Source organism: Aegilops tauschii, chromosome 1, assembly GCF_002575655.3.
Source record: "Aegilops tauschii subsp. strangulata cultivar AL8/78 chromosome 1, Aet v6.0, whole genome shotgun sequence".
In the NCBI taxonomy this organism is placed as follows: domain Eukaryota; kingdom Viridiplantae; phylum Streptophyta; class Magnoliopsida; order Poales; family Poaceae; genus Aegilops; species Aegilops tauschii.
The window spans coordinates 202,524,477-202,668,655 of NC_053035.3; positions in this window are offsets into that span (position 1 = coordinate 202,524,477).

Sequence of the window (144,179 nt, forward strand, 5' to 3'; positions counted from 1 at the left end):
CAATGAGATTGACAGGATAAATCGAGATATATACAGTCTGCTTAATTTAGTCCTTCTTCTTCTTGTTGTTGTTCTTGTTGGATGGCCCCGCGACATCGTCTTGGCGAGGACGCTTCTTCCCGCTGACCGTTGGCTTTTCATCGCCGTCGCCGTCGTTGCTGTCGTCGTCGTCCTCCTCCTCGTTCGACCATTCCTCCTCCTCATCATCGTCGTCCTCTTCTTCGTCCTCCGATGGCTCCTCGTCTGTCTGGTTGTCGTCTGACGACTCCGGAGGCGGCGTCCCTTCCATGAACCGGATATAATCGAGGTCTGGGCTCGACGTCGGACTCATGGAAGACGAGCGGGATGATTCCGATGTTGACCTATCATCGGGCGCCAGACTGCTGGCCGAACTGTCGTCCTCGCTATCGCTCGACATGGCTGCAGAGTGTGTGCCAGTGTGTAGCGCGGCCTGCCGGTGACGATGAAGATGGTGGACACTTAAGCGGGGTATGCGGAGAAGAGGAACTGCCAATTGAAGCGGGGGTTGACGTATTATCTAACCGCTGATATAATCAACCGCAATTATTTGTACCCAGTCGCTCCAAATTCCCGGGGTTGCGCAGCACTCCTATTGGCTATTTGGCTGGTTTCCATTTTCAGGACAAAACACAAGGAACGAGTTTTGGAATTATGCACCGGTACGAACAGAGTAGGACAGTTGGCAAGCAATACGTTGAGCTCTTCTTATTGATAAAGCCAGTAATAATCAAACTAGAAAGAAAAAGAAAAATATCTGCATGAATCTTCGCGTAATATGAATGGCACAGGACCTAGATGTGCATTACTTAGAGCACATCTAGATGTGCTTTAGCAATACTGTCAAACAAAACCCCTAATCATCATTGCAAACAGCACATAGAACATGGCTAATGCGACAACCACAACTACACATGCTAGTTCCTTCTTGTCCCTTGCTTTCATCTGTTGCCTGTGATTGATTCTTTCTTGCTTCATCGTACTGATTGTACATTCCAGATCAGCTAGTTTCTTCTTCAGCTTTACGTTATCTTCTGCGAGCTTGGTGATAACACTCCGAGCCCTGCCATGCCATTCTTCATCCAGCCAGTTAACAAAGGCACAAGCCTCATATCCCTGCCAATGTTAAATAGTATTCTGGATGAGCGGTGGCATTAACTGAAGTAAAATGATGAAATTAATTAGCACTAACCTCTAAGGGGCAACTGAGAAACCGCCTGCCAATGTCGAATCCCTCCATGCATACACGTCGAGCGGGAGTGTGCCCGTGCACACAACTCAGCTTTTGGTACTTCTCGGTGGCGCAAAACTCGGAGTCAAACTCGTGTTGCGGGAGTCTGGAGTCAAGCTCCGGATCTGGCGGCAGATCCCTATCTTGAGGGGGGGGTCATTTAGGACGGATTCAACAAGGATCTATACTTTGGACATGCTAAAAAAGATCGGGATAGATTGGAACCTGACAGGACGATTCGGATCCGTAGTACACCTACCTTCTAATGACCTTAGGCAAGTGCTCGGCGGCGACCGCCGTCGTGGCGGCGATACAAGCAGGAGCAGCTGCACCGAAACCATCAGCACCACTCGTTCGCATTCCCCCAATGTCAGCGCCACGCGAGGGAATTTGGAGGCTATGTAGGGATTTGGGGGAAATGGGGAAACTGTGGAGATAAGCTAACGGTCGGGAACTACTAATGGCACTATATATATTTTGTATACGGCACACTGTTTGTACAAGTCGTTTGTGTTAGGTATTACAACGTCACACATGATTTCCGCACCAAACCGTGTGATAAGACAACGTAGGTTAGACACGGTTGTCGTTACATAACCGTATGTGATGTACTACCCTGTCCATATAATTGAGTTACGGTAAGATACCGTGTAAACAGCCGCTCCGCGGATATCCGTAAAAAAATAGCCGCTCTGCATATAGAGATGGCGGCGGCGGCCTAGGCAGCGGCTACCAGAGAAGAGGTCAATCCTCGGTCGGTGGGCGGTGGCGGTGTCATAGGAGGTCAATCCTCGGTCTACGGCGGGAGATAGGAGGAGCTCAACCATCGAGGTCGGCGGCGGCGTGATTCGAGCACATCCATCGCGGTCGATGGCGGGATAGTGGAGGTCGAACTTTAGGCGGCGGCCGCACTAAGCTTTGTTCCTCGACCCTGCTGTCTCGGCGTGCCGCCGCATCGCGCTTGTCTGTCTACTGGGAGGAGGTCGCTGCGCGGCTAATTAATTAAGGTATTATTTTCGTGAGTGGCTTAATTAAGGTATTCAATTCCTAAGTGTAGTGTTGTACTAGTACTCTGCGTGTAAATTGACTGGCCATTAATTTTTGTCATTGCACATCTGGATAACAACATGGAGCGCCCTCAGTAATTATCAAAATAAAACCTTGTGATTTATGCACGCATCTCTGGGCAGCAGTTAATCCGTGTATTAATGTTGTTGTTCTGTTTTTAATTACCATTCGTCTGCTACAGATGGAACGATCTCGATGTATGAAGAATCGGAAAACCGCAGATTTTATCACTGGCGTGACAGAGTTCATGAATTTGGCTGAAAGTACAAACTGGAGAATTAGTGATGCGGATTACATCCTGTGTCCATGTACTGATTGTGCCAATACAGAGTCAGATGAAGTTGCAGATGTCTAGATGCACTTAGTCTCTAGGGGAGTCTTGGATGGATATACACGTTGGACCAGACACGGTGAAGAGGAGGTCATGGATGAAGATACCCAGGGCAGCAAGATGCCAAACCCCGACCAGTGTCACATGGATGTTGAATCTAACATCGGGGCAGAGGCGTCAAGCTACCAATGGAACACTGGAAAGCCGAAACGCCCACTGGAAAACCAAGACATCCACACAGATGACGAAGATCTTGATATGCCAGATTTTGCTGCTATGATTGCAGATTTCGAGGGCCCAGAAAAGGATATGATTGGGTACAAGGATCTGCCAACCATTGATGCGGACTCCAAGAAAGAATTGTATCTAGGTTGCAAAAAGAAATATTCCAGCTTGAGTGCCACCCTGGCGCTTCTCAGATTTAAAGCAGCAAACGGTCTATCAAGCAAGGGCTTCACAGAGATCTTAGGTATTTTCAAAGATATTCTTCCGGAAGATAATGTGCTCCCCAGAAGCACGAATGAAGCGAAGAAAATTGTTTGCCCATTGGAACTTGAAGTACGGAAGATACACGCTTGTGTGAATGATTGTATATTGTACCGCGGTGAGTACAAAGATTTTCGTGCATGTCCCACATGCAAGCATGCACGATACAAGCATAGGAGAGCAAAGGACAAGTACAAATTGGACGACGAGATCAAGACAGGAATCCCGTTCAAGGTTGTTTGGTACTTGCCTTTAATTCCAAGGTTGGGGCATTTGTTTGCAAACCCTAGAGAGGCAAAGAGGTTGCGGTGGCATCATGATGAGCGAATTGCGGATAGGTTTATGAGGCACCCGAAAGATGGGGCTCAGTGGGAATTAATCGACAAAAAGTTTGAAAATTTTGCCAAGGATCCTAGAAGTATAAGGCTCGGGGAGTGTACTGACGGGATGAATCCTTTTGGAGATATGAGCACCAATCACAGCACATGGCCGGTGCTTCTGTGCATATATAACCTAGCTCCTTGGTTGTGTATGAAGAAAAAATACATTATGATGTCAATGATTATCCAAGGCCCGAAGCAACCTGGAAATGACATCGACATTTACTTTCAGCTACTGGTAGAAGAACTGCTAACAGTGTGGACAGATGCGCCTGCTGTAAAATTTTATGATGCTAACAGAAAGGAGATTTTCGATCTACATGCGATGCTGGTGCACACCATTCAAGATATGCCGGCATTAGGCAACACATCGGGGCAGAAAACAAGGGGAGATGTTGGGTGTGTCACATGCATGGATAGGACAGCTAGCAGAAGACTTCCCAACTCGTGCAAAACAGTGGTTTGCGTCATCGTAGGTTCTTACGAAAAAATCATCCATACCGAAAGATGAAAGCTGAATTTGATGCTACGGCAGAGGCAGCTGAGGGCCCAAGACCCTACGAAGGGGAGGTGGTCCACAACATGGCTAAAAAAATTAATTTTGTGCTTGGCAAGAACCACCCTTTGACGGTGAAACTAACACCCAAGGATCAAGTGTTTAAGAAGAAATCGGTGTTCTGAAAATTACCTTACTGGGAGATTCTACGTGTACGTCACTGCATCGATGTCATGCACGTAGAGAAAAACGTATGTGAAAGCATCCTTGGTACTCTGCTCAAGATTAAAGGTCAAAGAAAGGATGGTGACGGTTCACGGCTCGATATGATTGCTGATCAATCACAACGCAAGAGTGAAGCAGAAGATGATGACAAATTCATCAACGCTCGCCAGAGTTACAATTTTAGTACAAAAGAAGCAACATAGTTCTTCACCTATTTGCTGTCAGTTAAGACACCCTCTTCCTACTGCGCAAACATCAGAAGTCTCGTGGATGTGAGCTCAAGTAAAATGAAGTTGGGACACATGAAGTCAAATGATTGCCATGTAATGTTGACACAAATCCTCCCGGTGGCCATCAAGAATCTGATGGACAAAGATATAAGAAACACACTCATTGACCTCTGTAATTTCTTCAACCAACTATGGCAGAAAGTTGTAGATCCTGAAGAGTTGGATCATATGCAAGATGATATTGCAAGAATATTGTCCAACCTAGAGATGTTTTCCCACTGTCATTCTTTGATGTCATGGTCCATCTCATTGTGCACCTTGTCGATGAGATAAAGTATTGTGGTCCTGTGTTTCTTCGCAACAAGTATCCCTTCGAGCGGTTCATGGGAATACTGAAGCGCTTTTGTCGGAACCGAAACCATCAAGAGGCAAGCATCCTACATGGTTATACCGCGGAGGAGGTGGTTTATTTTTGCACCGAATACATGAAACAAAGACCTATAGGTTTACCCCTCTCTCGCCACGAGGGAAGGCTGAAAGGTAAGCCGGTCCTTGCTGGTACGCAAATGGCTGCACCCAGAGAATTGGCAGAGAAAGCCCATTTGACGGTACTGCTTAACAACCCAGTTCTCATCGCTTATGCCAAAGAACACTTCGCCGAGATACGCCAAAGCTTCTTACCAATGGTGCCTTCATCAGAAGTGGAGATGAAGGAGCACACTAAGAAGTACGCCGAATGGCTGAAGAATCGTTTGGCACAAGGATCCATCGATGACATTGCTACGTGGTTAGCACAAAAACCATCACCTACGGTGTTGACGTACCAAGCATAGGACATAAATGGATACACGTTCTACACTGAGGAACGTGATAAGAAGACCTCGTATCAGAACAGCTCTGTAAGAAAAGAATGCATGACTGTAAATGAAGCTGATAAAAGGGTATACTATGGAACCATCAAAGAGATTTGGGAGCTTGACTATGTGAAAGTTAAGGTGGCATTATTCAGGTGCGCATGGATCCCTCTAGGTCAGGTAAGGATTGATGAGTACAGGAAGACCTGTGTTAACAGGACAACAATGGCATATCACACGGACCCATTCATTCTTGCGAGCGATGCTACCCAGATTTTCTTTGTGGAAGACCCCTTGCATAAGAACGGCCATTTAGCGATGCATGGGAAGGGAAGGGCACTGGGTGTCGACGATGTTGCCGATGAGGACGAGTACGATGAATTTGATGAGTTGTCAACCAAGGAATCACACACCCGTGCAACAGAGCAGCGTAAAATCATAAAAAAAACCAAGTTCATTCGGGGTCAACTTAATGATCCCAGTTCCCCCATGTACATGGGAACTAAGCCATGAGACAAGTCTTTATGCCTACCCTGCAACTTAATTCATTCAATTTAGAACTGTCGTGTGTACTGAATTTGTGAGTTATGCCCGGTTTTCTGTTGATGGAAGAATCGTTAATATGTTGACCTTGATATGCTGTTAGCTCACGCAATGAACATGAACTTTTGTTATTATTATTATTATTATTATTATTATTATTATTATTATATCATAGAGGTAGCACACTCAATCGATCTCGCTACAGTATGTGTGAACAAAAATATGCAATCTGGTTTGCGAATAGCACACGGTTCGTTGATGAAAGCCGTGTGCCGACCAAACCCCGCCACCCCGCCCATGATCTGAGTCGTGCTTTCCGATTGGCCAGAACCCAAACCTCACGAATCGTACATCTGCACCATTGGATGCTCCCAGATCAAGCGACGATCCTCAGCCCTTTTGACAGCACATGCAGTTCCGGTTGTAATTTTATTTTTATGCACAAAATGCACGTTAATCTAAAAAATGTCTTAAATATAGCTAACGATACCTGAAATGCGCCAGAAAATCAAACCCATGGTATAATGGGGATTGCGTATTGTGGAAATTTTTATGAGGCCAAACGATGAAGTCACCAGCCACAGGAGTTTGAATTGACATGTCTCCTTTTGGAAAACCATGATCGTTCATGTGAGATGCTCCGGTTTGGAAGGAGCGGTCATCAAAAGTTGTGCCAAAGTTTACCAATTTTTTTCCACGGGGTCGTGAGAGCATGCCACAGTCACACATCGATTTTCATGATGTCCGAACTCCATCTGAATTTTCTGTAATTAAAATACCAACTAGGCCTACGCCAGTGGCCGCACCTCGCGGCCGAAATGTTTGAAACTTCTCCCTGCTTCTCAAACAAACGGATGAAAACTCACAAAGCGACGTACAAATGATTTGTACACCTTTGCTAGGCTAATAGTAAGGGGGTATCATAGCTAGTATCATGCATGCCAACTAGGCAATTTTGATGAGCTGTCATAGAATTAATTAAATGAAGAAAGAGAGGGTTAAGTATCATATAATGAAACCGTATCATAATAAATGTTATGCTACTATGTGTGCATGACAATATAAATAAAGTACTACATATGATACTAGCTACTCTATGATATTATGCATTAGAGCAAGTAAGTACATAATAGAGTGACATAAGACTAGCCACAATGGGTAGTAACATAGAATGTTACTAGTCTATGTTACTACCTCTATAGTGGGGAGTAACATATGTGTAGTAACATGCCACACTTCGTCTATTAGGCTATAGACTCATCTTGCCTTGAGATGTGTGATGTTACTCAGACTAGCCACAATGGGTAGTAACATAGACTAGTAACATGCCCAGGTGTTACTAGTCTATGTTACTACCTCTATAGTGGGGAGTAACATATATGTGTGGTAACATGCAACACTTCATTTATTAGGCTATAGACACATCTTGCCTTGATATGTACATGTGATGTTACTCATACTACTAGTAACTAGCTATGTTACTACTTTCCTCTCTCTCTTCATTGGGATAATTAGATTTATGCCCCTAGTTGTGTCCCACTCGTCTGTTTTACCCCTAATTCCCAAAAGTCACCGGTTCTGTCCAAGTCACTTTGATCCTCTTATGCTTTTGCCCTTTGACCGTTTGACCGTCAGTTTGAAAACTTCATAACTAATTCATACAAAATCAAAAAAATGCAAATAAGATACCAAAATGTTCAGAAAAACATCACCTATATGTCAGTGTCATTTGCATTCATGGAAAAAGTGTTGGAAAGTGCACATCCGAGTTTTAGCTCTTTTGATACCACCATGAATAGTAAACTCTAAAAAATTCAAAAAAATTCAAAAAAATATGGTGGCAAAGAACGACAAGTGTTCTAAGTGCTTGCCAAGTTTCATTAGGGAACAACATTCGTGGAAGTCGTGGCAAAAAATAATATATTTTGGTGTGCTGATTGTTTTTTTGCCGCGGCACCCACAAATGTTATTCCCTGATGAAACTTAGCAGGCACTTAAAACATTTGTCATTCTTTGCCACCAAATTATTTTTGATTTTTTTGAACTTTTTTAGATTTTACTATTCATGGTGGTAGCATAAGAGCTAAAACTCGGATGGGCACTTTCCAACACTTTTTTCATGAATGCAAATGACACTGACATATAGGTGATGTTTTTCTGAACATTTTGGTATCTTATTTGCATTTTTCAGATTTAGTATGAATTAGTTATGAAGTTTTCAAACTGACGGTCAAACGGTCAAAGGGCAAAAGCATAAGAGGAGCAAAGTGATTTGGACAGAACCGGTGACTTTTGGGTATTAGGGGTAAAACAGACGAGTGGGACACAACTAGGGGCATAAATCTAATTATCCCTTCTTCATTTATTGCTTGCCACATCATCTACTTTATCTAGATATGTGTGATGTTACTACCTATGTTACTCCCATTGTGGGTAATCTCATACTATAGTAAGACTATACCCACAGTGGGAGTAACATAGGTAGTAACATCACACATATCCACTTTCCTCCATTTCTTCATTTATTGCTTGCCACATCATCTATTTTATCTAGATATGTGTGATGTTACTACCTATGTTACTCCCACTGTGGGTAGTCTGGCTATAAGGAATAGAATAATATATATGTGCTTATTAGTGGGAGGAAAGAGAAGAGAAGCGGGCTCTTGGTTAGTAGAGCCAGCTGCAACACGAGACCCAAGACACTTTGTGAGGATGTAAGGTGGGCCAACTATTGATAAACTAGTACGTATATAAAATTTATTGTTGTACATGCCCGCTAAGAGGTTGGCTGTATATGACATGGCAACTTCTTATAGCTGACCCTTGGTTGTATTATTAACCATGCTATTAGTGAGGTAGCTAGTATATCATAGACGACTAGCTAGCAGTATCAGACTAGCCACAGTGGGAGTAACTTCAGCAGTAACACCGACTCCAACTCAGCAAACTTGCTTATGTGGCAATAAGTTAATGAGGAGAGAGATAGTTTCAGTAACTTAGCTAGTTATTGTAGCATCACATGTCCCAATGCAATATGAGTCTGTAACCTAAGAAATGAAGCTTTGCATGACACTACACTTATGTTACTACCCACTATGAAGGTAGTAACATATATAGTCTAGGGATATGTGTATGTTACTAGTGTACTACTCTCCATTCTGGCTAGTCTCATACTCCCTCCTTTCCGGTTTAGGCTGGTTGTAATGGTATTATCATAAGCGGTATCATGCATGCCAACTAGACTTTTTGGATGATGTGGCACACAAGAGAGGATGCGGTATCATATCATGATACCGTGTCATATTAAATGTTGTACTATTACTTTGTGTGATGCATGACAATTAGTAAGGCAACCTAAGATGTTAACTTATGATACTATGCATTAAGGAAGTAGTATCCTAGCTACACTATCATATATATGCATGATACTACTAGTATATATGATACTCCCCATTACAACCAGCCTTATAGGGCTCAATTCAAAAATCTCACCAACCAAGGTAGATGGTGAGTGGTGGAATACTTTTTGTAGTTTGCAGAAACACCCAATTAATGCTTTTGTTATCCTCAAAAATTTATGTTTTCCAATGTATTAATTGCAATACATGCATGCATATATAAAGTACATGCATTGGTCAACTTTCTATTAATACTTGCATGCAATGATTTAATGCACCTTGGAATCTGGACATGTGATGGGGAACAACCAAATTGAGCCTTATAAAATGGAAAAACTAAAATTTTGAGATAAGCCTATAAACCGGAAAGGAAGGAGTATATATGCATGATACTAGTATATGATCGGCAATACCTCTGTAATGCGCGCATGCATACTATCATAAGTTAGGGGCTGTTTGATTCCCAGCCACACTTCGCCACACCTCACCTTAGCCAAGTTTGACCATGTTAGGTAGGTGTTTGGTTCAAGCCACAACTAAGGCAAGAATATTTTAATGAGCAGTGAACCCCACATGTCATAGACAGAAAAAGTGTGGCAAAATTCTCTTAGGCAAGCCAAAGTGTGGCTAACAATTTGAGCAACTCAAGTAAGGCAAGTGTGGCAAAAATCGTCTGGCAATATATGGCAAAGATAGTCACAATCCAAACAACCCCTTAGTATCTTAGGTTCATTATTAGTTACCATGCATGACACAAAGTAGTACAACATTTAATATGATATGGTATCATGATATGATACCACACACCCTCTCTTTTATTATTTAACTATGTGCCACATCATCCAAAAAGTCTAGTTGGCATCCATCATACCGCTTGATACTCCCATATTACGACCAGCCTTATTAGGGTGGCCATAGTGGGGGTATCATAGCCGGTATCATGCACCCGGGAGTAGAAAATATGATGATGTGGCAAAGAAGCAGTAACATAGGTAGATACCGTAACATATATGTATATATATATAATAAATGCTATACTACTTTGTGTCATGCATGGCCATAAATACGGTCATCTATGATATATACTCCCTCCGTAAACTAATATAAGAGCGTTTAGGTCACTATTTAGTAATCTAAACGCTCTTATATTAGTTTACAGAGGGAGTTAGTACTACTCTATGATACTATATATGCACTATGAAGGCACGTACATAGTATCATACACTAGTATCATATGCATGATACTATATATATATAGTATATGATACTTCCCACTATATTAGCATTGCCGTAGTGGTGGTATCATAGCCGACGATGTCATGCACTCGGAAATAGCAAGTATGCTGATGTGGCAAAGAATTAAATATATATAAAGAGGGTTAGAGTAACATATAGTAGGTAGATACCGTATCATGTTAAATGTGATGCTAATTTGTGTCATGCATGGCAATAAATATGATCTATATATGATACTATACTCTATGTATTACACTATGCGCTATAATTAATTAAAGGTAGTATCATACACTAGTATCATATGTACTGTATATTCATGATACTAGTATATGACACTCTCCACTATACTCATGATTTCTTACCGTGGAAAAAATTGGAGGCGAAACGATGAACTCATGTTTTCATTTGAACAAAAATATGATGTTAGGTAATGTAAATGTTTTCAAAGAGCACACGGTTCACTCACGAAAGCTGTGTGTCCACTAAACCGTGGCCGATGCACCCCCCACCCCTCTGCCACGCGCGCGATCTGAGTCGTGCGTTCTGATTCGCCAGAACCCAAACCCCACGATCGTACGTCTGCACCGTTGGATACTCCTTGATCGAACGGATCCTCATCCCTTTCGACAAGACATGTACATGTTTTCAAATAGCCCTCCCAAAAAAATGTTTTCAAATAGCACACGGTTCACACACGAAAGCCGTGTGCCTACCAAACCATGGCCAATGCCCCCCCCACTGCGCGCGCGATCTGAGTCGTGCGTTCTGATTGGCCAGAACCCAAACCCCACGGATCGTACGTCTGCACTGTTGGATGCTTCCAGATCGAACGGCAATACTCATCCCTTTCGACAGGAAATGCGGTCCGGCTAGGAATTGATTTATATGCCAACATGCACGGTAAATGCCAAAAAATGTCTTACATATAGCACACGAGACCTGAAATGCGCCAGCAAATCAAATCCGTGGTAAAATTGTGATTGGTTTACGTGCAAAAAATTTAGAGGCGAAACGATGAACTCACATCTTCATTTCAAAATTAGTACGTCTTCATTTCAAATGAAATTATTCTGTTTGTGCACATGAGCGCTTAGAGGCAACCGTTTGCATAGGCCTTTCCGCGCGCGCGGCGACCGGGGATATTTTTTACCCTTTTCACCTAGGCCGCCAACAACCCCTACCGTCCGCCCGCGTTTCACTCAACTAGTTCACCCAATCTCCTTCGCCAGCTCCCCCATCCCCCAGATCCACAGCAGAACCCTCTCCAGCACCGCCGTGCTCACCCCGGTCGTGTACCCACTCTTCAGCGTCAAGCCTACCTCCACTGCCGTTCCCAAGGCGCGGCGGCCCGCGCCTCGCTGTATTCGTTTTCTCGCTAATCACCCTCGAGCATATCGATGCAGTAACCCTCGCCTCTCCTGTGGTCCGGCCGAGTTTGCATTAAGAAGCCTGTAAGTTACTGCTCTCCATCGCAGTTTCCTCGCAATCCCTCTTCCAATTTCATTCCGTATGTTCCCAAATTGGCTATAAAATAACGGAGAGCGTATATAATTTCATTATTTACCTTCCTTACTACATATAAGCTGTATTTGTTCCAATAAGTTACTGCCTATTTACAGATTGCGGGTGCCCGAGTCACACAAACTTAACAAATTAGCCGTACATTTTCTAAATTATTGCATGGCATGTTTAGAAAGCTTGATACCAAGTTGTTGGTTTTATGCTTATCCTCCTTTCCTGAGTTTCGCATGTGTTCTCCGTAGATGCTAAGTAGCAGCGACAACACTCATTCAGGCCATGTATCTTCATCTGATTCGGACAACCCTAGGTCTTCAGCAGATTGTGAGGGATCAAGTAGTCTTGAATGGGATAGAGCTGCAGCAATTACCCTTCCGGTCAGGACACAGAGGAACGCTCCAAGGAAGACCACACACCAGCCTAAAGGTGTATATGAAGTAACCGAGATTGATTTAAAGTCCTGGGCTCCAACTAAACCAGATAAAGCACGCATGAGGTTCAGATTGTGTGTGGATTTGTTGGCAGGGCAAGGCTCAACATTAATCCGCCAGGGTTTCGGAAGGCTGACATAGAAACACGGCGAAGGATAGTCCGGGAGATGATTGATCACTTCAACATTCCAGAGCAGTGGAGAATGCAGGTGGAACAAGCTGCACTGAAGATGGCTAGCGATGCTTGGAGAAACTGGAAGCACGTGCTCTACAAGGAGAGAGTTGAGTGTTGGGGAGACTATCATTTGAAGCACAAGAGCAAGGAGTTCATCATCAACACACCATCTATTACCTTTTGGAGAGTGGTGTCTCCTAGATTGGTTAGGTGTCAGTAGGGAGCCTCCGTCAATATTGTGCAGTTGAACCAAGGAGTTTGTAAGGGCAAGGAGATCGCCTACTTCGTGAAAATCTACCCAAGTGATGCAAGTCCTTCGTGGGCGATGGCCATGGTGGGATAGACAAGGTTGCTTCTTCTTGGACCCTTCGTGGGTGGAGCCCTCCGTGGACTCGCGCAGCCGTTATCCTTCATGGGTAGAAGTTTCCACCAACATGGATGTACGATACCACCACCTATCGGAACCACGCCAAAAATCTCCCTGTCTCCAATTGCATTTGCACACTCCAATCTCATCCCTTTACTTTCTTGCAAGTAGCATGCTTTACTTTCTGCTGCTCATATACTCTTGCCATGCTTGCTTGAAATGTATTGTGAGTGTTTAAACTTGTGCTAAAACTCCACCTTAACTTAAAGAAATTAAAACTGCTACCTTTCTTTGTTGAGGGTCTAATCACCCCCCTCTAGACATCTCTTATTGATCCTTTCAATTCGTATCAGAGCTTTGGTTTCCATAGCTTTTGTTTAATCACCATTGGAGAAAGACGGATGAGTCTACGATAGGGAGTTTTAGACATAGAGTGCCTATACTTGATGGAGAGTTCTTTCATGCTTGGAAAAATGAGATGCTTGAGATTTTCAATGAATATCACTTGAACAAGTACATTTCTAGCCCTTGTGCACCCCTTGTTGATCCTTTCAATGGGATGACATGTATTGAGTGAGTACTCAGTACTCTATTGGATATAGACATGTCCCCAAAGAGTAAAGATATGCAATGAATTCGAAGATTTCCTTCCCGTAAGTGTCTTGCTCCCCCAGAATCTTATATTGGATAATGGGAGAGGATAGGGAAAAGAGAATCTGAGCAAAACAAGACAAACAGAACAAAACAATCATAACACATACTAACATGTCTTTCCAAAGCTTTACTTGTTATTCTTCATATATTTATCTCAAGCTTTGATGTATGTTGTAATCAATTACCAAAAAGGGGGAGATTGAAAGCACAAGTTCTTCCTGGGTGATTTTGGTAATTAATGTCAACATGTCTCTTGTTGGACTAATATTTTTATCTAGTATATTTCAGAAAGTTCAACAAAGGCATGGCATGGACAAGAAGATGTGGAACCCCTTCAAGAAGCTAAGGACAAAGATGGGCAAAAGCTCAAGACTCTTCATTTTCATCTTAGTGACCCAAAATCACATTGAGTCCATAGGAAAAGCCAATACTATTAAAAGGGGATGAGGTGTTGCTTAATGGCTTGCTTACTAAAAGTGCTTAGTGATATGCTCCAAAGCCCTCAACCACTTTCTCATTTCCACATATGTCCTAAACCTAAAGTCAAACTCGGCCCCACCTATTTGATCCATCCGGCGCCACCGAGTTCACTTGACATAGCCACTACCAGAAACCCTAATCAGTTCGGTCTCACTGATGGGATCTCGGTCTCACCGAGATGGGCTTGCAAACTCTTTGCTGCCCGTTGCAATTATTTCGGTCCCATCGAGTTTGCTTGACCAACTCTCTGTTTGCTTAATACCAAAATCGGTCTCACCGAGTTTGTGTAATCGGGCAAACCAAGTTTAGGTTTTACCCTAACCCTAGCACATCGGTCCCACCGAGTTGATCATGTCGGTCCCACCGAAAACTCTAACGTTCACATTTTGAACTGAATCGGTCTGACCGAGTTCCACTATTCGGTCCCACCAAGTTTAGTAAATTGTGTGTAACGGCTAGATTTTGTGTGGAGGCTATATATATCCCTCCACCCTTCCTCCATTCGTGGAGAGAGACATCAGAACGTGCCAACACTTCCATCATTCATTTTCTGAGAGAGAACCACCTACTCATGTGTTGTGACCAAGATATTCCAATCCAACCACAAGAATCTTGATCACTAGCCTTCCCCAAGTTGCTTTCCACTCAAATCATCTTTCCACCATATCCAAATCTGTGTGAGAGAGTTGAGTGTTGGGGAGACTTTCATTTGAAGCACAAGAGCAAGGAGTTCATCATCAACACACCATCTATTACCTTTTGGAGAGTGGTGTCTCCTAGATTGGTTAGGTGTTACTTGGGAGCCTCCATCAAGATTGTGGAGTTGAACCAAGGAGTTTGTAAGGGCAAGGAGATCACCTACTTCGTGAAGATCTACCCAAGTGAGGCAAGTCTTTCTTGGGCGATGGCCATGGTGGGATAGACAAGGTTGCTTCTTCGTGGACCCTTCGTGGATGGAGCCCTCCGTGGACTCGTGCAGTCGTTACCCTTCGTGGGCTGAAGTCTCCACCAACGTGGATGTACGATAGCACCACCTATCGGAACCACGCCAAAAATCTCCGTGTCTCCAATTGCATTTGCACACTCCAATCTCATCCCTTTACTTTCTTGCAAGTTGCATGCTTTACTTTCCGCTTCTCATATACTCTTGCCATGCTTGCTTGAAATGTATTGTGGATGTTTAAACTTGTGCTAAAACTCCACCTTAACTTAAAAAAAATAAAAACTGCTACCTTTCTTTGTTGAGGGTCTAATCACCACCCCTCTAGACACCTCTTCTCGATCCTTTCAATTGGTATCAGAGCTTAGGTCTCCATTGCTTTGGTTTAATCACCATTGGTGGAAGATGGATGAGTCTACGATGGGGAGTTTTAGACACAGAGTGCCTATACTTGATGGAGAGGTCTTTCATGCTTGGAAAAATGAGATGTTTGAAATTTTCAATGAATATCACTTGAACAAGTACATTTCTAGCCCTTGTGCACCCCTTGTTGATGCTTTCAATGGGATGACATGTAGTGAGTGAGTATTTAGTACTCTATTGGATATAGACATGTCCCCAAAGAGTAAAGATAAGCATTGAATTCGAAGATTTCCTTCCCGTAAGTGTCTTGCTACCCCTGAATCTTATATTGGATAATGGGAGAGGATAGGGAAAAGAGAATCTGAGCAAAACAAGAAAACAGAACCAAACAATCATAACACATACTAACATGTCTTTCCAAAGCTTTACTTGTTGTTCTTCATATCTTTATCTGAAGCTTTGATGTATGTTGTCAACAATTACCAAAAAGGGGGAGATAGAAAGCACAAATGCCCCCTGGGTGATTTTTGGTAATTAATGTCAACATATCTCTTGTTGGACTAATATTTTTATCTAGTATATTTCAGAAAGTTCAACAAAGGCATGGCATGGACAAGAGGATGTGGAACCCCTTCAAGAAGCTAAGGACAAAGACTGGCAAAAGCTCAAGACTCTTCATTTTCATCTTAGTGATCCAAGATCACATTGAGTCCATAGGAAAAGCCAATACTATTAAAAGGGGATGAGGTGTTGCTTAATGGCTTGCTTACTCAAAATGCTTAGTGATATGATCCAAAGCCCTCAACCACTTTCTCATTTCCACATATGTCCTAAACCTAAAGTCAAACTCGGCCCAACCGATTTGATCCATCCGGCGCCACCGAGTTCACTTGACATAGCCACTGCCAGAAACCCTAATCAGTTCAGACTCACCGATGGGATCTCGAACTCACCGAGATGGGCTTGCAAACTCTCTGTTGCCCGTTGCAATTATTTCGGTCCCACCGAGTTTGCTTGACGAACTCTCTGTTTGCTTATTACCAAAATCGGTCTCACCGAGTTTGTGTAATCGGTCTAACCGAGTTTGTGTAATCGGTCTAACCGAGTTTATGTTTTACCCTAACCCTAGCACATCGGTCCCACCGAGTTGATCATGTCGGTCCCACCGAAAACTCTAACATTCACATTTTGAACTGAATCGGTCTGACCGAGTTTCACTATTCGGTCCCACCGAGTTTGGTAAATGTGTGTAACGGCTAGATTTTGTGCGGAGGCTATATATACCCCTCCACCCTTCCTCCATTCACGGAGAGAGCCATCAGAACGTGCCTACACTTCCAGCATTCATTTTCTGAGAGAGAACCACCTACTCATGTGTTGAGACCAAGATATTCCAATCCAACCACAAGAATCTTGATCTCTAGCCTTCCCCAAGTTGCTTTCCACTCAAATCATATTTCCATCATATCCAAATCTGTGAAAAAGAGTTGAGTGTTGGGGAGACTATCATTTGAAGCACAAGAGGGAGTTCATCATGAACACACCATCTATTACCTTTTGGAGAGTGGTGTCTCCTTGATTGGTTAGGTGTCACTTGGGAGCCTCCATCAAGATTGTGGAGTTGAACCAAGGAGTTTGTAAGGGCAAGGAGATCGCCTACTTCGTGAAGATCTACCCAAGTGAGGCAAGTGCTTCGTGGGCGATGGCCATGGTGGGATATACAAAGTTGCTTCTTCGTGGACCCTTTGTGGGTGGAGCCCTCCGTGGACTCGCACAGCCATTACCCTTCTTGGGTTGAAGTCTCCACCAACGTGGATGTACGATAGCACCACCTATCGGAACCACGCCAAAAATCTCTGTGTCTCCAATTGCGTTTGCACACTCCAATCCCATCCCTTTACTTTCATGCAAGTTGAATGCTTTACTTTCCGCTGCTCATATACTCTTGCCATGCTTGCTTGAAATGTATTGTGAATGTTTAAACTTGTGCTAAAACTCCACCTTAACTTAAAGAAATTAAAAATTGCTACCTTTTTTGTTGAGGGTCTAATCACCCCCCCTCTAGACACCTCTTCTCGATCCTTTTAACAGTCTTTTGCAAAATCAATTTAATCTCTCTATTGATCAATTCTACTTGACCACTAGACTGAGGATGATATGGAGATGCAATTCTACGGTTAACATCATATTTAGCAAGCAATTTACGAAAAGCACCATGAATAAAATGTGAACCACCATCAGTCATTAAATATCTAGGGACTCCAAACCTTGGGAAAATAACTTTTTTAAGCATCTTAATAGAGGTGTTATGATTAGCACTACTAGTTTGAATAGCTTCTACCCACTTAGTAACATAATCAACAAGAAATAAAATATGTGTATACCCATTAGAGGAGGGAAAAGGTCCCATACAATCAAAGCCCCAAACATCAAATGGTTCAATAACAAGTGAATAATTCATAGGCATTTCCTGACATCTACTAATATTACCAATTCTCGGGCATTCATCACAAGACAAGACAAACTTACGAGCATCCTTGAAGAGAGTAGGCCAATAAAAACCGGATTGCAATACCTTGTGTGCAGTTCTATCTCCACCATGGTGTCCTCCGTAAGCCTCGGAGTGGCAGTTGCGTAGGATCTGTTCCTGTTCATGCTCTGGTACACAACGTCTAATAACACCTTCTACTCCTTCTTTATAAAGGTGTGGGTCATCCCAAAAGTAATGCCTTAAATCATAGAAAACCTTTTTCTTTTGCTGGTATGTGAAACTAGGTGGTATAAATTTAGCAACAATGTAATTAGCATAATCAGCATACCATGGAGTATTACGAGAAGCATTTATGACAGCTAAATGCTCATCAGGAAAAGTATCATCAATAGGCAGTGGGTCATCAAGAACATTTCCTAACCTAGACAAGTTAGCTTCAACGGGATTCTCAGCTCCCTTTCTATCAATAATATGCAAATCAAATTCTTGTAGCAAGAGAACCCATCTAATAAGTCTAGGTTTAGCATCTTTCTTTTCCATAAGATATTTAACAGCAGCATGATCAGTGTAAACAGTTACTTTGGAATCAACAATATAAGATATGAACTTATCACAAGCAAATACAACTGCTAGAAATTCTTTTTCAGTAGTAGCATAATTTCTCTGGGCACAGTCTAGAGTTTACTAGCATAATGCATAACATTCAATTTCTTATCAACTCTTTGTCCTAGAACAACACCAACAACATAGTCACTAGCATCACACATAATTTCAAAGGGTAAATTCCAATCAGCTGGTTGAACAATAGGTGCAGAAATCAAGGCTTTCTTAAGTATTTCAAATGCTTCTACACAATCATCATCAAAAACAAAAGGAACATCTTTTTGCAAGAGATTAGTGAGAGGGCTAGAAATTTTAGAGAAGTCTTTAATAAACCTCCTATAGAAACCAACATGACCAAGGAAACTTCTTATACCTTTGATATCTTTAGGACACAACATATTTTCAATAGCATCTACTTTAGCTTTATCAATTTCAATACCTCTTTCTGAAATTTTATGCCCCAAGACAATACCTTCATTAACCATAAAGTGGCACTTCTCCCAATTCAAGACAAGATTAGTTACTTCACATCTCTGCAAAACTCGATCAAGGTTGCTTAAGCAATCATCAAAAGAAGTTCCGTAAACGGAGAAATCATCCATGAAACCTCAACAATCTTTCCAAAAAAGTCAGAGAATATAGCAGACATACATCTTTGAAAGGTAGCAGGTGCATTGCATAAACCAAAAGGCATACGTCTATAAGCAAAAGTATCGAAAGGGCAAGTAAAAGTGGTCTTTTCTTGGTCCTCTTTTAACACGGGTATTTGAGAGAAACCAAAATAACTATCTAGAAAGCAAAAACTGTGCATGTTTGTATAGTATTTCTAGCATTTGATCAATAGAAGGTAGAGGGTAATGATCTTTTCTAGTAGCTATGTTCAATTTGTAGAAATCAATTACCATTCTATAACCAGTAACAATTCTTTGAGGGATCAATTCATTCTTATCATTAGGAACAACAGTAATACCTCCCTTCTTACGGACACAATGAACGGGACTTGCCCATCTACTATCAGCAATAGGATAATTATACCTGCCACCAAAAGCTTTAATATTTCATTTCTTCCCACTTCTTTCATCCTGGGATTTAACCGTCGTTGATGATCAACAACTTGTTTAGCATCAGGCTCCAGATTAATTTTGTGCTGACATAGAGTGGGACTAATGCCCTTAAGATCATCAAGAGTATATCCAATAGCGGCACTGTGCTTTTTCAGAGTTTTCAATAATCTCTTTTCTTCATGCTCTGAAAGGTTAGTACTAATAATAATTGGATATATCTTCTTTTCATCAAGATAAGCATATTTCAAAGTATCAGGTAATTGTTTAAGCTCAAACACGGGATCACCCTTGGGTGGAGGAGGATCTCCAAGGATTTCAACATGCAAATTGTGTTTCAGAACAGGCCCTTGATTAAAGAATATTTCATCTAATTCCTTTCTTTTATTCATAAATATATCATTTTCATGATCTAGCAAATTTTATTCTAAAGGATCAGTAGGAGGCACGGCAATAGAAGCAAGACCAATAATTTCATCCTTACTAGGCAATTCTTTATCATGGGGTTGTGTACGAAATATAGAGAAATTAAAATCATGAGACATATCCCCAAAACTTACAGTAAGAATTTCCTTTTCATAGTCTATCTTAGCGTTAGCAGTATTCAAGAAAGGTCTACCAAATATAATGGGACAAAAAATCATCTTGTGGGAACCAAGAACAAGAAAATCAATAGGGTATTTAATTTTCCCACACAAGACTTCAACATCTCTAACAATCCCAATTGGTGATATATTATCTCCATTGGCAAGCTTAATAGTAACATCAATATCTTCTATCTCAGCAGGTGCAATATCGTTCATAATTTCTTGATATAAGGTCAAAGGAATTGCACCCACACTAGCACCCACATCACATAAGCCATGATAACAATGATCTCCTATTTTAACAGAAACAACAGGCATGCCAACAACAGGTCTATGTTTATCTTTGATATCGGGTTTAGCAATTCTAGAAGCTTCACCACAGAAATAAATAGCATGCTCATCAATATTATCAACCAAGAGATCTTTAACCATAGCAATACTAGGTTCAACTTTAATTTGTTCAGGGGGTGTTGGTGTTCTAGTATAACTCTTACGAACCACAGTTGAAGCTTTAGCATGTTCCTTGATTCTAAGAGGAAAAGGTGGTTTCTCAATATAAGCAGTAGGAACAACAGGATCAACATTATAAGTAATAGTTTCTTCTTCAACTTTAATAGTTTCTACTACTTTTACTTCAATGGGAGGAGGATATTTAAACCAGTTCTCTCTAGGGAGATCAAAATGAGTAGCAAATGATTCACAGAAAGAAGCTACTATCTCAGATTCAAGTCCATATTTAATTTAGTGCTAAATTCACGAAAAGCATTGGTATCCATGAAAGATTTAACACAATCAAACTTAAGGTTTATACCTGACTCATTACCTTCGTCGAGTTCCCAATCTTCAGAGTAGTGTTTAATTCTTTCCAATAAATCACATTTGAATTCAATAGTCTTCTTCATAGAAGAACCAGTACAAGAAGTATCGATCATGCATTGATCATTACGAGAAAGCCGAGCATAAAAATTCTGAATAATAATTTCTCTTGAGAGCTCATGATTGGGGCATGAATATAACATTGACTTAAGCCTCCCCAAGCTTGAGAGATACTGAAAATTATTATGAGAGGGGAATTTATGCTTACATATATATTTCAACAACATCAAGTTTCTTCTCTATGTGGTTAAAATCTTGAAGTTATGCGTGTTTTGCCTTCCTATGCTAGTTGATTCTTCTTCCCATGAATTGTTTGCTCACAAAATTCCTATGCATAGGAAGTAGGTTAGGCTTAAATGTGCTAGTCATATGTTCCATGATTCTCCCATTATGTATAAATTCTTTACTTTTATGCGAGCATCATTGAAATCATCACGCACTACTAGGGAAAAGCTTATAGGTAGAGGCTAAGCAGTAGCGCGCGTCAGATGAGGGGGCTACTGCTAATTACTAGTAGCGAGGGACACTAAAGAGCGCTACTGTATATAGTTACCAGTAGCGCGGGTTGGCTGCAAGGCGCTGCTCGTAAGTGGTACCCGCAGTACCCACCAGGGTACGTATGGTAGCAGCGCGTGTTTTTGCCACTGCGCTACTGCTAAATATTTAGCAGAAGCGCGTGTCCATAGCCCACCGCTACAACTATTCTTGCACTGTGCAACCTGGTGGGCCCCACTTAGCAGCAGCGTGTCTTGTTTTGCCAAGATGATGACCCACAAGTATAGGGGATCTATCGTAGTCCTTTAAGTAAGATTGTCGAACCCAACGAGGAGTAGAAGGAAATGACAAGCGGTTTTGAGCAATGTATTCTCTACAAGCACTGAAATTATCGGTAACAGATAGTTTTGTGATAAGATAATTCATAATGGGTAACAAGTAACAAAAGTAACTAAGGTGCAGCAAGGTGGCCCAATCCTTTTTGTAGCAAAGGAAAAGCCTAGACAAACTCTTATATAATGCAAAGCGCTCCCGAGGACACATGAGAATTACTGTCAAGCTAGTTTTCATCATGCTCATATGATTCGCGTTCGTTACTTTGAAAATTTGATATGTGGGTGGACTAGTGCTTGGGTGTTGTCCTTCCTTGGACAAGCCTCCCACTTGTGATTAACCCCTGTCGCAAGCATCCGCAACTACGAAAGAAGAATTGAGATAAATCTAACCATAGCATGAAACATAAGGATCCAAATCCGCCCCTTACGAAGCAACACATAAACTAGGGTTTAAGCTTCTGTCACTCTAGCAACCCATCATCTACTTATTACTTCCCAATGCCTTCCCCTAGGCCCAAATCATGGTGAAGTGTCATGTAGTTGACGTTCACATAACACCACTAGAGGAAAGACAACATACATCTCATAAAATATCAAACGAATACCAAATTCACATGATTACTTATAACAAGACTTCTCCCATGTCCTTAGGAACAAACATAACTACTCACAAAGCATATTCATGTTCATAATCGGAGGAGTATTAATTATCATTAAGGATCTGAACATATGATCTTCCACCGAATAAACCAACTAGCATCAACTACAAGGAGTAATCAACAATACTAGCAACCCACAGGTACCAATCTAGGGTTTGAGAGGAGATGGCGCTGGTGAAGACGTTGATGGAGATTGACCCCCTCTCGATGAGAGGATCGTTGGTGATGACGATGGCTTCGATTTCCCCCTCCCGAAGGGAAGTTTCCCCGGCAGAACAGCACCGCCGGAGCCCTAGATTGGTTCTGCCCATGTTCCGCCTCGATACGGCGGCGCTTCGTCCCGAAAGCTTCCTTCTGATTTTTTTCCAGGTCAAAGCACACCATATAGCAGAAGATGGGCACCGGAGGTGTAACGCCCGGATAATTAAGCTACAGTAATCTTTGCTAATGATGCCATGTCATCGCTTTTACTGTTGCTAGGTCCCAGGTTGATTCTAACCGATTCGAAATTCAAGTTTAAAATATGGTCAAACAATAAAAGTTTTCAAATGTCAAATCTAAAATGTGCAACTGTGGTAAATAATTCATAAGTATTGTTGGTGCAGAAACCAAATTTTTATAAAATGTTTTAAGTGCTCAAAATTAATGAAAACAGTAGCTAAAACAATTAGTTAGATGCCTTTTCTTATTTTATAAATTAGTAAACTATTTTATTTAGGACTAGAACTTTTTGTGGCAGAGGTATAAATAGTAAAATAATTTAGAAACTACTTTTGTATTTTAACTAACTAAAGTATTGTGGGAATTAAATAAACATGTAAAAAGAAAATAAAAGAAAAGCAAACAGAAATAAAACAAAGCCCCCTCCCTTGGGCCACCCGGCCCATCTATCTAGCAGGCCTGCACAGCCCAGCCCAACACCCCCAGTTTTCCCCTTCCTCCCACTACAGAAGCAGAAGGTGCCGTGGCGGCCATCCACGGCGCCATGGCCGCGGTGGCAACCATCGGCGCCCCATCCCGCCTATTTTAGCCGACCCCGGCGCCCCCTTCTCCCCCCTGGAACCCTAACCCTCTTTCCCTTCTCCCTCGCGCCACCTTCTTCCTCCTCACGCAGACCCGAGCATAGACGACGCCACGCCGTCTCCGTCTTCGCGCCCAGGAGCCACCCCGAGTCGCGTAGAGATGTCGAGGAGCTGCGCCACCCTTGACTTCGTTCTCTACGCGCATGGATTCGAGCTGGACCTCACCGAGCTACGGGATCGAGCATCTTCTCCAGCTTCGGCCGCCGCCGCTGCATCTCGTCGATCTGTACCACTACGACCACCCCCCATCGCTATCGAGCTGCTCGTCTGCACCACTGTGAGCACCGTTGCAGATCCCCTCTCTACTTGACCCCTAGTTTCCCTACCATAACCACCGTGCCCGTGCGTGAGGCCGTCGGAGCTCGTGCTCCCGCACGCCTCTGGTCGCGACCACCGCGCCCACTACTCGCCCGCATCGCCCCGCTGCTGCCGCCTCTTCCTGCCGCCTGCTGCTGCCCGCTTCGCCGAGCCCCGCACTGCTCGCCGCCCCTGCTGCAGTCGCCGGCGCCCATCGCCGCCGCTGCGCCCGCCGCTCGCCAGCTCCCGTCCGCAGCGCCGCGGCGCCTGGAGCTCCGCTCCCTGGCCCCGCCTGCAGCCCCGCGCGCCGCCGCCTGGCAGCGCCCACCTCCGGCCGCCGCTGGCCGCGCCCGCCGATGCCCCGCCCGCCGCGGCTGCTGGCCTTGGCCACGGCCCTGGCCGATGGCGCCGTCAGCTCCCTGCGTGTGTGTGCGTGCGTTATATGTGTGTGCGGTCTGTGTGTGTGCGTGTGTGTATTAGGTTAGCCTAGGATTAGATTAGTACTAAACTAGTCTACAGCAAATGACATGTGGGGCCTCCCATTGATTAGATTAAAGAAAATCAAATTAGAATTGTTAAGACACTGACGTGTGGGACCCCCTGGCCCTGTTGACCAGTCAACGGGTCAACGTTGACTGCTGGCTGGGCAGTCAATGGAGCCCACTGATCAGCCTCTGTGCACTGATGGGTGCACTGCACCAGGTGCACCCAGCCCTTTTGTTTTTTATCTTTCTATTTAATTTAATTGAAATAAATCCAGAAAATATTTTAAAACTTTGAAAATTCATAGAAAATAAACCGTAATTCGGATGAAAATGTTTTCTACATGAAAGTTGCTCAGAACGACGAGACGAATCCGAATCCGCGGTCCGTTCATCTGTCACATGCCCCTAGCATGCTGAACATGGAACATTCCCCCTCCGGTCACCTGTCCGACACAGGTCCGGAACAGGGAAAACATTCCCGGTTGAATTCCCTCCTCACCTTTATCGTGTAGCCATACGTTAGGTCACACCCGGCACAACATATTGCCATGTTATGCTTTGTGATGCTATGTTTGCTTTATATTTATAGTTTCTTCCCCCTCTTCTGTCCGGTAGACCCCGAGACCGATGTTGCCCCTGTGATCGACTATGTCGATGACGACCCTCCTTGTCTGAGCAACCAGGCAAGCCCCCCCCCCCCCTGATCACCAGATATCGCCTATTCTTCTCTATACTGCTTGCATTAGAGTAGTGTAGCATGTTACTGCTTTCGGTTAATCCTATTCTGCTGCATAGCCTGTCATTGTTGCTACAATTGTTACCCTTACATGTTATCCTACTGCTTAGTATAGGATGCTAGTGTTCCATCAGTGGCCCTACACTCTTGTCCGTTTGCCTTGCTATACTACTGGGCCGTGATCACTTCGGGAGGTGATCACGGGTATATACTATACACATTATATACATGACACATGTGGTGACTAAAGTCGGGTCGGCTCGAGGGGTACCTGCAAGTGATTCTGATGAGGGGGCTGAAAGGACAGGTGGCTCCACCCCGGTAGAGGTGGGCCTGGGTTCCTGACGGCCCCCGACTGTTACTTTATGGCGGAGCGACAGGGCAGGTTGAGACCACCTAGGAGAGAAGTGGGCCTGGCCCTGGTCGGCGTTCGCGGATAAATAACACGCTTAACGAGATCTTGGTATTTGATCTGAGTCTGGCCATTTGGTCTATATGCACTAACCATCTACGCGGGAGTAGTTATGGGTATCCCGGCGTCGTGGTATCAGCCGAAGCTCTTTTGACGTCAGCGACTGAGTGGCGCGCGCCGCATTGGACCGTAAGCTCGCGCTTGTATTAAGGGGGCTAGGTCTGCTTCCGGCCGCGTACGCAACGTGCAGGTGTGCATAGGGCGATGGGCCCAGACCCCTGCGCGCATAGGGTTTAGACCGGCGTGCTGACCTCTCTGTTGAGCCTAGGTGGGGCTGCGACGTGTTGATCTTACGAGGCCGGGCATGACCCAGAAAAGTGTGTCCGGCCAAATGGGACCGAGCGTGTTGGGTTATGTGGTGCACCCCTGCAGGGAAGTTTATCTATTCGAATAGCCGTGTCCCTCGGTAAAAGGGCGACCCGGAGTTGTACCTTGACCTTATGACAACTAGAACTGGATACTTAATAAAACACACCCTTCCAAGTGCCAGATATAACCCGGTGATTGCTCTCTAACAGGGCGACGAGGAGGGGATCGCCGGGTAGGATTATGCTATACAATGCTACTTGGTGAACTTACCATCTACTCTCTTCTACATGCTGCAAGATGGAGGTGGCCAGAAGCGTAGTCTTCGACAGGACTAGCTATCCCCCCTTATTCTGGCATTCTGCAGTTCAGTCCACTGATATGGCCCTTTACACATATACCCATGCATATGTAGTGTAGCTCCTTACTTGCGAGTACTTTGGACGAGTACTCACGGTTGCTTTTCTCCCTCTTTTCCCCTTTCTATACCTGATTGACGCAACCAGATGCTGGAGTCCAGGAGCTAGAGATCCCGAGGAAGAGTCTACGTGGAGTTCGGCTTCGAGGAGTAGTTAGGAGGTCCCAGGCAGGAGGCCTTGTGTTTTCGATCGTTGCTACTTTTGTGCTAGCCTTCTTAAGGAAAACTTGTTTAACTTATGTCTGTACCCAGATATTGTTGCTTCTGCTGACTCGTCTGTGATCGAGCACTTGTATTCGAGCCCTCGAGGCCCCTGGCTTGTATTATGATGCTTGTATGACTTATTTATGTTTTAGAGTTTTGTTGTGATATCTTCCCGTGAGTCCCTGATCTTGATCGTACACATTTGTGTGCATGATTAGTGTACGGTCAAATCGGGGGCGTCACAGGAGGCCTGCCAGGGGGGCCACAATGTAGTGGGCACGCCCAGGGGGTAGGGCACGCCCTCCACCCTTGTGGATGGCTGGTGGCCCCCCTCTGGTGCTTTCTTCACCCAATATTTTTATTAATTCCAAAATGACCCTCCGTGAAGTTTCAGGACTTTTGGAGTTGTGCAGAATAGGTCTCCAAAATTTGCTCCTTTTCCAGTCCAGAATTCCAGCTGCCGGCATTCTCCCTCTTCATGTCAACCTTGTAAAATAAGAGAGAAAAGGCATAAGTATTGTGCTATAATGTGTAATAACAGCCCATAATCCAATAAATATCAATATAAAAGCATGATGCAAAATGGACGTATCACGAGCTACTGCTACTGCACTTGGCAGTAGCGCCTGTCCAGGACCCGCGCTGCTGCTAAGGCGCAGCAGGCACCTGCCCCAATCCACCTCTCCCCCTCCCCTTCCTCTCCCCTCACTTTCTCACTCACTTTCTTCTCCCCCGTTACTTCTACCTAGCTTTATTCTCTCTTCCTTCTCCTAGCTCGCTTCTCTCTACTTTAATGCCCCCACCATCTCCATTAATGCGCCCCTTTTCTCTCTTAGATTCCTCACTTTTCTCTCCTCCCTCCACTAGTTAGAGCTAGCCATTTCCTTGCCCAACTAGCCAGATCTATCCATTTAGTAAGTGGAACCTATCAACTCCCCAACTAGATCTATTCTTTAGTGAAATAAAGCCATCTAGTCACCGTGCTTCTCTCTCGAAATAGCTAGGTGAGTAAAAATTGTGGTTTGGAAGAATTAATGGAAAATATGTGTGCAAATGACCGAATTGGACAATATAATGGAAATTGTGCTTGTGGTATAAGCTGCCGCCTATATGTTTGTTTAACGAATTGTGTGTGACATGAGAGTTGCTTATGTTTTGCCGAAATGTCAATTTATTTCTGTTTCGGCCAATTTCGGGCAAACTATATATGTCCTTTTTTTATGGAAGGTCATGCCAAATTTTTGTATGACTTTGATGCATGCATGCATGAATGCGTTTATAATCCTTTTGCTTATTAAGTATACCGCGCAGGCGATCATGAAGGTCAGTGGAATGATGGTGGAAAGATGGTTGCGATCCGCGGTGCACGACATGTATGAAAATAACCGAAAGGAGATTTTATGTCCATGTCGAAGATGCAAAGGAGGAGTCTTGCTCGACCCCTTTAAGGGAGGGCGTTTGAAAGTGCACCTGCTCATGCATGGTTTCATGGATGGCTATACTCGATGGATAAGTGGAGATGATGACGTCGATGGGGCAGCAAATGATGACATTGGGCCAGATGAAGATATGACCGATAATGGCGGCGGAGAAGAGGGACATGGACATGGAGGCGAAGAAGAGGTTGGACATGACGGAGAAGCCGTGGACACGCCGCAGCCTTCTTCAATACCAAGTTCAATCATGCGAGACCCTCATGTTTGAGACCTGCTTTGCAAGAAGGTGACTAGCGACAGAGCTACTTCTAGAGAGGAATTCAAGCTTGAGAAACTGGAGGTAGACCCGAAGAGTCCATTGTATGATGGTTGTGATCCAGAGGTGACCCGCTTGAATTTCACGCTGGAACTTCTAAAGAGCTAAAAACAAATTGAAAGAAGGTTCTACCTGCAGGTAACCTGTGTCCTACTAGTATCGAGGAGGCCAAGAAAATTGTTTGCCCTCTTGATCTGCCGCTCATTAGATAGCACGCATGCCTGAATGATTGCATCATTTATCGCATGGAGGACGCGGAAAAAACCTGCTGTCCGGTGTGCAATGCTTCTCGATACAAGGCTCGAAAGAAATATCCTTACAAACTTGTATGATACTTACAGATCACTCCCCGTCTGCAGTGTTATTTTGTAGATCCTACGGAAGCAAAGCTAATGCGTTGGCACACGTAGAGTAAAAAGCCCGATGATGGAGATGATCCGAAGCTGAGACACCTCGCTGATGCAAACCAGTGGAGAGCGTTCAATGCCGAATATCAATATTTCGCTGGAGATGCAAGGAACGTTGTGCTTGGCGTGAGTACAGATGGCATGAATCCGTATGGCAACCAGAACACCAACCATAGCACATGGCCCGTGTTTGTATGGATGTACAACCTCCCCCTGGTTGTGCATGAAGACAAAGTACATAAACATGAGCATGCTGATTCAAGGGCTGAAACAATCGGGAAATAATATTAATCTGTATCTGGGGCTACTCAAAGAGGAGTTATACACGTTATGGAAAACACCGGTCAAGACATATCATGAAGAATGTCCTTGAGAGATTGGTTGGGACACTGATGAACAAGGCGTACAAGACCAAGGTTGGGCTGAAGGCAAGAAAACACTTAGAAGATTTGAAAATCAGGGCAGTTCTTCACATACCCCATAAAAATTCGTCGGAGGACACGGAGACAGAGACAGAGGCGGGGAACAGGGACAAAAAATTCAACAAGAAAGAAGAGAAATATTGCCCCCTTCTTGCTTCATCTTAAGTCTGAAGGAGATGGATCAATTCTTCAAGTTCCTTACCGAATCAAAGTTAGCTCCGGTTACTGTGGGAATATAAGCAAATTTCTAGACACGAAGAAGAAAACATTCAGCAGGATGAAGTCTCATGACTGCCATGTGATGATGATGTAGATACTTCCTGTTGCCATTAGAGGGATAATGGACCAGCATGTCTGTGACACGCTTACTGGTCTCTGCAACTTTTTTGATGTTATCTCTCGAAAGTCAATCAGTGTGAAGCAACTCCGAAGACTACAGGAAGAGATCGTTGTCATACTAAATGAGCTTGAGATGTACTTCCCACCCGTGTTCTTTGACGTCATTGTGCATCTGTGTGTCCACATTGTGGACGACATCATCGACCTCGGGCCGTCATTCCTGCACAGCATGATGCCATTCAAGAGGATGAATGGTGTCATCAAAGGATTCATTCGTAACATGTCCCATCCGGATGGAAGCATCGTCCAGGGCTTTCTTACCCAATAGTGCATCTCCTTCTGCGAGAATTATCTAGGCGTCGGAGACCCTGTTGTTCGTTTGCCCGTCAACAAGCACCTTGGGAGGCTCGGAGGTGAAGGTCACACCAACGGCCGGAGGGAACTGCATGTGGACCACTCGAATTGACACAACGGCGTTGACATAGCAAACTTAGTAGTGCTACAGCACCTAGACGTGGTAGATCCGTTCGTGACACTACACGAAGAAACCATCACAAAGAAATACCTATGACCGGGGGCTGTGCAGGACGGACACCGAAGTTATTAGAGAGCACAACCTCACTTCCTTGACTTGGTTCAAAAACATGTTCTTGCTAACCCCCCGAAGAGGGCTCTACTGACGAATTTCTCATATATGCCTTAGCACATGGTTCCACGCCAAACCTCGCGACCTATCAGGCGTACGATATCAACGGATACACGTTCTACACGGAGGCCAAAGATATAAACAATGATTACCAGAACTCAGGGATGATGATGGAACGAATGACTGGCAACAACAGCGCAACTGAAAGATTCTATGGAAGGGTCGAAGAGATCTGGGAGTGACTTCTCTTGACTGCATAGTGCGATGATGTTCCGTGTCATATAGGCTATGTCCGTCCAAAGAAAAAACTGGTTTTTCACTACCATGTCCATACCCGACACCAAGAGCGGTACCATGAACGTCATCGCCAAAAATGAGCCATGTGTACACACCAAGCACGTGACAAAATGCTTCTTCCTAACCGACCAGAGCAATCCGAGCCGTGTTGTCATGAGGAGAGGCAAAAGGAGCATCCTCGAAATGGATGGAGTCACCGATGACGAAGACTACGACCAGTACGGCAACCCTATGAGGGAAGATGACTATGACAATGAAGCGTATGTCAAAAGAAGAATCAAGACTACATTACCGAAAAAAGATCGTACTCCCTGGAAAAGGAAAAGTCAAAACGAGGGGCTCAATTATTCGATAGCTAACAAGAAAGGAAAGAAGCTCACTCAAAAACAAAAATGTCGACGCTGAGAAACCATTATCGGTAAAATGAACCGTTATCGATCAAATGATGTAATATATGTTGTTCCCGTTGACTGCGAGTCATTTTCGGAGGTACTCATGAGAGCGTGTTATTCCTAGAAAACCAACACTAATTGTTATTCTCACGCTACTGTAACACCCGGATAATCATGCTACAGTAATCCCACGCTAATCATGCCACGTCACTTTGGTTACTGTTGTTAACCGTGCGATGATTCAAAACCGTTTCATAATTTAAATTCAATTAATGTCAACAATAAAAGTTTTTCAAAATTTAAAACAAAATGTTCGGGAGGTGCCATATTTTGGATAAGTAAATATGGTGTAATAAACACATTTTTATAAAATGCCTAGATAATTTAAAATAAAATAAAACAGAAAAGAGAAATAAATAAAAGAAATGCAAAACAGAAAACAGAAGAAAAGAAAAGAGAAGCCCCCCCCACTGGGCCAACTGTGGCCCAGCTGGCCAGCCCAACTGGGCAAAGGCCCAGCCGGCCGGCCCACCCCCACTCTCCCCTTATCCACCCCCAGCAAACCCTAGCCCGATCCACCCCCCCACTCCCCCACCCCCTCTCGCTCTCTCTCCCCCCACTCCCCCGATCCAATCGGGGCGACGCCGCCCCGACGACCCCGTCGCCCCGCTCGCCCCCGACGCCCCGCGCCCCCCCCCCCCCCCGTCGGCCTTGTCCCGACCCCGCCACCTCTCCCCGGCGACCGCGCCGCCCCACTCCTTGACGCCGGCGCCTCGCCTCGTCACCGACCCCGAAGCCGACGGATCGAGCCGCGCCACGCGCCTGGACGCCGTCGCCGGAGCGCTCCCCCGCCGGCCTGCTTCACCACCGACGCCGTCGTCCCCGTCTCTCCCTCGCGCCCCACTGCCTTGTCCCCACGACCGCCGGTGAGGCCCCGGCCTCTCCTCCTCTCTCCCCCTGCCCGCGTCAGCTCCACGCGCAGTCGTGCACGCGCGCGCCGGCGCGGCCACAACCACGCTCGTCGCCGCACCGTCCAGCTGCTCCCTCGTCCCGTCCGCGCTCACCGCGCGGTGCCGTCGCTGCGGGTGGCGCACCCCCTCCCCCGGCTCCCCCTGCGACCACGCGCGCCTGCCGTGGCCGCGCTCGGCCACCGCACTCCGCCCTGCCTCGTCGGGTCTCTCCCCCTCGCCCAGGCTCGTCGTCGCCCGCGCTCCTGGGATTGCTGGCCGCGCCCAGTGCCCCGTCGTGCTCACCGCCCCGCCTCGCCCACACTCGGCGCCGTGACCCGCGTCCCCCGCTCGCTCACCGTCGCCCGGGTTCTGCGCCCGCTCCGTGACCCACACCCGCACCCGAGCGCCCGAACCCGATAGGCCCATAGGGGCCTATGACATATGGGCCCCGCCCACAGAACGTAAAAAATGATTTAAAAAAATTAATTAAATTAATAAAAATAAATAAATAAATAAATAATGAAGATAATTAATTAAGATAATTAATTAACTTAATTAATCATGTTAATATTAACTAATTAAGATTAATTAACCTAATAACTAATGAACCTAATTAACTACTGTTAATTAGCTAACAGTCCCTGACAGGTGGGACCCACCTGTCAGGTTGACCAGGTCAACGGTCAACTTCTGACGTCATGCTGATGCATTAATTAAATTTCGAATTAAATTAATTTATTAAATTCTAAAAATGATTTAAATCTTTAAAATTTAATATAAAATAAACCGTAGCTCGGATGGAAAAACTTTGTACATGAAAGTTGCTCAGAACAACGAGATGAATCCGAATACGTAGTCCGTTTGTCAGCCACACGTTCCTAGCATAGCGAACATGGAACTTTCCCCCTCCGGTCCGTGTGTCCGAAAACGCGAAACATCGGGAATACTTTCCCGGATGTCCCCCCCCCTTCGCCGGTACCACCTACTGCCGCGTTAGGACACACCTAGCACCGCTCATTGTCATGTCACGCATCGTCATGCTTATGTTTGCATTGTATTTACTGTTTCTTCCCCCCCCCCCCTCTTCTCTCCGGTAGACTACGAGACCGACGCTGCTGCTGCCCAGTTCGACTACGGAGTTGACGACCCCTCCTACTTGCCAGAGCAACCAGGCAAGCCCCCCCTTGATCACCAGATATCGCCTATTCTTCTCTATACTGCTTGCATTAGAGTAGTGTAGCATGTTACTGCTTTCCATTAATCCTATCCTAATGTATAGCCTGTCCTTGCTTCTACTGTTGTTACCTTTACCTGCAATCCTACATGCTTAGTATAGGATGCTAGTTTTCCATCAGTGGCCCTACATTCTTGTCCGTCTGCTGTGCTATACTATCGGGCCGTGATCACTTGGGCGGTGATCACGGGTATATACTTATATACTCTATACATGACACCTGTGGTGACTAAAGTCAGGTCGGCTCGTAGGAGTACACGCAAGTGGATCTTTGTGGCGGAGCGACAGGGTAGGTTGAGACCACTTAGGTGAGAGGTGGGCCTGGCCCGGGACGGCATCCGCGGTTACTTCGACATAACACGCTTAATGAGTTCTTGGTATTTGATCTGAGTCTGGCCATTTGGTCTATACGCACTAACCAGCTACGGGGGAACAGTTATGGGCACTCGACGCGTGGTATCAGCCGAAGCCTTCGTGACGTCAGCGACCGTGCGGCGCGCGCCGGATTGGACTGGAACGCCACTAGGCTAGGTCTGCTTCCGGCCGCGTACGCAACGTGCAGGTGTGCAATGGGCGATGGGCCCAGACCCCTGCGCGCATAGGATTTAGACCGGCGTGCTGACCTCTCTGTTGTGCCTAGGTGGGGCTACGACGTGTTGATCTTACGAGGCCGGGCATGACCCAGGAAAGTGTGTCCGGCCAAATGGGATCGAGCGTGTTGGGTTATGTGGTGCACGCCTGCAGGGAAGTTTATCTATTCGAATAGCCGTGTCCCTCGGTAAAAGGACGACCTGGAGTTGTACCTTGACCTTATGACAACTAGAACTGGATACTTAATAAAATACACCCTTACAAGTGCCAGATACAACCCGGTGATCGCTCTCTAACAGGGCGACGAGGAGGGGATCGCCGGGTAGGATTATGCTATGCGATGCTACTTGGAGGACTTCAATCTACTCTCTTCTACATGCTGCAAGATGGAGATGGCCAGAAGCGTAGTCTTCGACAGGATTAGCTATCCCCCTCTTATTCTGGCATTCTGCAGTTCAGTCCACTCATATGGCCCTTTACACATATACCCATGCATATGTGGTGTAGCTCCTTGCTTGCGAGTACTTTGGATGAGTACTCACGGTTGCTTTTCTCTCTCTTTTCCCCCTTTCCTTTCTACCTGGTTGTCGCAACCAGATGCTGGAGTCCAGGAGCCAGACGCCACCGTCGACGACGACTCCTACGGCACTGGAGGAGCCTGCTACTACGTGCAGCCCGCTGACGACGACCAGGAGTAGTTAGAAGGATCCCAGGCAGGAGGCCTGCGCCTCGTTCGATCTGTATCCCAGTTTGTGCTAGCCTTCTTAAGGCAAACTTGTTTAACTTATGTCTGTACTCAGATATTGTTGCTTCCGCTGACTCGTCTACGATCGAGCACTTGTATTCGAGCCCTCGAGGCCCCTGGCTTGTATTATGATGCTTGTATGACTTATTTATGTTTTAGAGTTGTGTTGTGATATCTTCCTGTGAGTCCCTGACCTTGATCGTACACATTTGCGTGCATGATTAGTGTACGGCCAAATCGGGGGTGTCACAAGTTGGTATCAGAGCCGACTGCCTGTAGGAATCCCCCTTTCCACACTCCTTGGCCGAAGTCGAGTCTAGACATTACAAAACTTTTACTAACATGGTTGTGTGTCTTACGGGCCCACGTCGCCATTGGGTGGTACTAGGATCTTTTACTCCTCGACCTTTACTCTGGGACTATGAACTCTCTTCTACTCGGGTTAAACGAATTTACTAACTCTAACACTAGGATCCCGTGACCGCATTCACCCCAAAGTTGGATAAGCCATAGTTATTTCTTAGAATAGTATTTTGAACAATTCACACACTGTCATTTGACTCCTTTAAAATATCTTTGCTTTCAGATGGAACCCACGAGGCAGGTCGTGCGCCACACGACGGCCATTGGTGCCTCGGGATCACCTGCTGTGCTAGCTGAGATGATGACCTATCTGGGTTATCGCTGGCACCCTGAGTACACCGTCTACGAGGAGTACCAGGACTTTAACCAGGAGCAGTACCGTGCCATCGTCCACCTCTACTCGCGGGAGTATGACTCCACTACTGTGCTGCACACCGCTCATGGTGTTGGAGTGACCATCAATATGGCTGTCCACGATGCTGCTTATGCTGCTCTGACACGTCTTCGTGGAGAGTATCGGGAGTTGGACACCTCCCCTTTCAGGCACATTGCTATCGCATCTGATGTTGGTGCGGAGGGATACTATACTGCTGCCTACTCCACTGTCACCCGAGAGCCCTTCTACCATCAGAACCTGGTTCTGCATGCTGATGGGCTGGATCAAGCTAACCGAGCTCTTCGGCATGAGTTGTACACCACCCGTCAGCACCTTTACCGTGCTCTGACGCTGTTGCACCCCTTTGTCCGATCTAGGGAGCTGCCCCGTTCTGCGATCTACCTAGCCAGGACTGTGATGCCCCAGGGTGTCGGCTGGCCAGATGTGGGAGGCCACTCTCCCGCACTTGGACCCCTTCTGCCACCTGAGCGTCAGGTTCTGCACCAGAGTATTCGCGGACCCCAGGTTGCTGACGTGGAGTTCCCGATGCGACACTACCAGCTTTCAGGCTACACCTACCTCCACAGTACCTCTTGGGACTGATGTAGGCTTGCTTGTAGTGTTAGATGCATTCGTCGCGGGCCTGTGTGCCGCCTATGTTGTTTTAGTCTATGTACTGAACTCTATGCATGACCCCTTTTGTAAGTTATGCCGACTACTATGTAGTAGCTATCGTGCTCCTTTCATTATGCATGTTTCATCATGAATGATTCTTGTCTTTGCAAATTTCTCAATGCTGAACTACCCCTGTTATATATTAGCAGGATGGTTAGACCAGGTGGTCGTGGTAGTGGTGGAAGTGCCCCACCACCACCTGAGTACATGGCTGGTATGATCCAATAGTTCGAACTGAACTGCCAATTCATGGAAAATATGATGGCTCAGTTTCCTCGCCCCAATATGGACCAGCAACCAACCCCAGTAACTCTGCAGGATTTCATGCGCATCAACCCAACTGTGTACCGCAGCTCAACTCAGCCTCTGGATGCTGATGACTGGCTCCGTGACATCACCTATGAGATGGAGTCGGCCGATGTAGCCCCTGCCAGCTATGTCACCTTTGCTTCCTTCTTCCTGAAGGGACCCACAACTCAATGGTGGGACAGCCACAGGCATACTCTGCCAGCTGGAACAATCATCACCTGGCCAGACTTCCAAGCTGCTTTCCGTGCCCGCTTCATTCCTCAGGGAGTCATGGACCGGAAGAAGCATGAGTTCCGCAACCTCACCCAAGGCAACAAAACTGTTGAAGCTTATCAGCGGGAGTTTCTGGACTTGTCTCGCTATGCTGAAGAGGACATTTCAACTGATGCACGCAGACATGAGAAGTTCCGTGATGGCCTTCAAGCTGACATCAATCTCGCACTTCTAGTGCATGACTTTGCTGATTTCGCCACCTTGGTGAACAAGGCCATCAATGTCGAAACTGGTCTGCAGGAATACCAGAGCTCTCACAGGCGCAACCGTGACACGGGCTCATCTTCGGGCCCGCCCTCACAGAAGCGTAAGATATGGATCCCGAACAGCATGTACCGTTCAAATGCATCTGCCCCAAGGCCAACCTATGCTGCACCTCGTCTGCCTCCACCACCATCTAGGCAGTCAAGACTTCCAGCTCCACCATCCCAAGCTCATGTTCCCACTCCCAATAATGGCTTGTGCTTTAGGTGTGGTCAACCAGGACACCATGCTAGAGAATGCAACCAGAACCAGAATCAACTGGCCCTTCCAGCAACTGGCCATGGAAGCAACCAGCCCCGCAGCAACAAGGCCAAGTCTTATGGTCGTGTTCATGCCAACCACGTTGATCTCAACGAAGCTCAAGACCAGCCTGCTACTGTGATGGGTACACTCCTCGTAAATTCAGTACCAGCATCTGTTTTATTTGATACAGGTGCATCGCATTCATTCATGTCAGAAGATTTTGCATACAAGCACGACGTTAAATGTGAGGAGATGAACACCTCGGTATTGGTCAAAACCCCCGTGGGACAGTGTCAAACCTCCCTGGTTGGCATCGATGTCCCCGTGGAAATCGAAGGGATGGAATTCTATGCCTCTCCCATTATCCTGAAGTCGTCTAACATCGACCTCATTTTGGGGATGGATTGGTTGAAAGCGCATACTGCTTCTATAGTTTGCGCCACTAAGACCGTTCATCTACTTCACCCTTCAGATGAAATAGTTGCTTACCAAGCTCATCTGGTGCAAAATGCCGAGGCCAGGCTCTATGCATTGAATGCATTGAACGCCGCACCACTCGAGGGCATTGAAAACATTCCCATCGTGCGTGAATTCCTCGACGTCTTCCCTGAAGAACTTCCAGGGATTCCCCCTGCTAGAGCTGTCGAATTCATCATCGACTTGAAACCAGGCACCACTCCTATAGCCAAGCGACCCTACAAAATGCCGCCGCATGAACTCCTTGAGCTTAAGGAGGAAATCGACAAATCTCTTCGCAAAGGATTCATTCGCCCAAGTTGCTCTCCTTGGGGAGCACCTTCTCTCTTTGTCAATAAGAAGGATGGGACAAACTGATTAGTTCAAGACTACCGTCCTATAAACCAAGCTACCATTCAGAATAAATACCCTCTTCCTCGGATCAATGATCTATATGATCAACTGGCGGGTTCATCAGTGTTCTCTAAGCTCGACTTGAGGTTTGGTTACCACCAGATCCGTGTTCGTGAAGAGGATATCCCAAAGACTGCCTTCGTGACTCGATATGGTTCATACGAGTACACCGTCATGTCTTTCGGTTTAACCAATGCTCCAGCCACCTTCTCTCGTTTGATGAACTATATATTCACGGATTACCTCGACAAGTTTGTCGTGGTTTATCTGGATGATATCCTGGTATTTTCCAAAAACAAAGAGGAACATGCTAAACATCTTCGTCTTGTGCTGGAAAAGCTACAAGAGCATCAACTATATGCCAAGTTCTCTAAATGTGAATTCTGGCTACCCGAAGTAACCTATCTTGGGCATGTCATCTCTAAGGATGGTATTGCCGTCAACCCTGAACGAGTCCAGGCTATCCTTGATTGGACTCCTCCCAAGAACGTTAAGCAAGTCAGAAGTTTTCTCGGTCTCGCCAGCTATTGTCGTCGATTCGTCGAGAACTTCTCCAAGATCGCCAGGCCTCTGACTAACCTGTTGCATAAGGGCGCCAAGTTCCAATGGACAGACAAATATCAGGAAAGTTTCCAGGCACTCAAAGACAAGTTGACTTCTGCCCCAGTTCTAGCTCCACCTGATACTAAGAAGGACTTCGTCATTTACTGCGACGCTTCCCGTCAAGGATTAGGTTGTGTCCTAATGCAAGACCGCAAAGTGACTGCTTATGCCTCTCGGCAATTGCGCCCTCATGAAGAGAACTACCAAGTTCACAACCTCGAACTTGCTGCTGTCATTCATGCGCTGAAGCAGTGGCGACATTACCTTCTTGGTAATCGTTGCGAGATCTTCACTGACCACCAAAGTCTGAAGTATCTGTTTACTCAGCCAGACCTGAACCTCCGTCAGCAGAGATGGATGGAGCTTGTTGCAGACTTTGACTTGGGTATTTCCTATACGCCGGGCAAGGCTAATGTAATGGCTGATGCCTTGAGCCGCAAGTCTTACTGCAACCACCTCCAGGTTCACAAAGTTTAGCCCTCCCTTGTTGAAGAATTCAGGAAGCTGAACCTCCATATTGTTCCTCCGGGTGCACTCGCTCCCCCTCCTAAGGAGTTTCGCAAGATGAACCTCCGTGTTGTTTCCCAGGGTTCCCTCAATACCCTGGCCGTCGAACCAGATCTCTTGGACTCCATCAAGAGAATACAGGGATATGACTCTGAAGCCCACAAGATTAAGCGCTACCTCGCAGAAGGAAAGCCCTCATTCTTCACTATTGCTGAAGATGGCACTTTATACTTCAAGGGCCACCTAGTGGTGCCATGTGCAAAGAAAAACCTGGATATGACACAGGAAGTTATGAAAGAAGCTCATGATACGCCTCTATGTATCCATCCTGGTAGTACAAAGATGTACCAAGACATCCGTCAGAGATTCTGGTGGTCTAATATGAAGCAAGACATTGCTCGTTATGTTGCTGAGTGTGACGTTTGCCGTCGTATCAAAGCAGAACATCAAAGGCCTGCTGGAACTCTGCAACCTATCTCTATTCCTGAATGGAAATGGCACCATGTTGAGATGGACTTCCTCACTGGATTTCCCAAATCACAGAAAGGTAATGATGCTATTCTTGTCGTCATTGACCGGCTTTCCAAAGTTGCACATTTTATGGCGGTCAAGGAAACGATCACTGCTAGTCAGTTGGCAACGCTCTATATGTCCAGGATTGTTTCACTCCACGGTATTCCATTGGTTATCAGCTCAGACCATGGCAGCTTATTCACTTCAAGATTCTGGGCAAGTTTCCAAGAAGCTATGGGAACTCATCTGTCATTCAGTACTGCGTTTCATCCTCAATCGCAAGGGCAAGTTGAACGCGTCAACCAAGTTCTCGAAGACATGCTTCGAGCTTGTGTTATTTCCTTCGGCAAGAAATGGGAGGAATCTCTCCCGTATGCTGAGTTCTCTTATAATAATAGCTATCAAGCTAGTCTAAAGATGGCCCCCCTTCGAAGTGTTATATGGACGAAAGTGCCGAACCCCTCTGAACTGGTCAGAAACTGGGGAACGTCCACTCTTTGGTCCGGATATTATCCAACATGCCGAAGAACAAGTCCGCATTATTCGTCAGAATCTCAAGACTGCTCAGTCACGTCAGAAGAGTCAGTATGACCGTCATCATAAAGACATGGTCTATCAACCTGGCGAAAAGGCTTATCTTCGAGTCACACCAATGAAGGGTGCTCACCGCTTTGGAATCAAGGGCAAACTAGCTCCTCGATATATTGGCCCATTCACTATTCTCGAAAGGCGTGGAAAAGTGGCATACCAACTGGAGCTTCCGCCGAACCTTTCTCAGGTTCACGATGTGTTCCATGTGTCACAGCTCTGCCGTTGCTTCAAGGACCCAATCCGAGCAGTGGATCATGAAGTGCTCGAATTGCAGCAGGACCTCTCCTATAAGGAGCATCCGGTCCGCATTCTCGACCAAGCTGAACGCCGCACACGTCAGAAGGCGATCAAGTTCCTCAAAGTCCAGTGGTCGCACCATTCTGAGGATGAAGCCACCTGGGAACGCGAGGATCGCCTGCGTGATGAATACCCCGCCCTTTTTCCTTCTACCTCCTAAATCTCGGGACGAGATTTCTTGTAGTGGAGGAGATTTGTAACGCCCGGATAATCATGCTGCAGTAATCCCACGCTAATCATGCCACGTCACTTTGGTTACTGTTGTTAACCGTGCGATGATTCAAAACCGTTTCATAATTTAAATTCAATTAATGTCAACAATACAAGTTTTTCAAAATTTAAAACAAAATGTTCGGGAGGTGCCATATTTTGGATAAGTAAATATGGTGTAATAAACATATTTTTATAAAATGCCTAGATAATTTAAAATAAAATAAAACAGAAAAGAGAAATAAATAAAAGAAATGCAAAACAGAAAACAGAAGAAAAGAAAAGAGAAGCCCCCCCCACTGGGCCAACTGTGGCCCAGCTGCCAGCCCAACTGGGCAAAGGCCCAGCTGGCAGGCCTACCCCCACTCTCCCCTTATCCACCCCCCAGCAAACCCTAGCCCGATCCACCCCCCACTCCCCCACCCCCTCTCGCTCTCTCTTCCCCCCCACTCCCCCGATCCAATCGGGGCGACGCCGCCCCGACGACCCCGTCGCCTCGCTCGCCCCGACGCCCCGCGTCCCCCCGTCGGCCTCGTCCCGACCCCGCCATCTCTCCCCGGCGACCGCGCCGCCCCACTCCTTGACGCCGGCGCCTCGCCTCGTCACCGACCCCGAAGCCGACGGATCGAGCCGCGCCACGCGCCTGGACGTCGTCGCCGGAGCACTCCCCCGCTGGCCTGCTTCACCACCGACGCCGTCGTCCTCGTCTCTCCCTCGCGCCCCACTGCCTTGTCCCCACGACCGCCGGTGAGGCCCCGGCCTCTCCTCCTCTCTCCCCCTGCCCGCGTCAGCTCCTCGCGCAGTCGTGCATGCGCGCGCCGGCGCGGCCACAACCACGCTCGTCGCCGCACCGTCCCGCTGCTCCCTCATCCCGTCCGCGCTCACCGCGCGGTGCCGTCTCTGCGGGCGGCGCACCCCCTCCCCCGGCTCCCCCTGCGACCACGCGCGCCCGCCGTGGCCGCGCTCGGCCACCGCACTCCGCCCTGCCTCGTTGGGTCTCTCCCCCTCGCCCAGGCTCGTCGTCGCCCGCGCTCCTGGGATTGCTGGCCGCGCCCAGTGCCTCGTCGTGCTCACCGCCCCGCCTCGCCCACACTCGGCGCCGTGACCCGCGTCCCCCGCTCGCTCACCGTCGCCCGGGTTCTGCGCCCGCTCCGTGACCCACACCCGCACCCAAGCGCCCGAACCCGATAGGCCCCTATGGGCCTATGACATATGGGCCCCGTCCACAGAACGTAAAAAAATGATTTAAAAAAATTAATTAAATTAATAAAAATAAATAAATAAATAATAAAGATAATTAATTAACTTAATTAATCCTGTTAATATTAACTAATTAAGATTAATTAACCTAATAACTAATTAACCTAATTAACTACTGTTAATTAGCTAACAGTCCCTGACAGGTGGGACCCACCTGTCAGGTTGACCAGGTCAACGGTCAACGTTGACTGCTGACGTCATGCTGACGTCATGCTGATGCATTAATTAAATTTCAAATTAAATTAATTTATTACATTCTAAAAATGATTTAAATCTTTCAAATTTAATATAAAATAAACCGTAGCTCGGATGGAAAAACTTTGTACATGAAAGTTGCTCAGAACGACGAGACGAATCCGAATACGTAGTCCGTTTGTCAGCCACACGTTCCTAGCATTGCGAACATGGAACTTTCCCCCTCCGGTCCGTCTGTCCGAAAACGCGAAACATCGGGAATACTTTCCCGGATGCCCCCCCCTTCGCCGGTACCACCTACTGCCGCGTTAGGACACACATAGCACCGATCATTGTCATGTCACGCATCGTCATGCTTATGTTTGCATTCTATTTACTGTTTCTTCCCCCCTCTTCTCTCCGGTAGACTACGAGACCGACGCTGCTGCTGCCCAGTTCGACTACGGAGTTGACGACCCCTCCTACTTGCCAGAGCAACCAGGCAAGCCCCCCTTGATCACCAGATATCGCCTATTCTTCTCTATACTGCTTGCATTAGAGTAGTGTAGCATGTTACTGCTTTCCGTTAATCCTTTCCTGATGTGTAGCCTGTCCTTGCTTCTACTGTTGTTACCTTTACCTGCAATCCTACATGCTTAGTATAGGATGCTAGTTTTCCATCAGTGGCCCTACATTCTTGTCCGTCTGCTGTGCTATACTATCGAGCCGTGATCACTTGGGCAGTGATCACGGGTATATACTTATATACTCTATACATGACACCTGTGGTGACTAAAGTCGGGTCGGCTCGTAGGAGTACCCGCAAGTGGATCTTTGTGGCGGAGCGACAGGGCAGGTTGAGACCACCTAGGCGAGAGGTGGGCCTGGCCCTGGACGGCGTCCGCGGTTACTTCGACATAACACGCTTAACAAGTTCTTGGTATTTGATCTGAGTTTGACCATTTGGTCTATACGCACTAACCAGCTACGCGGGAACAGTTATGGGGACTCGACGTCGTGGTATCAGCCGAAGCCTTCGTGACGTCAGCGACCGCGCGGCGCACGCCGGATTGGACTGGAACGCCACTAGGCTAGGTCTGCTTCCGGCCGCGTATGCAACGTGCAGGTGTGCAATGGGCGATGGGCCCAGACCCCTGCGCGCATAGGATTTAGACCGGCGTGCTGACCTCTCTGTTGTGCCTAGGTGGGGCTGCGACGTGTTGATCTTACGAGCCCGGGCATCACCCAGGAAAGTGTGTCCGGCCAAATGGGATCGAGCGTGTTGGGTTATGTGGTGCACCCCTGCAGGGAAGTTTATCTATTCGAATAGCCATGTCCCTCGGTAAAAGGACACCCGGAGTTGTACCTTGACCTTATGACAACTAGAACCGGATACTTAATAAAATACACCCTTACAAGTGCCAGATACAACCTGGTGATCGCTCTCTAACAGGGCGACGAGGAGGGGATCGCCGGGTAGGATTATGCTATGCGATGCTACTTGGAGGACTTCAATCTACTCTCTTCTACATGCTGCAAGATGGAGATGGCCAGAAGCGTAGTCTTCGACAGGATTAGCTATCCCCCTCTTATTCTGGCATTCTGAAGTTCAGTCCACTGATATGGCCCTTTACACATATACCCATGCATATGTAGTGTAGCTCCTTGCTTGCGAGTACTTTGGATGAGTAATCACGGTTGCTTTTCTCCCTCTTTTCCCCCTTTCCTTTCTACCTGGTTGTCGCAACCAGATGCTGGAGTCCAGGAGCCAGACGCCACCATCGACGACGACTCCTATGGCACTTGAGGAGCCTACTACTACGTGCAGCCCGCTGACGACGACCAGGATTAGTTAGGAGGATCCCAAGCAGGAGGCCTGCGCCTCGTTCGATCTGTATCCCAGTTTGTGCTAGCCTTCTTAAGGCAAACTTGTTTAACTTATGTCTGTACTCAGATATTGTTGCTTCCGCTGACTCGTCTATGATCGAGCACTTGTATTCGAGCCCTCGAGGCCCCTGGCTTGTATTATGATGCTTGTATGACTTATTTATGTTTTAGAGTTCTGTTGTGATATCTTCCCGTGAGTTCCTGACCTTGATCGTACACATTTGCGTGCATGATTAGTGTACGGTCAAATCGGGGGTGTCACAGCTAAAAATTTAAACAGAAAAATAAAAAGGAAAGAAATGAGAAAGAGAAAGGAAAAGAAAATTTTATTGTTGTAAAAATAGAATAAAATAAAAGTACATTTCAGAAATTGAAAAACAGAAACAAACAAAAAGGAAAGAATGGAGAGGGAAATCTATAAATCAAACTAGCACCAGCGAGGGTCTTGGACACATGCTATAGCTAAGTTAGCTATCGCGCGGGGTTTCCGAAAACGCGCTGCACATAGCTCATGTAGCAGTACTGCATTTTGGCACACTGATACGTCTCCAACGTATCTATAATTTTTGATTGCTTCATGCTATATTATATTCTGTTTTGGATGATTAATGGGCTTTGTTATACACTTCTATATTATTTTTGGGACTAACCTATTAACCGGAGGCCAAGCCCAAATTGTTGTTTTTTTGCCTATTTCAGAGTTTCGCAGAAAAAGAATATCAAACGGAGTCCAAACGGAATGAAACCTTCGGGAACGTGATTTTCGGAACAAACGTGATCCAGAGGACTTGGAGTCTACGTCAAGAAATCAACCAGGAGAGCACGAGGCAGGGGGGGGCGCCTACCCCCTGGGCACACCCTCCACCCTCGTGGGGCCCACGCTGCTCCACCGATGTACTTCTTCCTCCTATATATACCTACGTACCCCCAAACCAACAGAAGCATCCACGAAAACCTAATTCCACCGCTGCAACCCTCTGTACCCGTGAGATCCCATCTTGGGGCCTTTTCCGGCGTCCTGCCGGAGGGGGCATTGATCACGGAGGGCTTCTACATCAACACCATGGCCTCTCCGATGATGTGTGAGTAGTTTACCTCAGACCTTCGGGTCCATAGTTATTAGCTAGATGGCTTCTTCTCTCTCTCTTTGGATCTCAATACAAAGTTCTCCACGATTCTCGTGGAGATCTATTCGATGTAATCTTCTTTTGCGGTGTGTTTGTTGAGACCGATGAATTGTGGGTTTATGATCAAGTTTATCTATGAACAATATTTGAATCTTCTCTGAATTCTTTTATGTCTGATTGGTTATCTTTGCAAGTCTCTTCGAATTATCAGTTTGGTTTGGCCTACTAGATTGATCCTTCTTGCAATGGGAGAAGTGCTTAGCTTTGGGTTCAATCTTGCGGTGTCCATTCCCAGTGACAGCAGGGGCAACAAGGCACGTATTGTTTCCATCGAGGATAACAAGATGGGGTTTATATCATATTGCATGAGTTTATCCCTCTACATCATGTCATCTTACTTAAAGCATTACTCTGTTCTTTTGAACTTAATACTCTAGATGCATGCTGGATAGCGCTCGATGTGTGGAGTAATAGTAGTAGATGCAGGCAGGAGTCGGTCTACTTGTCACGGACGTGATGCCTATATACATGATCATACCTAGATATTCTCATAACTATGCTCAATTCTATCAATTGCTCAACAGTAATTTGTTCACCCACCGTAATACTTATGCTCTTGAGAGAAGCCACTAGTGAAACCTATGGCCCCGGGTCTATTTTCCATCATATTAATCTTCCAACACCTAGCTATTTTTTATTGCCTTTTATTTTACTTTGCATCTTTATTATAAAAATACCAAAAATATTATCTTATCATATCTATCAGATCTCACTTTCATAAGTGACCGTGAAGGGATTGACAACCCCTTTATTGCGTTGGTTGCGAGGTTTTTATCTGTTTGTGTAGGTGCGAGGGACTTGAGCGTGGCCTCCTACTAGATTGATACCTTGGTTCTCAAAAACTGAGGGAAATACTTACGCTACTTTACTGCATCACCCTTTCCTCTTCAAGGGAAAACCAATGCAGTGCTCAAGAGGTAGCAAGAAGGATTTCTGGCGCCGTTGCCGGGGAGTCTACACAAAAGTCAACATACCAAGTACCCATCACAAACTCTTATCTCCCACATTACATTATTTGCCATTTGCCTCTCGTTTTCCTCTCCCCCACTTCACCCTTGCCGTTTTATTCGCCCTCTCTCCGTTCGCCTCTTTCGCTTGCTCCTTGTATTTTCTGCCGTTATGTCTGAAATTGGGGAAATTATTGTCGATATGGACAATAATAATAACATGCAAAATTCTGATGCTCTTGCTGAAGAACCCCCTATCTTACATACAAAAAAATTCTGAATCGGTAGCGGCAATATCATTGGAAAAGGGGTTATTCAATATTTCTTTACTTGTGCCGGTGCTTTGCCATCTATGGGTAGTTCTATTCTCCATAGAGCTAGTAGTCTTGCGGACGCTATCGCCATGCTTGTGGTTGAACTTGAAAGACAATTTATGCACATGCATCCTTGCATACAAAGGATTTTCTTAGAATTTTCTAATATTGAGCATTCTTCTGTTAAGCGTGCCGCTACTATTTTCTTGGCTCATGAATTCAGATTTATAATAAAAGAGGCCAAAGAAATCTTTGCGCACTATAGGGTGGACGCTGGCCGTCCTCCAATAGAGGCAATCCTCTTTGATCAAGAGGAAATAATGCGTTTTCAATCTCTAGACTATGTTGCTTTTAATGAAAACCTTAGAAAAAGGGTTCCTACCAATGTTCTAGTTGATAGAATTTCTGAACTTAATAATGATTTTGCTATCCGAAATAATGAGCTAGGATATTCTCTCGAGTATAGGCTCACAAAGTTCTGTCAGAAGAATGCTTATAATGATGAATTGGTTGTGCAATACGAAGGGCCGAAGGAGGAACCTATACCTCCCAAAATTGATCTTGGGAACTCTTGTCCCATTAAATTTAGCCCTTTTGATTACTTTTGCTTGCCTCAAAGAAAACTTGCTGCTGAACATAGAGAATATGAAATGAGTTTTCGTGATCTATCCTATTATTATGGCAATACCTAGATCTATCCTTGCTTTTATGCCTAGCTAGGGGCGTTAAACGATAGCGCTTGTTGGGAGGCAACCCAATTTTATTTTTAGTTTTTTGCTTTTTTGCTTCTGTTTAGGAATAAATCTTTGATCTAGCCTCTGGTTAGATTTGTTTTTATGTTTTAATTAGTGTTTGTGCCAAGTTAAACCTATAGGATCTTCTTGGATGATAGTTATTTGATCTTGCTGAAAATTCCAGAAACTTTCTGTTCACGAAAACAATTATTAAAAATCACCAGAACGTGATAAAATATTGATTCCAATTGCAGCAGATCAATAAACAAATTTCTAGGTCGTCCTATTTTGATAGATTTTTTGGAGTTCCAGAAGTTTGCATTAGTTACAGATTACTACAAACTGTTCTATTTTTGACAGATTCTGTTTTTCGTGTGTTGTTTGCTTATTTTGATGAATCTATGGCCAGTAAAATAGTTTATAAACCATAGAGAAGATGGAATACAGTAGGTTTAACACCAATATAAATAAATAATGAGTTCATTACAGTACCTTGAAGTGGTGTTTTGCTTTCTTTCGCTAACGGAGCTCACGAGATTTTCTGTTAAGTTTTGTGTTGTGAAGTTTTCAAGGTTTGGGTAAAAGTTTTGATGGATTATGGAACAAGGAGTGGCAAGAGCCTAAGCTTCGGGATTCCCATGGCACCCCAAGATAATCTAAGGACACCAAAAAGCCAAATCTTGGGGATGCCCCGGAAGGCATCCCCTCTTTCGTCTACTTCCATCGGTAACTTTACTTGGAGATATATTTTAATTCACCACATGATGTGTGTTTTGCTTGGAGCGTCTTGTATGATTTGAGTCTTTGCTTTTTAGTTTACCACAATCATCTTTGCCGTACACACCTTTTGAGAGAGACACACATGATTCGGAATTTATTAGAACACTCTATGCGCTTCGCTTATATCTTTTGAGCTATATAGTTTTTGCTCTAGTGCTTCACTTATGTATTTTAGAGCACGGCGGTGGTTTTGTTTTATAGAAACTATTATTCTCTCATTCTTCACTTATATTATTTTGAGAGTATTAAACAGCATGGTTATTTGCATAAATAGGGAAATTAATCCTAAGATGCTAAGTATTCAAGACTAGTAAAAACTTTCTTATGAGTGTGCTGAATACTAAGAGAAGTTTGATGCTTGATGATTGTTTTGAGATATGGAGGTAGTGATATTAAAGTTGTGCTAGTTGAGTAGTTGTGAAATTTAGAAATACTTGTGTTGAAGTTTGCAAGTCCCGTAGCATGCACGTATGGTAAACGTTATGTAACAAATTTGAAACATGAGGTGTTCTTTGATTGTTTTCCTTATGAGTGGCGGTCGGGGACGAGCGATGGTCTTTTCCTACCAATCTATCCCCCTAGGAGCATGCGCTTAGTGCTTGGTTTTTGATGACTTGTAGATTTTTGCAATAAGTATGTGAGTTCTTTATGACTAATGTTGAGTCCGTGGATTATACACACTCTTACCCTTCCATCATTGCTAACCTCTTCGGTACCGTGCATTGCCCTTTCTCACATAGAGAGTCTGTGCAAACTTCGCCGGTGCATCCAAACCCCGTGATATGATACGCTCTGTCAGACATAAACCTCCTTATATCTTCGTCAAAACAGCCACCATACCTACCTATTATGGCATTTCCATAGCCATTCCGAGATATATTGCCATGCAACTTTCCACTGTTCCGTTTATCATGACACGTTCATCATTGTCATATTGCTTTGCATGATCATGTAGTTGACATCGTATTTGTGGCAAAGCCACCATTCATAATTTTTCATACATGTCACTCTTTATTCATTGCCTATCCCGGTATACCGCCGCAGGCATTCATATAGAGTCATACTTTGTTCTAGTATCGAGTTGTAATCATTGAGTTGTAAATAAATAGAGGTGTGATGATCATCATTCATAGAGCATTGTCCCAAAAAAAGAGAAAGGCCAAATAAAAAAAGGAGGCCCAAAAAAAAGAAAATAAAAAGGGAGAATGCTACTATCCTTTTTTTCCACACTTGTGCTTCAAAGTAGCACCATGATTGTAACACCCACGATGCGGCTATATCTCCCACGTGTCGAGGCACGACTTAGAGGCATAACCGCATTGTGGTTTTGTCGCAAGAAGGGTCATCTTCACACAATCCCATGTAATGAACAAGAATGGGATAAAGAATTGGCTTACAATCGCCACTTCACACAATACATAAATATAAATCATACATCATCCAAAATCCACACATAGGTCCGACTACGGAACCAAAATAAAATAAGACAACCCAACTGCTAGATCCCTGATCGTCCCAACTGGGCACCACTACTGATCAACATGAAAAGAAACAACACAACGAACAAGATCTTCATCGAGCTCCCACTTGAGCTCAGTTGCGTCCCCTGCACTGGTATCATCGGCACCTGCAGCTGTTTTGGAAGTATCTGCGAGTCACGAGGACTCAGCAATCTCACACCCGCGAGATCAAGACTATTTAAGCTTAATGGAAAGGATGGGGTAATGAGGTGGAGCTGCAGCAAGCACTAGCATATATGGTGGCTAACATACGCAAATAAGAGCGAGAAGAGAAGCAACGGAACGGTCGTGAACTAGCAATGATCAAGAAGTGATCCTGAACTCCTACTTACGTCAAACATAACCCAGAAACCGTGTTCACCTCCCGGACTCCGCCGAGAAGAGACCATCACGGCTACACACACGGTTGATGCGTTTTAATTAAGGTCAAGTGTCAAGTTCTCTACAACCGGACGTTAACAAATTCCCATCTGCCACATAACCGCGGGCACGCTTCCGAAAGATAATACCTTGCAGGGGTGTCCCAACTTAGCCCATTATAAGCTCTCACGGTCAACGAAGGATAAACCTTCTCCCGGGAAGACCCGATCAGTCTCGGAATCCCGGTTTACAAGACATTTTGATAATGGTAAAACAAGACCAGCAAAGCCGCCCGCTGTGCTGACAAATCCCGATAGGAGCTGCACATATCTCGTTCTCAGGGCACACCGGATGAGCCAGACGTCGGGTTGGCATAGACCCTGGTTGCCCAGGGGGCGCCGGACATCGCTCGATTTGGACCAGCACTCGAAGGAGAACTGGCCCGGGGGGTAAATAAAGATGACCCTTGAGTCTGCAGAACCCAAGGGAAAAAGGCATAGGTAGGCCAATGGTAAAACCAAGGTTGGGCCTTGCTGGAGGAGTTTTATTCAAGGCGAACTGTCAAGGGGGTCCCATAAATCACCCAACCGCGTAAGGAACGCAAAATCAAGGAACATAACACCGGTATGATAGAAACTAGGGCGGCAAGAGTGGAACAAAACACCAGGCATAAGGCCGAGCCTTCCACCCTTTACCAAGTATATACATGAATTAATTAAGATAAGAGATATTGTGATATCCCAACATGAACATAATCCAACATGGAGCAATCTTCATCTTCACCTGCAGCTAGCAACACTATAAGAGGGGCTGAGCAAAGCGGTAACATAGCCAAACAATGGTTTGCTAGGACGGGTGAAAAGGTTAGAGGCTGATATGGCAGTATGGGAGGCATGGTATAGCAAGTGGTAGGTAGCGCGGCATAGCGATAGAGCGAACAACTAGCAAAGCAAAGATAGAAGTGATTTCGAGGGTATGGTCATCTTGCCTGAGATCCCGCAAGGAAGAAGAACGAGTCCATGAAGAAGACAAACGGGTGTAGTCGAACGAATCCTCACAACCCTGGAACGAAACCGAAGCTAACGAGAGAAGCGACCCGGAAAGAAACAAACAACATAGTAAACAACCATCACAGAAACATGGCATGATGCACAATCAAGTATGATGCATGTCCAGTTTAATGAGGCATGGCATGGCATGGCAAAGTGCAACAAACAACACTACAAATTAAGTGGAGCTCAATATGCAACGAGTAGCAAATTGACGAAACACCACATTCCAGTTATTTTGTTCGCTCTTGTTTATGTGCCCAACAATATTAAATGTTGTTAACCATGGCAAGAGGTGAAGCATAAGGGAACTACCTATTTAGGCAAGTTTAAATGAGGCCGGAAATAACAAACAACAATTTCGGAAAATCCTCATGTGCATATTTTGATTTGGTACTGTTCTGCCCTAAAAACAAATTTTAATGTTGTTAAACAGCAAAATAAAGTGCACCATGTTAATCTATGCATTTTTCTACCCCATTTACATATAAAGTTTATTTAAATCCGAGCTACGGTTATTTAGTTATGAATTAAAGCATTTAGCATGTTATGTGAGCAAATTTAATCAAACAGCATTTTAAACAATTTTAACATGGGTGAAAGTGGCATATTATTAAACTACACAAATTTCTAAGCATTTTACATGTTTAAATCATTTTAATCCGATGCACGGTTTATTAGTTATTAAATGCATGAAGAACAGGGGGTTTTCTGTAAAACTGTAATTCTCTGGATAATAGAGAAATTCGTCCAGAGCAGAAAAAAACATGGCAGGCCGAATCTGGTGCATGTTGGGCCAACAGAGAGGAGCTGTGGGGAGCTCACCCATGGGCCAAGCCCAGCTAAGAGGAGGTGGCCCAATCGGCGCAGATCTGGGCCTCGGGCGTGCTTGCGGCCCAGGAGGCTGGCCATGCTGGCGCTTGAACGGGTCAACGCAGGGAGGGCTTGGCGCTGGCTCTCTGCTCCTCCCGCAGCGAGACGAAGCAGGGGCGCAGGACTTGGCGCAGGGCAGAGGCGGACTTGGGGCTCCGGCAGGAGGAACTTGAGGCGCAGGGGACGACGAGCTCGAGCAAAGGCTGGACAGGCGCGGCGCGATGGAACGGGCGCGGGGGAGCTCTCTGGCGAGGCCGCAGCTGGGCTCGTCTGGTTCCTGTCCCTGACGAAGAGAGACAGAGAGAGGTGAGACAGAGAGAGGGGGAAGGGAAAGGAAGAGAGGGCGCGAGGGAGGCCCGACGGCGTGACCTGGAGGTGGTCGAAGGCTGGCCGGGGTGGCCTGGTGGATGCTCGTCGGCGGAGGGAGCGGATCAGGGGACGTGATGCCGGATCCGGTGAAGAACAACGGCGGGCGGCAACGACCGAGGACGACGACGCGATGCTCCACACCTCCTGTGCTCATAAACAGAGAGAGAGCTGAGATGCAGAGAGGAGGAAAATGGAGGAACGAGAGGGCGTGACGGGGGCTCGCCTGGGTGGCGGAGGGCGTCGGCAGGAGGAGGCAAGGTGCTGGCCTGCGAGTCAACGGCGGCGACGAGACTGATGAAGTGGCCGTCGGGGTCACGGAGCTCGTGCGCGACCAGAGGAGCTCGGGGGCTCGGGCGCGCGAGGCTGGAAGAAGCTCCGGCTGGTCGAGGTACTTGGCGACGCGGGCGCCGGGGAGAGGGACTCGGCTGCAGGAGATGCCCGGCGGGGCAGCGCGTGGAGGAGGGCACGGGCATGGCTGAAGCCCCGGTGGCGACTCCGGTGAGGTTGTTGCTGCTGTTGCTAGGACAGCAGGGGCACAAGGCCATGGGCGTTCGAACGGGGAGGCAGAAGTGGGGCGGTGCTCCAGTGGCTCAGGGACAGGAGCAGCGGCGGCATCTAGATGGGCTCAGCGGCTGGACGCGGGGAGGAGGCGATGGAGAGGATAGGGAGGCGCTGGATTGAGCGAGGTGGAGGGCGAGGGGATCTGGAGGCTGGTTCGATGCTGAAAACGAGGGAGGCAGTCGGTGCGATCTGGTTGGGTGGAATGGATCGCAAGGTGGTTGGTCGGGGAAGCATCCCGAGGAACAGGGTGAGTGGGTGGCGGCGCAAAGAGGGGAATAGGTTTAGGCTAGGGTTGGACTATTATATAGGTAGGGGATTAGGGTAGGGGTTTAACGCTATCCGTCCGATCGTAATCGGGCGGTCGATAATAAGTAGGCTAGAGCGTCCAACAAACAAAACGGTGATGTTTTGTAGATGTTTGGGGATGATCCGGACCCAATGGTAACAACAACCCGGGTCGGGTTCGGGACAATTTTCGGACGCGCGCGAGGGGTGGTCTGAGCGGGGTCGACAAAGACAAAGTGTCTGACAAAAGGCCCCGGAGAAGACAAGAGAGAAAACGAGGAGCAACGTTGCAAGTGTGGTAGGTCTCGAAACGGTCAACGAAAGCAAGGGGGGACGCGGCAAGTATGAGCGGATGCAAGTTTTGAAAACAATGACGGCAACAGAGCGCCGATGCAATGCGAATGATGCGATGATGAAAGCAACAAACAAATAGATAATAGAGCTGACACGCAAAACATGGAGCGCATCTGGAGCGTCGGTCTCGGGGCGTTACAATGATCTTGATGATAGAGAGGTCTCTTGTTTTGTCACTTTCATATACTAGTGGGAAGTTTTCATTATAGAACTTGGCTTGTATATGCCAACAATGGGCTTCCTCAAATGCCCTAGGTCTTCGTGAGCAAGCAAGTTGGATGCACACCCACTTAGTTTCTTTTGTTGAGCTTTTATGCATTTATAGCTCTAGTGCACCCGTTGCATGGCAATCCCTACTCCTTGCATTAACATCAATCAATGGGCATCTCCATAGCCCGTTGATTAGCCGCGTTGATGTGAGACTTTCTCCTTTTTTGTCTTCTCCACATAACCCCCATCATTATATTCTATTCCACCCATAGTGCTATATCCATGGCTCACGCTCATGTATTGCGTGAAGGTTGAAAAAGTTTGAGATTACTAAAGTATGAAACAATTGCTTGGCTTGTCATCGGGGTTGTGCATGATGAGAGCATTCTTGTGTGACGAAAATGGAGCATGACTAAACTATATGATTTTGTAGGGATGAACTTTCTTTGGCGATGTTATTTTGAGAAGACATAATTGCTTAGTTAGTATGCTTGAAGTATTATTACTTTTATGTCAACATTAAACTTTTATCTTGAAACTTTCGGATCTGAATATTCATACCACAATTAAGAGGGTTATATTAAAAAGTATGCCAAGTAGCATTCCACATCAAAAATTCTGTTTTTATCATTTACCTACTCAAGGACGAGCAGGAATTAAGCTTGGGGATGCTTGATACGTCTCCAACGTATCTATAATTTTTGATGCTTCATGCTCTATTATATTCTATTTTGGATGATTAATGGGCTTTGTTATACACTTTTATATTATTTTTGGGACTAACCTATTAACCGGAGGCCTAGCCCAAATTGTTGTTTTTTGCCTATTTCAGAGTTTCGCAGAAAAAGAATATCAAACGGAGTCCAAACGGAATGAAACCTTCGGGAACGTGATTTTCGGAACAAACGTGATCCAGAGGACTTGGAATCTACGTAAAGAAATCAACCAGGAGAGCACGAGGCAGGGGGCGCGCCTACCCCCTGGGCGCGCCCTCCACCCTCGTGGGGCCCACGTTGCTCCACCGACGTACTTCTTCCTCCTATATATACCTACGTACCCCCAAACCAATAGAAGCATCCAAGAAAACCTAATTCGACCATCGCAACCTTCTGTACCTGTGAGATCCCATCTTGGGGCCTTTTCTGGCGTCCTGCCAGAGGGGGCATTGATCACGGAGGGCTTCTACATCAACACCATAGACTCTCCGATGATGTGTGAGTAGTTTACCTCAGACCTTCGGGTCCATAGTTATTAGCTAGATGGCTTCTTCTCTCTCTTTGGATCTCAATACAAAGTTCTCCACAATTCTCGTGGAGATCTATTCGATGTAATCTTCTTTTGCGGTGTGTTTGTTGAGACCGGTGAATTGTGGGTTTATGATCAAGTTTATCTATGAACAATATTTGAATCTTCTTTGAATTCTTTTATGTATGATTGGTTATCTTTGCAAGTCTCTTCGAATTATCAGTTTGGTTTGGCCTACTAGATTGATCTTTCTTGCAATGGGAGAAGTGCTTAGCTTTGGGTTCAATCTTGCGGTGTCCTTTCCCGGTGACAGTAGGGGAAGCAAGGCACGTATTGTCACTAGTAGAAAACAAAGCTTTATCACCGGTTCTTAAGGGCCTTTAGTGCCGGTTCTGCAACCGGCACTAAACAGTGGAGACTAAAGGCCCCCCCTTTAGTACCGGTTCGGCACGAACCGCCACTAAAGGCCCACCACGTGGCGTGAGCTCGCGCTGTGGTATGGGGGACCTTTAGTACCGGTTGGTGTTACCAACCGGTACTAAAGGTTTTTTTTTAAAAAAATTCTTAAAATTTTGGAAAAAAAATTTGAATTTTTTTTCGATTTTCAATTTTCTAAATTATTTGATGATTTAGTCTCTAATCACCCCTCTTAACTACTCAAGTGTGGATCACTCATTCCAAATCGTCTAACTTCCCGGCCGGTCACCTATCCTCTCACTCCCCCAGCCTGAGCACGCTTAACTTCGGAGTTCTATTCCCTCTACTTTCCAAGTCTGCACTTGTTGTTTTCCTGACAAATGTAAGCTGACAATCCTATTAACCCTCAGCAGTTTACCTTGAGCATTAGGTCACACGTTTCACCGTTTGAGTTTGAAACTATTATTCTAAAAAACAGTAATTATTTAGTAACACTAAATTTTTTTGAATAAGTTTGACCACAGTTTGACCATAGTTTGACCATAGTTTGACCATAGTTTGACCAGATTTAACCAAAATTCAAAAAATTGAAATAATTATTTAGTAACACTAATATTCTTGAATAATTATGTAGTAACATTAATACTTCTTGAATAAGTAGTTTGACCATAGTTTGACCAGATTTAACCAAACAAACTGAAATTTGAGCATATCTTTTTTTCTTTTGGAATTTGAGGATTCTAAAAAATTGCAAACAGGCCCTAGGCAGTCAAAATCGTATGCGGATTTTCGTGCTGAATTTTTTGATATATTATACGTTTTTTTCTGACATCGTATGCAAAAGTTATAGCCGTTTTACATTTTCCCTACACTTTTTGCAAAACATGTCCAAATTGAAGTTTTCAAATTTTCCTTACTAGTAGATGTAGTAATATAACTACCTCTCGAAGGATTTTATTTTTTGAAGTTTTTATCATTTTCTTTTGATTTTTTCAAAACTGAAATGGCGATACACGGGGGGGGGGGGGGGGGGGGGGTAGAGTTTGAAAATTGCCTATAGTCCCGGTTTGTGTCTCCAACCGGGACTATAGGTCAGTCCCCTTTAGTCCCGGTTCATGGCACGAACCAGTACTAAAGGTTAGCCCTTTAGTACCGGTTTGTGCCACGAACCGGTACTAAAGGTGATCGTGGGGCCCCGACCTGACGCCAGCCTGCCACCACCCCTTTAGTACCGGTTCATGGCACGAACCGGTACTAAAGGTTCAACACAAACCAGCATTAATGCATAGCCGTTCGAACCGGCACTAATGGTACCATTAGTACCGGGCCAAAATCAAACCGGGACTAATGTGTCTCACATTAGGTCCTTTTTCTACTAGTGTGTATTGTTGCCATCGAGGATAACAACATGGGGTTTATATCATATTGCATGAGTTTATCCCTCTACATCATGTCATCTTACTTAAAGCATTACTCTGTTCTTTGGAACTTAATACTCTAGATGCATGCTGGATAGCGGTCGATGTGTGGAGTAATAGTAGATGATGCAGGCAGGAGTCGGTCTACTTGTCACGGACATGATGCCTATATACATCATCATACCTAGATATTCTCATAACTATGCTCAATTCTATCAATTGCTCAACAGTAATTTGTTCACCCACCGTAATACTTATGCTCTTGAGAGAAGCCACTAGTGAAACCTATGGCCCCGTGTCTATTTTCCATCATATTAATCTTCCAACACTTAGCTATTTTTTATTGCCTTTTATTTTACTTTGTATCTTTATTATAAAAATACCAAAAATCTTATCTTATCATATCGATCAGATCTCACTTTCGTAAGTGACCGTGAAGGGATTGACAACCCCTTTATTACGTTGGTTGCGAGGTTTTTATTTGTTTGTGTAGGTGCGAGGGACTTGAGCGTGGCCTCCTATTGGATTGATACCTTGGTTCTCAAAAACTGAGGGAAATACTTACGCTACTTTACTGCATCACCCTTTCCTCTTCAAGGGAAAACCAACGCAGTGCTCAAGAGGTAGCACACACCCACGCTATAGGTAAGTTAGCTATAGCGTGGGTACAGGACCCTCGCTACTGCTATTTCGGAATAACCACCGCCCGTGCAGGCCTCCCTCTCATTCCTCCCCCATATCCCCTATCTCCAATTCTAACATAGCCCACTGCCGCCACCGATCGCTGCTGATGCCGACCGCCACCCGCACTGCCTCCTCCTCGCCGCCGCCCGCCGCCCGCACTGCCTCCTCCTCGACGCTGATCGCTGCCCGCACTACCTCCTCCTCGCCATCGCCTCTGCCTCCTCCTCAACGCCGATGTCGCCTCTACCTCCTCCTCGACGCCGTCGTTGCCTCTGCCTCGTGCTTTGCGACCGACACCCCAACTATAAGTCCCCCACTTACCCCTCCTCTCTCACTTCCTCTCTTTCTCTGTAGTAGGAATTAGGGATAAAGCAGTAGGAATTTTTTTGACAAGTGCTGAATTATTATGTATGAACGAAGCCTAGGATTAGTAGTACTATGCATAGTGATTTAGGGATAAGCAATATGATTTTTTTCTAGGAATTTAGGTCAAATTAACCATTAGGATAGAAAATTACCTAGGAATTTAGGGTTTCGGTAATTGGGGATTTAGGGTTTCGGTATTATCACTATTCTAGGGTACAAAATTTACCTAGGAATCAGATTAGGACAATAGCTATTTTGAACCCTAGGATTAAAACTTCCTATTACTAAAATTTGGAGTGTGAACCCCTGGTTCAAATTCAACAAATTCCTAGAATTCAAATTTGGAGTGTGCTAGTGCTCTAGTTTATATGAACCCTATATGAAATTTGTCAAGTGCTGAATTTAGTACCAAATTTGACAAGTGCTGAATTAAGTTTCAAATATTTTGAAGAAAAATGAGTTCTTGCACTCCACTAGCTATCTTGCATTTTTCTTCAAGTTCTATATCTTTCTTCCTGTTATATGCAAATTTGAAGTGGACATGTTTTTTTGGAATGTTGATTCATTTCCGTTCCCGCGAATTTCAAGCGCTTGATATGTCCACTTTTTAGCAAAGGTCATGCCGAAATTTCCGACGAATTTCGGCGTGACCTATGGTAGAGAGTAGGACATTTTGATACGTCTCCAATGTATCTATAATTTTTGATTGTTCCATGCTATTATATTATCCATCTTGGATGTTTTATATGCATTAATATGCTATTTTATATCTTTTTTTGGGACTAACCTATTAACCTAGTGCCCAGTGCGAGTTGCTATTTTCCCCTTGTTTTTGTCTTTTATAGAAAATCAATAGAAAACGGTGTCCAAACGGAATGAAACTTTTTGAGAAACTTTCTTCGACCAGAAGACAACCACGAAGCTTTGGGAGGAGGACATGAGAGCCAAGAGTGGGTCACAAGCTCACAGGGCGTGCCCCACGGGGGCACCCTACAAGCTTGTGGCCCCTCGTAGGCCCCTAACCCCAATTCCAGCTCTATAAATACCCAAATATTCCCTGTACACCAGGGGCACACTAAAAATACTTTTCTGCCGCAACGCAAGCTTCTGTTCTCGTGAGATCCCATCTTGGGGCCCTTTCTGGCACTCTGCCGAAGGGGGATTCAATCACGGAGGGCCTCTACACCAACCTTGCTGCCCTTCCGATGATGCGTGAGTAGTTTACCACGGACCTAAGGGTCCATAGCTACTAGCTAGATGGCTTCTTATCTCTCTTTGATCTTCAATACAATGTTCTCCTCAATGTTCTTGGAGATCTGTTCGATGTAATCTTCTTTTGCGGTGCGTTTGTTGAGATCCGATGAATTGTGGGTTTATGATCAGATTATCTTTGAATATTATTTGAGTCTTCTCTGAGCTCTTTTATGCATGATTAAGATAGCTTTGTATTTCTCTCCGATCTATTGACTTGGTTTGGCCAACTAGATTGATCTATCTTGCAATGGAAGAGGTGCTTTGTTTTGGGTTCAATCTTGTGGTGTCCTCACCCAGTGACAGAAGGGGTAGCGAGGCACGTATTGTATTGTTGCCATTAAGGATAAAAAGATGGTTTTTTTTACCATATTGCTTGGATCTATCCCTCTACATCATGTCATCTTGCTTAAGGCGTTACTCCATTCTTGTTAACTTAATACACTAGATGCATGCTGGATAGTGGTCGATGTGTGGAGTAATAGTAGTAGATGCAGAACCATTTCGGTCTACTTGTCATGGACGTGATGCCTATATTCATGACCATTGCCTTAGATGTCATCATAACTACGCGCTTTTGTATCAGTTGCTCAACAGTAATTTGTTCACGCACCGTATGCTTTCTTCAAGAGAGAAGCCTCTAATGAAACCTATGCCCCCCCCCCGGGTCTATTTTTACCATATTTTTTCAGATCTATAAAACCAAAAATCCAAAAATACCTTGCTGCAATTTATTTACTTTATCTTTTTGTTATCTTTTATACCTATCTCTATCAGATCTCACTCTTTCTAGTGACCAAGAAGGGATTGGCAACCCCTTTTTCGCGTTGTGTGCAAGTGTTCGTTAGTTTGTGCAGGTGTATCTATTGGAGACTTGTGTGTTCCTCCTACTGGATTGCTACCTTGGTTCTTAACGGAGGGAAATACTTATCTCTACTTTGTTGCATCACCCTTTCCTCTTCAAGGGAAAATTAACGCAAGCTCAAGAAGTAGCAGGAAGAATTTCTAGCGCCGTTGCCGGGGAGGTTCTATATCAAGTCTACCAAGTACCTATCATAAACTCTCATCTCTTGCACTTACATTATTTGCCATTTTCCTCTCGTTTTCCTCTCCCCCACTTCTCAAACATTTTCAGAAAAACACAATTTTTTTGCCTTTTTATTCGCCTTCTTCCCGTTCGTCTTTTTGTTTGCTTTCTGTTTGCTTGTGTGCTAGATTGCTTGCTTTGTCACGATGTCTCAAGAGAATACCAAGTTGTGTGATTTTCCCCACAGTAATAATAATGATTTTATTAGTACTCCGATTGCTCTCTCCACTAGTACGGAATCTTATGAAATTAATGCCGCTTTGTTGAATCCTGTTATGAAAGAACAATTTTCTGGTAGTCCTAATGAAGATGTTGCATCCCATCTAAATACTTTCGTTGAGTTGTGTGATATGCAAAAGAAAAAAGATGTGGATAATGATATTGTTAAATTGAAGCTATTTCCGTTCTCACAATGAGATCGTGCTAAAACTTGGTTTTCTTCTTTGCCTAAAAATAGTATTGATTCATGGAATAAGTGTAAAGATGCTTTTATTTTCAAGTGTTTTTCCTCCCGATAAGATCATCTCCCTTAGGAATGATATAATGAATTTCAAGCAACTTGATCATGAACATGTTGCACAATCTTGGGATAGGACGAAATTGATGATAAGAAATTGCCATACTCATGGTTTAAGTTTATGGATGATCATACAAAAAATTTATGCTGGATTGAATTTGGCATCTTGAAATCTTTTAGATTCCGTTGTCGGAGGTACTATTATGGAAATCACATTAGGAGAAGCTACTAAACTCCTAGATAATATTATGGCAAATTACCCTCAATGGCATACCGAAATATCTTCTACTAGTAAAAAAGTGCATGCGATTGAAGGAATTAATACTTTGAGTGGAAAGATGGATGAACTTACAAAATTGATTGCTAGTAAGAGTGCTCCTATTGATCCTAATGATATGCCTTTGTACAGTTTGATTGACAATAATAATGAATCTATGGATGTGAATTTTGTTTGTAGGAACAATTTTGGTAATAACGCATATAGGGGCAATTTTAATCCTAGGTCGTTTCCTAGTAATTCCTCTAATAATTATGGTAATTCCTACAACAATTATTATGGAAATTATAATAAGATAACCTTTGATCTTGAGAATAATATTAAAGATTTCATTAATTCTCAAAACATTTTCAATGCTATGGTAGAAGAAAAAATTGCTTAAGATTGACGATTTGGCTAGAAACGTGGATAGAATTTCTCAAGAGATTGATTCTTTTAAGATTAGATCTATGCCACCCAATATTATTATTAATGAGCCTGTGAAAGCTATTAAAATTTCTATTAATGAAAGTAGAGAGAGAACCGCTAAGAGAGATTGGCTAGAAAAAGCATGTTCTTCTAGTTTTCATGATAATAATGATGAAGATCTTATAGTGATTGGTGTGACTTCTATTGAATCTTTGTTTACTAATATAAAACTTGATAAAGAAGGGACAGGAGATGAGTCAACTTTAGCTTGAAGGCGTCCCAATAATTTGGTGGGTGAAGATCTTTAAGTAGCGATGAACCCACTGTTTTGGATTTCAAGGAATTTAATTATGATGATTGTTCTTTGATTGATTGTATTTCCTTGTTGCAATCCATGCTTAATTCACCTCATTCTTATAATCAAAATAAAGTTTTTACTAAACATATTGTTGATGCTATGATGAAATCTTTTGAAGAAAAACTTGAGTTGGAAGTTTTAATCCCTAGAAAGCTTTGTGATGAATGGGAACCTACTATCAAAATTAATATTAAAGATTATGAGTGCAATGCGTTGTGTGATTTGCGTGCTAGTGTTTCCACTATTCCAAAAACTCTATGTGATATGACAGGTTTGCATAAACTTGATTATTGTTCTTTAAATTTGCATCTAGCGGACTCCACTATTAAGAAACCTATGGGAAGGATTAATGATGTTCTTATTGTTGCAAATAGGAATTATGTGCCCATAGATTTTATTGTGCTTGATATAGACTGCAATCCTTCATGCCCTATTATACTTGGTAGACCTTTCCTTACAATGATTGGTGAATTTATTGATATGAAAGAAGGAAACATTAGATTCCGATTTCTGTTAAGGAAAGGCATGGAAAACTTTACAAGAAAGAAAATTATGTTGCCTATGAATCTATTATGAGGGCTACTTATGGATTGCAACCAAAGATGACAATACGTATATCTATGCATTATACCTACACTAGTATGCGTCGGTGCTATACAAACAGTTTTTAACCCCTTTCCGCGATGGCATTTGGAACTGTCGCCAAGTGAGTGTGGGCGATAGGGGGGTCATTCCCACACGACCCAGAAACCGTCAGGGATAGGGAGCCTTGATGCATATAGTTGTCCCTATATAATCGTTTCCGATATCTCGAATATCCCGAACGTTTCATCCTTGCTACTCGTTTGTGCTCGTATTGCCATCACAGTCGGAGTTTTGTGGTTTTACCTAAAACCAGGCAGAGTCTAGGCACGGGAGTTTTCCAGGCACGTACCAAACTGGCTCTACGGTTACGATGCCTGGCACATCACAAACAGTTCATGATTATAAACCGTGTACGATAAGTAGACAATCACATACATTTTGTTTTCCCGCATCGTATGTGATAGTGTCTGACATCACACATGCTTTGCAAACGACAACTATGTGCACTGTTACACATGTTTCCTCTCCGTGAACCGTGTCGAATTATGATGTATATCGCACACGCTGTGCTTTATTAACTGTGTGCGCTGTAATGACCTGCACACCGTAATTTTGCCCTAATTTAATTGCTGCTATTTAAAATTGTACCTAATTTAAACTCGAAAGTAGGCTATAGCTTTATTCATATCCATCAGGTTGAAACAAGCAATGCATTATTTGATTCACAGGTACATTTGTTTAACAATTACATAAGCACCAAATAAAGAATGATGAACCAGGGTTCTATACTTGTACTATTACAGATGGAAAAGAAAGAGGCGACAAACATTCTGGTTGCTGAACAAGGTGAAGCGGAATGGCCCTATTATGCTCTCCTGGATGCAGAAGGCACGCACGACTCTAGTCCAAACCCTTGTGATGACCGGCTGCCAATCATGTAGTTTGAGAGGTAATCTTGAGTAAACTGCTTCAGGATCCACTATAAAGGAAAAAAGATTCAGACATTGTCATCTAACACAACTCATTACGGGCAGTAAAAAGAAGGCTACATGGTTCTTAGTTACCATCCTGCAGTTCACTGTTGTCTTGCATAAAGTGTAAACAAATAGTTCGATTGACATCTTTTGACCCATTTTAATAACAATCTTTATCAATTTCCTCACTTGATGTTGGTTCATGAATATCTCATTGCCCCATACGCAGAAAGGGTCGAAGTGTGGATCTTTGGCAATGACATATGTACCTAAAAGCACCAAGTTAATATTAGAAGCTAAACAACAATTGAAAAATGATGTAGTACAACACTCCCTCCATACCATTATATAATATTTTATTACAAGTATATCCAGAAATCATCAGAACATTAAGGTAACACTCTTCCTTGTTGCTATGTAGCCTGGGATTGCATATTTAGTCATTCTGTACAATGCATGTTGCTATGTAGCTTCAATGTGCAGGCTTAAGCACGCTAGTTAAGCAAAACAAGAAGTGGGAAGGTGTGTTAACTGTATCAGGCATAACATTTAAAAACAAGCAAATAGTCAGTAAACTGTTATTGTGCGTGTCTAAAGTACACTAGTTATTGTTAAAAAAATAGAAAAGGCATGTTAACTGCAATATCCTTAACAACAACCAAATATCGTAATTCATAGTGGTATTTGTTGAAACTGTTATTGATGAAATTTTACTGCACGGCAAATAGTTGCACATATAAAGCATCACACTATGAAGAACTAAAATAAATAAGTCATAAGGCCATCTCTAGCCAATCCTTTAAAAGTTAAAGGACTAAAACTCTTAGTGGATATATATATACTCCAGAAATTTTTGGCCTTTTCTAGTCGATCCCCTAAACTTAACGTTGTAAACTTCAATTTGGTCAAGTTCAAAGCAGGTTCAATCGAAAGTAGCATGCATTCAAACATAAACATAGATAGTTTTGCATAACCGAACATAAAACATAAATTTAAACTAAGTTAAACTACTTTCGGTCGAAGTAGAGGTCGAGCCAATCCTTCCTCGTCATGTACGGTGTCCCGCGAGCCGGGTCCGGGCCAGTGCCGTCGTCGGGGTCGTTGCGGAAGCCACTCCTCCACTCGTCGATGTCGATCTCCTCGTCCTCGGGGCCCACCTCGACGCCCTCCGCGCCGCCGTCCTTGCCGCCTTCGACCTCGTCATCGGAGGAGAGCACGATAACCTCGCCGCCCTCCGTGCCGCCGTCCTCACCGCCTTCGACCTCATCATCGGTGGAGAGCGCGATAACCTCGCCGCCCTCCGCGCCAGCAAAGATCGCCTACTCCACCTCCATGAGCTCCGGGTGCTGCCGGTGGAGCTCTTGCATGTAGGCCTCGTCGGCGACCTCGGCCTCGAGGCGCTCCCATGCCTCGTGGTCCTCCCGCACCATAGCCGAGCTCACCACCCCTGGCTCCAGCGGAACGAGGTCGACCGGACATGTGCCGAAGCGGAAACTGAGCCTGGCCGCCGCGCCGTGGTAGCGGACCTGCCAGCGGTCGTACTCCATGGTCGCGAGCTCGGCCGTGTGGAAGCTACCGAGCCACCGGCGGGTGTGGGTCTCCCGATCTGTAATCTCGGCGACCCACGTCCCCCACCGTCGCTGCCGGACCCCAAGGTAGGACCTCGTCGACTGCTGGGTTCGAGGGAGAACGGGGAAGTCCTCGAACCGGCGTAGGGGCGCGGCGTCGGGCGGATCATGGGACCAGCGACGGTGGATCGAGTCCGCAGAGGACGACGTGGACACCTTGGCGGCCACCTCGCCGGCGTCGGGCGAAATGGCCGCGATAAACCTCTTTTTGGCCATTGGCTCCTCGAGCTCCCAGGCACACAGGCAGAGGTTGAGGATGGAGGAGGCGGCGATGGCGGCGACCTACAAATGGTTTCGGGGGCGGTGTGTGTCTATGTGAGCGGAGGTTTTGGGGAGTGTGTGGTGTGTGTGGAGGGGGGCAAGGTGGTCTTTGAAGAAATACTGCGGCAACTGAAAATTTTACTAGGCGGGATAACAAGGCAGGGCTACTGAAAATTTGGATCAAGGGAGGCAGATATTTTTTAGATTACGAGGGATGCAGAGGCGGGAGTAAAATGCCGGGGCTACTAAAAATTTGAATCAAGGGACTGAAGTAGAACAGGAGTAAGAGACATCGCACATGGTCTGCACATACTAATCGTGTGCTATCAAACATTAAAACCTTCCAGGCAGTAGATATTTTCGAGATTATGAGGCAGTAATATTTTCGAGATTGCGAGGGATGTAGAGGCGGGAGTATTTGGGGAGCGAGCTTGTGTGCTTGACACGCCGGCTATGGACTATAGCCGACACACCTTCTCGCGTAAGCCATAGGCGTACTATACACCGACGGTGCTCCAGGATATTTTGTCCTGCATCTCACACCGTCGGTGATAATAAACTGTGTGGGATCTACTTGATTTTTCATCTTGATTTGAATTACATAATGGGGTCACAGCGGCAATGGACAGTGTTTGAATTACTAGAACTTTTATCTGCAGTGAACATGCAACTATATGTGTGTCGAAAAAGAATTGGAATAATTCAAGGTTCGTTTGGACATTTTATACATTAAATTGGTTTTCTATTCATTTCAGGTGCGCAATTCAAAATTAAACTACATGCACATGCTCCGGTGCACCAACATGGGTTGTAAAATCATATATGTGTCCATGGGTTTATGCTTATGTCCCATGCAAGAAATGGGGATGAATTTAAAACACCACGACACTGTGGCTCTCCGGCAAACATCGACGTACTTGCTTTTGTAATTCTAGTAAATGCAAAAGTCGTCCGAAATTCATGAAACTTGGCATGCTATCATGGAGCGGCATCAACATGTCGTGGTAAAAAAATTGTCCCATTTGGGACAGGTTTGGGTATAAGCTTCTCACAACAAGTGTGATGGTTTCGGTAGGGAACGTTTCAACTTTCTGGATGAAACGATATCCATTGCCTCTTCTTGATTTCAATTATTTTCCTAGTGTCACATAGAACAACAGGAGTTTTGTGTTAATGTTTGGGATTTTTTGGGGTTTGTTTGGATATTTTTATACATTAATTGAGTTTTCAATGCATTTATGTGCATAATTCAAATTTAAACTACATGCACATGCTCTAATGCATATAAATTGGTTGAAAATTCAAATCCGTGTCCTTGGTTGCATGCTTACGTCCCATGCAAGAAATGGGAATGAATGTCAAACACCCTGCCACCGTCACTCGGCCGCAAACGTTGGGATACCTGGTTTTTAAACTCTTTTGAAATTCATGAAACTTGGTATGCTATCATGGAGCGGCATCAACATGCCGTAGTAAATTTTTGTCCCATTTGGGGAAGGTTTGGGTATAAGCTTCTCACAAACCAGAGCTTCTCACAACAAGCCTGATGGTTTCGGTAGGGAACGTGCCACCTTTGGGGACGAGACGATATCCATTGCCTCTTATTGCTTTCAAAAAATTTCTAATGTCAACATAGAACAACAGGAGTGTTGTATTAAGTTTTGGAATTTTTCGGGGTTCGTTTGGACATTTTTATATATTAATTGGGTTTTCTAGGCATTTTATGTGCATAATTCAAATTTGAAATACATATGCACATGCTCCAGTGCATATAAGTTGGTTGAAAAATCAAATCTGTGTCCTTGGGTGCATGCTTAGGTCCCATGCAAGAAATGGGAATGAATTTCAAATACCAGGGCACTGTTGATTGCCGGCAAAATGTTGAGATACCTGGTTTTTAAATTCTAGTAAATCCAAAACTCGTCTGAAATTCATAAAACTTGGCATGGTATCATGGAGCGGCATCAACATGTCGTGGTAAATTTTTTGTCCCATTTGGGGCAGATTTGGGTATAAGCTTCTCACAAACTAGAGCTTCTCACAACAAGCCTGATGGTTTCGGTAGGGAACGTGCCACCTTTGGTGACGAAACGATATCCGTTGCCTCTTATTGCTTTCAAAAAATTTCTAGTGTCAACATAGAACAACAGGAGTGTTTTGTTAAGTTTTGGATTTTTTCGGGGTTCGCTTGGACATTTTTATACATTAACTCTGTTTTCTAGGCATTTTATGTGCATAATTCAAATTTGAAATACATGCACATGCTCCAGTGCATATAAATTGGTTGAAAAATCAAATCTTTGTCCTTTGGTGCATACTTAGGTCCCATGCAAGAAATGGGAATCCTACACCAGGGCACTATTGACTGCCGGCAAAACATTGACATACCTTGTTTTGAAATTCTAGTAAATCCAAACTCATGCGAAATTCATGAAACTTGGCATGCTATCATGGAGCGGCATCAAGATGCCGTGGCAAAATTTTTTACACAGGCAGATTAGACCAAATAGAAGTATCGTGCTAAATTTTGGAATTATTCCGGGTTCGTTTGGCCTTTTTTATACATTAATTTAATTTCTAGGCATTTAATGTGCATAATTCAAATTTTAACTACAAGCACAAGCTCTTGTGCAATAAAGTTGGTTGAAAAATCACATGTGTGTCCTTGGGTGAATTTCTAGGTCCCATACAAGAAATGGGAATGAAATTCAAACATCTGGGCGTGTGGCTCAGCCGGAATGATTGAGAAACTTGGTTATTTAATTCATGTAAATCCAAAACACGCCTGAAAATCATGAAACTTGGCATGGTGTCATGACATGGCACCAACATGCTGCGGTAATTTTTTTGGCCGAATTGGGACAAGCTTTGGTATAAGCTTCTTGCAAACCGGAACTTCTCTCAAGAAGGCTCGTGGTTCCGAGAGGGAACATGTCACCTCCGTGTGCGAAACGACATACGTACACTTCATTCTCCCGCCTTAATTTTTTTACACAGGCAGATTAGACCAAATAGAAGTATTGTGCTAAATTTTGGAATTATTCCGGGTTCGTTTGGCATTTTTATACATTAATTGAATTTCTGGTCATTTAATTTGCATAATTCAAATTTGAACTACAAGCACATGCTCAAGTGCCCCAAAGTTGGTTCAAAAATCACATGTGTGTCCTTGGGTGAATTTCTAGGTCCCATGCAAGAAATGGGAATGAAATTCAAACATCTGGGCATCATGGCTCGGCAGGAAATATTGAGAAACTTGGTTTTTTTATTCCTGTAAATCCAAAACATGCCTGAAAATCATGGAGCTTGGCATGGTGTCATGACATGGCATGAACATGCTGTGGTAATTTTTCTGTCCGATTTGCGAAGGTGCACACATTAACAATCAACAAAGTCATTTTGGAACAAGTGCTGTCACGTCACAAATCGGAAACACAAGTATTATTGAAACCGTGGGCGTTCTACTTACCAATTACGTGCCGCCACGCGTCCCCTTTTTTATTGGCTAGGAGGTGCCGTGCGGGGTAGCTATTTGAGTACGGAAGGCGTGCGATCAGACCCCTGCTTGTGCTCATCGGGAGGAAAGCCCTTTGACCTCTATCCGCCGCGCACCTCCCTCCCAACGTCTCCATTAGTGGCGCCCGAGCTCCTGTTTCATGGCGTGGCTATGTCTCACTGGAATGAGATTTAAGAGAGAAAAATGAAAATCTGAAAAGAAATTTTTGCACGGATCTTGATGTAAGATCCGACGGACCTATATAGCATCGACTACGACTTATAGCAAGCATGATGAATATAAGGACGATGATGGTGGATAATAATTGTCTTACATATTTAGGAACACAATTAGAAAAAGCCACATGCGGCAACGCCCGAAATACGCAAGGGCAAAAGAAGAAGGAAGACAACGATCTGGCTCGCTGATCTCTACATTCTTGATGCGTTGCTGCAGGCCGCGGGAACTAGTCTCAGCGGTGAGCGGCGATGAGCTCTTTCTTATCCTCAAGATGCTGCTTGACAGCATCCGCGGATTCCTCCACCAGCCTTCTACGCTCGATGCGCAGCATGGCATTCTCGTCCATAAATTTCTCGACGATGACGCCTGTTGGGGAACGTAGTAATTTCAAAAAAATTCTACGCACACGCAAGATCATGGTGATGCATAGCAACGAGAGGGGAGAGTGTTGTCCACGTACCCACGTAGACCGATAGCGGAAGCGTTAACACAACGCGGTTGATGTAGTCGTACGTCTTCACGATCCGACTGATCAAGTACCGAACGCACGGCACCTCCGAGTTCAGCACACGTTCAGCTCGATGACGTCCCTCGAACTTCGATCCAGCCGAGTGTTGAGGGAGAGTTTCGTCAGCACGACGGCGTGGTGACGATGATGATGTTCTACCGACGCAGAGCTTCGCCTAAGCACCGCTACGATATTATCGAGGTGTAATATGGTGGAGGGGGGCACCGCACACGGCTAAAAGATCGTTGATCAATTGTGTGTAGAGAGGTGCCCCCCTGCCCCCGTATATAAAGGAGCAAGGGGGAGGCCGCCGGCTAAGGGAGGAGAGGCGCGCCAGGAGGAGTCCTACTCCTACCGGGAGTAGGACTCCCCCCCTTTCCATGTTGGACTAGGAGAGGAAGGGGGAAAAGGTGGAGGGGAGGAAGGAAGGGGGGGCGCCGCCCCCCTCTCCTTGTCCTATTCGTACTGGGGGGAAGGGCGCGCGGCCCTGCCCTGGCCTCCTCTCCTCTCTTCCACCTAGGCCCACTAAGGCCCATTAAGTTACCGGGGGGTTCCGGTAACCTCCCGGTACTTCGGAAAAATCCCGATTTCACCCGGAACACTTCCGATGTCCAAACATAGGCTTCCAATATATCAATCTTTATGTCTCGACCATTTTGAGACTCCTCGTCATGTCCGTGATCACATCCGGGACTCCGAACAACCTTCGGTACATCAAAACATATAAACTCATAATATAACTGTCATCGTAACGTTAAGCGTGCGGACCCTACGGGTTCAAGAACTATGTAGACATGACCGAGACACCTCTCCGGTCAATAACCAATAGCGGAACCTAGATGCTCATATTGGTTCCCACATATTCTACGAAGATCTTTATCGGTCAGACCGCATAACAACATACATTGTTCCCTTTGTCATCGGTATGTTACTTGCCCGAGATTCGATGGTCGGTATCTCGATACCTAGTTCAATCTCGTTACCGGCAAGTCTCTTTACTCGTTCCGTAATACATCATCCCGCAACTAACTCATTAGTCACAATGCTTGCAAGGCTTATACTGATGTGTATTACTGAGTGGGCATTGAGATACCTCTCCGACAATCGGAGTGACAAATCCTAATCTCGAAATACGCCAACCCAACAAGTACCTTCGGAGACACCTGTAGAGCACCTTTATAATCACCCAGTTACGTTGTGACGTTTGGTAGCACACAAAGTGTTCCTCCGGTAAACGGGAGTTGCATAATCTCATAGTCATAGGAACATGTATAAGTCATGAAGAAAGCAATAGCAACATACTAAACGATCGAGTGCTAAGCTAACGGAATGGGTCAAGTCAATCACATCATTCTCCTAATGATGTGATCCCGTTAATCAAATAACAACTCATGTCTATGGCTAGGAAACATAACCATCTTTGATCAACGAGCTAGTCAAGTAGAGGCATACTAGTGACACTCTGTTTGTCTATGTATTCACACATGTATTATGTTTCCGGTTAATACAATTCTAGCATGAATAATAAACATTTATCATGATATAAGGAAATAAATAATAACTTTATTATTGCCTCTAGGGCATATTTCCTTCACGCCGGTCCTCTTCAACAAGGCAGTGGTCTCCTCCTGTTGCTCCGCACTTCCGACGATCTTCGCCCTAAGCAGGTCGCGCTCGGCCAGGAGCTTTGCATTGCTCTCATTTAGTTGCCGGATGACGCCGGTAGCCTGTTCAAAAGAGGCTTTCATGTCGTCCTGCAACCTCGCCCAGCCGGATATCTGATCCATCTGGCTATGGACGATCGCATGCATGCACCTGTAAGAGTCCTCGCCTGCCCGCGAGACATTTTCCCAGGCCGCCGCGGCGCGGGAGGACATCTCTGCTGCATTCGCGGCACGGCGGGACATCTCTTCTGCTTCCGCGGCGCGGCCGGACCAGTCTGCTGCATGGATGGCGTGGCGGGACCTTCGAGCTGCTTCGGCGGCACGGCGGGACCTCTGTGCTGCTACGGCCACACGGCGGGACATGCCGGCTGCTTTCGCGATGAGGAGGGACATCACTCGTCCTTCCGCTTCAATGCTCGCCTGTCCCTGGTGGCAATCTCTCAACCCATAACTCACGCTAGCCATGGCAGACCCAAGGGAACAATGATTAATGACTTGTTTGTTTTTGTGGATGAGGAGTTGAGGAGGAATGTGCAGTCATCTTGGAATAGTAGTATTTATAAACGAGTACTAATACGCTCCTAAGTGTGAAACCATTTAGGTTTTGATCGGTGTGAACAGGTTTGCAATTAAATAACGCGTGGCCGTAATTTGGAATGTCACGGGATGCAGGCTAGAAATTTATTGATGGTTCTAAGTGCGGCACTATTCCCGGAAGGCGTAACGTGGGCACGCTTTCTCGGCCGCGTACATGGCGTTAGCACCATAGGGTGCACCGCAATAGGCAATGTCAGCACACATCTTGTTCCAAGAACCGTGCGCGCTCGTTATTACCATCGCGCACGCTTCTTTTAATTAGAATGTGTGCCCGTCTAGCGCACACACGTTGATCTGTCTAACTATTTCTAGTTGTTGTGGCTAATCGCAAACAGTTCATCCGTGTGAAGTGTATGCCATCAATCGCAGACACTTTGATGTGGCTGACCGTTTCTGTTATGTTGCCTAATCGCAAATAGTTAATCCTTCTAAAGTGTATGCCCTCAATCACACACACCTTTATCTAGCTGCCCGTTTCTGTTGTTCCTCCTCATCACAAACAGTTAATCCGAGTGAACTGTATGCCGTATATCGCACATGCCTTCATCTGGCTGCCCGTTTCTGTTCTTCTTCCTCATCGCAAACAGTTCATTGAACTGAACCGTATGCCCTGCATCGCACACGCAACCAAAATCCGAACCGTGTTTGATGCATCCGTCATCGCAAGTGTTTTCCACCTTTTTTGACGGCTTTTTTACACCATGGTTTGCGATTATTGCATCGCACACAGTTTTGCCGAAGGGTCTCTGATCGTAGTGTCACGTTAGCAGCATCCTGCAGTAGTGCTAGCTAGGGGCGTTAAACAATAACGCTTGTTGGGTGGCAACCCAACTTTATTTTGTGTTTTTTGTTTTTTCTTCTGATCTTGAATAAATGCAAAATATTACTTCTGTAATTATTTTGTTTTAGTGTTTTAATTAGTGTGTTAGATAAGTAAGACCACCTTTGAGATGATCTATGGTGATAGTTGATTTGATTTTGCTGAAAAACGGAAACTTTTTTTGTCCAGTAGCAGAATTGTTAAAATTCACTGGAACGTGATAAAATTATGATTTTTTACACAAGATTGATATACAAATTTCCTCTGTTCTCCTAATTTTTCAGAATTTCTGGAGTTACAGAAGTTTGGCTAAAGTCCAGATTACTACAGTTGTTCTGTTTTTGACAGATTATGTTTTTATTGTGTTGTTTGCTTATTTTGATGAATCTATGGGTAGTATCAGGGGGTATGAAGCATGGAGAAGTTAGAATACAGTAGATATAACACCAATATAAAATTGGAATGAGTTTACAATAGTACCTAAAAGTGGCTATTTTCTTTGTTTCACGAACGGATCTCACGAGTTTTCCGTTGTGTTTTGTGTTGTGAAGTTTTCAAGTTTTGAGTAAAGTTTTGATGGACTACAGAATAAGGAGTGGCAAGAGCCTAAGCATGGGGATGCCCAAGGAACCCCAAGGTAATATTCAAGGACAACCAAGCATCTAAGCTTGGGGATGCCCCGGATGGCATCCCCTCTTTTGTCTTCATTCCGTCAGTAAAATTACTTGAGGCTATATTTTTATTCACCACATGATACGTGTTTTTCTTGGAGCGTCTTGTATTATTTGAGGCTTTGCTTTTTAGTTTGCCACAATCATCCTTGCTGTAGACACCTTTTGAGAGGGACACACATCAACCATAAATTTATTAGAATACTCTATGTGCTTCACTTATATCTTTTGAGCTACACAGTTGCTCTAGTGCTTCACTTATATCTTTTTAGAGCGCGGTGGTGGTTTTATTTTGTAGAAATTGTTGAACTCTCATGCTTCACTTATATTATTTTGAGTGTCTTCAAAATAGTATGGCAATTTGCTTAGGTTATGAATTTAGTCCTAATATGATGGGTATTCAAGAGGGGTATAATAAAAACTTTCATGTAGATCATTGAATATATGAGAAGTTTGATTCATTGCAATTGTTTTGGGACATAAAGATCATGATATTAGAGTCATGCTAGTTGGTAATTGTGGGTTGATAGAAATACTTGTGTTAAAGTTTGTGATTCCCGAAGCATGCACGTATGGTTCTATGTTATGTGATGAAGTTGGAGCATGATTTATTTTTGATTGTTCTCCTTATGAGTGGCGGTCGGGGACGAGCGATGGTTTTTTTCCTACCAATCTATCCCCCTAGGAGCATGCATATTAGTACTTTGTTTTGATGGCTATAAATTTTTGCAATAAGTATGTGAGTTCTTTATGACTAATGTTGAGTCCATGGATTATACGCACTCTCATCTTTCCACCTTTGCTAGCCACTCTAGTATCGTGCAAATTTCACCGGTGCATTAACCCACCTTATACCGTTCCTCAAAACAGCCACCATACCTACCTATTATGGCATTTCCATAGCCATTCCAAGATATATTTCCATGCAACTTCCACTGTTCCGTTTATTATTACACATACCATCATTGTCATATTGCTTTGCATGATCATGTAGTTGGTATAGTATTTGTGGCTTGGCCACCGTTCATATTTTTTACACATATCACGCTAGATCATTGCACATCCCGGTACACCAGAATTCATATAGAGTCATATCTTTGTTCTAGTATCGAGTTGTAATTCTTGAGTTGTAAGTAAATAAAAGTGTGATGATCATCATTATTAGAGCATTGTCCCATGTGAGGAAAGGATGATGGAGGCTATGATTCTCCCACAAGTCGGGATGAGACTCCGGACTTAAAATAAAAAGAGGCCAAAGAGCCCAAATAAAATAAAAATAAAAAATAGGCCAAAGAGCCCAAAAGAAAAAAAAGGAAAAAAAGAGAGAGAAAGAGAGAAGGGGCAATGTTACTATCCTTTTCCACACTTGTGCTTCAAAGTAGCACCATGTTCTTCATGATAGAGAGTCTCCTATGTTGACACTTTCATATACTACTAGTGGTAATTTTTCATTATAGAACTTGGCTTGTATATTCCAATGATGGGCTTCCTCAAATTGCCCTAGGTCTTCGTGAGCAAGCAAGTTGGATGTACACCCACTTAGTTTTCTTTTGAGCTTTCATGCACTTATAGCTCTAGTGCATCTGTTGCATGGCAATCCCTACTCACTTGCACCAACATCAATTGATGGGCATCTCCATATACTATTAATTTGCCTAGTTGGTGTGAGAATTTCTTTCTCCTTTTTTTCTACTACCACCTTCTATTCCACCCATAGTGCTATATCCATGGCTCACGCTCATGTATTGCATGAAAGTTGAAAAAGCTTTAGAACATCAAAAGTATGAAACAACTGCTTGGCTTGTCATTGGGGTTGTGCATGATAAAAATACTTTGTGTGATGAAGATAGAGCATGACAAGACTATATGATTTTGTAGGGATAACTTTCTTTAGCCATGATATTTTGAAAAACCATGCATGATTGCTTTATTAGTATAGATCAAGTATTATTGTTTTTATGTCAACATTAAACTTTTGTTTTGGATCTTATGGATCTGAATATTCATGCACAGTAAGAAGATTACTCGATAAACATGTTAGGTAGCATCCCACATCAAAAATTCTGTTTTTATCATTTACCTACTCGAGGACGAGCAGGAATTAAGCTTGAGGATGCTTGATACGTCTCCAATGTATCAATAAGTTTTTATTGTTCCATGCTATTATATTGTCCATCTTGGTTGTTTTATATGCATTAATATACTATTCTATATCATTTTTGGGGGCTAACCTATTAACCTAGTGCCCAATGCCAGTTGCTATTTTTTCCTTGTTTTTGTCTTTTACAGAAAATCAATACCAAACGGAACGAAACTTTTTAAGGATTTTTATTGGACCAGAAGACAACCAAGATGCTTGATGACCCTCAAGTATAGGGGATCTATCGTAGTCCTTTCGATAAGTAAGAGTGTCGAACCCAACGAGGAGCAGAAGGAAATGACAAGCGGTTTTCACTAAGGTATTCTCTGCAAGCACTGAAATTATCAGTAACAGATAGTTTTGTGATAAGGTAATTTGTGATGGGTAACAAGTAATGAAAGTAAACAAGGTGCAGCAAGATGGCCCAATCCTTTTTGTAGCAAAGGACAAGCCTGGACAAACTGTTATATGGAGAAAACCGCTCCCGAGGACACATGGGAATTATCGTCAAGCTAGTTTTCATCACGCTCATATGATTCGCGTTCGTTAATTTGATAATTTGATATGTGGGTGGACCGGTGTTTGGGCGCTGCCTTTACTTGGACATGCATCCCACTTATGATTAACCCTTATTGCAAGCATCCGCAACTACAAAAGAAGTATTAAGGTAAACCTAACCATAGCATGAAACATATGGATCCAAATCAGCCCCTTACGAAGCAACGCATAAACTAGGGTTTAAGCTTCTGTCACTCTAGCAACCCATCATCTACTTATTACTTCCCAATGCCTTCCTCTAGGCCCAAACAATGGTGAAGTGTCATGTAGTCGACGTTCACATAACACCATTAGAGGAAAGACAACATACATCTCATCAAAATATCGAACGAATACCAAATTCACATGACTACTTATAGCAAGACTTCTCCCATGTCCTCAGGAACAAACTTAACCACTCACAAAGCATATTCATGTTCAGAATCAGAGAGGTATTAATATGCATAATGGATCTGAACATATGATCTTCCACCAAATAAACCAACTAGCATCAACTACAAGGAGTAATCAACACTACTAGTAACCCACAGGTACCAATCCGAGATTTGGATACAAAGATTGGATAAAAGAGATGAACTAGGATTTTAGAGGAGATGCTGCTGGTGAAGATGTTGATGGAGATTGACCCCCTCCCGATGAGAGGATCATTGGTGATGACAATGGTGATGATTTCCCCCTCCTGGTGGGAAGTTTCCCCGGCAGAACAGCTCTGTCGGATCCCTAGATTGGTTCCGCCAAGGTTCCGCCTCGTGGCGGCGGTGTTTCGTCCCGCAAGGTTGCTTATGATTTTTTCCAGGGTAGAAGACACCATATATCCAAAGATGGGCACCAGAGGCCTACTAGGGGGTACACGAGGCAGGGGCGCGCCCAGGGGGTAGGGCGCGCCCCCCACCCTCGTGGCCAGGGTGTGGGCCCCCTCTGGTACTTTCTTCACTCAGTATTTTTTATTAAATCCAAAAACTGCTTCCGTGAAGTTTCAGGACTTTTGGAGTTGCGCAAAATAGGTCTCTAATATTTGCTCCTTTTCCAGCCTAGAATTCCAGCTGCCGGCATTCTCCCTCTTCATGTAAACCTTGTAAAATAAGAGAGAATAGGCATAAGTATTGTGACATAACATGTAATAACAGCCCATAATGCTATATATATCGATATAAAAGCATGATGCAAAATGGACGTATCAACTCCCCCAAGCTTAGACCTTGCTTGTCCTCAAGCGGAAGCCGATAATGATAAATATGTCCACATGTTTAGAGATAGAGGTGTCGATAAAATAAAATACGGACATGAGGGCATCATGATCATTCTTATAACAGCAACATATATGGATATTGTCATATGATTTCTTATGCTCAAGTAATAATCTATTCACAATGTCAAGTATGAATCAGAAACTTCATTGAAGACCAACAAACTATAATCTCAGTCATTGAAGCAATTGCAATTTATCATAACATCCGAAAGAGTCAATATAAGACCTTTTCAGCAAGTCCACATACTCAACTATCATTTAGTCTTTCACAATTGCTAGCACTCACGCAGTACTTATGGGTATGGAGTTTTAATCGGACACAAAGAAAGATAGGGGCTTACAGTGTTGCCTCCCAACCTTTTACCTCAAGGGTAATGTCAACAATAATAATTCATGCTAACTTACATCCAATTGGATATATATATATATATATCAGGATCTTTCCAACACAATGTGCTTGCCAAAGGACAAAAATATAAAAAGGAAAGGTGAAGATCACCATGACTCTTGCATAAGGAATAAGACAAAAGTAAAAGATAGACCCTTCGCAGAGGGAAGCAGAGGTTGTCATGCGCTTTCATGGTTGGATGCACGAAATCTTAATGCAAAAGAACGTCACTTTATACTGCCACTTGTGATATGGACCTTTATTATGAAGTTCGTCGCTTTTATTTCTTCCACATCACAAGATCGTATAAAGCTTATTTCTCCACACTAATAAATCATACATATTTAGAGAGCAATTTTTATTGCATGCACCGATGACAACTTACTTGAAGGATCTTACTCAACCCATAGGTAGGTATGGTGGACTCTCATGGCAAAACTGGTTTTAAGGATATTCGGAAGCACAAGTAGTATCTCTACTTGGTGCAAAGAATTGGCTAGCATGAGGGAGAAAGGCAAGCTCAACATGTTGGATGATCCATGACAATATACTTTATTTCGGATATAAGAAAACATAACCCATTAGGTTGTCTTCCTTGTCCAACGTCAACTCTTTAGCATGTCATATTTTAATGAGTGCTCACAGTCATAAAAGATGTACAAGATAGTATATTTATATGTGGAACCTCTCTTTCTTTATTACTTCCTATTAATTGCAACGATGACCAAAGCTATGTTTGTCAACTTTCAACAACTTTTATGCATCATACTCTTTATATGTGAAGTCATTACTCTTCATAAGATCAATATGATCTCTTTGTTTCTTTTTATTCTTTCTTTTTATTTTATTCACTCAAGATCATAGCAAGATAACCAAGCCCTTGACTCAACACTAATCTTTATTAAATAGCTCATGGACTCGATTACACAGAGGGGTCATAAAGCAAAACTCACAACTAGATCATACTAAACTTATTCTACTCGATCAAGATATTACCAAAAGGATCGAACTAAGAAAAACGATAAAGATAGGAGTGTGATGGTGATACGATACCGTGGCACCTCCCCCAAGCTTGGCAGTTGCCAAGGGGAGTGCCCATACCCATGTGATTATATCTCTTTTGCTGATGAGGAGGGTGGTGGTGATGATGGGTAGTCGCACATTGAGCGTAGGAGATCCTCCAATTTGCGGATAATGCCTTTGGGTGCGATGATATGATCCTTCAACCAAAATATTTTCTCATGTGAGATACTTGTTTTGTATACGAGCTAACTCAATCATCTTGAAGGCTTCAATCTTAGTGGGGGTAAAGAGAGATGGAAGGATGTCTTCTTCTGCTGCCGGAGCTTGATCCTCCTTGGCTTTCTTGATTCCTTCATCCTCGATTATCTCCCCGGGTTCTTCTCTCTTCAGCTCCATCTTCATTAGCCAAGCATCGTTGCCCTCGTTGTTGGAGGCGGGGGGAAACGACATGATGCCTGGCCTTGACAACTCTGGCAGAAAACAGCTCAAAACGAAAACAGAGGATATTTGCATGATACGAGAGTCAAAACCTTCTGGAGATTATATAATGAATTTTTACCGACCAAAAGAAGTATCGTGCAAGAAAACGGAGTCCGGAGAGCGCACGAGGTGCCCACGAGGCAGGGGGCGCGCCTCCCACCCTCGTGGAAGCCTCGTGTCCTTCACGGACTACTTCTTATTTTCCTATTTTCTTAAATATTCCAAAACGGAGAAAAATTGCCATTAGAACTGTTTTGGAGTCGGTTTACTCACCGTACCACGTACCTATTCCTTTTCGGAGTCTGAAATGTTCTGGAAAGTGTCCCTTATGTATTCCTCCGGGGTTACGGTTTCAATAACATTAGTTTCAACATTTATAGGATTACCTGAGATATAATGTTTGATTCTTTGACCGTTCACCACCTTTGGATTTGTGCCTTCGGAGTTGTTGATCTTTATGGCACCGGAATGATAGACCTCCTCGATAACGTAAGGACCTTCCCATTTAGAGAGAAGTTTTCCTGCAAAAAATCTTAAACGAGAGTTGAATAGCAACACATAATCACCTACATTAAACTCACGCTTTTGTATCCTTTTGTCATGCCATCTTCTAACTTTTTCCTTAAACAATTTGGCATTCTCATAGGCCTGGGTTCTCCATTCATGAAGTGAGCTAATGTCAAAAAGCCTCTTCTCACCGGCAGGTTTGAAATCATAATTGAGCTCTTTAATAGCCCCATATGCCTTATGTTCTAGTTTGAGAGGTAAGTGACATGCCTTTCCATGAACCATTTTATATGGAGACATACCCATAGGATTTTTATATGCAGTTCTATAGGCCCATAATGCATCATCAAGTTTCTTGGACCAATTCTTTCTAGATCTATTAAGAGTCTTTTGCAAATTAATTTGAGCTCTCTATTACTCAATTCTACTTGGCCAACTAGATTGTGGGTGATATGGAGATGCAATTCTATGATTAACATCATACTTAGCAAGCATTTTACGAAAGGAACCATGAACAAAATGTGAACCACCATCAGTCATTAAATATCTAGGGACTCCAGACCTCGGAAAAATAACTTCTTTAAGCATCTTAATAGAGGTGTTATGATCAGCACTACTAGTTGGAATAGCTTCTACCCACTTAGTAACGTAATCAACAACAACTAAAATATGTGTATACCCATTAGCGGAAGGAAACGGTCCCATATAATCAAAGCCCCAAACATCTAATGGTTCAATAACAAGTGAATAATTCATGGGCATTTCTTGACGTCTACTAATATTACCGATTCTTTGACACTCATCACAGGACAAGACAAACTTACAAGCATCCTTAAAGAGAGTAGGCCAATAAAAACCGGATTGCAATACCTTACGTGCAGTTCTATCTCCAGCGTGGTGCCCTCCATAAGCCTCGGAGTGGCACTTGCGTAGGATTTGTTCCTGTTCATGCTTAGGTATACAACGCCTAATAACACCATCTACTCCTTTATAAAGGTGTGGGTCATCCCAGAAGTAATGTCTCAAATCATAGAAAAACTTTTTCTTTTGCTGGTATGTAAAACTAGGCGGTACAAGAAGCATTTCTGACAGCTAATTGTTCATCAGGAAAGCTATCATTAATAGGGAGTGGGTCATCAAGAACATTCTCTAACCTAGACAAGTCGTCTGCAACGGGGTTCTCAGCTCCCTTTCTATCAATAACATGCAAATCAAATTCTTGTAGTAGGAGAACCCATCTAATTAGTCTAGGTTTAGCATCTTTCTTTTCCATAAGATATTTAATAGCAGCATGATCAGTGTGAATAGTTACTTTAGAATCAACAATATAAGGTCTGAACTTATCACAAGCAAATACAACTGCTAAAAATTCTTTTTCAGTAGTAGCATAATTTCTCTGGGCACCATCCAGAGTTTTACTAGCATATTGGATAACATTTAGCTTCTTATCAACTCTTTGTCCTAGGACAGCACCTACAGCATAATCGCTAGCATCACACATAATTTCGAAGGGTAAATTCCAATCAGGTGGCTGAACGATAGGTGCAGAAATCAAAGCTTTCTTAAGTATTTCAAATGCTTCTACACAATCATCATCAAAGACAAAAGGTATATCTTTTTGTAATAGATTAGTCAGAGGCTGAGAAATTTTTGAGAAGTCCTTAATGAACCTCCTATAAAAACCGGCATGACCAAGAAAACTTCTTATACCTTTGATGTCCTTGGGACATGGCATCTTTTCAATAGCATCAACTTTAGCTTTATCAACTTCAATACCTCTTTCAGAAATTTTATGCCCCAAGACAATGCCTTCATTAACCATAAAGTGGCATTTCTCCCAATTTAAGACAAGATTAGTTTCTTCACATCTCTGCAAAACTCGATCAAGGTTGCTCAAGCAATCATCAAAAGAGGATCCATAAACGGAGAAATCATCCATGAAAATCTCACAAATCTTTTCACAAAAGTCAGAGAATACAACCATCATGCATCTTTCAAAGGTAGTAGGTGCATTACATAAACCAAAAGGCATACGTCTATAAGCAAAAGTACCGAAAGGGCAAGTAAAAGTGGTCTTTTCTTGATCCTCAGCTAACACAGGTATTTGAGAGAAGCCAGAGTAACCATCTAGAAAGCAAAAATGTGTATGTTTGGACAATCTTTCTAGCATTTGATCAATAAAAGGCAAGGGGTAATTATCTTTTTTAGTAGCTTTATTTAATTTGCGGAAATCAATTACCATCCTATAACCTGTAATAATTTTTTGCGGGATCAATTCATCTTTATCATTAGGAACGACAGTAATACCTCCCTTCTTAGGGACACAATGGACAGGACTTACCCACTGACTATCAGCAACGGGATAAATTATACCTGCCTCAAGGAGCTTTAATATTTCCTTTCTTAGCACTTCTTTCATCTCAGGATTTAGCCATCGTTGGTGATCAATAACTGGTTTGGCATCTTTCTCCAAATTTATTTTGTGTTGACATAGAGTGGGACTAATGCCCTTAAGATCATCAAGAGTATATCCAATAGCAGCACGGTGCTTCTTCAGAGTTTTCAATAATTTCTCTTCCTCCTTCTCTGAAAGGTTAGCACTAATAATAACAGGATATATATTCTTTTCATCAAGATAAGCATATTTAAGAGTATCAGGTAATGGTTTAAGCTCAAACACGGGATCACCCTTGGGTGGAGGAGGATCCCCTTGGATTTCAACAGGCAAGTTGTGTTTCAGAATAGGTCCCTGTTTAAAGAATACTTCATCTATTTCCCTTCTTTCATTCATAAACATATCATTTTCATGGTCGAGCAAATATTGCTCTAAAGGATCGTTAGGAGGCACGACAAAAGAAGCAAAACCAATAATTTCATCCTTACTAGGCAATTCCTCATCACGGGGTTGTCTACGAAATTTATCAAAATTAAACTCATGAGTCATATCCCCTAAACCAATAGTAACGACATCCTTTTCGCAGTCTATCCTAGCATTAACAGTGTTCAAGAAGGGTCTACCAAATATAATGGGACAAAAGCTATCTTGTGGGGAACCAAGAACAAGAAAATCAGCAGGATATTTAACCTTCCCACACAAGACTTCAACATCTCTAACAATCCCAATCGGTGATATAGTATCTCTATTGGCAAGCTTAATTGTAACATCAATACCTTCTAACTCAGCGGGCGCAATATCATGCATAATTTCTTCGTATAAAGAATGAGGTATTGCACTAGCACTAGCACCCATATCACATAAGCCATGATAACAATGATCTCCTATTTTAACAAAAATAATAGGCATGCCTACAACAGGTCTATGTTTATCTTTAGCATCAAGTTTAGCAAGTCTAGCAGTTTCCTCACAGAAATAAATAACATGCCCATCAATATTTTCAGCCAAGAGATCTTTAACCATAGCAATATTAGGTTCAACTCTAATTTGTTCAGGGGTTTGGGTGTCCTAATATTACTTTTGTTGACTACATTTGAAGCTTTAGCATGATCCTTGATTCTAACAGGGAAAGGTGGTTTCTCAACATAAGCAGTAGGAACAATAGGATCATTATAAGTGATATTCTTTTCTTCAACTTTAATAGGTGAGACTACTTTTACTTCAATGGGAGGATTATATTTAAACCACTTCTCCTTAGGGAGATCAACATGAGTAGCAAATGATTCACAAAAAGAAGCTACTATCTCAGAGTCAAGTCCATATTTAGTGCTAAATTCACAGAAAGCATCGGTATCCATAAAAGATTTAACACAATCAAACTTAGGTGTTATACCTGACTCCTTACCTTCGTCGAGGTCCCAATTGTTAGAGTTACGTTTAATTCTTTCCAATAAATCCCATTTGAATTCAATAGTCTTCATCATAAAAGAGCCAGTCAAGAAGTATCGAGCATGGAGCGATTATTGAGAGAAAGCCGAGCATAAATTTTTTGAATAATCATTTCTCTTGAGAGCTCATGATTGGGGCATGAATATAACATTGACTTAAGCCTCCCCCAAGCTTGAGCGATGCTTTATCCTTCGCGAGGCCAAAATTATATATATAATTATGATCACGATGAACAAGATGCATAGGATAAAACTTCTGATGAAATTCCAATTTCAATCGATTTTAGTTCCATGATCCCATATCATCACAAGCCTATACCATGTCAATGCCTCTCCCTTCAAAGATAAAGGGAATACCTTCTTCTTGATAACATCCTCGGGCATATCTGCAAGCTTAAATAATCCACAGACTTCATCCACATAGATTAGGTGTAAATCGGGATGCAATGTTCCATCTCCTGTAAAAGGATTAGCTAGCAGTTTCTCTACCATACCCGACGGAATTTCAAAGTAAACATTTTCAGTAGGTTCAGCAGGTTGAGGAGCAACTCTTTGCTCTATTGGATAGGGTGATGGTACCCCGAACAAGCCCCTCAAAGGATTATGTTCCATAGTAAGAAGTGACAGTAAATTTCAGCACACTATATAAAATTTTCCTTACCAAATTCCACCTACCAAAGGCGCTTCACTCCCCGGCAACGGTGCCAGAAAAGAGTCTTGATGACCCACAAGTATAGGGGATCTATTGTAGTCCTTTCGGTAAGTAAGAGTGTCCAACCCAACGAGGAGCAGAAGGAAATGACAAGCGGTTTTCAGTAAGGTATTCTCTGCAAGCACCGGAATTATCGGTAACAGATAGTTTTGTGATAAGGTAATTTGTAACGGGTAACAAGTAATGAAAGTAAACAAGGTGCAGCAAGATGGCCCAATCCTTTTTGTAGCAAAGGACAAGCCTGGACAAACTCTTATATGGAGAAAAGCGCTCCCGAGGACACATGGGAATTATCGTCAAGCTAGTTTTCATCACGCTCATATGATTCGCGTTCGTTACTTTGATAATTTGATATGTGGGTGGACCGGTGCTTGGGCGCTGCCCTTACTTGGACAAGCATACCACTTATGATTAACCCCTATTGCAAGCATCCGTAACTACAAAAGAAGTATTAAGGTAAACCTAACCATAGCATGAAACATATGGATCCAAATCAGCCCCTTATGAAGCAACGCATAAACTAGGGTTTAAGCTTCTGTCACTCTAGCAACCCATCATCTACTTATTACTTCCCAATGCCTTCCTCTAGGCCCAAACAATGGTGAAGTGTCATGTAGTCGACGTTCACATAACACCACTAGAGGAAAGACAACATACATCTCATCAAAATATCGAACGAATACCAAATTCAGATGACTACTTATAGCAAGACTTCTCCCATTTCCTCAGGAACAAACATAACTACTCACAAAGATATTCATGTTCATAATCAGAGGGGTATTAATATGCATAATGGATCTGAACATATAATCTTCCACCAAATAAACCAACTAGCATCAACTACAAGGAGTAATCAACACTACTAGTAACCCACAGGTACCAATCTGAGGTTTGGATACAAAGATTGGATACAAGAGATGAACTAGGGTTTTAGAGGAGATGGTGCTGGTGAAGATGTGGATGGAGATTGACCCCCTCCCGATCAGAGGATCATTGGTGATGACGATGGTGATGGTTCCCCCCTCCTGGAGGGAAGTTTCCCCGGCTGAACAGCTCTACCGGAGCCCTAGATTGGTTCCGCCAAGGTTCCGCCTCGTGGCGGCGGTGTTTCATCCCGCAAGGTTGCTTATGATTTTTTCAGGGTAGAAGACACCATATAGCCAAAGATGGGCATCGGAGGCCTGCGAGGGGGCCCACGAGGCAGGGGGGCGCGCCCCCACCCTCGTGGCCAGGGTGTGGGCCCCCTCTGGTACTTTCTTCACTCAATATTTTTTATTAATTCCAAAAACTGCTTCCGTGAAGTTTCAGGACTTTTGGAGTTGCGCAGAATAGGTCTCTAATATTTGCTCCTTTTCCAGCCCAGAATTCCAGCTGCCGGCATTCTCCCTCTTCATGTAAACCTTGTAAAATAAGAGAGAATAGGCACAGGTATTGTGACATAATGTGTAATAACAGCCCATAATGCAATAAATATCAATATAAAAGCATGATGCAAAATGGACGTATCAATGCTTCAGGAGAAGGCCAGTAGAGCCAGGAGTGAGCCACAAGCTCACAGGGCGTGCCCCAGGGGCACCCTGCAGCTTGTGGGCCCCTCGTAGCCCCGTAACCCTAATTCCAGCTCTATAAATACCCAAATATTCCCCTTACACCAGGGGCACAGCAAAAATCCTTTTCTGCCGCCGCAAGCTTGTTTTCTCGTGGGATCCCATCTTGGCGCATTTTCTGGCACTCTGTCGGAGGGCGATTCGATCACAGAGGGCCTCTACACCAACCTTGCTGCCCTGCGGATGATGCGTGAGTAGTTTACCACGGACCTAAGGGTCCATAGCTAGTAGCTATATGGCTTCTCCTCTCTCTTTGGTCTTCAATAGAATGTTCTCCTTGATGTTCTTGGCGATATATTCTATGTAATCTTGTTTTGCGGTGCGTTTGTTGAGATCCGATTAATTGTGTGTTTATGATCAGATTATCTATGAATATTATTTGAGTCTTCTCTAAACTCTTTTATGCATGATTAAGATAGCTTTGTATTTCTCTCCGATATATTTATTTGGTTTGGCCAACTAGGTTGATCTATCTTGCAATGGGAGAGGTGTTTTGATTTGGGTTCAATCTTGCTGTGTCCACACCCTGTGACAGAAGGGGTAGCAAGCACGTATTGTATTGTTGCCATTAAGGATAAAAAGATGCGGTTTTTACCATATTGCTTGGATCTATCCCTCTACATCATGTCATCTTGCTTAAGGCATTACTCCGTTCTTGTTAACTTGATACACTAGATGCATGCTGGATAGCGGTCGATGTGGGAGTAATATTAGTAGATGTAGAATCGTTTCGGTCTACTTGTCACGGACGTGATGCCTATATTCATGATCATTGCCTTAGATATTGTCATAACTATGCTCTTTTCTATCAATTGCTCAACAGTAATTTGTTCACCCACTGTATGCTTTCTTCAAGAGAGAAGCCTCTAGTCAAACCTATGGCCCCCGGGTCTATTTTTACCATATTATTTTCAGATCTATAAAACCAAAAATCCAAAAATACCTTGCTGCAATTTATTTAGCTTTATATTTTTACTTATCATTTATACCTATCTCTATCAGATCTCACTCTTGCTAGTGATAGTGAAGGGATTGGCAACCCATTTTTTGAGTTGTGTGCACAATAGTACGCGTCGGTGCTATACAAACGGTTTTGAACCCCTTTCCGCGACGGCATTTGGAACCGTCGCCTAGTGAGTGTGGGCGATAGGGGGGTCCTTCCCACACGACCCAGAAACTGTCGGGGATATGCCCTCTTGGCACACACGCTCGGCAAAATGAGGTCGTGTGCGACCGGCGAGCGCTCAAATACGGAAATACGTACAGTAGAGCTAAAAATACAATTATACAGGCGAAATTGTTTCCGGTCGCAAGTACATCCCACACAGTCAGTCCCTGCTAAACGTTTCCCTTCGTATGTACATCCCACACAGTCGCTCCAAGGAAAACGTTTCCGTTCACAGGTACATCACACACAATTTTTCCCGTTAAATCGTTTGCGTTATTCAATGCATCACACACGGTCCGTAGAAGAAACTGTGTGGCAAAGGTTGTCCATCACACACAATTTTTATGTGGTAAACGTTTTTGCAAGGTGGCCTAACGCAAACAGTTTTCAAGAGAAAGTTGTGTGTGATTGTTCATTGATCCAACACGGTTATTCCTAGAAACTGTGAGCATTGCATGAGGTCATCGCCGACGGTATTTTTTCAATAACCGTTTGCAATAGCAAAACCCAATTAGCAAGCTAATTCGCCATTAGCAGGCTAATTGCCCTATTATTAATAATCCATTTATTAATCTAATTGACATTCATATTAAGCACATAAAATATTTCATTTCCATATTAAGGAAGCAGAATTTCATAATTGAAATACATCAGAGTACAACATGATATAGCTTCAGCACTCAGCTACCCCATTACACAACTGCACCAGCACCTAGTTTCACATGCAACATGTAGAGCCTTTCGAAATTAGCATCATAGACGGTATATAGACAGATGCATCTCATCTGGAAAACTGCTGAAGCGGAAGGCGAATATTGAGCCTTCATTCATGTTGAAGGTCTTTGCAACTTTAGGCAAGTGCCTGTGAATGATTGACCGTCCGTCCTTCGTCCTCTTCAAGAACACTTCAATATTGAACCATGTGTGTTGTATGAAAACCTTCCTCGCCTCCTGACCATAGAGGTGGTTTGAGAGGTAATCATCAGTGAACTGCTTTGGAAAGGCCTGAAAACGAGGATGTGCGTAAATATCTTCTCTATATTGGAAATGGGGCAAAGAAATAAAAAAAGGCAAGGTATAATAGTTAGTACCATCTTGTAGTGAACAGATGTCTTCTTCATTGTGCAGACAAAGATCTTGTTGTTTTTTGTCGCTAATTTCTTTATCCTAACAATCTTTCTGAGTTTCTTGATTTGATTGATATTCATGGATAACTCATTTCCTCATATGCAAAAAGGGTCGAACAGTGGGTTAAAACCTCTGACAGCGAGACTTACATGTGCAAGACCAAATTGTTAAAAACCTAAATATTAGAATGGTTCCTGCAATTTCACAATAATGTGCTATTAGACAATGGACCATGCACGTGCTAACCTTGATTGTAAACCTCAGTGCTTCCCATTGTTTACCCGCAACACATATAAGGTAGTTAGTCATCAGGTTAAGTAAGGGTTCGCATGCTATCAGTAAAATATGTTGATGAAAAATAAGCACATTGCATATTCATTAGATTAATTCAAGCCACATGGAAATCCCATTTATCCAAACCAAGCATGATTAAGAACTAGGAAATATATCACTTGTATATGTTTCTCATGTATTAAGTGCAGCCAAATTCGATTTATTCCTCACATGGTATACAATAACAGAATGCAGCCACGACAATTGAACATCGCATTGCAAAATTGAACCAAGCAATTAACTAAACACCACAACAAATGAACCAAACGTTAACTGAGCACCACATTGCACAATATAACATACTCCTAATAGAATATCAGATAGTTAACCAAACCAAGCATGCTTAACAACTTGGAAATATAGTCATTGTATTTGTTTCTCATGTATTTAGTACAGCGAAATTTGACTTACTTCTCACATGGTATACAATAACAGAATGCAGCAACAACAGTTGGACATCGCATTGCAGAATTGAACCATGTAGTTAAGTAAACACCACAACAAATGAACCAAATATTAACTGAGCACCACGTTGCACAATATAACATACTCCTAATAGAAGATCAGACAGTTAACCAAACCAAGCATGCTTAACAACTTGGAAATATAGCAATTGTAGCGACCAGACCTCAAACAGTCTGTGCTGCTGTGCACCAGTGTCATCCCTGGATCAGTAACGCTGACACGCACAGTACAAATGGAGGATTTATAACAGAGTAGCAATCACACACTTATTACAACGAATATCTCAAAAGAGAATAAGTATGATAAATATGGCTTAAGGCCATCTAAATACGATAACAGCGGAAGGCTTGGAAGATAAGTGAGTCCATCAACTCCAACGACATCGCTGAGTATAAGACCACGACCTAAGGCACCTTACTCGTCGTCTGAAAAGTCTGCAACATAAAACGTTGCAGCCCGAAAACGGGTCAGCACATGGAATATGCTGGCAATGTAACACATAGAGAATAATGAACATAATAATGTTATACTACATGCATATATGGCTGGTGGAAAGCTCTATGGTTACAGTTTTTGCGAAAAGCCAGTTTTTCCCTACTGCAAAGGAATAAATTTTATTTAACTATCATCGTGGTTGTGAAACATTGAGAAGGTACCTCCAACTCAATCCCAATTAAGTATCATCATTAACCCAACAAAATTAATTAAAGTAACATGGTGATGAGATTCACATGATAATCCAGGTACTAGATACTCAAGTTGTCCATAACCGGGGACACGGCTAACCATGATTAGTTTGTACACTCTGCAGAGGTTTGTGCACTTTTCCCCACAAGACTCGATCGCCTCCGCTTGATTCTCGCACTGCATGATGTTTGAGAAATGGATGACCGAGACACAGTCTTTCAGAAGCGTAAACTCTCTACTCTGGGTAGACCGTGCCACCTACATCCCCTACATCTGCTAGTCTACCTCTTCAAGAGCTCACACAACTTAATCAAATATGCTATAGCCCATAATAGCTTGTGGCTGCACACGGAAGTTTCTAGCATGAATAATCTCATGATCCCTTTGAGCCTGGGTGGCGGTCCATAGGATGATCACACGGGTACTCCGGGATATCCAAAAATACAGGCAGCACTGGGTTCTCCAGGTGCCTCAATCCACCCAGATGTGAGTTTTAGTTGCCACCTTAAGTAAACCATTAGTTAACAATCTCACATCTGTCGTGAATATCTCTCAAACCCAATCCACGTCTACAAGCATAGCATAGCAATATAATAGCAAATGTAGAAGTAACTCCCAAGGGTTTGATAATAAAACAGGTAATAGGAACTACCTCATCTACTTCCCAATACCCACAATTTAATTAGATCCTAACCATGCAATGTTTGAGGATTGATCTAATGCAATAAAACTGGGTATGGAAGAGTATGATCAAAGTGTTACTTGCCTTGCTGATGATCCGCGAAACTTAGAGATTCGAAGTAAAAAGCGGCGCACTCCGGGTACTCTATCACAAACAAACAAGCAAACAATAAGTACTCATCTAATGCACAAGTAAAACTCAAATAAAGATCTAACCAGAAAGTTCAACTTAAGAACTCCGGTTGGCAAAAAGAATCAAATCGAACGAAGCAACGAAAGTCAAACGGCGAAAGAAACAAGCTTCGTTTACTAATCTGGATCTAGGTCAAATTTTACAGTAGCAAAAACTTGTTTGAGTAGGTTAAACGGAAAGAGAATTTCGAGACGAAACTCTAGGCGCTTGAATCACCTGATTCCGATAAACGAGCGAAAAGTTAAACGAAAACGAAGTTCTGATCGGAAATCACGATCTGGAATAATCGCAGAAAATTCCGACGAAAAAGAAAAACTGGCGAACAGTTAAACGAACGGACGTTCGTTAACAGCGACAATCCGACGAACACGTTCGTTAAAACGAACGGGTCGGTGAACGTTCACTAAGTAATAAAACCAAAAAAATAAACCGATCTGAAAAAAAACCAAAAACTAGGGTTTAGAGGAAAATAAATAAATAAATAAACCGTATCGGTTTTTTAAAAAAAACCGGACTCGGCGGCGGGGGCTTCGGCTACCTCGGCGGGCAGCTCCGGCGGGGCTCGGGCGAGGCTCGGGCGGCGGCGGGGCTCGGCGGGAGGCGGCGGGCGGCGGCGCACGGCTGTGGGGCGGCGGCAGGTGCGTGTTGGGGGGGCGGCGGGGAGAGGAGAGGAGGCGGGGCTTGGGGTATATAAGGAGGGGGAGGGGTGGCGTGGAGGAGGGGGCAAGGCGGCGGCGGGCGGCGTCTCCGAGCGGGACTCGGGCGGCGGCGGCGACGTGCTGGGGTAGGAGACGACGCGAGCGGGCCGGCCTGGCTCGGCTGGGCCTCAACCCAGTCGGGCGCGGGTTTTTTTTTTAATATTCACCGAACCTAAAAAAAATCGCAGAAAAATAAATAAAAATCCAAAATTGTTAAAACAAATTTTCCCCGTCTAATTAAAATATTTAGAACGAGTTGAACATTTTTTTGACCCAAAAATGCAGTTTTGAAAACGTGCAAATTTTTAAATGCAATTAAAATTGCAAATAAAATCCGAATAAAATCCAATATTCGATTTTAATATTTTTCCTCCAATATTTCAATTATTTTGGAGAAGTCATATTTTCTCCTCTCATTTATTTTAATGTAAAATATTTTCGGAGAGAAAAATAATTAAAACCAAAAATCCTCGTTTTATTATTTGATAAAAAACAAATATGAAAAACCGGGAAAATCCCCAACTCTCTCCGAGGGTCCTTGAGTTGCTTAGGATTTATCGAGGATTTGCCAAAATGCAATAAAATATGCTATGCAATGATGATCTAATGTATAACATTCCAAATTGAAAATTTGGGATGTTACAACTATTGAACATCGCATTGCAAAATTGAACCAAACAGTTAACTAAACACCACAACACAAATGAACCAAACATTAACTGAGCACCACATTGCACAATGTATAACCAAACCAAGCATGCTTGACAACTTGGAAATATAGCAATTGTATTCATTTCTCATGTATTTTGTAAAGATAAATTCGATTTATTTCTCACATGGAAGACAATACAAAATTGCAGCCTGAAGAATTGAACTTCACATTTGCAGAATTGAACCAAGTAGTTAACTGAAGACAACAACTAATTAACAAAATAGTTAATAAGTGAGCACCACACTGCACGACATATAGAACATATACACTAGAGCAACAAATTGCATGGTAAAATTAGATAGCACAATTCACTACAATTTGTGAAGGAAAGGCAGGAGCAGCACACGCGACGGGTAAACCGACATTCTTAACCGGCGTAGCTAGCAAATGGCAAGGTGCTCCTCCAAGATCTGGGTTCGGCATGAATGGCAGCCATCGCGACCTCATCCGCGGGTGCGACAGCGATTTGCTTCTCCACTGCCAAATGCTCCTTGAGATCCTGGCTAAACTGCGTGCACCATGGCTTAGGGCGGCGCTTATTTGGTGGAGGGGTCGGTGATTTGGGTGGAAGGTGTCGTGCTCGCGCCGGCGGTCGGGGCATGTGGGATGTGGAAGGAGGAGGAGGATGGGGGTCAGGTGTGGATTACCTGCCTGGATAGACGAGGCCGAGCAGCGTGAAGGAGGGTCACCGGCGAGGAGGCGGCGCTGCAATCAAGGAGTGAAGGTTTCAACTCGGAATGGAAGGCGGAAACAGGGGAAATGTGGCTTTTGGTAAGGAGGAGGGGGTGGGGAGGTAGATATTTCCGCGGAAGCCGAATATTTGGAATCGCTTCAGCAAAAAAACTGGCGGGGAAAGTGTCATCATACACGGTCCCTTATTCAGAACTGTGTAAGATATGTGAACATCACAAACGATTCAGATAGCTTACCCCATGTGTGATGAGTTTGAACGTCAAAAATTTTGGTTCGAATTTCCATGGTTACAGTGGTCATCCACGTCATTGCATAATTAGGGTACACAAAGGAAACTACAGCACACCCACACTTCCTAATCGAGCAAGTTCAGCAATTAAACAGAGCTAGCTGACCTAAACATTACTGTAAAAAATTAAAGACCACCGCTCTTAATTAAACAAAACAAAGAGTACTAGTACTACGGCTGGTGCTCGTCGATCTACGCCGCCACCTCCTTGTCCAGGTCGCGCCCGACGGTGTCCTGGGGAAGGGGCTCCATGGCATCCATCACACCATACTCGGCAAGCATCTCGCCATCTGCGTCCGCCATCTCTTTGGAAAGTCCACCACGAGCTGGGCGTGGGTGGCCACAATCTGGGCTTGGACGGGCTCCGTCGTCGCAAGGTATGCGGCGGAGGAACGGGCGGCTGCTCAAACGCTCTCGGCGATTGCCAACTCTTCGGCCGTGGGTTACCGACCGTCGTCGGAGAAGCTTCGTTCGATTTGTGCGGTGACCGCCACGTGCTCGGTGTGGGCAGCCTCGACATGGTCGTGGGAGGCCTCCATCAGGGCTAAGGCCGCCGCTGCAGAATGGTCAGATGCTGTGCCGCTCTCGCCAGTTGCTATCCCCGAGGCAGATGTTGCTGCCGCCACCTGAGAAGCAACAACGGCCGTTTGGGCTGCCTTGGCGGCCCGGTCGCAGATTGCGGCCGCGCTCATGCACCTTGTTAGCAGGTGCATGGCGGCTGCGGCCACGCTCTCGCCAGAGTGGGCCACCGAAGTTGCCCTCACGACGCGGGTCCACGTGCCCATCTTTCACCGGCAACGATTGAACAGTGAAATGATATTTGGGGAGCGAGCTAGTGTGCTTGAGACGCCGGCTGTGGACTGTAGCCGACGCACCTTCTCGCGTCAGCCATAGGCGTACTATATATACACCGACGGTGCTCCAGGATATTTTGTGCTGCATCTCACACGGTTGGTGATAATAAACTGTGTGCGATCTACTTGATTTTTCAGCTTGATTTGAATTACATAATGGGGTCACATGCTCCGGTGCACCAACATGGGTTGTAAAATCATATATGTGTCCATGGGCTTATGCTTATGTCCCATGCAAGAAATGGGGATGAAGTTCGAACACCACGGCGCCATGGCTCTCCGGCAAACGTCGACATACTTGCTTTTGTAATTCCAGTCAAAATTCGTCCGAAATTCATGAAACTTGGCATTCATGGAGCGGCATCAACATGCCGTGGTAAAAAATTTCTCCCATTTGGGGCAGGTTTGGGTATAAGCTTCTCATAAACCAGAGCTTCTCACAACAAGTGTGATGGTTCCGGTAGGGAACGTTTCACCTTTCTAGACGAAACGATATCTGTTGCCTCTTCTCGATTCCAAAATTTTCTAGTGTCAACATAGAACAATAGGAGTGTTGTGTCAATTTTTGGGATTTTTCGGGGTTCGCTTGGGACATTTTTATACATTAACTGAGTTTTCTATGTATTCGTGTGCATAATTTAAATTTGAACTATAGGCACATGCTCTAATGCATATAAATTAGTTGAAAATTCAAATATCTGTCCTTGGTTGCATGCTTAGGTCCCATGCAAGAAATGGGAATGAATGTCAAACACCCTGCCACCGTCACTCGGCCGCAAACACTGAGATACCTGGTTTTTTAATTCTAGTAAATCCAAAACTCGTCTAAAATTCATGAAACTTGGCATGCTATCATAGAGCGGCATCAACATGCCATGGTAAATTTTTTGCCCCATTTGGGGCAGGTTTGGGTATATGCTTCTCACAAACCAGAGCTTCTCACAACAAGCATGATGCTTTCGGTAGGGAACATCCCACCTTTGGGGACGAAAACGATATCCATTGCCTCTTATTGCTTTCAAATTTTTTTCTCGTGTCAACATAGAACAAAAGGAGTGTTGTGTCAATTTTTGTGATTTTTCGGGGTTCGTTTGGACATTTTTATGCATTAACTGAGTTTTCAATGCATTTATGTGCATAATTCAAATTTGAACTATGTGCACATGCTCCAGTGCATATAAATTGGTTGAAAAATCAAATATGTGTCCTTGGGTGCATGCTTAGGTCCCATGCAAGGAATGGGAATGAATTTCAAACACCAGGGCACCGTTGATTGCCGGCAAAACGTTGAGATACTTATTTTTAAATTCTAGTAAATCCAAAACTCGTCTGAAATTCATGAAACTTGGCATGCTATCATGGAATGGCACCCGGCATGTTGTGGTATTTTTCGTGTCCATTTTGATAGAAGGCACACTCGAATAATCACAGCCAACAAAGGCATTTTGAAAAAATAGCTGCCAATTTAATATCACAAACGTTCGTATAATTCAAACCATGTGCGTTCTGTTAACCATTCACGTGATGCCACGTGTCTTGGTTTTAATGGCTGTAGGATGTGCCATGCGGATAGCTGCTTGACCTTGACTGAACGGGATGCGTGCGAGCGTAGTCCGGTGTGCAGGCTGACCGAGAGGCGTGCAAGCTGTCCTCGAATGCGCAGGCTCACCAGGAAGCGTGCGAGTTGTACGCTGCGCAGGCTCACTGGGAAGTGAGCCCTTTGACTTCCATGGCCGCCCGCCTTCCTCTCCGTGCGCGCACCCCCCTCAGCAGCATGGGACGCCGCCGTCGAACGCTACCTCTCAACGCCGCCAACTGCCGTCCTCCCGCGCCCCGCCCGTCGACCCCGGGACAACATGATGCAAAGTGAGAGCGGGATTTGTGCATCTCTTCAACGCAAACGGTTCTTTTGGATGACCCGTGTGCAACCACTTACAAACAATTTGGTAAGATTTGCATCTGTCATATTGGGTATGTTGCCATTTGTCAAACTGGAAAGATTGACATTTGTTGATCTAGTAGCATTGCCATTTGTCAACCTTGTAACACTGCGATTTGTCAAAATATGAAGCTAAAAATCACTAGTAGTATCTCATTTTTGCAACTAAAATTCAGTAATTAAGAATAGATTTCATTCATAGATTAAGCAGTTGTTCTTAATTTATACAAACAGTTCAACTCGACAGCTGAACCGACCAAACTTTCCCCCAATTGTTGCCAACCACGTACTGAAATAGTTAGTTCAACTATATATATTAGCTAATTTTAAGTACGTTGTACAGTTCCACCACATCTATAGTCACATGAACTCAACAAAATAGCCCCTAAATACTACTGTACTACTACTACTACTACTACTACTGCGGAGGGGCTTTGTACTACTTCCTGCTGCCTCTCCTCTGCCGAGCGCGCTCAGTAAGAGGTGGAGGAGGAGGAGCCTACCGACGAGCTGGGCAACTGCAATACCGTGCCTGCCGCTGTTGCAGCTTCAGCGACGCTCACCTCGAATGCCCTCTGCTGCTCCAGACGACCCCTCTCGAAGCGGTGCTTCTCCTCGTAGATCTCCTGATTCCTCGCCTCTGAGGCGGCATGTGCAGCGGCGACGGCGGCGGTAAGGCTTTTTGCGTGCTCGACGAGGCGCTCCTCGTCCTCCCGCAGGAACTCGGGGTAGTGCGCAAGGTCGCTGACGCACGTGACATCCACCTCCGCCTCCCGCCTTGGCGGAGCGGGTGATGACCCCGGCGGTCGACGGTGGGCTGGCGGCCACGGCAGCCGATGATGGGGTGGTGGCCACAACCACCACCTCCCTCCTTCGGGCCACGGTGGTGGAGCGGGTGATGGCCACGTTGGCCGGTTGTGGGGTGGCGGCCACGACGGCCACCTCCCGCCTTCGGGCCGCGGCAGCGGAGCGGGCGATGGCCCCGGCTTTCGATGGTGGTGTGGCGGCAACGGCGGCCGGCAACAGCTGCCGACGGGCATCGGCGGCACAGCGTGTGGTGGGTGTTCCGCGCACACCCAACAGGGACGCCACGCGCACTACACTACGTCGGGGACTGCGCCGCCGCCGCGGTGTAGCCTCCCAGCTGGAGCTGTCCTCTGATGACGGCGGAGTGGCAGAGCGACGACGACAGACCGGTGCCATTGGCGATTGTGGGAGAAGCAGACGAGATAAGCTACAGGGAGGGAGGGGAAAATGCGACGCAGGACTCGCCGGCCGTGAGGGTTTTTATAGCAGGCCGGTAAGCATTGGGATTTTAGGGGATTTCATCGAGTCTGGCAGGATGCTTGCGCGGGAACCTGCGAGGTTGCGCGGGAACGGGCTCATCGATGATCCATTGGCGCCAATTATTGGCCAAAAGAACGCCCCCGCGCGCTGCGCAAGCTTGCGCTGTAAGCCGTCTGCGGCAGCGGGGTGACAAGACGTGCAAGAGGAGGACGAAAGGCCACGTACACATACGGTTAATAAAAAACGTTTGCGATTTAATTACCTACTATACCCCCGTCCTGGTTTATGAGTATGATTTAACTAATACAATACGAATGCATGTCGCCAAAGATTATATAGTTGGATTCATATTTGAACATAGTTTCCAATTATATACTTTTTATAACATGCATTAACATTTTGTTGGTTAAATTTGAGGCCAAAGTATGGCACAGAATATAAAGGGGACTATAGACTAGACAGAGGTGGTAGCACACGGCCGCTCTCTATGCAGCGAAGCAACTGTCGGCCGGCTTGTAGGCGACCATTTCCTGCGTGTTCAACTGCTCTATGCGTGTGGTTGCTTGCGGTTCAGGCGGCCGCGGCGCACGCTCTGCTCTCGCGTCCCTCCGGGTGCTCTGCCCTCGTCCCTCCACGCGCGCTGCCAGTGTTTGGGGCCGGCGCACGATCACGCACGTTCGTCTGCATGGGGTTGCGCCGGGCGTGGCGCGACGATGCAGTTACCCGCTGCAAAAATGGCCATGCGGACACGCAGAGAATCCAAGCCGCCCGGCCCCCATTTATTCCTGCGGCCATTTACCTTATATCTCTCGTGTCACATGACACAATAAGCACACCCACGACGACACATACAGAGAGGACATCCAGCGGTTCCAATGGCGCTCCCCATGGCTCCAATGGCGCTCCTAGCGGCCGACGACGACAACGGCGGGCGGTTCACCATGCATCACATAGTGGACACCCACGTGAGGGGGAAGGCCCTCTCGGTGGTGGACAGGAATGATCCAGTCTTGGTGGAGAGCTTCATCCAAACTATGGAGCAGGTCCTTGCCGAGGACAAGTTCCGAGCGGTCGGCTTCGACCTCGAGTACACCATCGGTCGTGCCGGGCACGATCGGAAGGTTGTCGTCGCCCAGTTGTGCGTGCGACATGACGTCCACGTCTACCACTACCACCTTGCCACAAGGCCTTGCGAGTGTTTCTCCAGGTTTACCAACAGCTCCGACTACAGTTTCGCTACGGTGGACACCACCAACGATCTAAAAGCGCTTAATGTTTCGGACTTGAAATGCCCGAATCTTGTCAACATCCAGCACCACTACAAGGTCTGGGGCAGTGACAAAAACAAACTGAACTCCGTGGTTGACCTTGCCTCGGCCATCATCGAACCCTACTACATGAAGATGAAGAATGAGAGCAATAAGGACAAGAACGCCTGGCACAGTGTGTGGCATGAGAGACTGGATGTATAACATGTCGAGTACGCGGCCATGGACGCGTACACAAGCTACGAGATGTACAGGCGGATCGTTGACATGAGGAAGTGTCTTCTTCCTACCCTAGATGAGGGATCAATCCACAGAGCTGTGGCGGGAGCGTCACAAGAAGTAGATGACTAGACGATCGTTTCTCCTACTTTAGAATGCATGCAATTGTTTATTGAGGTGTGTGCAAATGATCTGTATAGTCACTTATGTAATTGGATGTTTATTCCAGTTATATATCTACATGTTATTCTACTGTAGACAGAGAAAATCACACGGCTTATAGCAGCAATCGTCTCTGTTATTATTGGTCTTCGCACACATTTCTGATTACGGACCTATTTGCCGCGTATCACACACATCTTGTTCAGTTGAACCGTTTCCATTATGTTGCCTAATCACACGCAGTTCATCCTAGTGAACCGTATGTTGTATATCGCACACGCCTTCATCTGGTTGCCCGTTCTTTTGTTCCTCCTCATCCCAAACAGTTAATTGAACTGAACTGTATGCCCTGCATCGCACACACAACTAAAAATCTGAACCGTGTTTGATGCATCCGTCATCGCAAACGTTTTGCACCTTTTTTGACGGTTATTTTTACACCACCGTTTGCGACTATGGCATCGCACACAGTTTCGTCGAAGGGTCTCTGATCGTAGTGTCGCGTTTGGACCATCCTGCAGTAGTGGCAAGTGTTTGTGAGTTTGTGCAGGTGCATCTATTGTAGACTTGTGTCTTCCTCCCACTGGATTGATACCTTGGTTCTTAACTGAGGGAAATACTATCGGCGTTCTGGGAACGGGGGTCCCTAGACTTGCCTGCCTGCGGCCCACGGCATGGCTCTACCAGCGGGCCCGTACGGCCCGTCTTCACCAACAAACACTCAAGACCCTCGCGAGGGGCCAAGCCTCGCGAGGCGGACGACGCAAGACCTCGTCAGGAGCGGCCTCACCAGGCTGGCTCGCGAGGGGCAGAGAGATCAAGGCAAGGCGAACCTCGCGAGGATCCAGTGACGCAAGCCATGACGACCACACCATGCGGGCGCCCCGCACACGCAGTGTCCTTGTTTCCTCTTTGGTGCTAAAGAGGCAAGCGCATGCGTGGAGTCCAGAGGCATCAGGGAAAGGTTTCCATATCGGTGCAACGAGACCAAGACCAGCAGGACTGTAGGACGGAGGTCACCGTTGAGCCCAAGACGGCGTCACCACCAGAGCCTTTGGCAGGCGAAGACCACCTTTAGTCAGGATAAGCTGTACTAGCTGTCCCCCTTCAAACTTGGTTGTTGTGGGATCCCTTCCCGCTCAATATTTGGGAAGAGGACCCGTGCCTCTATAAATAGAACTAGCCACCACCATAGGAAGCATCTCATCTTGGATCGGATCTAGTCCATCCTATCACTCACTAGCACAAGAACACCTCTCCTCAGGAGGCTGTTCTTCCCCTTGTACTGTTCATCCCCAGCCCAAGAGGCAATCCACCACACACACTGGAGTAGGGTATTACACCACATCGGTGGCCCGAACCAGTATAAATCTTGTGTGTGTGTTCTTTGGGTTCGGCGAGTTGGTCCGCTAGATCGTGGAGTGCGAGAGCTTGGGAGAGGAGAGATCTTCGTGCGCACCCCAGTGTTCGAACCTTGAGGGTTTTGCTGGAACCCGTGATCCGACATTTGGCGCGCCAGGTAGGGGTGCACCGAAGCTCGCCTACCCCGACAGCTTCATTTCCCCGACCAGCTCTCACGGACGGCTCCACTTCTCCGACAGGATCGGCAGGCCCCCACGGCGGCATCGTGGGGCACCGAGCCTTCACCCCCGCCCTGCGGCGGGTGCAGCGGCTGCCCCAGTGCAGGCCGGAGATGCCGCTCCGCTACGACGGTGCGGCAGATCTGGTGGCCTTCCTGCTAGCATACGAGGAGGCCGTTCTGAGGCTAGCGGCGATGATAAGGTCATGGCTAACTGGCTCCCCATGGCCCTCACCGGCGTGTCGCGCGCTTGGTTCCTTCATCTGTCGTTATCTTCTGTGGCCTCATGGGGGGAGCGGCGCGACCTCTTCATCACGCGCTTCGGGGGACCGGCACCCCCGGTCGTCACGGCCCTCCTCGGCGGCTCGCAAGCGCCGCCCTCGAATCGTCACGCCAAGCCGTTCTTTCGCCGAATCAGCGCCGTCGCCTCGCGGCAGGGGCTCCCCCGGGTTGGGCGGCGCCCAAGGCCAACCCGACCTTCAATCCAGAGGATCATCCAGTCACCACCATCGGCTCGGGCGTGATCCCCATGCTCTGCACGCCCACTATCTGCAGCGTTGTCGTCACCAAGACCCTCATCGACGGCGGCGACGGCCTCAACGTGCTCTCATTGGAGGCGTTTAGCCTCCTTCACGTACCACTTGAGCGGCTCCGCCCCAGGAAGCCCTTCTCCGGGGTCGGCGGCGGCTCTTCCAACCCCCTGGGGCAGATCCGTCTTCCCGTGACCTTCGGCACTCGCGACAACTACCGCACCGAGCTGATCAACTTCGACATCACCCGCATCGGCCTCCCGTACAACGCCATCCTCGGGTACCCGGCGCTGGCCCAATTCATGGCGGCCACTCATCCTGCCTACAACCTCATGAACATGCCGGGGAGCAAGGGCGTCCTCACCGTGGCTGGGGACACCAAGGAAGCCTTGGCGACCCTCAAGCTCGCTTTCGGGGCCACGGCGGCGGCCTGTCCGGCAGACAAGACCAGGCATGGAGCCAAGGAGGCTGCGCCGACCAAGAAGAAGCAGCAATTCACCCAAGGCCAAGCCAAAACGAAGCAAATACCAGTTGACGAGGATGGGGCCTCGGGCGCAACCTTTACTATAGGCGCCGATCTCGCCCCAGATCAAGAAAGGGAGTTGGTGGACTTCGTGCGAGCGAACAAGGAGGTGTTCGCCTGGGAGCCCAAGCAGCTAGTTGGAGTCCCGAGAGGAGTAATTGAGAATCATCTTAAGGTGTGCCCCAACGTGCGCCCTGTGAAGCAGAGGGCGTGGCGACAGTCCACGGAGAAACATGCTTTCATCATCCAGGAAACCCGCAAGCTAGAGGCAACGGGTGTCATTCGTGAGATCCGGTACCCAGAGTGGCTGGTGAACCCTGTCGTCGTGCCAAAGAAAGGAGGAAAGGAGAGGATATGTGTCGACTTCACCAACCTCAACAAGGCCTGCCCTCAAGACCCATTCCCGCTGCCGCACATTGACCAGATCGTTGACTCCACCGCAGAGTGCGACCTGCTTTGTTTCTTGGATGCGTTCTCAGGCTATCACCAGATCAAGATGGCGGTGGAGGACGTGGAGAAGACGGCCTTCCTGACCCCGTGCGGGGTGTACTGCTACACTTGCATGCCGTTCGGACTGCGCAACGCAAGAGCGACCTTTCAGCGGCTGATGCACATCACCTTGGGACGGCAGCTCGGGAGAAACACCGAGGCTTATGTCGACGACATCGTGGTGAAGTCTCGGGAAGCAAGAACTTTGATTCAGGACCTGGAGGAAACCTTCGCGAGCCTGCGCCAGGTGGACTTGCGGCTCAACCCAGAGAAGTGTGTGTTTGGTGTCCCTTCAGGCAAGCTGCTAGGTTTCCTCGTGTCACACAGGGGGATCGAGGCCAACCCAAAGAAGATCAAGGCGATTGAAGACATAAGCCCACCACAAACCCTCAAGAAGATGCAGAAGCTTGCCGGCTGCGTGACCTCGATGGGGCGCTTCATCTCCAAGCTGGGGGAGCGCGCCTTGCCATTCTTCAAGCTGATGAAGAAGAAAGGCCCGTTTGAATGGACCCCCGAGGCCGACCTGGCATTTCAAGACCTCGAGAGATATTTGACTAGCCCACCGGTGATGGTAGCACCTCGTCCGCTCGAAACCTTGGTGCTCGACCTGTCTGCCACACCCCACTCCGCCAGCGCAGCGCTGGTGGCCATCAGAGAGAAGCGCCAGGTCAAGGTCCCGCCAAGCGGAGCCACCAGGCCGGACGAGGCAGCGCAGTATCAAGACGATGCTCCCGAAGCAGCGGCTGTTTCGGCAGGCCACGAGGCCCCTGAAACCGAAGACCCCAAAGAGGTACCTCCAGCCATAGGAACCGAAGGCTCCGGCAGCTCTCCCTCCCTCATTGAGCACCCAGTATACTTCGTCAGCGCAGTGCTACGGGATGCGAGAGCACGATACCCCATGCCATCGAAGCTCTTGCTCGCGCTCCTGGTGGCCTCGCGCAAGCTGCGCCACTACTTCCAGGGTCATCCCATCAATGTCGTCTCAGCTTTCCCGCTGGAGAGAGTGCTCAGGAGTCCCAATGCTATGGGAAGAGTCGCTGAATGGAACATAGAGCTGCAAGCATTTGACTTGGAATTCAGCACAACCAGGGTCATCAAGGGGGCTGCGCTTGCCGATTTTGTGGCAGAATGGACTGACGTCCCGGAGCCCGAAGCAGGCGAGAACCAATCTCTCTCTCCAGCGAGCGAGGCACTGGACGGCTGGGTCATGTACTTCGATGGCGCGTTCGCGCGCCAGGGCGCGGGAGCTGGAGCGGTGCTTATCTCGCCCACCCAGGACAAGCTCTACTACGTAGTGCAGCTCTGCTTCCAGCAGGGTGAGAAGGTCTCCAACAACATCAATGAGTACGAGGGGTTGATCACCGGTATCAAGGCTGCGGCAGCCCTGGGAGTGAAGCGCCTTACCATCAGGGGTGACTCTCAGCTCCTCATCAACTTCTCCAACAAGGTATATGAGCCCAGGGACGAGCACATGGAAGCATACCTCACGGAGGTATGCAAGATGGAGAAGCAATTCCTGGGACTGGAGCTGCAGCACGTTCCCGTAGCACGAACAAGGAAGCTAATGAGATTTCCAAGAGAGCGTCAGCCCCAAGAGCCACACGTCTTTGAAGAGAGTCTCTTCAAGCCCTCAGCGGTCCCACCGACCGCTAAGCCCGCACCGCTTCGGGAGGAGCTCCCCTCACCGCCAACTTCAGGAGCCCCCACCTATGGTCCAACCTCGGGAGCACGTCTGCTCCTGGCACTCGAGCCTCAGGAGGGGTGCTGGATCGAAGAGTTCAAGGCATACTTGACGCAAGGCATGTTGCTGGAGAACGAAGAGGACGCGGAGCGTGTGGCCCGGCAGGCTACGGCGTATTGCATTTGGGACGGTGAGCACTACAGGAAGCGACCAAATGACGTTTCCCTGTGATGCATCTCCAGGGAGTAGGGAAATGAGTTGCTGGCTGACATACATGGCGGAGACTGCGGGCACCACTCGTCGTCACGCAACCTGGTTGGCAAGGCCTTCCGCAGCGGGTTCTACTGGCTCACGACGCTCAACGTCGCGGCCGAGCTGGTGAAATCCTGCGAGGCCTGCCAATTCCACACCAAGCAGATCCATCAGCCGGCTCAGGGCCTCCAGACCACCCCGCTCTCATGGCCATTCGCGGTCTGGGGGTTGGATATCTTGGGCCCGTTTCCTCGAGTGCCTGGGGGCTACCGCTACCTCTACGTCGCCATCGACAAGTTCACCAAATGGGCAGAAGTGGAAGCTGTACGTGTCGGCGTTCTGGGAACGGGGGTCCCCAGACTTGCCTGCCTGCGGCCCACGGCGTGGCTCTGCGAGCGGGCCCGTACGGCCCATCTTCGCCGACAAGCACTCAAGACCCTCGTGAGGGGCCAAGCCTCGCGAGGCGGATGGTGCAAGACCTCTTCGGGAGCACCTCACCAGGTTGGCTCGCGAGGGGCGGAGAGATCAAGGCAAGGCAAACCTCGCGAGGTTCTCGTGACGTGAGCCATGATGACCGAGACCAGGCAGGCGCCAAGCGGGCGCCAGTGCGCACAGTGTACTTGTTTCCTCTTTGGTGCTAAGAAGGCAAGCTCAGGCGCGGAGTACCGAGGGGTCAAGCAAAGGTTTCCATATCAGTGCAACGAGACCAAGACCAGCAGGACGACAAGATGGAGGTCACCATGGAGCCCAAGGCGACGTCACCACCAGAGCCTTTTGCAGGCGAAGACTGCTTTTGTCAGCATAAGTTGTACTAGCTGTCCCCTTTCAAATTGGCCGTTGTTGGCTCCCTTCCCGCTCAATATTTGGGGAGAGGACCAGGGCCTCTATAAATAGGACTAGCCACCACCATAGACGGGGACGGATCACTCAGATCATCCTCAACCACACAAGTTCACCAAGCACAAGAACACCTCGCCTCAGGAGGCTGTTCTTCCCTTGTACTGTTCATCCTCAGCCCAAGAGGCAATCCACCACCACCACACTGGAGTAGGGTATTACACCACAATGGTGGCCCGGACCAGTATAAATCTTGTGTCCCTTGTGTTGCGAGTTCCTTGAGTTAGCCCTTGAGATCTTAGCGACGCTAGGACGTGGATTGATTGGGGGAGATCTTCATGCGCACCCCAATGTTCGAACCTTGAGGGTTTTGCCGGAACCCGTGATCCGACATTTGGCGCGCCAGGTAGGGGTGCGCCGAAGCTTCCCTTTCGTCGCTCCACGTCCCGTTGCTTCGTCGTCTCCATGGCGGACGCACGCCGCGCTCGCGCCGAGCGCCGGGCTTCCCTCGCCGCCCGTGTTGCTCAGACGGCTCCCGTCGGCGGGCCACCCCGTTGTTCTTCGTCGCCTGCCGCCAACGCCGCCACCGGCCCGGCAGGGAACAAGCAGCAAGCATCCTCGCTGCACCCCTCGGTGCGGCGGGATGGCTGCACCACCACTCCATCGCTGACCCCGGCCGGTTCGTCATCCCACGCTCGTCGCGCTCCCGTGGACGCGCAGGCCGCGCTGTGCATGGCGCGCGAGCTCCTGCGCTACCGCCCCGTCAACGACCTCTACGAGGACTGGCTCGATCGCATCGCCGAGCTTGTCAGCGCCACAGGGGGCTCACCTGCACCGTCCCTCTCGCTGCCTCGCCCTCTGCCAGCCGCAGGCGGCGTGGCCCATGGAGCGCCTCCACCACCTCTGCCCCAAGACGGAGTCTTGGCGCCAAGGCGTGCGGCCGCACGGCGCGACTTGCCGCGTCCGGCGCCCGCCCAAGAAGAAAGAGCTACCAAGAAGTCCCTCGGCCACGAGAAAACGCCCCTGCGCTCCCTGCGGCGCCACGGCAAGACCGCGTGCAACCTGCGGTGGCGGTGCGCGGACCCCGTCAAGGACAAGTTCCCCACCAGCACCGAGTCCCGGCGACCATGGCAGGCTGCCCACGCCTTCACCACTGATCTGCGTAGCGTCGCCTGGCCGGGCAAGTTCGAGCCGGATCTGCCTCCTCGCTACGACGGCACCCCCGACCCCGCGGAGTTCCTGCAGCTCTATGAGCTGAGCATCGAGGCGGCCAACGGCAATAAGAAAGTCATGGCGAACTGGTTCCCCATGGCTCTCAAGGATGGTGCCCGCTCCTGGCTCCTGAACTTGCCTCCAGGCTCGATCTCCTCCTGGAACGAGATGTGCGACCGTTTCGTTGCCAACTTCCAGGGCACTCGCGACCGCCTACCAGCTGCGGGTGACCTATGCCGCGTCAACCAACAACCACGAGAGACCCTCCAGAAGTACATACAACGCTTCAACAACGTTCTCCTCAAGATCCCCAAGGTGACGGACGAGGCCATCATCTCCGCATTCTCTGATGGCGTCCGCGACGTCGAGATGGAGGAGCTCGCCATCCACGAGGAGCTGTGCACATCTCTGGAGCTGTTCAACCTGGCGACGAAGTGCGCAAGAGTTGAGGAGGGGCGCCTCTCCCTTCTCGAGCTCCCGGCTACGGACCCGGAGGAGAAGAAAGCCAAGGCCAAGGACGTGAAGCGCAAGGGAGCAGCCGTGCTCGCGGCGGAGCCAGATACTAAGCGCGGCAGAGACCAGCCCGAGTCATCCAAGAGCAGCCGACCGTTCTGCGCATTCCACAACCTGCATAGCCACAACACCAGCGGCTGTCAAGAGCTCAGAGCCATTCAAGAAGGACGCTTCGTTCGACGCCTCGAGCGCAGCGACCGGGGCTACGGCCGAGGAGGAGGACGTGGTGGCGGACGCTGGGATGACCGTGGCCCGTGCTAGGAGTGGCGCGACCGGCCTCGTGTAGACCGCTGGCAGGATCAGCCTCGCGAGGGCGCCTGGAGGGATCAACCTCATGAGGATCGTCCTCAGGGCAACGCCGGTCTTCCTCCACTACCGCCACCACCAAGAAGGAATGACGGCCACCATCAAGACGAGGGGGCTGGGGGCTTCCAGGAGCCGTGTGCTATCGCCTGCATCTTGGGCGGAGCTCAAGCCCCAGCCTCGCAGCGTATCTTCAAACAGTTTGCTCGTGAAGTGAATGCAGTCCTCCCCAAGCTCGAGGCCACGCGCCCGCTCAGATGGTCCAAGTGCGCCATCACTTTCAGCCCAGCAGATCAGCTCAAGTGCGCGGCTACCGCTGGTGCCCTCCCGATGCTTTGTTCACCAGTCATCAGCAACGTGCAAGTCACCAAGACCCTCATCGATGGCGGTGCGGGGCTCAACGTCCTGCCCGTCGACACGTTCGACAACCTCCAAGTGCCGTATGATCAGCTTCAGCCCACCAAGCCTTTCTCAGGAGTGACCGACGGCTCCACTACCCTGATCGGGCAGGTCTACCTTCCCGTCACCTTCGGACAGCACGACAACTACCATTCCAAGCTCATCGACTTCGACGTCGCCCACATCTGCCTGCCATATAATGCGATCCTCGGGTACCCAGCCCTGGCTAAGTTCATGGCGGTGACCCGTCACGGCTACAATGTCCTCAAGATGCCAGGAAGCGGCGGAATCATCACAGTCCCATGCGAAGAAAGAGACGCGGTGTGCTCCCTCGAGCGTGCCTTCCAAGCTGCAGCAATCGACGACCCCGACAGCAAGGGCGAGTGCCCTCCTCAGGCCACCCCCAAGAAGAAGAAGCAGCTGCTCCGCGCAGGGCCTCAGGCAAGCGGCGCCACGTCTGGATCAGCGCCCGCACCTGGGGCGCCTCCCTCCATCGCATAGGAAAGCGCGCCCGGCGCCCTTCTCGGGCAGGGCTCGGGGGCTCTCTTCTGGAGTGCCTCAGACCTTGCCAACATCACAAGGGAGGCGCTCGGGCACCATCTGGAGGCGTGCTTTGTGGCACATCACCCTGAGGAGGACACAAGACGAGGAGCGCCCAGCGCTCAGGAGTTCATTACCAAGACCACTCAGGAACTGCAGGATGCGAGGGCCATGCGCGGCAATCGCCGTTCACCTGGCGCAGCCTCCCATCCAGGCGAGGATGCCGGGTTGCGTGTCTGCATCCACATCCCAAGGCTCAGCAGAGTCGCGTCTCAGGAGCCCTTCTGGCCTTCGCGCGTGGGACGCTACGAGGGCCCACCGCACAGCTACGTCCGCATGCCTTTTGGCCTGCCGAGCGTGGCGTCCGCCTATCAGCGCAACTTGCGGCACGCCCTGGCAACTCAAGAGGCCAGGCACCACGCCGTCATGACGGAGATGGTCCTTAGGGAACCGCCTGGACCCCCAGAGCCTCTCGAGGCTCAGGGCCCCGGTGGCTCGTGAGGAGCGACCCCTTCGCCGCGTACCTTCAGCTGCCCCAACATCCCTTCATCAACAGAATCAGGTGACATTTTCCAAGTTTATTTAGTTGGGAGCGCCCCCCGCGGAGCATCATTCCCAGGTCACGTGGGTCCGTCCCTGTGGCATGTACCCTTTTCATGTCTTTAGCTTACCTTGCTGGGGGCGCCCCTCGGGCTGCAACATCCCCAATCCGCTCGGGCCTGGCCCAGTGGCATGTATCTTCCCTGCATTTGCTTAAGCCAATATGCTTTCCATGCTTAATCGTCACCCACCATGGGAGCCGCGCGCAGGCCGTCTTTCTTCAGGATCCTTCGCGTGCGTAGGTTAAGCACGGCGTCTGTGCTCGGGCCCGTCCGTGCAGCATCGATAAATCCAACGGCTGAGCTTTGCCTGGCGGGCCGGCCCCGTTCAAGTCACCTCCTGGGGCCGTTGGTGCTTGGCCTTCTCACGCGATAACCTCATGAGATTCGTTTGGCGCAGGTTGTCTGACCACCTCGCAGGTCCAGCGCAGCAAACAAAAACCAAGACTAGGCTCAACCCGCCTTGAGGTGGGGCCTCGTGAGTCCCGCGCTGACTCACGAGTGCCCAGACACACCTCGTCTAGCCCTGCCGTGCAAGCCACGTGTCAGGGCGGGGCTGTACACGCCCCGGGGGCTCTCCACAGTAGGGAGTCCCCTCCCACGTACCAGTGGAGGCACCATGCTCCGCGCTGGCCGTCAACACTGCCGAGGAGCGGCTATGCCCGCGCAAGTGTGGAAGCGCTATGCTCCGCGCTGGTGATAAACAACTAAGGGCGGCCCCACGGCCGCATCAACCTCAGGGAGCCCCTGAGCTCGGTGTCTGGCCTCATCGCAACACCTCCCCTCGGGAGAGTCGCGCTAGGGGGCTAGGCACGGGGGCTGCGCTCGGGTCACGCCCAAGCATACGCCACCCAATCGGGTCCCCCGGACCCGATCGTCGTGCGCCCCTTTCGAGCCTCGGCGAGGGCAAAGGTATGAAGGGTGTTTGCACGTCAAGGGGGACTCCTGAGCATCGCGACTCAGGAGCCTAACTGGTCACGTAGCCCCTCACTCCTTGGGTCTGTCCTGGTCCCCGGTCGGCCCAACGGCGGTTGAGGTATGCGCGGGGCCGGGCTCCGCCGACGTAGAACGCTAATCCTATCCTCGCGTCTCCTTCCTATAAGTTGTTTGTGCGTCAATGGGGACTCCTGAGCATCGCGACTCAGGAGCCTAACTGGTCACGTAGCCCCTCACTCCTTGGGTCCGTCCTGGTCTCCGGTCGGCCCAACAGCGGCTGAGGTATGCGCGGGGCCGGGCTCCGCCGACGTAGAACGCTAATCATATCCTCGCATCTCCTTCCTATAAGCTGTTTGCGCGTCAAGGTGGACTCCTGAGCATCGCGACCCAGGAGCCTAACTGGTCACGTAGCCCCTCACTCCTTGGGTCCGTCCTGGTCTTCGGTCGGCCCAACGGCGGTTGAGGTATGCGCGGGGCCGGGCTCCGCCGACGTAGAACGCTAATCCTATCCTTGCATCTCCTTCCTATAAGCTGTTTGCGCGTCAAGGGGGACTCCTGAGCATCGCGACTTAGGAGCCTAACTGGTCACGTAGCCCCTCACTCCTTGGTTCCGTCCTGGTCTCCGGTCGGCCCAACGGCGGTTGAGGTATGCGCGGGGCCGGGCTCTGCCGACGCAGAACATAAAGCGAATAGGAAGAAAATCGCAAAATCTCAAAACAAATATTACAAGACATGTTGTTCTCTAAAACGTCAAGCACAAGTTTAAACGCCTGCACGAGGCACGATGCATGTTGCAGGAGTAAAACAGGAAAGCTGCTGCAAGCAGGTCACCCCTGGACACCGCCATCGCCCACAGAAGGTGCTCCTCCCTTGGTGGCATCACTTTTGCCTGCACCGCTAACAGGAGCCGCAGGACCGGTGGCACGGCCGGTCGAAGGCGCGAGAGCGATGCCACGGAACTTCTTCAGCAGGGCCTCCACCTGGCCCTTCACGGCTGCGGCAGCAGCCGCACAACGCTCCTCGTCCACAGGCTCCAGCAGCTCGTCCAGGCAAGCAGTTGGATCGCGAAGATGGAGGTGACTGAAGACACACGTCAGTCCAGCTGAGGAAAGAACGCGGGCTTCCGCCTCGGCCATAGGACCGATGCCGCTCACAACCTCCTCAAGCGCGGCAACCAGGTAGGGAAGCAGCTGAGCAGGGCCATCCTCGTCGGTGGTCAACGGCTTTTCCAGGCCCTTCTCGTAAAGTGCTTTCAGCACGACGCGGGACCTCTTCTCGAGAAGCATGAAGGCCGCACGGTCCTCAGCCAGGACCTTCGCCTTGGTGTCAAGCTCGACCGCCTTCGCCCCCACCTTCCGCTCCAGCTCCTCCAGCCGGCTGCGTTCGGCGGCCTGCACCTTCGCCAACTTCCCTAGCTCGGCGTCGCGGTTCTTGATGGCGTCCTCCCGGGCCCTCATCTCCTCCTCCTTCGCCTGGAGGCCACGAGCTTCTTCTGCGTGCTCATCGCGCAGACTCTTCAGCTCATCCTCCAGCACCCGGCAGCGGTCATGGGCGGCTTCGGCGTCCTTCAGCGCTGCCTCATGATCGGGCGCAGCTTGAGCGGCAGCCTGTTTCTCCTTCTCGAAGGTCGTCGCGGCCTGGCTCAGCGTCGCTCGTGCTGCTGCATCAGACTGAAGCCAGCTGAAGGCCAGCTCCAGGCGCCCGGCTACCAGGCGCGGATCCGCGCCCAGGAGATCTTCCCGCAGCTGAGTCATCTCTGGAAAGGCACGCTCCAAGACAGCAGAGGAGGCAGAAGAACCTGGGAGTAATGGCGCAGCGGGAGGAGGAGGCGACGTCGTCGCCAGGGCTGGGGAGATCAAGGGCTCCTGAGCCTCCGGGACCTCAGCAGCCGAACCGGACATCGGCACCTCCGGAGCCAGCGCGGCCTCGGGGGCTGACCCCTCCGAACGATGCCCCTCCAGGCTTCGTGAGGGTAATAGGGCCGGAGAGGTACGAGAGTTGTCGTCTCCTTTCTTCACAGAGGGGAGTGCGGCCACTGCAGATGGTTCAGTCCCAGGCGTGGGCAATGCACCCTCCTTCCTCTTCTTCGCCGAAGGCGACGGCCTGGTCAACCAAGGACGGGCGTCAGGAGACAGCAGTATAAGCAAGAACAAGACAAAGCTCAAGCACTTACTGGTCCACCACAGCATAGTCCACCCTCCGCTTGGTGAGCTTCAAGTCTGAGAGCTTCGAGGCCTGAGGTGTGGGCGCGCAGACTCCGGGAGCAGAAAACGGCGCAGCAGAGGGGCCGGAAGCAGCCCAGACGGCACCAAGGCGGGAGCAACATCTTGGGAGACCAACGATGACCTGCCCCTTGCCGGGATGACGGGCAGCTCCCCCTTCTCCTGGCGGGCGTTGGCCTCGGCATCATCTGGCAGGGCGCGGAGGATGTTAGCCTTGCTCAAGGGGGAGGTCTCCCCCGTCTCTTCGAGGGTCACCTCCGAGTCTTCCTCCTCCCCCTCTTCCTCCCCGTGGGACTCGTCAGAAGACAGCTCCACCGGCTTCGGCACCACAGGGGCCCCGGTAGGCGCCGGCGGCACTAGCCCGCGTCTGTCAAAAGTCGGCCGGGAAGCCACGACCCGCGCCCCGTCCTCACGGCAAAACAAGGGGTGAAGATGCTCGGCGGGTACTCATGGTCGTCCCCAACCAGGAGGCGGAGAACCGCGGCCAGCTCACCGTCGGACAAGGCCTTCGGGCTCAGGCGAACCTTGTCCTCTTGGTCCCCAAGCTCCCACAAGGGGCGCGTACGGGCTTGAAGCGGGGCCACGCGCAGCATCAAGAATTCCCTCAGGAGCATGGCCCCTGTCACCTTCGCTGCCTTTGCGTTGCCCGGCTTCAGGTTGGTCTTCGTCTGGTCCAGCACCAACGTCGCCCGCTCGTCGGCGAGCTTCGCGCAGGACCACCCCTTGTCGGACTGGGGCATCTTCGTCGGCAGCGTCAGGCGTGGGTGGACACATTTAGCGTCCATCATGGCCCACTTGCTCCGGAAGCCTTCGGCTTTCTTCCCCGTCTTCGAGATTGAGTTGGCCTTGCCGGCCGCGATAAAGTTGGCACACCCGGAGGTGTGACCCTCCTTAACGCGGAGGAAGAAGAAGTGGCGCAAAAGAGATACGGACGGCATCACACCGAGGTACGCCTCGCAATAGTAGGCGAAGATGGACAAGAGAAGGATGGAGTTGGGATGAAGATGCAGAGCTTGCAGCCCGTAGTGGTCGAGGACCTCATAGAAGAAGTCAGAAAAGGGGGGAACCAGCCCCGCGGCGATGCTACTCGTGAAGAAGGGGAAAAAGTACTCCCCTCAGGCTCCGACGCGTCGGAGGCAACCCGGAGCCCCGTCTTCCCCCTGTCGTTGCTTTCCCCCGCCGTCAGCAAGCACGTGGCGGCGAGGCTCTTCTCCGAGACGTTGGGCGCGTCGAGCGCTGGTTCGTACCAAGCCGGCGACGAGGAGGGCTTGACCTTACGCGGCACCATTAGTCGCGGATGCGATGGGGGATGGAAGAAGATCTAGGGATTTCGCAGGCAGGGCGCAAGAAAGGGGATCTGAGCAAGGTGAAGGGAAGCAGTGAAGACAAGCGCTATCCACGCCAGCCTTTTGTCAAGTCGGGCAATTGCCGAGGCAGCATGGGGAAGCGAAGACGCCCACGTCCAATCAACCGCCACACGTCGACCAAGGCCGCGGGCTATTGGGGCCCGCAGCGCTCCGCAATTGACCTTTGGCTTCGCCTCGAAGCCAAGCCCGAGTGTGCCTTGGGCCCGGGGCCTACTGTCGGCGTTCTGGGAACGGGGGTCCCCAGACTTGCCTGCCTGCGGCCCACGGCATGGCTCTGCGAGCGGGCCCGTATGGCCCATCTTCACCGACAAGCACTCAAGACCCTCGCGAGGCGGACGGCGCAAGACCCCTTCGGGAGCGGCCTCACCAGGTTGGCTCATGAGGGGCGGAGAGATCAAGGCAAGGCAAACCTCGCGAGGTTCTCGTGACGTGAGCCATGACGATCGAGACTAGGCGGGCGCCAGCGCGCACAGTGTACTTGTTTCCTCTTTGGTGCTAAGAAGGCAAGCTCAAGCACGGAGTACGGAGGCGTCAAGCAAAGGTTTCCATATCAGTGCAACGAGACCAAGACCAGCAGGACGGCAAGACATAGGTCACCATGGAGCCCAAGGCGGCGTCACCACCAGAGCCTTTTGCAGGCGAAGACTGCTTTTGTCAGGATAAGCTGTACTAGCTGTCCCCTTTCAAATTGGCCGTTGTTGGCTCCCTTCCCGCTCAATATTTGGGGAGAGGACCAGGGCCTCTATAAATAGGACTAGCCACCACCATAGACGGGGACGGGTCACTTAGATCATCCTCAACCACACAAGTTCACCAAGCACAAGAACACCTCACCTCAGGAGGCTGTTCTTCCCCTTGTACTGTTCATCCTCAGCCCAAGAGGCAATCCACCACCACACTGGAGTAGGGTATTACACCACAACGGTGGCCCGAACCAGTATAAATCTTGTGTCCCTTGTGTTGCGAGTTCGTCGAGTTAGCCCTTGAGATCTTAGCGAAGCTAGGACGTGGATCAGTTGGGGGAGATCTTCGTGCGCACCCCAATGTTCGAACCTTGAGGGTTTTGCCGGAACCCGTGATCCGACAGTCCGTACCATCCCAGCCGGGTCAGCGATTAAGTTTATCATGGGCCTCGTAAGCCGCTTTGGAGTCCCCAACCGCATCATCACTGACAACGGCTCACAGTTCACTAGCAATTTTTTCAAAACATATTGTGCTAACCTTGGAACGCAGATCTCCTACGCTTTCGTGGCACACCCCAGGAGGAATGTCCAAGCCGAACGCGCCAACGTGGAGGTCTTGTGGGGCCTCAAGACCGGGACCTTCAAGAAGAAGCTCGAGGCCTGCGGCAGGGGCTGGTACGATGAGCTCCAGTCTATGTTGTGGTCCATCCGCACCACCGCCACCAAGCCTATAGGCGAGACACCGTTCTTTCTCGTCTACGGAGCAGAAGCGGTTCTCCCACACAAGGTCAGGCATCGCTTCGCGCGGGTCCTGGCGTTCGATGAAACGCATCAGGACGCCATGCGGGGGATGGATCTCGTGCTAGGGGAGGAACGCCGCCGTGAAGCCTCGCTCCGAGCTGCGAGGTACCAGCAGGTGCTGCGGCGGTACCACTGCAGCAGCGTCCGCTCCAGGATGCTCGAGGTTGGTGATCTCGTCCTGAGGCGGGTGCTCTCCAAGGAAGGGCTGCACAAGCTCTCACCCATGTGGGAGGGCCCGTTTCGGGTCGCCCATGTCTCCAGGCATGGCGCCGCGCGCCTGGAGACACAGGACGGGATCCCCATCCAGAACGCCTGGAACATCCAGCACCTCCGGAAGTTCTACCCATGAAGAAAGGCCCAGCGCCTGTGAAGAAGGCCCAGTGCCTGTGAAGGTCTCCGCTCGTGACACTCTCATGTAATAATGAGTGCGGCTGTACACGCCCCGGAGTCTCAGGAGAGGCGCCCTCGGGCCTCTGGGGCTCCCTCCCACGTTTTAGTGCCAGCACTTAGCTCCGCGCTGGTGAGAAGACAAGAAGAATAGACTAGGTGCCGGACGCGGCTTTTCATTTGCTTTCCGTAGTTGGCTTGCTCTTCTCTGATCGAAATTTCCCGTGTGGTGTTGCTTGCCGATCTGGTTCAATTGTGCCACCTTTTTCCACTTTCAGTTCCTCGTTTTTGCCTGTACTCTCCCTCGCATGCCTCGCGAGGGGGCTGGACCTTGTGAGCGTTTTTCCCGTTCTTCGCGAGGCGTTTTCCCTGTTCTTCGTGAGGCACCCTCACTCGACCTCACAAACTCACGCGCCTCTCTCGATCCGTTCCCCTCAGGTACCGCGATGGGAAGCGCTGGGTCGTGGCCAGCTGCGCCGACGATCAGGGCTCGGAGAATAAGAATGTTCTAACGAATTTGTGCAGCCCCCGGACACCTCTCAAGCCGCGGAAGCCTCGTGAGGCACGCAGATACTACTTCAAGCGCATCAAGCTAAGTTATTCCTACGTGCATATATAAAACATTGAAATCATGACACGACTCAGGAATAATAAGCACAACATAACAACTGGGAAATCATAGTTTGTTGCACGCCCCCGTGGGGCCCCATACTTGTCTCTCTCTCAATGCAGGAAAGAAAGGAAGGACGCAACAAAAGCGGCGCGTGCGCCCACAGCAGCTCGCGAGGATGGGCCCATGGCGCTCTGCTGGACTCAGCCAGACTCCTCTTCGCGCTTCACTGGGGGGCGGCTACGGGACGACCCGCTGCGGCCCTCGATGCGGGCGTGGCGGCGTGGAAGCTGGTCGTAGCCGCCGCTGCTGGAACTGTCGTCGGAGGGAGAGCCGCCGTAGCTGGGCGACCTGCGGCGGGCACCAAGGGCGGGCTCGCCCCCATCCTTGTCACGGCCGTCGCCAAGGCCGAGCACCTCATCGCCGTCATTGTCCTCGGGGCAGCACCCGACGCGGCGACCATCTTCCCCAAACACCCTCACGAAGAGGGTCGCATCACCGTCGTACTTGAGATGGAGAGTGCACCGCCTGCCCAGGCTGCGAGCGCGGGCGAACGTCTGCCAACCGCAGGCCAGGGCCACGTTCCCCGCGGCGGAGATCTCCACCGCGACCCACGAAGCCTTGCTGCAGCAGCCGTCCGCCTGCAGCCAGAGCCCGCCTGGACCCTCGGCTGGCAGCACGTCAACAAAGAAGCGCGGGAGTTGAAGCCAGGTACTGGCCAGGTTCTCCGACCACACGATGAACTCCGGCAGCGCTTCCGCCGAGTGAAAGCGCAGTCGGGGAGGCCGCGCGACTGCTGCGCGCCTCCTTCCATCGATGGGGCTGCCACGGCGCGGGCGAGTTCCGCCATGCGGAGAGGCGCCGCCACGGCCGCGGGAGGCCACGACGGGGGTCGCGGTATGCTTGCGGGGACGGCCGCGCCCACGCTTGGGCAGCGGAGAGCCAGGCCCCTCCTGGCGATCCTTCCCATTCTCAGTTGCCGAGAACCTCTTCACAGGCGCCATAGATGCCGCTGCTAGCAATGGAGCAAGGAAGAAGAAGCGACCAGAGCAGGAAGGGATGAGCGATGGGGGCTCTGCGCCCCCTCCTCATTTATAGCAAGAGAAGGCCAACCGGCGACCCCCACGATTGCAGGTAATGATAACCCTTTTTGCATGCAGCAGGGACTTGTCAAGTCGGGCAGTTGCCGGGGCAGCGTGGGGAGACGGAGACGCCCACGTCCAATCAATCGCCACGCGTCGACCAAGGCCGCAGACTGTTGGGGCCCGAGGCGCTCCGTGCTTGCCCTTTGGCTTCGCCTCGAAGCCAAGCCCGAGCGCACCTTGGGCCCGGGGCTACTGTCGGCGTTTTGGGAACGGGGGTCCCCAGACTTGCCTGCCTGCGGCCCACGGCGTGGCTCTACCAGCGGGCCCGTACAGCCCGTCTTCACCAACAAACACTCAAGACCCTCGCGAGGGGCCAAGCCTCGCGAGGCGGACGACGCAAGACCTCCTTAGGAGCGGCCTCACCAGGCTGGCTCGCGAGGGGCGGAGAGATCAAGGCAAGGCGAACCTCGCGAGGATCCAGTGACACAAGCCATGACGACCACACCAGGAGGGCGCCAGGCGGGCACCCCGCGCGCGCAGTGTCCTTGTTTCCTCTTTGGTGCTAAAGAGCAAGCATAGGCGTGGAGTCCCGAGGCATCAGGCAAAGGTTTCCATATCGGTGCAACAAGACCAAGACCAGCAGGACGATAGGACGGAGGACACCGTGGAGCCCAAGACGGCATCACCACCAAAGCCTTTGGCAGGCGAAGACCACCTTTAGTCAGGATAAGCTGTACTAACTGTCCCCCTTCAAACTTGGCCGTTGTGGGATCCCTTCCCGCTCAATATTTGGGAAGAGGACCCGGGCCTCTATAAATAGAACTAGCCACCACCATAGGAAGCATCTCATCTTGGATCGGATCCAGTCCGTCCTATCACTCACCAGCACAAGAGGCTGTTCTTCCACTTGTACCGTTCATCCCCAGCCTAAGAGGCAATCCACCACACACACTGGAGTAGGGTATTACACCACATCGGTGGCCCAAACCGGTATAAATCTTGTGTCTCTGTGTTCTTTGGGTTCGGCGAGTTAGTCCGCTAGATCATGGAGTGCGAGAGCCTGGGAGAGGAGAGATCTTCGTGCGCACCCCAGTGTTCGAACCTTGAGGGTTTGGCCGGAACCCGTGATCCGACAAATACTTGTCTCTACTTTGTTGCATCACCCTTTCCTCTTCAAGGGAAAAATCAACGCAAGCTCAAGAAGTAGCACATATCAAGTGCCTGAGAATTGCCGGGACGGGAATGACACGACATTCCGGCAAACCATAGGCCTTTTTATGTCATTATTCATTTTATTTTTGTTTGAGAATTAAACAAGCAAACTTACCCGTACGTACGAAACATGTCGAACAACGACGAAGCCGGGGCTTCTGATCATCATGAGGTCGACGATCCCTTACAACATGAACACGATTACCTCGACTTTTTGTGTAGTCAGGCTGGACAAGGTTTGGAGGGCCCCCTTGAGATAGCGAACGGTGCTACTGCCACCGACCCCGACACCGAGAACACCACTGGCACCGATGGCACCGACACCGGCACCAATTCCGGGGCCAAAGAAGAAGAGTACGACGACACAACGTCCTAAGAAGCTCGACACCGGTTGACTATTGGTCACAGAGGTGCACCCCGAGAAATTTGAGTCACTAGCACCGGATGAAGCTCGCAAGAACTACAACAACCAACTCAGATGCATCCTACGGGAGATCGCGAGCATAAACAACAAGGAGGCTAAACCAGAAAATATGGAGCACCTCCTCCGAAAGAAGTTGCACGAGAGATACCATTTCCCCGGCCGAGATGACACCAAAGAGCCGTGGGAAGATGATGGTATGAAGAACATAAACAATGCCGCCATGGGGAAGTTCAGCGACGCATTGTCCGCCTAGAAAGTCATGGTGAAACGATCGATTCACAAGAATGAACGCTACTGCAAGATTTTTGTGGAAAATCCCACACTTTCAAAAGAGGGCTACGAAAAATTCAAGGAAACTTGCGCTACCGAAGATGCCAAGCTTATGTCCGAGAAATTCATGGAGCTTCAGCTATGGAACACTGGGAACCACTGCCTCGAAAGCTGTGGTTACATTGGCAAGAAACCCTTATGGGATAAGGAGGATGCCGAACGTGAAGCCCATGGCATCCCAGACCCCTTGGCGGAGTTCACCGACCCGCTGGATCATGGCTTCATCAATGCTCGGTACAAGTGGGAGAAAGAAAAAAAGGTTTTCTACATGGACGAGCCCAAGAGGAAGATGATGAGAATAATGGTAATTACCACCTTATATTAGCTTCTGATCAATTCGACTACACATTGTAGTAACATTTCTAAATGGTCAACGTTCCTTTTGCAGAAAGATCAACACAAGCTTATGGCCAAAAGCGACACGTCGTCTCAGTCGTTGGTGAGGCCCAAGTGGGACACCCCTCTCAACCAGGCCTTGAACATACTAAAGGGACTTCCTGAGGACCAACGGCGGCAGAATGGACGTGTGCACAGCGTCAGAGATGGCGCCACATGGAAGTACTACTGCCATGAGGACCCGGAGGCCAGAAGGGAAAGAAGGAAGTTCAGTCAGGTGAACATCGATGAGAAGGTGGCACTTACGGTCGACAAAAGAGCAGTTGAGACCCAAGAAGTCATGAAACCTGAGTTGGTCAAAGCGGCAGCTGAGAACCAAGAAGTCATGAAATCTGAGTTGGTCAAAGCGGCAGTAGAGGGAGAAATAGCTGCCTGCAATGTAGAATTGGTATCTTCAGTTAATGCCTTGCTTTCGGCTATTGTCCACTGGACAAAAAAACCCAAACAAAGGGAAAGAAGACTTTTCGATGCCCAGCTTTGTCAGGAGCAACTCGATGACCATCGTACACCAGCAACTACTACCAGTACCGCACAAGGTCCCGCACCCGCTCATAGCAGCCCGTCCTCCATCTCTGGCACGTGAGGCAGGGCTTCGACTTTGGCTGAGCTCGACGCCTGAGGTCCCCCTAATCCAGGACTCCCTCAGTAGCCCCCGAACCAGGCTTCAATGATGATGTGTCCGTCCATGTAAAGTGGTCGGTGCGTCGGAGCAGGCGATACAATGGCAGTGCCTTTTCTCCTAATCTGCAGATAAAGTGGCTCAAAGCTGCCACGCACCCTGCTAGTTTTTGGACCTGCTTGAGGTCTGTTGGTGTAGCCAACTGTGACTGGGCTCGGATTTTGGCTGGGTTTGCTTCGATTCCTCTATTGGAAACAATGAACCCAAGCAGTTTTCCGGCGGGAACGCCGAAGACACACTTTTCCGGATTGAGCCGTATGTCATACCTTCGGAGGTTGTCGAATGTAAGGCGTAAGTTGTCCACCAATGACTCGACATGCTTAGTTTTGATGACTACATCATCTACATATGCCTCAACTATCTTGCCGATTTGCTTTTCCACGCATGTTTGAATCATGCGTTGGTATATGGCGCCGGCGCTTTTGAGCCCGAAAGGCATGGTGTTGAAGCAGAAGGGGTCGTATCGGGTGATGAATGCCATTGCGGCTTGGTCGGATTCCTTCATTTTGATTTGATGGTATCCAGAGTATGTGTCGTGGAAGCACAGCGAGTCGTGTCCTGCGGTTGCATCAATAATCTGGTCGATGCGAGGTAGTGGGAAGGGATCCTTAGGGCATGCTTTATTAAGGTCCTTGAAGTTAACACACAAGCGCCAGGATTTATCCTTCTTCGGCACCATGACCAGGTTTGCCAGCCAGTCCGGATGTTTGATCTCTCTGATAAACCCGGCTTCGAGTAGCTTGGCTAGCTCCTCACCCATAGCTTGTCGTTCGGGTTCGGCAAATCGCCGCGCGTTTGCTTGACTGGTTTGTATCCCTTCAGTATATTGAGACTATGTTCACATAGCCCGGACGCCTGAGGACCCCCTAATCCAGGACTCCCTCAGTAGCCCCCGAACCAGGCTTCAATGACGACGTGTCTGGCGTGCAGATTGTCTTCGGCATTGCAAGGCGGGTTCCTCCTCCGAATATTCCAAAGCAATTTGAACAAAAGAACTGTATTCGACATAGTATCGGGCTTTTATATCTTCGGTTCTGTTAGGTGGGCCCTCCATGATACTCCGGACAGCTTCGGCTTCACATTAAATATCATATTCTTTGACTTCTGCGCTAGCATCGCCTCGGCTTCCACGTGTCAGACAAATACGAAGGGTCCAAGTGTTTTTACATATAACACCCTGAAGACATAGGGAAGGCGTCTATTTAAGGAGATTGGATCTTAGATACCATTCCAAACCAGGCGAAAATCCTTGGAGCTGGCCACAGAGAACCACACAAACATGGCCAGCGCCCCCAGTTCTTCCTCACGCCCTCACGGCCCTCAAAAAGGTGACTAGGATAGCTGCTCGGTCTCCCACGCCCAGCTGACCAAGCTCCAGACGCAAGGATATCTTCGTCCCGCAGACCTGGTTCCCCTTCGAGTGAGATTAACTTCCATAAATGGCGAAGCCCTGGCGGAAAATTTCCTCAATCCTTCTGAAGGGGAGCGAGTATGCTTCGTTTCCTTCCTATTAAGAGGCGTTGGATTTCCAATGCACCCTTTCCTCCGAGGTCTCCTGGAGTACTGCGGTCTCCAGCTGCACAATCTCACGCCGGGCTCCGTTCTGCACATTGCGGGCTTCTTTGCTCTTTGTGAGCTGTTCCTAGGCTGCGAGGCCCATTTTGAGTTATGGAGGAAACTTTTCTGCCTCGTCCCCCGCTCCCAAAAGGGATCCATGTTCGATGTGGGCGGTGCCGAAGTATGGCGCGTAGCCGGGACAGGATACCTGTCCGGCACTCCGAAGAAGGCATTCGAAGAGTGGCCCTCAGAATGGTTTTATATTGAAGACGTTGTTCTTCCAGACCCAATCCGATGGGACCTACCTGAATTTTCCAATGCTCCGTTAAAGAAGCACAACAGTTGGCACCCCCGAAGCCTAGAAGAGGAAGATTGTGCGGAGATTAAGAAGTTGATGATCAAGATAAAGATACTCGCCCAATCCGGACTATCCATAATTGAGGTAATGGCGATTTCGATAACGTGAGGCATTCAGCCACTTCAATCCAGAGGACTCCCCATGTGGCACTATAGCGGGGAGGATGATGCATCACACTGCGGGCGCAAGGGTCCAGACAACTTTGCCGCCTTGGCTGCCATGTTGGCCGATGTTTACAAAGGGGAGAAAGAAGATTTTACTCGCCTTAAATGCCGAGAAGTTCTTTCCATGTACAACCCTGCTAGCTGGGTGAGCCTTCGATCAGTAGCCTTATTCAATCCTCCTCCTGAGTCGTACTTAGCTGAACTTAATCCGACTATTTTTAACAGGAATGGAGAAAGGTCGTCCCGGGGATCCATAGTCCCGCTCCGCGGCCAGAGGACCATGTTAGAGACCTTGATCCCGGATTTGAATAAGATCCGGATATATTTATAGAGCTTAAGGAGGGGGTCTTTTATCAGGCGAGCTACAACGGCACGGAGGTGGCCATCATAGCCGATTACCCCAGCCTTCTCCCCTCCTCCCATGTAAGTGCCAGGAGACGTCTCCTCCAAAAGAGTTTTCTCATTTTGCCTCACCCACCGCACTGTCTCGTGCTCCAAAGGAGCGGCGTTCGTCTCGCCACGCCATATCTGAGGCGTCCCTTAAGAGAGCGGCGCCTGTGTAGGGCGGGTCTTCGAAAAGAAAGGCGGATGGCAATACTGCCGAGCTTTCACCATAGAGGTATGGTTTTTAACATACCCTTGGCAGATATACCGAATTATGACGTTTCCTACTGTGCCACATTTTCAGGAAGAGTATTCACCGGACTATGTCCGGAGACCTCGCTGGCCATGCATCAACCAATCCGACCCCGGACCCTGCCCCAAGGACTAGAGTTGATACGGGAGCAATGCCGGATTGTCCTCTCCCCGAGGATTCGGATAATGTATCCGTCACCAACTCTGATCTGGAGAGTGCAATGAACCATCGGTGCCAGAGGGCAGCTATGCCCGACCCAAACTTCACAGAAGAGGCATTCAATGACTTCAGCTCAGCAGATACATACATCCGAGCTACTCGGGATGGGCTTGCTGGAGCCACTCACCAGCTTTCAAAGGATATGCGGGTAAAACTATTGTGTAGATTTAATAATCATATGCCAGTAGCCCCCGAGCCTTGAAGCAGTTAGCCCAACTGATTTAAGGGTCGTTACACCCTCAGGTACTCACGGAGAAGAATAACACATTATCCAAGGAGCTGGAAGAATGCCGAATGAAGCTAATTGTCGCCACCGCCGAACTTGAAAAGTTGAAGAAACCCAAGAGGCCACCTGATGGTGAGCACAATAGTATCCGGAGAATATTATTCCGTGCCCACAATGATTCTAACTATGCATTGTGTTTGTACGCGATGATAGTATCGTCAGACCGGTTCGACGAGATGTTAAGGGCCGCTCGGGTGGACAAAGAGCGTGCTGAAGGGCAAGAAGCCGCTGGTCAACGTGTATTAACACAGACCATTAATGAGAAGAACAAACTACAAGATGCAAACACCCAGCTAGCCGAAGAGTTGAAGGATATACGAGCCCAACTGGCGGATGCCTTGAAGGAGAACAGAAAGCTAAAAGGCGGCATATTCAGTATGCTCTTGAACCTTACTTTCGTACGGTCCCCTGATGGAAAATTTTAACAAGTTTGTCTCTGTAGGTGTGCTGACTGGGCGGCCCGAAGGAGAGGTGTCCGGATTTCAAGGTGATCTGCTACAAGTGCTGTCCAGAGTACATGAGCGAGCCCGGAAGGCAATGAGGAGCATTGCTAAGGCTTTATGGCCAGCCGATTCTCCTCCGGGAAGTATGGAGGAACTCGTGAATTTATTCAAGGGAGCTCGTCGCTGCTTTGGGCTATGGAAGATATCAGCATGCCGAGAAGGCGCACGAGAAGCCTGGGCTATGGTGAAAACGCGGTACACCGGACTTGATCCGAATCATATGGCCCGGGTCAGGCCTCGGGGACCAGATGGACAGGAAATTCTTGTTAGCTTGGTGTATGACCAAGTAAAGATAGCCACCAAATTTTCACAACAGGATTGTAAACTAGACAACATGTTAGATGCACTCGTGCGCGTCGTTCCTAAACAAACGGTTTTAACCCCTTTCCGCGACGACATTTGGAACCGTCGCCAAGTGAGTGTGGGCGATAGGGGGGTCCTTCCCACATGACCCAGAAACCGTCGGGGATATGCCCTCCTGGCACACAGGCTCGGCAAAATGAGATCGTGTGCGACCGGCAAGCGCTGAAATACGGAAATACGTACAGTAGAGCGAAAAAATACAATTATACGGAAATAGTTTCTGGTCGCAAGTACATCCCACACAGTCAGTCCCTGCTAAACGTTTCCGTTCGTATGTACATCCCACACAGTCGCTCCAAGGAAAACGTTTCCGTTCACAGGTACATCACACACAATTTTTCCCGTTAAATCATTTGCGTTATTCAATGCATCACACATGGTCCGTAGAAGAAACTGTGTGGCAAAGGTTGTCCATCACACACAATTTTTATGTGGTAAACGTTTTTGCAAGGTGGCCTAACGCAAACAGTTTTCAAGAGAAAGTTGTGTGTGATTGTTCATTGATCCAACACGGTTATTCCTAGAAACTGTGAGCATTGCTTGAGGTCATCGCCGACGGTATTTTTTCAATAACCGTTTGCAATAGCAAAACCCAATTAGCAAGCTAATTCGCCATTAGCAGGCTAATTGCCCTATTATTAATAATCCATTTATTAATCTAATTGACATTCATATTAAGCACATAAAATATTTCATTTCCATATTAAGGAAGCAGAATTTCATAATTGAAATACATCAGAGTACAACAGGATATAGCTTCAGCACTCAGCTACCCCATTACACAACTGCACCAGCAGCAAGTTCCACATGCAACATGTAGAACCTTTCGAAATTAGCATCATAGACGGTATATAGACAGATGCATCTCATCTGGAAAACTGCTGAAGCGGAAGGTGAATATTGAGCCTTCATTCATGTTGAAGGTCTTTGCAACTTTAGGCCAGTGCCTGTGGATGATTGAACATCTGTCCTTCGTCCTCTTCAGGAACAGTTCAATATTGAACCGTGGGTGTTGTATGAAAACCTTCCTCGCCTCCTGACCATAGAGGTGGTTTGAGAGGTAATCATCGGTGAACTGCTTTGGAAAGGCCTGAAAACAAGGATGTGCATAAATATCTTCTCTATATTGGAAATGGGGCAAAGGAATAAAAAAAGGCAAGGTATAATAGTTAGTACCATCTTGTAGTGAACTGATGTCTTCTTCATTGTGCAGACAAAGATCTTGTTGTTTTTTGTCACTAATTTATTTATCCTAACAATCTTTCTGAGTTTCTTGATTTGATTGATATTCACGGACAACTCATTTCCCCGTATGCAAAAAGGGTCGAACAGTGGGTCAAAACATCTGACAGCGGGACCTACATGTGCAAGAGCAAATTGTTAAAAACCAAAATATTAGAATGGTTCCTGCAATTGCACAATAATGTGCTATTAGAGAATGGACCATGCACATGCTAACCTCGATTGTAAACCTCAGTGCTTCCCATTGTTTCCCTGCAACACATATAAGGTAGTTAGTCATCAGGTTAAGTAAGGGTTCGCATGCTATCAGTAAAATATGTTGATGAAAAATAAGCACATTGCAGATTCATCAGATTAATTCAAGCCACACAGAAAATCCATTTACCCAAACCAAGCATGATTAAGAACTAGGAAATATAGCACTTGTATATGTTTCTCATGTATTAAGTGCAGCCAAATCGATTTATTCCTCACATGCACAAAAATACAAAATTCTACCCACGACAATTGGACATCGCATTGCAGAATTGAACCAAGCACTTAACTAAACACCACAAGAAATGAACCAAACATTAACTGAGCACCACATTGCACAATATAACATACTCCTAATAGAAGATCAGACAGTTAACCAAACAGTTAACTACAGCCAATTGTAGCAATTGTATTTGTTTCTCATGTATTTACTACAGCCAAATTCAATTTATTCCTCACATGGTATACAATAACAGAATGCACCAACAACTATTGAACATCGCATTGCCGAATTGAACCAAACAGTTAACTAAACACCACAACACAAATGAACCAAACGTTAACTGAGCACCACATTGCGCAATGTATAACCAAACCAAGCATGCTTGACAACTTGGAAATATATCAATTGTATTCGTTTCTCATGTATTTTGTAAAGATAAATTTGATTTATTTCTCACATGGAAGACAATAAAAAATTCCAGCCTAAAGAATTGAACATCACATTTGCAGAATTGAACCAAACAGTTAACTGAAGATGACAACTAATTAACAAAACAGTTAATAAGTGAGCACCACACTGCACGACATATAGAACATCTACACTAGAGCAACAGATTGCATGGTAAAATTAGATAGCACAATTCACTACAATTTGTGAAGGAAAGGCAGGAGCAGCACACGCAACGGGTAAACCGAGCATGCTTAACCGGCGCAGCTAGCAAATGGAAAGGTGCTCCTCCAAGATCTGGGGGTCGGCACGAATGGCAGCATTCGCGACCTCATCCGCGCGTGCGGCCGCGATTTGCTTCTCCGCTGCCAAATGCTCCTTAAGATCCTGGCTATACTGTGTGCAGCATAGCTTAGGTCGGCGCTTATTTGTTGGAGGGGTCAGTGATTTGGGTGGAAGGTGTCGCGCTCGCGCCGGCGGTCGGGGCATGTGGGATGTGGAAGGAGGAGGAGGATGGGGGTCGGGTGTGGATTACCTGCCTGGATAGACGAGGCCGAGCAGCGTGAAGGAGGGTCGCCGACGAGGAGGCGGTGCTGCAAGCAAGGAGTCAAGGTTTCAACTTGGAAAGGAAGGTGGAAAGAGGGGGAAATGTGGCTTTTGGTAAGGGGGAGGGGCGGGGAGGTAGATATTTCTGCGGAAGCCGAAAATTTGGTATCGCTTCAGCCAAAAAACTGGCGCACAAAGTGTCAACAGACACGGTCCCTTATTCAGAACTGTGTACGATATGTGGACATCACAAACGATTCAGGTAGCTTCACCGTGTGTGATGAGTTTGAACGTCAAAAGTTTTGGTTCGAATTTCCATGGTTATAGTGGTCATCCACTTCATTGCATAATTTGGGCACACAAAGGAGACTACAGCACACCCACACTTCTTAATCGAGCAAGTTCAACAACTAAATAGAGCTAGCTGACCTAAACATTACTCTAACAAACTAAAGATCGACGCTCTTAATTAAACAAAACAAACAGTACTACTACGGCTGGTGCTCGTCGATCTCCCCTGCTGCCGCCTCCATGTCCAGCTCGCGCCCGACGGTCTCCTGGGGAAGGGGCTCCATGGCATCCATCACACCATACTCGGCAAGCATCTCGCAATCCGCGTCCGCCATCTCTTTGGAAAAAGGCCGCCACAAGCTGGGCGTGAGCGGACACGATCTGGGATTGGACGGGCTCCGTCGTCACAAGGTATGCGGCGGAGGAACGGACGGCTGCTCGACTGCTCTCGGCGATTGCGAGCTCTTCGGCCTTGGGTTGCCGACCGTTGTCCGAGAAGCTTCGTTCGATTTGTGCGGTGACCGCCAGGAGCTGGGCGTGGGCGGCCTCGACATGGTCGTGGGCGGCCACCATCAGGGCTAAGGCCGCCGCTGCAGAACGGACAGCTGTTGTGCCGCTCTCGCCAGTTGCTATCCCCGAGGCAGATGTTGCTGCCGCCACCTGAGAAGCAACATCGGCCGTTTGGGCTGGATTTGCCGCCTGGTCGTAGATTGTGGCCGCGCTCATGCACCTTGTTAGCATGCGCATGGCGGCTGCGGCCGCGCTCTCGCCGGAGTGGGCTCTCGCAGATTCGACGTGGGTCCACGTGCCCATCTTTCACCAGCGATGATTGAACAGTGAAATGATATTTGGGGAGCGAGCTAGTGTGCTTGAGATGTCGGCTGTGGACTGTAGCCGATGCACCTTCTCGCGTAAGCCATAGGCGTACTATACACCGACGGTGCTCCAGGATATTTTGTGTTGCATCTCACACGGTTGCTGATAATAAACTCTGTGTGATCTACTTGATATTTCATCTTGATTTGAATTATATAATGGGGTCACAGCGGCAATGGACAACATATAAATTGGTTGGAAAATCAAATATGTGTCCTTGGGTGATTTTTTGTGAATTTTCGGGGTTCGTTTGGACATTTTTATGCATTAACTGAGTTTTCAATGCATTTATGTGCACAATTCAAATTTGAACTACATGCACATGCTCCAGTGCATATAAATTGGTAGAAAATCAAATATGTGTCCTTGGGTGCGTGCTTAGGTCCCATGCAAGAAATGGGAATGAATTTCAAACACAAGGGCACCGTTGATTGTCGGCAAAACATTGAGATGCCTGGTTTTTAAATTCTAGTAAAACCAAAACTGGTCTGAAATTCATGAAACTTGGGATGCTATCATGGAGCGGCATCAACATGTCGTGGTAAAAATTTTGTCCCATTTGGGGCAGGTTTGGGTATATGCTTCTCACAACAAGCATGATGGTTTTCGGTAGGGAACGTCCCACCTTTGGGGACGAAACGATATCCATTGCCTCTTATTGCTTTCAAATTTTTCTCATGTCAACATAGAACAACAGAAGTGTTGTGTGAATTTTTGTGATTTTTCGGGGTTCATTTGGAAATTGGTATGCATTAATTGAGTTTTCAATGCATTTATGTGCATAATTCAATTTGAACTACATGCACATGCTCTAGTGCATATAAATTGCTTGAAAAATCAAATATGTGTCCTTGGGTGCGTGGTTAGGTCCCATGCAAGAAATGGGAATGAATTTCGAACACCAGGGCACCGTTGATTGCCGGCAAAACATTGAGATGCTTGGTTTTTAAATTCTAGTAAAACCAAAACTCTTCTGAAATTCATGAAACTTGGGATGCTCACATGGAGCGGCATCAACATGCCATGGTAAAATTTTTGTCCCATTTGGGGCAGGTTTGGGTATATGCTTCTCACAAACCGGAGCTTCTCACAACAAGAATGCTGGTTTTCGGTAGGGAACGTCCCACCTTTGGGGACGAAACGATATCCATTGCCTCTTATTGCTTTAAAACTTTTCTCATGTCAACATAGAACAACATAAGTGTTGTGTGAATTTTTGTGATTTTTGGGGTTCATTTGGAAATTTGTACGAATTAATTGAGTTTTCAATGCATTTATGTGCATAATTCAATTTGAACTACATGCACATGCTCCAGTGCATATAAATTGGTTGAAAAATCAAATATGTGTCCTTGGGTGCGTGCTTAGGTCCCATGCAAGAAATGGGAATGAATTTCAAACACCAGGGCACCGTTGATTGCCGGCAAAACATTGAGATGCCTGATTTTTAAATTCTAGTAAAACCAAAACTCGTCTGAAATTCATGAAACTTGGGATGCTATCATGGAGCGGCATCAACATGCCGTGGTAAAAATTTTGTCCCATTTGGGGCAGGTTTGGGTATATGCTTCTCACAAACCGGAGCTTCTCACAACAAGCATGATGATTTTCGGTAGGGAACGTCCCACCTTTGGGGACGAAACGATATCCATTGCCTCTTATTGCTTTCAAAATTTTCTCATGTCAACATAGAACAACAGAAGTGTTGTGTGAATTTTTGTGATTTTTTGGGGTTCATTTGGAAATTTTTATGCATTAATTGAGTTTTCAATGCATTTATGTGCATAATTCAATTTGAACTACATGCACATGCTCCAATGCATATAAATTGGTTGAAAATCAAATATGTGTCCTTGGGTGCGTGCTTAGCTCCCATGCAAGAAATGGGAATGAATTTCAAACACCAGGGCACCGTTGATTGCCGGCAAAACATTGAGATGCCTGGTTTTTAAATTCTAGTAAAACCAAAACTCATCGGAAATTCATGAAACTTGGGATGCTATCATGGAGCGGCATCAACATGCCGTGGTAAAAATGTTGTCCCATTTGGGGCAGGTTTGGGTATATGCTTCTCACAAACCGGAGCTTTCTCGCAACAAGGATGATTGTTTTCGGTAGGGAACGTCCCACCTTTGGGGACGAAACGATATCCATTGCCTCTTATTGCTTTCAAATTTTTTCTCATGTCAACATAGAACAACAGAAGTGTTGTGTGAATTTTTGTGATTTTTCGGGGTTCATTTGGAAATTTTTACACATTAATTGAGTTTTCAATGCATTTACGTGCATAATTCAATTTGAACTACATTGACATGCTCCAGTGCATATAAATTGGTTGAAAAATCAAATATGTGTCCTTGGGTGCGTGCTTAGGTCCCATGCAAGAAATGGGAATGAATTTCAAACACCAGGGCACCGTTGATTACCGGCAAAACATTGAGATGCCTGGTTTTTAAATTCTAGTAAATCCAAAACTCGTCGGAAATTCATGAAACTTGGCATGCTATCATGGAGCAGCATCAACATGTCGTGGTAGATTTTTTGTCCCATTTGGGGCAGGTTTGGGTATATGCTTCTCACAAACCGGAGCTTCTCAAAACAAGCATGATGGTTTTCGGTAGGGAATGTCGCACCTTTGGGGATGAAACAATATCTGTTCCCTCTTATTGCTTTCGAATGTTTTCTCGTGTCAACATAGAACAACAGGAGTGTTGTGTGAATTTTTGTGATTTTTTGGGGTTCGTTTGGACATTTTTATGCATTAACTGAGTTTTCAATGAATTTATGTGCATAATTCGAATTTGAACTACATGCACATGCTCCAATGCATATAAATTTGTTGAAAAATAAAATCTGTGTCCTTGGGTGCATGCTTAGGTGGCATGCAAGAAATGGGAATGAATTTCAAACACTAGGGCACCGTTTATTGCCGGCAAAACATTGAGATGCCTGGTTTTTAAATTCTAGTAAATCCAAAACTGGTCTGAAATTCATGAAGCTTGGCATGCTATCATGGAGCGGCATCAACATGCCATGGTACAAATTTTGTCCCATTTGGGGCAGGTTTGGGTATATGCTTTTCACAAACCGGAACTTCTCACAACAAGCATGATTGTTTTCGATAGGGAACGTCCCACCTTTGGGGACGAAATGATATCCATTGCCTCTTATTACTTTCAAAAATTTTCTCGTGTCACCATAGAAGAACCGGAGTGTTGTGTGAATTTTTGTGATTTTTTGGGGTTCGTTTGGACATTTTTATGCATTAACTGAGTTTCCAATGCATTTATGTGAATAATTCAAATTTTAACTACATGCACAAGCTCCAGTGCATATAAATTTGTTGAAAAATCAAATATGTGTCCTTGGGTGCATGCTTAGGTCCCATGCAAGAAATGGGAATGAATTTCAAAACCAGGGCACCGTTGATTGCCGGCAAAACATTGAGATGCCTGGTTTTTAAATTCTAGTAAATCCAAAACTCGTCTGAAATTCATGGAACTTGGCATGCTATCATGGAGCGGCATCAACATGCTGTGATAAAAATTTTGTCCCATTTGGAGCAGGTTTGGGTATATGCTTCTCAGAAACCGGAGCTTCTCACAACAAGCATGATGGTTTTCGGTAGGGAACGTCCCACCTTTGGGGAAAAAACGATATCCATTGCCTCTTATTGCTTTCAAATTTTTTATCGTGTCAACATAGAACAACAGGAGTCTTGTGTGAATTTTTGTGATTTTTCGGGGTTCGTTTGGACATTTTTATGCATTAACTGAGTTTTCAATGCATTTATGTGCATAATCCAAATTTGAACTACATGCACATGCTCCAGTGCATATAAATTGGTTGAAAAATCAAATCTGTGTCCTTGGGTGCATGCTTAGGTCCCATGCAAGAAATGGGAATGAATTTCAAACTCCAGGGCACCGTTGATTGTCGGCAAAACATTGAGATGCCTGGTTTTTAAATTCTAGTAAATCCAAAATTCGTCTGAAATTCATGAAACTTGGCATGCTATCATGGAGCGGCATCAACATGTCGTGGTACAAATTTTGTCCCATTTGGGGCAGGTTTCGGTATATGCTTCTCACAAACCAGAGCTTCTCACAAGAAGCATGATGGTTTCGGTAGGGAACGTCCCACCTTGGGGACGAAACGATATCCATTGCCTCTTATTGCTTTCAAATTTTTTTCTCGTGTCAACATAGAACAACAGGAGTGTTGTGTGAATTTTTGTGATTTTTCGGGGTTCGTTTGGACACTTTTATGCATTAACTGAGTTTTCAATGCATTTATGTGCATAATTCAAATTTGAACTACATGCACATGCTCTAGTGCATATAAGTTGGTTGAAAATCAAATTTGTGTCCTTGGGTGCATGCTTAGGTCCCATGCAAGAAATGGGAATGAACACCAGGACACAGATGATTGCCTGCAAAACATTGAGATGCCTGGTTTTTAAATTCTAGTAAATCGAAAACTGGTCTGAAATTCATGAAGCTTGGCATGCTAACATGGAGCGGCATCAACATGCCATGGTACAAATTTTGTCCCATTTGGGGCAGGTTTGGGTATATGCTTTTCACAAACCGAAGCTTCTCACAACAAGCATGATTGTTTTCGATAGGGAACGTCCCACCTTTGGGGACGAAATGATATCCATTGCCTCTTATTAGTTTCAAAAATTTCTCGTGTCAACATAGAAGAACCGGAGTGTTGTGCGAATTTTTGTGATTTTTTGGGGTTCGTTTGGACATTTTTATGCATTAACTGAGTTTCCAATGCATTTATGTGCATAATTCAAATTGTAACTACAAGCACAAGCTCCAGTGCATATAAATTTGTTGAAAAATCAAATATGTGTCCTTGGGTGCATGCTTAGTTCCCATGCAAGAAATGGGAATGAATTTCAAACACCAGGGCACCGTTGATTGCCGGCAAAACATTGAGATGCCTGGTTTTTAAATTCTAGTAAATCCAAAACTTGTCTGAAATTCATGGAACTTGGCATGCTATCATGGAGCGGCATCAACATGCTGTGGTAAAATTTTTGTCCCATTTGGGGCAGGTTTGGGTATATGCGTCTCACAAACCGGAGCTTCTCACAACAAGCATGATGGTTTTCGGTAGGGAACGTCCCACCTTTGGGGACGAAACGATATCCATTGCCTCTTATTGCTTTCAAATTTTTTATCGTGTCAACATAGAACAACAGGAGTGTTGTGTGAATTTTTGTGATTTTTCGGGGTTCGTTTGGACATTTTTATGCATTAACTGAGTTTTTAATGCATTTATGTGCATAATCCAAATTTGAACTACATGCACATGCTCCAGTGCATATAAATTGGTTGAAAAATCAAATCTGTGTCCTTGGGTGCATGCTTAGGTCCCATGCAAGAAATGGGAATGAATTTCAAACACCAGGGCACCGTTGATTGTCGGCAAAACATTGAGATGCCTGGTTTTTAAATTGTAGTAAATCCAAAACTCGTCTGAAATTCATGAAACTTGGCATGCTATCATGGAGCGGCATCAACATGTCGTGGTACAAATTTTGTCCCATTTGGGGCAGGTTTCGGTATATGCTTCTCACAAACCAGAGCTTCTCACAAGAAGCATGATGGTTTCGGTAGGGAACGTCCCACCTTGGGGACGAAACGATATCCATTGCCTCTTATTGCTTTCAAATTTTTTTTCGTGTCAACATAGAACAACAGGAGTGTTGTGTGAATTTTTGTGATTTTTCGGGGTTCGTTTGGACACTTTTATGCATTAACTGAGTTTTCAATGCATTTATGTGCATAATTCAAATTTGAACTACATGCACATGCTCTAGTGCATATAAATTGGTTGAAAATCAAATTTGTGTCCTTGGGTGCATGCTTAGGTCCCATGCAAGAAATGGGAATGAACACCAGGACACAGATGATTGCCTGCAAAACATTGAGATGCCTGGTTTTTAAATTCTAGTAAATCCAAAACTCGTCTAAAATTCATCAAACTTGGCATGCTATCATGGAGCGGCATCAACATGTCGTGGTACAAAATTTTGTCCCATTTGGGGCAGGTTTGGGTATATGCTTCTCACAAACCAGAGCTTCTCACAACTAGCATGATGGTTTCGGCAGGGAACGTCCCACCTTTGGGGACGAAATGATATCCATTGCCTCTTATTGCTTTTAAATTTTTTCTCGTGTCAACAAAGAACAACAGAAGTGTTGTGTGAATTTTTGTGATTTTTCGGGGTTCGTTTGGACACTTTTATGCATTAACTGAGTTTTCAATGCATTTATGTGCATAATTCAAATTTGAAGTACATGCACATGATCCAGTGCATATAAATTGGTTGAAAATCAAATCTGTGTCCTTGGGTGCATGCTTAGGTCACATGCAAGAAATGGGAATGAATTTCAAACACCAGGGCACCGTTGATTGCCGGCAAAACGTTGAGTACCTTATTTTTAAATTCTAGTAAATTCAAAAGTCGTCTGAAATTCATGAAACTTGGCATTATCATGGAATGGCACCCGACATGCTGTGGTATTTTTCGTGTCCATTTTGATAGAAGCCGCACTCGAATAATCACAGCCAACAAAGGCATTTTGAAAAAATAGCTGCCACTTTAATATCTCAAACGTTTGTATAATTCAAACCGTGTGCGTTATGTTAACCATTCACGTTACGCCACATGTCTTGGTTTTAATGGCTGTAGGAGGTGCCTTGCGGACAGCTGCTTGACCTTGACTGAACGGGAGGCGTGTGAGCGTCGTCTGGTGTGCAGGCTGACCGGGAGGCGTGCAAGCTGTCCTCAAATGCGCAGGCTCACCAGGAAGCGTGCGAGCTGTACGTTGCGCAGGCTCACTGTGAAGCGGGCCCTTTGACATCCATGGCCTCCCGCCTTGGTCGCATCCTCTCCATTAATGGCGCCCAAGCCGAAGTTTAATTCGCTTTTTAAATATAAAACACTCATCGCAAATGTTTTAGTTAGAACACCCGTATGCAAACCGACAGCTTCCCCAGGAAGCCAAGAGAAAATGTGCCGAGCAGGATTTCTGCAGCTCTTGATCGCAAACGTTTTAGATTGAACACCCGTATACAAAGTGAGAGCAGCGCAGGATTTGTGCATCCCTTCGACGCAAACGGGCTCACCGACGATTCATTGGCGCCACCGTTTGGCCAAAAGAACGCCCCCGCGCGCTGCGCAAGCTTGCGCTGTAAGCCGTCTGCGGTAGCGGGGTGACAAGACGTGCGAGAGGAGGACGAAAGGCTACATACACATACGGTTAATAAAAAAACATTTGCGATTTAATTACCTACTATACCACCGTCCTAGTTTATAAGTACGATTTAACTAATAAAATACGAATGCATGTCGCCAAAGATTATATAGTTGGATTTGTATTTGAACATAGTTTCCAATTATATATTTTTTAAAACATGCATTAACTTTTTGTTGGTTAAATTTGAGGGCAAAGTATGGCACAGAATATAAAGGAGACTATAGACTAGACGGAGGTGGTAGCACACGGCTGCTCTCTATGCGGCGATGCAACTGTCGGCCGGCTTGTAGGCGACCATTACCTGCGTGTTCAACTGCTCTATGCGTGTGGTTGCTTGCGGTTCAGGCAGCCACGGCGCGCTCTGCGTCCTGCCGCGCGCGCTCTGCTCTCGTGTCCCTCCGGGTGCTCTACCCTCGTCCCTCCACATGCGCTGCCAGTGTTTGGGGCTGGCGCACGATCACGCACGTTCGTGTGCAAGCGGTTGCGTTGGGCGCGGCGCGACGATGTAGTTACCCGCTGCAAAAACTGCCATGCAGACACGCCGAGAATCCATGCCGCCCGGTCCCCTTTATTCCTGCAGCCATTTACCTTCATCTCTTGTCTCACACGACACAATAAGCACACCCACGAGGACACATACAGAGAGGACATCCAGCGGTTCCGATGACGCTCCCCGTGGCTCCAATGACGCTCCAAACGGCTGACGACGACAACGGCGGGTAGTTCACCACACATCACGTAGTGGACACCGATGTGAGGGGGAAGACCCTCTCAGTGCTGTACATGAATGATCCGGTCTCGGTGGAGAGCTCCATCCAAACTATGGAGCAGTTCCTTGCCGAGGACAAGTACCGAGTGGTCGGCTTTGACCTCGAGTACACCATCGGTCGTGCCGGGCACGATCAGAAGGTTGTCGTCGCCCAGTTGTGCGTGCGACATGACGTCCTCGTCTACCACTACCACCTTGCCACAAGTCCTTGCGAGTGTTTCTCCAGGTTTATCAACAACTCCGACTATAGTTTCGCTACGGTGGACACCACCAACGATCTAAAAGCGCTCAAGGTTTTGGACTTGAAATGCCCGAATCTTGTCAACATCCAGCACCACTACAAGGTCTAGGGCAGCGACAAAAACAAACTGAACTCCCTGGTTGACCTCGCCTTGGCCATCATCGACTCCTAGTATGCAAAGATGAAGGAAGAGAGCAATAAGGACAAGAACGCCTGACACAGTGTGTGGCATGAGAGACTAGTCGAACAACATGTCAAGTATGCGGCCATGGACGCGTACACAAGCTACGAGATGTACAGGCGGATCGTTGACATGAGGAACTGTCTTCTTCCTGACCCAGATGAGGGATCGAGCCACATAGCAGTGGCAGGAGCGTCACAAGAAGTAGATGACTAGACGATCATTTCTCCTACTTTAGAATGCATGCAATTGTTTATTGAGGTGTGTGCGAATGATTTGTATAGTCACTTATGTAATTGGATGCTTATTTCAGTTATATATATATATATACATGTTATTCTACTATAGATAGAGAAATTCACACGGCTTATTAGCAGCAATCGTCTGTGTAATTATTGGTCTTCGCACACATTTCTGATTACGGACCTGTTTGCCGCGTATCACACACATCTCGTTCAGTTGAACCGTTTCCATTGTGTTGCCTAATCACACACAGTCATCCCAGTGAACCGTATACTGTATATCGTACACGCCTTCATCTGGCTGCCCGTTTATTTTGTTCCTCCTCATCCCAAACAGGCAATTGAGTTGAATCGTATGCCCTGCATCGCACACGCAACTAAATTCTGAACCGTGTTTGATGCATCTGTCATCGCAAATGTTTGCACCTTTTTTGATGGTTTTTTTACACCACCGTTTGCGATTATGGCATCGCACACAGTTTCGTCGAAGGGTCTCTGATCGTAGTGTCATGTTTGGACGATCCTGCAGTAGTGATGGTCTAGAGGAGGAAGAAGTTTTTGAGTCCAAGTAGCAATGTACTGTTATCGGCAAACTTATCTTTAGCCGAATTGTAAAACTATTGTCATGGCAGACCTTCTGCTTCAACCTCCGAAACCCGAGGTTTGGAGTGCTTCCGAATACTATACCGTCGGTAAACACCAAAGTATGTTCGGAAACCAGGCAGTCCGGTCATGGTTGCTTAAACAGACAAGTTGTATTCGGGGAGTCATGTTATATTACATTTGATCGTAAGAAACATCTTCCAGAGAGAATAGTTCTGTTAAGGGTTCCTCTCCCTGGACCAGCATGCGCTGTTGTGCATGCCTAAGCTGTGATGCGAAAAATCATAGTACACACTATTTTTGGGGGCTTATATTGCAACGAGGGTAGTTCATCTTTTTTCCGCCGACCAATTATTCCCTTAAGAATGCTAGCTTTCGGCTTCACCCGTCCGAGGTACACGTCCGAATAACCCGGCTGTAACAATTGTAGAGGTGCTCCCTTTATGCCCTAGCCGAACAAGCGGGAACGTAGGGCATAAGCACAGGAGCCAGGCAACCCAGCTTGGCAAAAACTTAAGTCATAAAGGTGCATATAATGGCGAAGAAAAGACATATATGAGAAGACAACACATATGTGCGGTGAGCTTGATGCTCGAAAAATAATAATAATAAGCTTCTGTGAAAAGAAGCCCCCAGGTATTGTGGGGTATGTACATTTAAGGATGTATACCCCTTAAGTGTGCGGTTTATCTGAACACGAGCGAGAAGTAATATAAAAACAAAAAGAAGAAAGAAAAAATAGAAAAAGGTAATGAACAATTAGTCCGGACTTAGGCGTAGAATCTTTGGAGTCTGGCAGCGTTCCATGGGTTCGGCTCTAAGCGATTATCCGATGCATTACGAAGGCGATAGGCTCCTCCAGTGAGAACTTCATCTATAATGAAGCGACCCTCCCATTTGGCCTTGAGCTTGTCCTTTTTCTTCTCTGGTAGGCATAGAACGAGTTCACCGACATTATAAGTCTTGGCCCGCACTTCTCTGCTTTGGTATATTCAAGCTTGTTGTTGGTAGAACGCTGAACGAGCTTTTGCGACATAGCGCTCCTCCTCCAGGCCATCTAAGTCATCTTGCCGATCGATCTCGGCCTCTCTCTCTTCGTACATGCGCACTCGAGGTGAGTCATGAATAATATCGCAGGGCAAGACGGCCTCTGCGCTGTACACCATGAAGAACGGTGTGTATCCGGTCGTGTGATTGGGTGTGGTCCGCAGCCCCCCAGAGTACGAAGTGGATCTCCTCAACCCAGTGTTTATCTGACTCCTTTAAGGATCACACTAGTCTGGGTTTAATGCCGCTCATTATCAGGCCATTAGCCCGTTCGACTTGACCGTTTGTTTGAGGGTGATACACGGAGGCGTAATCGAGCTTGATGCCCAGATTATCACACCAAGTTTTTACCTCGTCGGCTGTAAAGTTAGAGCCGCTATCGGTGATAATGCTGTGTGGGATACCATAACGGTGTACAACACCGAATATGAAATCTATCACTGGTCCGGCTTCAGCCGTTTTAACAGGTTTGGCCTCTATCCACTTAGTGAATTTATCTACCATGACCAGCAGGTATTTTTTCTTATGGCTTCCCCCTTTAAGGCGTCCGACCATGTCAAGCCCCCAGACCGCAAAAGGCCAAGTAATGAGGATTGTTCGTAGGGCGGTAGGCGGCATATGGCTTTGATTGGCGAAAAGCTGGCATCCTACACAACGTTGGACTAGGTCTTGTGCATCTGCTCGGGCCGTAGGCCAGAAAAAACCAGTACGGAAGGCCTTACTTACAAGGGCCCGAGCTGCGGCATTATGGCTGCAAAGACCAGCATGGATTTCGGCCAAGAGCTGCCGCCCCTCTTCTTCGGAGATACATCTTTGAAGGACTCCGATAGTACTTTCTTGTAGAGCTCTCCTTCATGAACCTTGTAGGCTTTCAAGCGTTGAACGATGCAACGAGCCTCATTCTGGTCCTCAAGGAGCTCCCGCCTATTAAGGTAGGCCAGGAAGGGTTCGGTCCATGGGGCGATTACTGCCATGATTAAATGGGCGGAAGGTGTTGGTTCTACGCCCTCGCCCTCGATGATATCTTAATCGTGTTCGGCATCTGGGGGCGTGCTCGGCGCCGGACTGGTGGTTCTGCTCTCGTCCTGCCATACTACGGATGGCTTGAATAGCCGCTCCACAAAGGTGTTGGGTGGAACGGGGTCGCGTTTAGCGCCCATTCGAGCAAGGATGTCCGCTGCTTGGTTACTGTCTCGAGCCATGTGATGGAACTCAAGCCCCTTGAACCGAGCTGATATTTTGAGCACGGCATTGCGGTAAGCTGCCATCATTGGATCTTTTGCATCGAATTCTCCGTTTAATTGGGATATTGCTAGGTTTGAATCCCCTCGCACCTCAAGGCGTTGTATGCCCATAGAAACAGCCATCCGGAGACCCTGCAGTAGGGCCTCATATTCAGCTGCGTTATTGGAGTCTGTATACAGTATTTGGAGCACATAACGGACTATTTCTCCTATGGGGGATGTCAGGACGACACCAGCCCCAAGCCCGGCTAGGATTTTAGAACCGTCGAAGTGCATCACCTAGTTGGAATATGTGTCATACTCTTTAGGGAGTTCGGCCTCTGTCCATTCGGCGACGAAGTCAGCCAACACCTAAGATTTAATGGCTCGGCGTGGCTTATATGTTATTTCAAACGGTAAGAGCTCAATGGCCCATTTGGCAATCCGGCCGGTGGCGTCCCGGTTGTTTATGATATCATCAAGTGGTACTTCGGAAGCCACCATGATCGAACACTCTTGAAAGTAGTGCCGCAGCTTCTAGGATGCCATGAAGACCGCATACGCTATCTTTCGATAATGTGGGTATCAGGATTTGCATGGTGTGAGGACCGTCGATACATAGTATACTGGTTTTTGAAGTGGGAATTTACGTCCCTCTTCCTCTCATTCAACGACGAGCACCGCACTCACCACCTGGTGCGTTGCAGATATGTATAGTAACATGGGTTCGCCGACGTTTGGTGCGGCCGGGATTGGGTTCCTTGCTAACAAAGCTTTTATTTCTTCCAGTCCGGCTGTTGCTGCATCCGTCCATGCAAAGTGGTCGGTGCGTCGGAGCAGGCGATACAATGGCAGTGCCTTTTCTCCTAATCTGGAGATAAAGCGGCTCAAAGCTGCCACACACCCTACTAATTTCTGGACCTGCTTGAGGTCGGTTGGTGTAGCCAACTGTGACAGGGCTGGGATTTTCACTGGGTTTGCTTTGATTCCTCCATTGGAAACAATGAACCCAAGCAGTTTTCCGGCGGGAACACCGAAAACGCACTTTTATTGAGCCGTATGTCATACCTTCGGAGGTTGTCGAATGTAAGGCGTAAGTCGTCCACCAATGACTCGACATGCTTAGTTTTGATGACTACATCATCTACATATGCCTCAACTGTCTTGCCGATTTGCTTTTCCAGGCACGTTTGAATCATGCGTTGGTATGTGGCGCCGACGTTTTTGAGCCCGAAAGGCATGGTGTTGAAGCAGAAGGGCCCGTATGGGATGATGAATGTCGTTGTGGCTTGGTCGGATTCCTTCATTTTGATTTGATGGTATCCGGAGTATGCATCGAGGAAGCACAGTGAGTCGTGTCCTGCGGTTGCATCAATAATCTGGTCGATGCGAGGTAGTGGGAAGGGATCCTTAGGACAGGCTTTATTAAGGTCCTTGAAGTCAACACACAAGCGCCAGGATTTGTCCTTCTTCGGCACCATGACCAGGTTTGCTAGCCAGTCCGGATGTTTGATCTCTCTGATAAACCCGGCTTCGAGTAGCTTGTCTAGCTGCTCACCCATAGCTTGTCGTTTGGGTTCGAAAAATCGTCGCAGCGTTTGCTTGACTGGTTTGTATCCCTTTAGTATACTGAGACTATGTTCGGCTAGCGCGCGCGGGACTCCTGGCATATCAGAAGGGTGCCAGGCGAAGATGTCCCAATTCTCGCGCAAGAACGCGTGCAATGCGGCGTCCACCATCGGATCCAGCTGTGACCCAATGGAAGCTGTCTTCTTGGGGTCCGTTGGGTGAACTTGAAATTTGACTATCTCGTCTGCTGGCTTAAAAGAAGTGGATTTAGGCCTTTTATCTATAATTACGTCATCTCTATCCACTGTGGAATGCAGAGCGGTGAGCTCCTCGGCCGCCAAGGCTTCGGACAGTGCCTCGAGGGCCAGGGATGCGGTTTTGTTGTCGGCGCATAGTGCTATGTCTGGATCACTGGCGATAGTGATAACACCGTTTGGCCCAGGCATTTTGAGCTTCATGTACTCGTAATGAGGTATGGCTTGAAAGCGTGTGAATGCATCTCGCCCTAACAGGGCAGGATATCCGCTGTTGAAAGGTGCCACCTGGAAGATTAATTCTTCGGACCTATAGTTCTCAGGCGTGTCGAATACCACATCAAGTTTTATTTTTCCCGAACACACCGTGCTTCTCGGCTGGGGATGATACCTCGAAAGGTTGTGCTGCTCTGCTCGATGCGGCTCTTGTCTATTTGCATTTTATTGAGAGTGTCCTCATAGATGAGGTTCAGTCCGCTGTCGCCGTCCATGAGCACTTTAGTGAGGCGAAAGCCATCTACAATTGGGTTTAGAACCAAAGCAGCTGGCGCTCGGACTGATCGGGCCCTTGGCTTGTCATCGGCGTTGAGGGTTATCGCCATATCGTTCCAAGGATTTATTGCGGCTACGTGATTGATTTCGGCGAGGTCGCGGAGCTCCCTTTTACGCCGATTGCTTGAAGAAAGGGTCTCTAAGACCGTAAACACATTGAGGTCGTTATCATCGGGGGAGTGCATTGCCGGGGTAGTGTTGGTGAGGATAGCCTCACCGCTTTTAGCCACCTGCCGGAGTATCCAACATGCCCGGAGGGTATGAGTTGGTTCAGAATTTGGCATCACGTGTATCTGACAGGGCTTGTCGAGCCATTCATTAAGGATAGTTCTATGTCCCGGTAAGGGCTTAATTTTCCTTTCCGTGAAGTAATGATCAGGTGCCCCGTAAGGGTGCTTCCTTTTTGCCCGGCCGGTGGGTGGCTTAAAGGCCGGTGGTTCCCACCGAGCTGTCTGGGCTTTCCACGCGCTTTCCATTGCGCAGTACTTCTATACTATGTGTGCCAAATCTGCAAAGTGCAGTATGCGGCGCCGATTAAGGGCATTGAGGATCCCCTCGTCCATACAGTTGCAGCAAAAGACTAATACCGCATCGTTGTCGTAGCAATCTTTGATCTTGTTTTTAAGAAGTAGGAATCTAGCCCAAAAGTGGTGGACTGCTTCCTCGGGTTTTCGTCGTATGTACATTAAGTCACATATGTCCGAGGGACCGGGAATTGCTTGGAGAGTATTGATTGTGGTGGGCGGGTGGGCTTAAATCCGAGCCCTGACCCGCCGCGGAATCCCGATTTTGAAAATTTTCTAAGGTCGTTGGCCCAAGATCCGGAGTGTCCTGGGGGTTCTTAGGTTCGACGCCTGATTCCATGCTCGGAGGACAGATGATCTCTTCTCAAAGATGAGTGTCCGGCTTGTGGGGCTCGGAGATCCGAACATAGCTTGTTTTTAGCATAGGAGGAGCAGTATCCTCAACTTGCTCTTCCACGACAGTCACCAGGTGGGTGACTGGTGGGGACTTGATTTCCCTCTGATCGGGTTTAAGCCAATCAGATTGTCATCCGTTGCAACCCCCAGGGCAGCGATGTGATCTAGCAATTCGTTTAAAGACGAGATATCTGCCGGATCCATCTTATCGACGTTTTCGGGGTTGATGCGGAGATGATTTTTGGCAATCCGGGGGACCGCCTTGGGCTTAATGGTCGGGCAGGCACCTATGGTGAAATTGCCGATCCGGAGGGTCTATCGAGGAACTAGGGCTCTTCCAGAGGTGATTTTGTGGTTGATGACAAGGCGAGCCATCAATCCTTCTATCGACAACACGGAGGAACTGTCAATGAAAGCACCAATGTCGGTGTCAAAACCGGCAGATCTTGGGTAGGGCGTCCCGAACAGTGCGTTTGAGGATCGAAGGTAACAAGAGACGGGGGACACAATGTTTACCTAGGTTCGGGCCCTCTTAATGGAGGTAAAACCCTACTTCCTGCTTGATTGACTATGATGAGTATAGGGGTTACAAGAGTTGATCTACCTCGAGATCATAATGGCTAAACCCTAGATGGCTAGCCTGTCTGATTATGATCGCCTCTACGGACTAACCCCTTTGGTTTATATAGACACCGGAGGGGGCTAGGGTTGTATAGAGTTGGTTTACAGAGAAAGGAATCTTCATATCCGAACACCAAGTTTGCCTTCCACATCAAGGAGAGTCCCATCCGGACACGGGGGAAGGTCCTTGATCTTGTATCTTCACGGCCCACCAATCCAGCCAATATCACATTGCCCGGACGCCCGAGGACCCCGTAATCTAGGACTCCCTCAATGCCCTCACAGTAATTACGCGTGGCACCAACATATCTATAATCTTCTGCTTCATTTGCCTTTCGGATGTCTGACGCTGCACACATGTCTTTAAAGGCTGACGAAACCCCATGCACCGTACTATAGATGATCAACGGCCAGAAGGTGGATGTGGGAACCGCGACGATACAAAAGCCCAAGGAACGCTTGTTCCAGGGCCAGCTAATCCCCGTTGGCACCTTCAGGGTTTCCTTGGCGAGTGTCAAAGCGGGCCACGAGGATTTGGCTCCTCCAGTATGGCTCGGGGGAGAGGATGATGAGACCCCCGATCTGGCTTGGACAATGCAAGGGTTGGATGCTGTTGTGGCTGGAGAATCTTCTTCGTGGGAGGCGACCGAGAGCACACCAACGAGAAAATCACATCAGCAAGGTATAAACACCACCCCTCCTATGCAATTACCAGCGCCTGATCTCGTGCCGGTTGAGAGCGGCGAACGACGCAAGGAAGGGGGTCCAATAATGGATGATCTACTCGCCCCTGTGGAACAAGAAATGGATGATGATATGGGGGAGGAGGACCCTCTTCGGTTCCTCAGTACCGGCGCCTATGACGCCGGAGAAATGATGAGTCAGCCATATGACTCGGGCTATGAGCATGAGGATGAGGAGATAGATGATGTGCCTGGGCAGGAACGTCCTAGGGTTGATTGCAAGAAGTCTCTCTTCATGCAATTCTCACAGGACATGCCTCCAGATGCCGCCTCAACGCAGGGTCAACTAGCCGAGGGTCATACAGTGCTTTGCCCGACAACACTGGTGGCAGGGGTAAGGAAGGGTCTGGAAGGTCAACCCAGGAAAAAGGAGAGGAAGAGACCGCCGAAGAGAGGCTCTGCTGCCTACAAACAGGCCAAAGCTTCTAGCAACCAGTCGGCTCCGTCGATTGATTTTGCAGACCATGTGCCGGTCAAAGGTGCGGCAATGTTCCATGTCGCGAGCGAGCCGATCCTACTGCCAAAACTGCTAGAGGGCATATTAGGGGATCTCAGGAGACTGCACGACCAAGTCCTGTCGACTAAGAAAAGCCTTCTCGCCTTGGAGGATCCAGGATATCCGCTTTACGCGGTTCGTGTGTGATGAGGACATGACTACCTCGGATACGACCAAAAATATTGCATACATGCATATTTGTCAGGTGATCTCTAGTGCAAACTATTCAATAATCTATTTATGTTATCCAGAACAAAAATACTTCACACACTTTTGTCTTTTGTCTAATTGCAGGTGTATGGGACATTTGTACAATCCACATATGAAGATAAGGCAAAAGGAGAAGTTTAGGTTCTGTTCAAAAAGTCCTCTCACGTCGCTTTTGGGCCAAGAGAAGGTATAGTCCAAGTCTCTCACGTTTTGGATTCAGATTCGGACTACACAGACATACCTGACTCAAAACGCCAACAACTTTTTCATACGGACTCCAAATTGGGTGATTATTTTTTTGTTGGAAATTAGATTTCGTCCTCTTTCCAACCCAATTGGATTCACCTTTAAATTCTTCCGGAGCGTTGAGATATGGACGAAACAATCTGATGCTAGATCAGAATCTGAGTCAAACAACAAGTCCAAAGGTGTTGCATCACCTTCACTTGGACCCGTGAGCCTTGTACGACCTAGGGTTGGTTCTAGGCTGCCTTGGGACGTCCTCCCACCTCCTTGGCCGCCACCCCTTGCTCCTATATAAGTAGATCCATCTAGTAGCTTTTTCCTTGGGATTTGTTTAGTTAAAATTTAGCCATTGCAACTTCGTGTACTTCGTTTGTGTCCAACGACCAGACCAAGACCGCTTTCGG